Genomic DNA, 139078 nt, shown 5'->3' with positions numbered 1-139078 from the left:
GGAAAGAGTGAGAGGCACAGAGAGAGTGAGAGGGACAGAGAGAGAGAGGGATACGGAGAGAGAGTGAGAGGGTCAGGGAGAGAGGGAGAGAGTGGGACAGGGAGAGAAAGAGGGACAGGGAGAGAGAGGGATAGGGAGAGAGACAGAGGGACAGGGAGAGAGAGAGGGACAGGGAGAGAGACAGAGGGACAGAGAGAGGTAGGGACAGGGAAAGAGAGAGGGACAGGGAGAGAGAGAGAGGGACACAGAGAGAGAGAGGGACAGTGAGAGACAGAGAGAGAGAGAGGGACAGGGTGAGAGAGGGAGAGAGAGAGAGGGACAGGGAGAGAGGCACAGAGAGAGAGAGAGAGACAGGGAGAGAGAGAGGGATAGGTAGAGAGAGGGAGAGAGAGAGAGGGACAGCGAGAGAGGGACAGAGAGAGAGAGGAACAGGGAGAGAGAGAGTGACAGGGAGAGAGGGCCAGGGAGAGAGAGAGAGGGACAGGGAGAGAGAGGGACAGAGAGAGAGAGGGACAGGGAGAGAGAGGGACAGAGATAGAGAGAGGGACCGATAGAGAGAGTGAGGGACACGGAGAGAGAGAGGGACAGGGAGAGAGAGAGGGACAGAGAGAGAGAGAGGGATAAAGACAGAGAGAGAGAGGTGGGGAGAGGGACAGAGAGAGAGGACAGAGAGAGAGAGTGAGGGACAGTGAGAGAGGGAGGGACAGGGGGAGAGAGAGAGGGACAGGGAGAGAGAGAGGGACAGGGAGAGAGGGACAGGGAGAGAGAGAGTGACAGGGAGAGAGAGGGACAGGGAGAGAGACAGAAGGACAGAGAGAGAGAGGCAGGGAGAGAGAGAGGGATAGGGTTTGAGAGGGACAGGGAGAGAGATAGGGACAGGGAGAGAGACAGAGGGGCAGGGAGAGAGAGGGACAGGGAGAGAGACAGAGGGACAGGGAGAGAGACAGCGGGACAGGGAGATAGAGAGGCAGGGAGAGGGAGAGGGACAGGGAGAGAGAGGGACAGGGGGAGAGAGAGGAACAGAGAGAAAAAGAGGGACAGTGAGAGAGAGAGAGGGACAGGGAGAGAGAGGGAGAGAGAGAGAGGGACAGGGAGAGAGGCACAGAGAGAGAGAGAGACAGGGAGAGAGAGAGGGATAGGTAGAGAGTGAGGGACAGGGAGAGAGGAAGAGGGAGAGAGAGAGAGAGAGGGACAGGGAGAGAGAGAGAGAGAGGGACAGGGAGAGAGGGATGGGACAGGGAGAGAGTGAAGGACAGAGAGATTGAGAGAGGGACTGGGATAGAGAGGGACTGGGAGAGAGAGGGACAGGGAGAGAGAGATGGACAGGGGGAGAGAGACGGACAGGGAGAGAGAGAGAGTGAGGGACAGGGAAAGAGTGAGAGGCACAGAGAGAGTGAGAGGGACAGAGAGAGAGAGGGATACGGAGAGAGAGTGAGAGGGTCAGGGAGAGAGGGAGAGAGTGGGACAGGGAGAGAAAGAGGGACAGGGAGAGAGAGGGATAGGGAGAGAGACAGAGGGACAGGGAGAGAGAGAGACAGGGAGAGAGAGAGGGGCAGGGAGAGAGAGGGACAGGGAGAGAGAGAGGGACAGGGAGAGAGACAGAGGGACAGGGAGAGGTAGGGACAAGGAAAGAGAGAGGGACAGGGAGAGAGAGAGAGGGACACAGAGAGAGAGAGGGACAGTGAGAGAGAGAGAGAGAGGGACAGGGTGAGAGAGGGAGAGAGAGAGAGGGACAGGGAGAGAGGCACAGAGAGAGAGAGAGAGACAGGGAGAGAGAGAGGGATAGGTAGAGAGAGGGAGAGAGAGAGAGGGACAGCGAGAGAGGGACAGAGAGAGAGAGGAACAGGGAGAGAGAGAGTGACAGGGAGAGAGGGCCAGGGAGAGAGAGAGAGGGACAGGGAGAGAGAGGGACAGAGAGAGAGAGGGACAGGGAGAGAGAGGGACAGAGATAGAGAGAGGGACCGATAGAGAGAGTGAGGGACACGGAGAGAGAGAGGGACAGGGAGAGAGAGAGGGACAGAGAGAGAGAGGGATAAAGACAGAGAGAGAGAGGTGGGGAGAGGGACAGAGAGAGAGGGACAGAGAGAGAGGGAGGGACAGGGGGAGAGAGAGAGGGACAGGGAGAGAGAGAGGGACAGGGAGAGAGGGACAGGGAGAGAGAGAGTGACAGGGAGAGAGAGGGACAGGGAGAGAGACAGAAGGACAGAGAGAGAGAGGCAGGGAGAGAGAGAGGGATAGGGTTAGAGAGGGACAGGGAGAGAGATAGGGACAGGGAGAGAGACAGAGGGGCAGGGAGAGAGAGGGACAGGGAGAGAGACAGAGGGACAGGGAGAGAGACAGCGGGACAGGGAGATAGAGAGGCAGGGAGAGAGAGAGGGACAGGGAGAGAGAGAGGGACAGGGGGAGAGAGAGGAACAGAGAGAAAAAGAGGGACAGTGAGAGAGAGAGAGGGACAGGGAGAGAGAGGGAGAGAGAGGGAGAGAGAGAGAGGGACAGGGAGAGAGGCACAGAGAGAGAGAGAGAGACAGGGAGAGAGAGGGATAGGTAGAGAGTGAGGGACAGGGAGAGAGGGAGACTGACAGGGAGAGAGACAGAGACAGGGAGAGAGAGAGAGACAGGGAGAGATTGGGACAGGGAGAGAGGAACAGGGAGAGAGAGAGAGAGGGACAGGGAGAGAGAGAGAGAGGGAGGGACAGGGAGAGAGGGATGGGACAGGGAGAGAGTGAAGGACAGGGAGAGAGAGCGACAGGGAGAGAGAGAGGGACAGTGAGAGAGAGTGAGGGACACAGACAGAGAGAGAGAGGAGGGGAGAGGGACAGAGAGAGAGGGACAGAGAGAGAGGGACAGAGAGAGGGAGAGATTGGAACAGGGAGAGAGAGAGGGACAGGGAGCGAGAGGGATAGGGAGAGAAACAGAGGGACAGGGAGAGAGAGAGACAGGGAGAGAGAGAGGGACAGAGAGAGAGAGGGACAGGGAGAGAGAGAGGGACAGGGGAGAGGGCCAGGGAGAGAGAGAGAGGGACAGGGAGAGAGAGGGACAGAGAGAGAGAGGGATAGGGAGAGTGAGGGACGCGGAGAGAGAGAGGGACAGGGAGAGAGAGAGGGACAGAGAGAGAGAGAGAGGGATAAAGACAGAGAGAGAGAGGTGGGGAGAGGGACAGAGAGAGAGGGACAGAGAGAAAGAGTGAGGGACAGGGAGAGAGACGGACAGGGGTGAGAGAGGGACAGAGAGAAGGAGGGGGACAGGGAGAGAGAGAGGGACAGGGAGAGAGGGCCAGGGAGAGAGAGAGAGGGACAGGGAGAGAGAGGGACAGGGAGAGTGAGGGACAGGGAGAGTGAGGGACGCGGAGAGAGAGAGGGACTGGGATAGAGAGAGAGGGACAGAGAGAGAGAGAGAGGGATAAAGACAAAGAGAGAGAGGTGGGGAGAGGGACAGAGAGAGAGGGACAGAGAGAAAGAGTGAGGGACAGGGAGAGAGAGAGAGGGACAGGGGTGAGAGAGGGACAGAGAGAAAGAGAGGGACAGGGAGAGAGAGAGGGACAGGGGGAGAGAGAGAGAGAGAGAAAGACAGAGAGAGAGAGGGACAGAGAGAGAGAGGGACATAGAGAGAGTAAGGGACACGGAGAGAGAGAGAGAGAGGGACAAAGAGAGAGAGGGACAGGGAGAGAGAGAGGGACAGAGAGAGAGAGGGACAGGGAGAGAGTGAGGGACAGAGAGAGAGAGAGGGACAGAGAGAGAGAGGGACAGGGAGAGAGTGAGGGATAGAGAGAGAGAGGGGTACAGGGAGAGAAAGAGGGACAGAGAGAGAGAGGGACAGAGAGAGGGAGGGGGACAGAGAGAGATTGAGGGATATATAGAGAGAGAGAGACAGGGAGAGATAGAAGGACAGAGAGAGAGAGGGACAGAGAGAGAGAGAGAGGAAAAGGGAGAGAGTGAGGGACAGGAAGAAAGAGAGAGAGGGAGAGAGAAAGAGAGAGGGCAGGGAGAGAGAGAGGGACAGGGAGAGAGTGAGAGGGACAGGGAGAGAGAGAGGGAAAGGCAGAGATGTGGGACAGGGAGATAGAGAGAGGGACAAAGAGAGAGGGAGGGACAGAGAGAGAGTGAGGGACAGGGAGAGAGAGTGGGACAGGGAGAGTGAGAGTGACAGGGAAAGAGAGAGGGACAGGGAGAGAGAGAGGGACAGCGAGAGAGAGAGGGACAGTGAGAGAGAGAGAGAGGGACAGGGAGAGAGGGACAGAGAGAGAGAGAGGGACAGGGAGAGAGAGAGGGACAGGGAGAGAGGGAGACTGAGAGAGAGGGACAGGGAGAGAGGGACAGAGAGAGAGGGACAGGGAGAGAGGATCAGGGAGAGAGAGAGAGGGACCGGGAGAGAGAGGGACAGAGAGAGTGAGGTACAGGGGGAGAGAGAGAGTGAACTGGAGAGAGGGAGAGGGACAGAGAGAGAGACGGACAGGGAGAGAGAGAGGGACATGGAGAGAGTGAGGGACAGGGAGAGAGGGACAGGGAGAGAGAGGGACAGGCAGAGAGAGAGAGGGACAGGGAGAGAGAGGGACAGGGAGAGAGAGAGGGACAGAGAGAGAGATTGAGGGACACGGAGAGAGAGAGGGACAGGGAGAGAGAGAGGGACAGAGAGATAGAGAGGGATAAAGACAGAGAGAAAGAGGTGGGGAGAGGGACAGGGAGAGAGAGGGACAGGGAGAGAGAGTGAGGGAAAGTGAGAGAGTGAGCGACACGGGGAGAGAGAGAGGGACGGGAAAAAGAGAGGGATAGGGAGAGAGGGACAGGGAGAGAGAGAGGGACAGGGAGAGAGAGAGAGTGAGGGACAGGGAAAGAGGGAGAGGGACAGAGAGAGTGAGAGGGACAGAGAGAGAGAGGGACACGGAGAGAGAGTGAGAGGGACAGGGAGAGAGGGAGAGAGTGGGACAGGGAGAGAGAGGGAGAGGGACAGGTAGAGAGAGGGACAGGGAGAGAGAGAGACAGGGAGCGAGGCAGGGACAGGGTTAGAGAGGGACAGAGAGAGAGAGAGGGACAGGGAGAGAGACAGTGGGACAGGGAGAGAGAGGGACAGGGAGAGAGACAGAGGGACAGGGAGAGAGACAGAGGGACAGGGAGAGAGAGAGACAGGGAGAGAGAGAGGGACAGGGAGAGAGAGAGTGAGGGACAGGGAAAGAGTGAGAGGCACAGAGAGAGTGAGAGGGACAGAGAGAGAGAGGGGGACACGGAGAGAGTGAGAGGGACAGGGAGAGAGAGAGAGAGGGACACGGAGAGAGAGAGGGACAGGGAGAGTGTGAGCGACAGAGAGAAAGAGAGAGAGAGAGACAGAGAGAGAGAGAGAGGGACAGAGAGAGAGAGAGAGGGACAGACAGAGAGTGAGGGACACAGAGAGAGAGAGAAAGGGATACAAAGAGAGAGAGAGAGAGGGACAGGGAGAGAGAGAGGGACAGATAGAGAGAGACGGACAGGGTGGGAGAGAGGGACAGAGAGAGAGAGAGGGACAGGGAGAGAGTGAAGGTTAGAGAGAGAGAGGGGGACAGGGAGAGAGAGAGGGTCAGAGAGAGAGAGGGACAGAGAGAGGGAGGGGGTGCAGAGTGAGAGTGAGGGATAGAGAGAGAGAGGGAGACAGGGAGAGATAGAGGGCAGGGAGAGAGAGGGACAGGGAAAGAGTGAGAGGGACAGGGAGAGAGTGAGGGACAGGGAGAGAGGGAGAGGGACAAGGAGAGAGACAGAGACAGGGAGAGAGAGAGAGAGACAGGGAGAGAGAGAGGGACAGGGAGAGAGAGGGACAGGGAGAGAGGAACAGGGAGAGAGAGAGAGAGAGGGACAGGGAGAGAGAGAGAGAGGGACAGGGAGAGAGGGATGGGACAGGGAGAGAGTGAAGGACAGAGAGAGTGAGAGAGGGACTGGGATAGAGAGGGACTGGGAGAGAGAGGGACAGGGAGAGAGAGATGGACAGGGGGAGAGAGACGGACAGGGAGAGAGAGAGAGTGAGGGACAGGGAAAGAGTGAGAGGCACAGATAGAGTGAGAGGGACAGAGAGAGAGAGGGATACGGAGAGAGAGTGAGAGGGTCAGGGAGAGAGGGAGAGAGTGGGACAGGGAGAGAAAGAGGGACAGGGAGAGAGAGGGATAGGGAGAGAGACAGAGGGACAGGGAGAGAGAGAGACAGGGAGAGAGAGAGGGGCAGGGAGAGAGAGGGACAGGGAGAGAGAGAGGGACAGGGAGAGAGACAGAGGGACAGGGAGAGGTAGGGACAGGGAAAGAAAGAGGGACAGGGAGAGAGAGAGAGGGACACAGAGAGAGAGAGGGACAGTGAGAGAGAGAGAGAGAGGGACAGGGTGAGAGAGGGAGAGAGAGAGAGGGACAGGGAGAGAGGCACAGAGAGAGAGAGAGACAGGGAGAGAGAGAGGGATAGGTGGAGAGAGGGAGAGAGAGATAGGGACAGCGAGAGAGGGACAGAGAGAGAGAGGAACAGGGAGAGAGAGAGTGACAGGGAGAGAGGGCCAGGGAGAGAGAGAGAGGGACAGGGAGAGAGAGGGACAGAGAGAGAGAGGGACAGGGAGAGAGAGGGACAGAGATAGAGAGAGGGACCGATAGAGAGAGTGAGGGACACGGAGAGAGAGAGGGACAGGGAGAGAGGGAGGGACAGAGAGAGAGAGAGGGATAAAGACAGAGAGAGAGAGGTGGGGTGAGGGACAGAGAGAGAGGGACAGAGAGAGAGAGTGAGGGACAGTGAGAGAGGGAGGGACAGGGGGAGAGAGAGAGGGACAGGGAGAGAGAGAGGGACAGGGAGAGAGGGACAGGGAGAGAGAGAGTGACAGGGAGAGAGAGGGACAGGGAGAGAGACAGAAGGACAGAGAGAGAGAGGCAGGGAGAGAGAGAGGGATAGGGTTAGAGAGGGACAGGGAGAGAGATAGGGACAGGGAGAGAGACAGAGGGGCAGGGAGAGAGAGGGACAGGGAGAGAGACAGAGGGACAGGGAGAGAGACAGCGGGACAGGGAGATAGAGAGGCAGGGAGAGAGAGAGGGACAGGGAGAGAGAGAGGGACAGGGGGAGAGAGAGGAACAGAGAGAAAAAGAGGGACAGGGAGAGAGAGAGGGACAATGAGAGAGACAGAGGGACAGGGAGAGAGAGAGGGACAGAGAGAAAGAGAGGGACAGAGAGAGAGAGAGTCAGGGAGAGAGGGACAGGGAGCGAGAGAGGGACAGGGAGAGAGAGGGACACGGAGAGAGAGTGAGCGGGACAGGGAGAGAGTGAGAGACAGGGGGCGAGAGAGCGACAGAGAGAAAGAGAGGGACAGAGAGAGAGTGAGGGAGGGAAATTGAGAGAGAGAGGGACAGGGAGAGAGTGAGGGACAGGGAGAGAGAGAGGGACAGGGGGAGAGAGAGGGACAGAGAGAAAGAGAGGGACAGGGAGAGAGAGAGGGACAGGGAGAGAGAGAGAGAGAGAGAGACAGAGAGAGGGTGGGGGACAGAGAGAGGTTGAGGGATAGAGAGAGAGAGGGACAGAGAGAGAGTGAGGGACAGGAAGAGAGAGAGGGAGGGACAGAGAGAGAGAGAGCGGGCCAGGGAGAGAGAGAGGGACAGGGAGAGAGAGAGAGGGACAGGGAGAGGGAGCGGGAAAGGCAGAAATGAGGGACAGGGAGAGAGAGAGAGGGACAGAGAGAGAGAGAGGGACAGAGAGAGAGTGAGGGACAGGGAGAGAGAGAGAGGGACAGGGAAAGAGAGAGGGACAGGAAGAGAGTGAGAGGGTCAGCGAGAGAGAGAGGGACAGTGAGAGAGAGAGAGAGAGGGACAGGGAGAGAGGGACAGAGAGAGAGATGGACAGGGAGAGAGAGAGGGACAGGGAGAGAGGATTAGGGAGAGATAGAGAGTGGCAGGGAGAGAGAGGGAGAGAGAGAGAGAGGGACAGGGAGAGAGGGACAGAGAGAGAGGGACAGGGAGAGAGAGAGGGACAGGGAGAGAGGATCAGGGAGAGAGAGAGAGGGACAGGGAGAGAGGATCAGGGAGAGAGAGAGAGGGACAGGGAGGGAGGGACAGGTGAGAGAGAGAGGGACAGGGAGGGAGTGAGGAACAGGGAGAGAGTGAGGGACAGAGAGAGTGACAGAGGGACAGGGAGAGAGAGGGACAGGGAGAGAGACAGAGGGACAGGGAGAGAGACAGCGGTCAGGGAGAGAGAGAGACAGGGAGAGAGAGAGGGACAGTGAGAGAGAGAGTGAGGGACAGGGAAAGAGTGAGAGGCACAGAGAGAGTGAGAGGGACAGAGAGAGAGAGAGAGGGACACGGAGAGAGAGTGAGAGGGACAGGGAGAGAGGGACAGAGACAGAGGGACAGGGAGAGAGGATCAGGGAGAGAGAGAGAGGGACAGGGAGAGAGGGGGACAGAGAGAGTGAGGGACAGGGCGAGAGAGAGAGGGAACGGGAGAGAGGGAGAGGGACAGAGAGAGAGACGGACAGGGAGAGAGAGAGGGACATGGAGAGAGTGAGGGGCAGGGAGAGAGGGAGAGGGACAGAGAGAGAGAGAGAGAGAGGGACAGGGAGAGAGAGAGGGACAGAGAGAGAGTGAGAGGGACAGGGAGAGAGGGACAGGGAGAGAGAGGGACAGGGATAGAGAGAGGGACAGATAGAGAGAGTGAGGGACACGGAGAGAGAGAGGGACAGGGAGAGAGAGAGGGACAGAGAGAGAGAGAGGGATAAAGACAGCGAGAGAGAGGTGGGGAGAGGGACAGAGAGAGAGGGACAGAGAGAGAGAGTGGGGGACAGTGAGAGAGGGAGGGACAGGGGGAGAGAGAGAGGGACAGGGAGAGAGAGAGGGACAGGGAGAGAGGGACAGGGAGAGAGAGAGTGACAGGGAGAGAGAGGGACAGGGAGAGAGACAGAAGGACGGAGAGAGAGAGGCAGGGAGAGAGAGAGGGATAGGGTTAGAGAGGGACAGGGAGAGAGATAGGGACAGGGAGAGAGACAGAGGGGCTGGGAGAGAGAGGGACAGGGAGAGAGACAGCGGGACAGGGAGAGAGAGAGACAGGGAGAGAGAGAGGGACGGGGAGAGAGAGAGTGAGGGACAGGGAAAGAGTGAGAGGCACAGAGAGAGTGAGAGGCACAGAGAGAGTGAGAGGGACAGAGAGAGAGAGAGGGACACGTAGAGAGAGTTAGAGGGACAGGGAGAGAGATAGAGAGGGACACGGAGAGAGAGAGGGACAGGGAGAGAGTGAGGGACAGGGAGAGAGAGAGGGACAGGGGGAGAGAGAGGAACAGAGAGAAAAAGAGGGACAGGGAGAGAGAGATGGAAAATGAGAGAGACAGAGGGACAGGGAGAGAGACAGCGGGACAGGGAGATAGAGAGGCAGGGAGAGAGAGAGGGACCGGGAGAGAGAGAGTGAGGGACAGGGAAAGAGTGAGAGGCACAGAGAGAGTGAGAGGGACAGAGAGAGAGAGGGACACGGAGAGAGAGTGAGAGGGACAGGGAGAGAGAGAGAGGGACACGGAGAGAGAGAGGGACAGGGAGAGAGTGTGGGACAGGGAGAGAGAGAGGGACAGGGGGAGAGAGAGGGACAGAGAGAAAGAGAGGGACAGGGAGAGAGAGTCAGGGAGAGAGGGACAGGGAGCGAGAGAGGGACAGGGAGAGAGAGGGACACGGAGAGAGAGTGAGAGGGACAGGGAGAGAGTGAGGGACAGGGGGCGAGAGAGCGACAGAGAGAAAGAGAGGGACAGAGAGAGAGTGAGGGAGGGAAACGGAGAGAGAGAGGGACAGGGAGAGAGAGAGGGACAGGGGGAGAGAGAGGGACAGAGAGAAAGAGAGGGACAGGGAGAGAGAGAGGGACAGGGAGAGAGAGAGAGAGAGAGACAGAGAGAGGGTGGGGGACAGAGAGAGATTGAGGGATAGAGAGAGGGACAGGGAGAGATAGAGGGACAGAGAGAAAGAGGGACAGAGAGAGAGTGAGGGACAGGAAGAGAGAGAGAGAGGGACAGAGAGAGAGAGAGCGGGCCAGGGAGAGAGAGGGACAGGGAGAGAGAGAGGGACAGGGAGAGAGAGAGGGAAAGGCAGAGATGAGGGACAGGGAGAGAGAGAGAGGGACAGAGAGAGAGAGAGGGAAAGAGAGAGAGTGAGGGACAGGGAGAGAGAGAGAGGGACAGGGAAAGAGAGAGGGACAGGAAGAGAGTGAGAGGGACAGCGAGAGAGAGAGGGACAGTGAGAGAGAGAGGGACAGGGAGAGAGGATCAGGGAGAGATAGAGAGTGGCAGGGAGAGAGAGGGAGAGAGAGAGAGAGGGACAGGGAGAGAGGGACAGAGAGAGAGGGACAGGGAGAGAGAGAGGGACAGGGAGAGAGGATCAGGGAGAGAGAGAGAGGGACAGGGAGAGAGGATCAGGGGGAGAGAGAGAGGGACAGGGAGGGAGGGACAGGTGAGAGAGAGAGGGACAGGGAGAGAGTGAGGGACAGGGAGAGAGTGAGGGACAGAGAGAGAGTGAGAGGGACAAGGAGAGAGAGAGAGAGGGACAGGGTGAGAGGGATGGGACAGGGAGAGAGTGAAGGACAGGGAGAGAGAATGAGGGACAGGGAGAGAGAGGGACAGGGAGAGAGACAGAGGGACAGGGAGAGAGACAGCGGTCAGGGAGAGAGAGAAACAGGGAGAGAGAGAGGGACAGTGAGAGAGAGAGTGAGGGACAGGGAAAGAGTGAGAGGCACAGAGAGAGTGAGAGGGACAGAGAGAGAGAGAGGGTAACGGAGAGAGGGTGAGAGGGACAGGGAGAGAGGATCAGGGAGAGAGAGAGAGGGACAGGGAGAGAGAGGGACAGAGAGAGTGAGGGACAGGGGGAGAGAGAGAGGGAACGGGAGAGAGGGAGAGGGACAGAGAGAGAGACGGACAGGGAGAGAGAGAGGGACATGGAGAGAGTGAGGGGCAGGGAGAGAGGGAGAGGGACAGAGAGAGAGAGAGAGAGAGGGACAGGGAGAGAGAGAGGGACAGAGAGAGAGTGAGAGGGACAGGGAGAGAGGGACAGGTGAGAGAGAGAGGGACAGGGAGAGAGTGAGGAACAGGGAGAGAGTGAGGGACAGAGAGAGAGTGAGAGGGACAGGGAGAGAGAGAGAGAGGGACAGGGTGAGAGGAATGGGACAGGGAGAGAGTGAAGGACAGGGAGACAGAGAGAGGGACAGGGAGAGAGAGAGGGACAGGGAGAGAGAAAGGGACAGGTAGAGAGAGGGACAGGGAGAGAGAGGGACAGCCAGAGAGAGAGAGGGACAGGGAGAGAGAGCGGGACAGAGAGAGAGAGAGTGAGGGACACGGAGAGAGAGAGGGACAGGGAGAGAGAGAGAGGGACAGAGAGAGAGAGAGGGATAAAAACAGAGAGAGAGAGAGGGACAGGGAGAGAGAGGGGGACAGAGAGAGAGGGACAGAGAGAGAGAGTGAGGGACAGTGAGAGAGAGAGGGGCAGGGGGAGAGAGAGAGGGACAGGGAGAGAGTGAGGGACAGGGAGAGAGGGACAGGGAGAGAGAGAGGGACAGGGAGAGAGAGAGAGTGAGGGACAGGGAAAGAGGGAGAGGGACAGAGAGAGTGAGAGGGACAGAGAGAGAGAGGGACACGGAGAGAGAGTGAGAGGGACAGGGAGAAAGGGAGAGAGAGGGACAGGGAGAGAGAGAGAGGAACAGGTAGAGAGAGGGACAGGGAGAGAGACTGAGGGACAGGGAGAGAGGATCAGGAAGAGAGAGAGAGGGACAGGGAGAGAGGATCAGGGAGAGAGAGAGAGGGACAGGGAGGGAGGGACAGGTGAGAGAGAGAGGGACAGGGAGAGAGTGAGGAACAGGGAGAGAGTGAGGGACAGAGAGAGAGTGAGAGGAACAGGGAGAGAGAGAGACAGGGACAGGGTGAGAGGGATGGGACAGGGAGAGAGTGAAGGACAGGGAGAGAGACAGAGGGACAGGGAGAGAGAGGGACAGGGAGAGAGACAGAGGGACAGGGAGAGAGACAGCGGTCAGGGAGAGAGAGAGACAGGGAGAGAGAGAGGGACAGTGAGAGAGAGAGTGAGGGACAGGGAAAGAGTGAGAGGCACAGAGAGAGTGAGAGGGACAGAGAGAGTGAGAGGGACACGGAGAGAGAGTGAGAGGGACAGGGAGAGAGGGACAGAGACAGAGGGACAGGGAGAGAGGATCAGGGAGAGAGAGAGAGGGACAGGGAGAGAGAGGGACAGAGAGAGTGAGGGACAGGGGGAGAGAGAGAGGGAACGGGAGAGAGGGAGAGGGACAGAGAGAGAGACGGACAGGGAGAGAGAGAGGGACATGGAGAGAGTGAGGGGCAGGGAGAGAGGGAGAGGGACAGAGAGAGAGTGAGAGGGACAGGGAGAGAGAGAGAGAGAGGGACAGGGTGAGAGGAATGGGACAGGGAGAGAGTGAAGGACAGGGAGACAGAGAGAGGGACAGGGAGAGAGAGAGGGACAGGGAGAGAGAAAGGGACAGGTAGAGAGAGGGACAGGGAGAGAGAGGGACAGCCAGAGAGAGAGAGGGACAGGGAGAGAGAGAGGGACACGGAGAGAGAGTGAGAGGGACAGGGAGAGAAAGAGAGAGGGACACGGAGAGAGAGAGGGACAGGGAGAGAGTGAGGGACAGAGAGAAAGAGAGGGACAGGGAGAGAGAGAGGGACAGAGAGAGAGCGGGACAGGGAGAGAGAGGGACAGGGATAGAGAGAGGGACAGATAGAGAGAGTGAGGGACAGGGAGAGAGAGAGGGACAGGGAGAGAGAGAGGGACAGAGAGAGAGAGAGAGATAAAGACAGAGAGAGAGAGGTGGGGAGAGGGACAGAGAGAGAGGGACAGAGAGAGAGTGTGAGGGACAGTGAGAGAGAGAGGGACAGGGGGAGAGAGAGAGGGACAGGGAGAGAGAGAGGGACAGGGAGAGAGGGACAGGGAGAGAGAGAGTGACAGGTAGAGAGAGGGACAGGGAGAGAGACAGAGGGACAGGGAGAGAGAGGCAGGGAGAGAGAGAGGGACAGGGTTAGAGAGGGACAGGGAGAGAGATAGGGACAGGGAGAGAGACAGAGGGGCAGGGAGAGAGAGGGACAGGGAGAGAGACAGAGGGAAAGGGAGAGAGACAGCGGGACAGGGAGAGAGAGAGAGAGACAGGGAGAGAGAGAGGGACGGTGAGAGAGAGAGTGAGGGACAGGGAAAGAGTGAGAGGCACAGAGAGAGTGAGAGGCACAGAGAGTGAGAGGGACAGAGAGAGAGAGAGGGACACGTAGAGAGAGTGAGAGGGACAGGGAGAGAGATAGAGAGGGACACGGAGAGAGAGAGGGACAGGGAAAGAGAGAGTGAGGGACAGGGAAAGAGTGAGAGGCACAGAGAGAGTGAGAGGGACAGAGAGAGAGACGGAAAGGGAGAGAGAGAGGGACATGGAGAGAGTGAGGGGCAGGGAGAGAGGGAGAGGGACGGAGAGAGAGAGAGAGGGACAGGGAGAGAGAGAGGGACAGAGAGAGAGTGAGAGGGACAGGGAGAGAGGGACAGGTGAGAGAGAGAGGGACAGGGAGAGAGTGAGGAACAAGGAGAGAGTGAGGGACAGAGAGAGAGTGAGAGGGACAGGGAGAGAGAGAGAGGGGGACAGGGTGAGAGGAATGGGACAGGGAGAGAGTGAAGGACAGGAAAACAGAGAGAGGGACGGGGAGAGAGAGAGGGACAGGGAGAGAGAAAGGGACAGGTAGAGAGAGGGACAGGGAGAGAGAGGGACAGCCAGAGAGAGAAAGGGACAGGGAGAGAGAGCGGGACAGAGAGAGAGAGTGAGGGACACGGAGAGAGAGAGGGACAGGGAGAGAGAGAGAAGGACAGAGAGAGAGAGAGGGATAAAGACAGAGAGAGAGAGGGGGGGAGAGGGACAGAGAGAGAGGGACAGAGAGAGAGAGTGAGGGACAGTGAGAGAGAGAGGGACAGGGGGAGAGAGAGAGGGACAGGGAGAGAGAGGGACAGGGAGAGAGAGAGGGACAGAGAGAGAGAGTGAGGGACACGGAGAGAGAGAGGGACAGGGGGAGAGAGAGAGGGACAGGGGGAGAGAGAGGGACAGGGAGAGAGGGACAGGGAGAGAGAGGGACAGGGAGAGAGAGAGAGTGAGGGACAGGGAAAGAGGGAGAGGGACAGAGAGAGTGAGAGGGACAGAGAGAGAGAGGGACACGGAGAGAGAGTGAGAGGGACAGGGAGAAAGGGAGAGAGAGGGACAGGGAGAGAGAGAGAGGAACAGGTAGAGAGAGGGACAGGGAGAGAGACAGAGGGACAGGGAGAGAGAGGGAGAGACAGGGAGAGAGAGAGGGACAGGGTTAGAGAGGGACAGGGGGACAGAGAGGGACAGGGAGAGAGACAGAGGGACAGGGAGAGAGAGGGACAGGGAGAGAGAGAGGAACAGGGCGAGAGAAAGAGAGGGACAGGGAAAAAGTGAGTGGCACAGAGAGAGTGATAGGGACAGAGAGAGAGAGAGAGACACGGAGAGAGAGTGAGAGGGACAGGGAGAGAAAGAAACAGGGACACGGAGAGAGAGAGGGACAGGGAGAGAGTGAGGGACAGAGAGAAAGAGAGGGACAGGGCGAGAGAGAGGGACAGAGAGAGAGAGGGACAGGGAGAGAGAGAGAGTGACAGGGAGGGAGTGAGTGACAGGGAGAAAGAGAGAGAGACAGAGAGAGAGAGAGGGACAGACAGAGAGTGAGGGACACGGTGAGATAGAGAAAGGAGTACAAAGAGACAGAGAGAGGGACAGGGAGAGAGAGAGGGACAGAGAGAGAGAGAGGGACAGAGAGAGAGAGGGACAGGGAGAGAGAGACAGAGGGACAGAGAGGGAGAGGGACAGAGAGTGGGAGGGGGTCAGAGAGAGTGTGAGGGACACGGTGAGACAGAGAAAGGGATTTAAAGAGAGAGAGAGAGGGACAGGGAGAGAGAGAAAGACAGAGAGAGAGAGAGAGGGACAGAGAGAGAGAGAGGGACAGGGAGAGAGTGAAGGTTAGAGAGAGAGAGGGGGACAGGGAGAGAGAGAGGGACTGAGAGAGAGAGAGGGACAGAGAGAGGGAGAGAGAGGGACAGGGTGAGAGGAATGGGACAGGGAGAGAGTGAAGGACAGGGAGACAGAGAGAGGGACAGGGAGAGAGAGAGGGACAGGGAGAGAGAAAGGGACAGGTAGAGAGAGGGACAGGGAGAGAGAGGGACAGCCAGAGAGAGAGAGGGACAGGGAGAGAGAGCGGGACAGAGAGAGAGAGTGAGGGACACGGAGAGAGAGAGGGACAGGGAGAGAGAGAGAGGGACAGAGAGAGAGAGAGGGATAAAGACAGAGAGAGAGAGGTGGGGAGAGGGACAGAGAGAGAGGGACAGAGAGCGAGTGAGGGACAGTGAGAGAGAGAGGGACAGGGGGAGAGAGAGAGGGACAGGAGAGAGAGAGGGACAGGGAGAGAGGGACAGGGAGAGAGAGAGGGACAGGGAGAGAGAGAGAGTGAGGGACAGGGAAAGAGGGAGAGGGACAGAGAGTGTGAGAGGGACAGAGAGAGAGAGGGACACGGAGAGAGAGTGAGAGGGACAGGTAGAGAGAGGGACAGGGAGAGAGACAGGGGGACAGGGAGAGAGAGGGAGAGACAGGGAGAGAGAGAGGGACAGGGTTAGAGAGGGACAGGGAGACAGAGTGGGACAGGGAGAGAGACAGAGGGACAGGGAGAGAGACAGAGGGACAGGGAGAGAGAGAGACAGGGAGAGAGTGAGGAACAGGGAGAGAGAAAGAGAGGGACAGGGAAAAAGTGAGTGGCACAGAGAGAGTGATAGGGACAGAGAGAGAGAGAGAGAGACGGAGAGAGAGTGAGAGGGACAGGGAGAGAAAGAAAGAGGGACACGGAGAGAGAGAGGGACAGGGAGAGAGTGAGGGACAGAGAGAAAGAGAGGGACAGGGCGAGAGAGAGGGACAGAGAGGGAGAGGGACAGGGAGAGAGAGAGAGTGACAGGGAGGGAGTGAGGGACAGGGAGAAAGAGAGAGAGACAGAGAGAGAGAGAGGGACAGACAGAGAGTGAGGGACACGGTGAGATAGAGAAAGGGATACAAAGAGAGAGAGAGAGGGACAGGGAGAGAGAGAGGGACAGAGAGAGAGAGAGGGACAGAGAGAGAGAGGGACAGGGAGAGAGAGAGAGAGAGGGACAGAGAGGGAGAGGGACAGAGAGAGGGAGGGGTTCAGAGAGAGTGTGAGGGACACGGTGAGATAGAGAAAGGGATTTAAAGAGAGAGAGAGAGGGACAGGGAGAGAGAGAAAGACAGAGAGAGAGAGAGGGGGACAGAGAGAGAGAGAGAGGGACAGGGAGAGAGTGAAGGTTAGAGAGAGAGAGGGGGACAGGGAGAGAGAGAGGGACTGAGAGAGAGAGAGGGACAGAGAGAGGGAGGGGTTCAGAGAGAGTGTGAGGGATAGAGAGAGAGAGGGGGACAGGGAGAGATAGAGGGCAGTGAGAGAGAGGGACAAGGAGAGAGAGAGAGAGGGACAGGGAGAGAGTGAGGGACAGGGAGAAAGGGAGAGGGACAGGGAGAGAGAGACAGAGACAGGGAGAGAGAGAGGGACAGACAGAGAGTGAGGGACACGGTGAGATAGAGAAAGGGATACAAAGAGAGGGAGAGAGAGAGGGACAGAGAGAGATAGAGGGACAGAGAGAGAGAGAGGGACAGGGAGAGAGTGAAGGTTAGAGAGAGGGGGGGGGACAGGGAGAGAAAGAGGGACAGAGAGAGAGAGGGACAGAGAGAGGGAGGGGCTCAGAGAGAGTGTGAGGGATAGAGAGAGAGAGAGGGGGACAGGGAGAGATAGAGGGCAGGGAGAGAGAGGGACAGGGAGAGAGAGAGAGAGGGACAGGGAGAGAGTGAGGGACAGGGAGAAAGGGAGAAGGCCAGGGAGAGAGAGACAGAGACAGGGAGAGAGAGAGAGACAGGGAGAGAGAGAGGAACAGGGAGAGAGAGGGACAGGGAGAGAGGGACAGGGAGAGAGAGAGAGAGAGGGGGACAGGGAGAGAGAGAGAGAGAGAGGGACATGGAGAGTGGGATGGGACAGGGAGAGAGTGAAGGACAGGGAGAGAGAGAGAGAGGGACTGGGAGAGAGAGGGACAGGGAGAGAGAGAGGGACAGGGAGAGAGAGGGACAGGGAGAGATAGGGACAGGGAGAGAGAGACGGACAGTGAGAGACAGTGAGGGACACGGAGCGAGAGAGAGACAGGTAGAGTGCGAGGGACACCGACCGAGAGAGAGAGGAGGGGAGAGGGACAGAGAGAGAGGGACAGAGAGAGAGAGAGTGAGGGACAGGGAGAGAGAGAGGGACAGGGGGAGAGAGAGGGACGGGGAGAGAGAGAGAGTGAGGGACAGGGAAAGAGTGAGAGTGACAGTGAGTGTGAGAGGGACAGAGAGAGAAAGGGACACGGAGAGCGAGTAAGAGGGACAGGGAGAGAGAGGGACAGGGAGAGAGAGAGGGACAGGGAGAGAGAGGGATAGGGAGAGAGACAGAGGGACAGGGAGAGAGAGAGACAGTGAGAGAGAGAAGGGCAGGGAGAGAGAGGGACAGGGAGAGAGAGGGACAGGGAGAGAGACAGAGGGACAGGGAGAGAGAGGGACAGGGAAAGAGAGAGGGACAGGGAGAGAGAGAGAGAGGGACAGCGAGAGAGAGAGGGACATTGAGAGAGAGAGAGAGAGAGGGACAGGGAGAGAGGGACAGAGGGAGATGGACAGGGAGAGAGAGAGAGGGACAGGGAGAGAGAGGGAGAGAGAGAGAGGGACAGGGAGAGAAGGACAGAGAGAGAGAGGGAAAGGGAGAGAGGGAGGGACAGGGAGAGAGGGACAGGGAGAGAGAGAGGGGCAGGGAGAGAGAGGGAAAGACAGAGAGAGAGAGGGACAGGGAGAGAGAGGGACCGGGAGAGAGAGGGACAGGGAGAGAGAGAGGGACAGAGAGAGAGAGTGAGGGACACGGAGAGAGAGAGGGACAGGGGGAGAGAGAGAGGGACAGGGGGAGAGAGAGGGACAGGGAGAGAGGGACAGGGAGAGAGAGAGGGACAGGGAGAGAGAGAGAGTGAGGGACAGGGAAAGTGGGAGAGGGACAGAGAGAGTTAGAGGGACAGAGAGAGAGGGACACGGAGAGAGAGTGAGAGGGACAAGGAGAGAGGGAGAGAGAGGGACAGGGAGAGAGAGGGATAAAGACAGAGAGAGAGAGGTGGGGAGAGGGACAGAGAGAGAGGGACAGAGAGAGAGAGTGAGGGACAGTGAGAGAGAGAAGGGCAGGGGGAGAGAGAGAGGGACAGGGGAGAGAGAGGGACAGGGAGAGAGGGACAGGGAGAGAGAGAGGGACAGGGAGAGAGAGAGAGTGAGGGACAGGGAAAGTGGGAGAGGGACAGAGAGAGTTAGAGGGACAGAGAGAAAGGGACACGGAGAGAGAGTGAGAGGGACAAGGAGAGAGGGAGAGAGAGGGACAGGGAGAGAGAGAGAAAGAGGGACAGGTAGAGAGAGGGACAGGGAGAGAGACAGAGTGACAGGGAGAGAGAGACAGGGAGAGAGAGAGGGACAGGTTTCGAGAAGGACAGGGAGAGAGAGAGAAAGAGGGACAGGTAGAGAGAGGGACAGGGAGAGAGACAGAGGGACAGGGAGAGAGAGGGACAGGGAGAGAGACAACGGTCAGGGAGAGAGAGAGACAGGGAGAGAGAGAGGGACAGTGAGAGAGAGAGTGAGGGACAGGGAAAGAGTGAGAGGCACAGAGAGAGTGAGAGGGACAGAGGGAGAGAGAGGGACACGGAGAGAGAGTGAGAGGGACATGGAGAGAGAGAGAGAGGGACAGGGAGAGAGTGAGGGACAGAGAGAAAGAGAGGTACAGGGAGAGAGAGAGGGACAGAGAGAGAGTGAGGGACACACACACACAGAGAGAGAGGGACAGAGAGAGAGAGGAGGACAGGGAGAGAGAGAGGGACAGGGAGAGAGTGAGGGACAGGGAGAAAGAGAGAGACAGAGAGAGAGAGGGACAGAGAGAGACAGAGAGGGACAGGGAGAGAGTGAGGGATGGCGAGAGTGAGGGATAGAGAGAGAGAGGGGGACAGGGAGAGAGAGAGGGACAGACAGAGAGAGGGACAGATACAGGGAAGAGGACAGAGAGAGAGTGAGGGATAGAGAGAGAGAGAGAGGGACAGGGAAAGATAGAGGGCCAGGGAGAGAGAGGGACAGAGAGAGAGAGAGAGAGAGAGGGACAGGGAGAGAGTGAGGGACAGGGAGAGAGGGAGAGGTACAGGGAGAGAGAGAGAGACAGGGAGAGAGAGAGAGACAGGGAGAGAGAGAGGGACATGAAGAGAGAGGGACAGGGAGAGAGGGACAGGGAGAGAGAGAGAGAGGGACAGGGAGAGAGTGAGAGAGAGAGGGACAGGGAGAGAGGGATGGGACAGGGAGAGAGAGAAGGACAGGGAGAGAGAGAGACAGAGGGACAGGGAGAGAGAGAGACAGGGAGAGAGAGAGGAACAGGGCGAGAGAAAGAGAGTGACAGGGAAAAAGTGAGTGGCACAGAGAGAGTGATAGGGACAGAGAGAGAGAGAGAGACACGGAGAGAGAGTGAGAGGGACAGGGAGAGAAAGGAACAGGGACACGGAGAGAGAGAGGGACAGGGAGAGAGTGAGGGACAGAGAGAAAGAGAGGGACAGGGCGAGAGAGAGGGACAGAGAGAGAGAGGGACAGGGAGAGAGAGAGAGTGACAGGGAGGGAGTGAGTGACAGGGAGAAAGAGAGAGAGACAGAGAGAGAGAGAGGGACAGACAGAGAGTGAGGGACACGGTGAGATAGAGAAAGGAGTACAAAGAGACAGAGAGAGGGACAGGGAGAGAGAGAGGGACAGAGAGAGAGAGAGGGACAGAGAGAGAGAGGGACAGGGAGAGAGAGAGAGGGACAGAGAGGGAGAGGGACAGAGAGTGGGAGGGGGCCAGAGAGAGTGTGAGGGACACGGTGAGACAGAGAAAGGGATTTAAAGAGAGAGAGAGAGGGACAGGGAGAGAGAGAAAGACAGAGAGAGAGAGAGAGGGACAGAGAGAGAGAGAGGGACAGGGAGAGAGTGAAGGTTAGAGAGAGAGAGGGGGACAGGGAGAGAGAGAGGGACTGAGAGAGAGAGAGGGACAGAGAGAGGGAGAGAGAGGGACAGGGTGAGAGGAATGGGACAGGGAGAGAGTGAAGGACAGGGAGACAGAGAGAGGGACAGGGAGAGAGAGAGGGACAGGGAGAGAGAGGGACAGCCAGAGAGAGAGAGGGACAGGGAGAGAGAGCGGGACAGAGAGAGAGAGTGAGGGACACGGAGAGAGAGAGGGACAGGGAGAGAGAGAGAGGGACAGAGAGAGAGAGAGGGATAAAGACAGAGAGAGAGAGGTGGGGAGAGGGACAGAGAGAGAGGGACAGAGAGAGAGTGAGGGACAGTGAGAGAGAGAGGGACAGGGGGAGAGAGAGAGGGACAGGAGAGAGAGAGGGACAGGGAGAGAGGGACAGGGAGAGAGAGAGGGACAGGGAGAGAGAGAGAGTGAGGGACAGGGAAAGAGGGAGAGGGACAGAGAGTGTGAGAGGGACAGAGAGAGAGAGGGACACGGAGAGAGAGTGAGAGGGACAGGTAGAGAGAGGGACAGGGAGAGAGACAGGGGGACAGGGAGAGAGAGGGAGAGACAGGGAGAGAGAGAGGGACAGGGTTAGAGAGGGACAGGGAGACAGAGTGGGACAGGGAGAGAGACAGAGGGACAGGGAGAGAGACAGAGGGACAGGGAGAGAGAGAGACAGGGAGAGAGTGAGGAACAGGGAGAGAGAAAGAGAGGGACAGGGAAAAAGTGAGTGGCACAGAGAGAGTGATAGGGACAGAGAGAGAGAGAGAGAGAGAGACGGAGAGAGAGTGAGAGGGACAGGGAGAGAAAGAAAGAGGGACACGGAGAGAGAGAGGGACAGGGAGAGAGTGAGGGACAGAGAGAAAGAGAGGGACAGGGCGAGAGAGAGGGACAGAGAGGGAGAGGGACAGGGAGAGAGAGAGAGTGACAGGGAGGGAGTGAGGGACAGGGAGAAAGAGAGAGAGACAGAGAGAGAGAGAGGGACAGACAGAGAGTGAGGGACACGGTGAGATAGAGAAAGGGATACAAAGAGAGAGAGAGAGGGACAGGGAGAGAGAGAGGGACAGAGAGAGAGAGAGGGACAGAGAGAGAGAGGGACAGGGAGAGAGAGAGAGAGAGAGGGACAGAGAGGGAGAGGGACAGAGAGAGGGAGGGGTTCAGAGAGAGTGTGAGGGACACGGTGAGATAGAGAAAGGGATTTAAAGAGAGAGAGAGAGGGACAGGGAGAGAGAGAAAGACAGAGAGAGAGAGGGACAGAGAGAGAGAGAGAGGGACAGGGAGAGAGTGAAGGTTAGAGAGAGAGAGGGGGACAGGGAGAGAGAGAGGGACTGAGAGAGAGAGAGGGACAGAGAGAGGGAGGGGTTCAGAGAGAGTGTGAGGGATAGAGAGAGAGAGGGGGACAGGGAGAGATAGAGGGCAGTGAGAGAGAGGGACAAGGAGAGAGAGAGAGAGGGACAGGGAGAGAGTGAGGGACAGGGAGAAAGGGAGAGGGACAGGGAGAGAGAGACAGAGACAGGGAGAGAGAGAGGGACAGACAGAGAGTGAGGGACACGGTGAGATAGAGAAAGGGATACAAAGAGAGGGAGAGAGAGAGGGACAGAGAGAGATAGAGGGACAGAGAGAGAGAGAGGGACAGGGAGAGAGTGAAGGTTAGAGAGAGAGGGGGGGACAGGGAGAGAAAGAGGGACAGAGAGAGAGAGGGACAGAGAGAGGGAGGGGCTCAGAGAGAGTGTGAGGGATAGAGAGAGAGAGAGGGGGACAGGGAGAGATAGAGGGCAGGGAGAGAGAGGGACAGGGAGAGAGAGAGAGAGGGACAGGGAGAGAGTGAGGGACAGGGAGAAAGGGAGAGGGCCAGGGAGAGAGAGACAGAGACAGGGAGAGAGAGAGAGACAGGGAGAGAGAGAGGAACAGGGAGAGAGAGGGACAGGGAGAGAGGGACAGGGAGAGAGAGAGAGAGAGGGGGACAGGGAGAGAGAGAGAGAGAGAGGGACATGGAGAGTGGGATGGGACAGGGAGAGAGTGAAGGACAGGGAGAGAGAGAGAGAGAGGGACTGGGAGAGAGAGGGACAGGGAGAGAGAGAGGGACAGGGAGAGAGAGGGACAGGGAGAGATAGGGACAGGGAGAGAGAGACGGACAGTGAGAGACAGTGAGGGACACGGAGCGAGAGAGAGACAGGTAGAGTGCGAGGGACACCGACCGAGAGAGAGAGGAGGGGAGAGGGACAGAGAGTGAGGGACAGAGAGAGAGAGAGTGAGGGACAGGGAGAGAGAGAGGGACAGGGGGAGAGAGAGGGACGGGGAGAGAGAGAGAGTGAGGGACAGGGAAAGAGTGAGAGTGACAGTGAGTGTGAGAGGGACAGAGAGAGAAAGGGACACGGAGAGCGAGTAAGAGGGACAGGGAGAGAGAGGGACAGGGAGAGAGAGAGGGACAGAGAGAGAGAGGGATAGGGAGAGAGACAGAGGGACAGGGAGAGAGAGAGACAGTGAGAGAGAGAAGGGCAGGGAGAGAGAGGGACAGGGAGAGAGAGGGACAGGGAGAGAGACAGAGGGACAGGGAGAGAGAGGGACAGGGAAAGAGAGAGGGACAGGGAGAGAGAGAGAGAGGGACAGCGAGAGAGAGAGGGACATTGAGAGAGAGAGAGAGAGAGAGACAGGGAGAGAGGGACAGAGGGAGATGGACAGGGAGAGAGAGAGAGTGAGGGACAGGGAAAGTGGGAGAGGGACAGAGAGAGTTAGAGGGACAGAGAGAGAGGGACACGGAGAGAGAGTGAGAGGGACAAGGAGAGAGGGAGAGAGAGGGACAGGGAGAGAGAGGGATAAAGACAGAGAGAGAGAGGTGGGGAGAGGGACAGAGAGAGAGGGACAGAGAGAGAGAGTGAGGGACAGTGAGAGAGAGAAGGGCAGGGGGAGAGAGAGAGGGACAGGGGAGAGAGAGGGACAGGGAGAGAGGGACAGGGAGAGAGAGAGGGACAGGGAGAGAGAGAGAGTGAGGGACAGGGAAAGTGGGAGAGGGACAGAGAGAGTTAGAGGGACAGAGAGAAAGGGACACGGAGAGAGAGTGAGAGGGACAAGGAGAGAGGGAGAGAGAGGGACAGGGAGAGAGAGAGAAAGAGGGACAGGTAGAGAGAGGGACAGGGAGAGAGACAGAGTGACAGGGAGAGAGAGACAGGGAGAGAGAGAGGGACAGGTTTCGAGAAGGACAGGGAGAGAGAGAGAAAGAGGGACAGGTAGAGAGAGGGACAGGGAGAGAGACAGAGGGACAGGGAGAGAGACAACGGTCAGGGAGAGAGAGAGACAGGGAGAGAGAGAGGGACAGTGAGAGAGAGAGTGAGGGACAGGGAAAGAGTGAGAGGCACAGAGAGAGTGAGAGGGACAGAGGGAGAGAGAGGGACACGGAGAGAGAGTGAGAGGGACATGGAGAGAGAGAGAGAGGGACAGGGAGAGAGTGAGGGACAGAGAGAAAGAGAGGTACAGGGAGAGAGAGAGGGACAGAGAGAGAGTGAGGGACACACACACACAGAGAGAGAGGGACAGAGAGAGAGAGGAGGACAGGGAGAGAGAGAGGGACAGGGAGAGAGTGAGGGACAGGGAGAAAGAGAGAGACAGAGAGAGAGAGGGACAGAGAGAGACAGAGAGGGACAGGGAGAGAGTGAGGGATGGCGAGAGTGAGGGATAGAGAGAGAGAGGGGGACAGGGAGAGAGAGAGGGACAGACAGAGAGAGGGACAGATACAGGGAAGAGGACAGAGAGAGAGTGAGGGATAAAGAGAGAGAGAGAGGGACAGGGAAAGATAGAGGGCCAGGGAGAGAGAGGGACAGAGAGAGAGAGAGAGAGAGCGACAGGGAGAGAGTGAGGGACAGGGAGAGAGGGAGAGGTACAGGGAGAGAGAGAGAGACAGGGAGAGAGAGAGAGACAGGGAGAGAGAGAGGGACATGAAGAGAGAGGGACAGGGAGAGAGGGACAGGGAGAGAGAGAGAGAGGGACAGGGAGAGAGTGAGAGAGAGAGGGACAGGGAGAGAGGGATGGGACAGGGAGAGAGAAGGACAGGGAGAGAGAGAGACAGAGGGACAGGGAGAGAGAGAGACAGGGAGAGAGAGAGGAACAGGGCGAGAGAAAGAGAGTGACAGGGAAAAAGTGAGTGGCACAGAGAGAGTGATAGGGACAGAGAGAGAGAGAGAGACACGGAGAGAGAGTGAGAGGGACAGGGGGAGAAAGAAACAGGGACACGGAGAGAGAGAGGGACAGGGAGAGAGTGAGGGACAGAGAGAAAGAGAGGGACAGGGCGAGAGAGAGGGACAGAGAGAGAGAGGGACAGGGAGAGAGAGAGAGTGACAGGGAGGGAGTGAGTGACAGGGAGAAAGAGAGAGAGACAGAGAGAGAGAGAGGGACAGACAGAGAGTGAGGGACACGGTGAGATAGAGAAAGGAGTACAAAGAGACAGAGAGAGGGACAGGGAGAGAGAGAGGGACAGAGAGAGAGAGAGGGACAGAGAGAGAGAGGGACAGGGAGAGAGAGAGAGGGACAGAGAGGGAGAGGGACAGAGAGTGGGAGGGGGCCAGAGAGAGTGTGAGGGACACGGTGAGACAGAGAAAGGGATTTAAAGAGAGAGAGAGAGGGACAGGGAGAGAGAGAAAGACAGAGAGAGAGAGAGAGGGACAGAGAGAGAGAGAGGGACAGGGAGAGAGTGAAGGTTAGAGAGAGAGAGGGGGACAGGGAGAGAGAGAGGGACTGAGAGAGAGAGAGGGACAGAGAGAGGGAGAGAGAGGGACAGGGTGAGAGGAATGGGACAGGGAGAGAGTGAAGGACAGGGAGACAGAGAGAGGGACAGGGAGAGAGAGAGGGACAGGGAGAGAGAGGGACAGCCAGAGAGAGAGAGGGACAGGGAGAGAGAGCGGGACAGAGAGAGAGAGTGAGGGACACGGAGAGAGAGAGGGACAGGGAGAGAGAGAGAGGGACAGAGAGAGAGAGAGGGATAAAGACAGAGAGAGAGAGGTGGGGAGAGGGACAGAGAGAGAGGGACAGAGAGAGAGTGAGGGACAGTGAGAGAGAGAGGGACAGGGGGAGAGAGAGAGGGACAGGAGAGAGAGAGGGACAGGGAGAGAGGGACAGGGAGAGAGAGAGGGACAGGGAGAGAGAGAGAGTGAGGGACAGGGAAAGAGGGAGAGGGACAGAGAGTGTGAGAGGGACAGAGAGAGAGAGGGACACGGAGAGAGAGTGAGAGGGACAGGTAGAGAGAGGGACAGGGAGAGAGACAGGGGGACAGGGAGAGAGAGGGAGAGACAGGGAGAGAGAGAGGGACAGGGTTAGAGAGGGACAGGGAGACAGAGTGGGACAGGGAGAGAGACAGAGGGACAGGGAGAGAGACAGAGGGACAGGGAGAGAGAGAGACAGGGAGAGAGTGAGGAACAGGGAGAGAGAAAGAGAGGGACAGGGAAAAAGTGAGTGGCACAGAGAGAGTGATAGGGACAGAGAGAGAGAGAGAGAGACGGAGAGAGAGTGAGAGGGACAGGGAGAGAAAGAAAGAGGGACACGGAGAGAGAGAGGGACAGGGAGAGAGTGAGGGACAGAGAGAAAGAGAGGGACAGGGCGAGAGAGAGGGACAGAGAGGGAGAGGGACAGGGAGAGAGAGAGAGTGACAGGGAGGGAGTGAGGGACAGGGAGAAAGAGAGAGAGACAGAGAGAGAGAGAGGGACAGACAGAGAGTGAGGGACACGGTGAGATAGAGAAAGGGATACAAAGAGAGAGAGAGAGGGACAGGGAGAGAGAGAGGGACAAAGAGAGAGAGAGGGACAGAGAGAGAGAGGGACAGGGAGAGAGAGAGAGAGAGAGGGACAGAGAGGGAGAGGGACAGAGAGAGGGAGGGGTTCAGAGAGAGTGTGAGGGACACGGTGAGATAGAGAAAGGGATTTAAAGAGAGAGAAAGAGGGACAGGGAGAGAGAGAAAGACAGAGAGAGAGAGGGACAGAGAGAGAGAGAGAGGGACAGGGAGAGAGTGAAGGTTAGAGAGAGAGAGGGGGACAGGGAGAGAGAGAGGGACTGAGAGAGAGAGAGGGACAGAGAGAGGGAGGGGTTCAGAGAGAGTGTGAGGGATAGAGAGAGAGAGGGGGACAGGGAGAGATAGAGGGCAGTGAGAGAGAGGGACAAGGAGAGAGAGAGAGAGGGACAGGGAGAGAGTGAGGGACAGGGAGAAAGGGAGAGGGACAGGGAGAGAGAGACAGAGACAGGGAGAGAGAGAGGGACAGACAGAGAGTGAGGGACACGGTGAGATAGAGAAAGGGATACAAAGAGAGGGAGAGAGAGAGGGACAGAGAGAGATAGAGGGACAGAGAGAGAGAGAGGGACAGGGAGAGAGTGAAGGTTAGAGAGAGAGGGGGGGACAGGGAGAGAAAGAGGGACAGAGAGAGAGAGGGACAGAGAGAGGGAGGGGCTCAGAGAGAGTGTGAGGGATAGAGAGAGAGAGAGGGGGACAGGGAGAGATAGAGGGCAGGGAGAGAGAGGGACAGGGAGAGAGAGAGAGAGGGACAGGGAGAGAGTGAGGGACAGGGAGAAAGGGAGAGGGCCAGGGAGAGAGAGACAGAGACAGGGAGAGAGAGAGAGACAGGGAGAGAGAGAGGAACAGGGAGAGAGAGGGACAGGGAGAGAGGGACAGGGAGAGAGAGAGAGAGAGGGGGACAGGGAGAGAGAGAGAGAGAGAGGGACATGGAGAGTGGGATGGGACAGGGAGAGAGTGAAGGACAGGGAGAGAGAGAGAGAGAGGGACTGGGAGAGAGAGGGACAGGGAGAGAGAGAGGGACAGGGAGAGAGAGGGACAGGGAGAGATAGGGACAGGGAGAGAGAGACGGACAGTGAGAGACAGTGAGGGACACGGAGCGAGAGAGAGACAGGTAGAGTGCGAGGGACACCGACCGAGAGAGAGAGGAGGGGAGAGGGACAGAGAGTGAGGGACAGAGAGAGAGAGAGTGAGGGACAGGGAGAGAGAGAGGGACAGGGGGAGAGAGAGGGACGGGGAGAGAGAGAGAGTGAGGGACAGGGAAAGAGTGAGAGTGACAGTGAGTGTGAGAGGGACAGAGAGAGAAAGGGACACGGAGAGCGAGTAAGAGGGACAGGGAGAGAGAGGGACAGGGAGAGAGAGAGGGACAGAGAGAGAGAGGGATAGGGAGAGAGACAGAGGGACAGGGAGAGAGAGAGACAGTGAGAGAGAGAAGGGCAGGGAGAGAGAGGGACAGGGAGAGAGAGGGACAGGGAGAGAGACAGAGGGACAGGGAGAGAGAGGGACAGGGAAAGAGAGAGGGACAGGGAGAGAGAGAGAGAGGGACAGCGAGAGAGAGAGGGACATTGAGAGAGAGAGAGAGAGAGAGACAGGGAGAGAGGGACAGAGGGAGATGGACAGGGAGAGAGAGAGAGGTACAGGGAGAGAGAGGGAGAGAGAGAGAGGGACAGGGAGAGAAGGACAGAGAGAGAGAGGGAAAGGGAGAGAGGGAGGGACAGGGAGAGAGGGACAGGGAGAGAGAGAGGGGCAGGGAGAGAGAGGGAAAGACAGAGAGAGAGAGGGACAGGGAGAGAGAGGGACCGGGAGAGAGAGGGACAGGGAGAGAGAGAGGGACAGAGAGAGAGAGTGAGGGACACGGAGAGAGAGAGGGACAGGGGGAGAGAGAGAGGGACAGGGGGAGAGAGAGGGACAGGGAGAGAGGGACAGGGAGAGAGAGAGGGACAGGGAGAGAGAGAGAGTGAGGGACAGGGAAAGTGGGAGAGGGACAGAGAGAGTTAGAGGGACAGAGAGAGAGGGACACGGAGAGAGAGTGAGAGGGACAAGGAGAGAGGGAGAGAGAGGGACAGGGAGAGAGAGGGATAAAGACAGAGAGAGAGAGGTGGGGAGAGGGACAGAGAGAGAGGGACAGAGAGAGAGAGTGAGGGACAGTGAGAGAGAGAAGGGCAGGGGGAGAGAGAGAGGGACAGGGGAGAGAGAGGGACAGGGAGAGAGGGACAGGGAGAGAGAGAGGGACAGGGAGAGAGAGAGAGTGAGGGACAGGGAAAGTGGGAGAGGGACAGAGAGAGTTAGAGGGACAGAGAGAAAGGGACACGGAGAGAGAGTGAGAGGGACAAGGAGAGAGGGAGAGAGAGGGACAGGGAGAGAGAGAGAAAGAGGGACAGGTAGAGAGAGGGACAGGGAGAGAGACAGAGTGACAGGGAGAGAGAGACAGGGAGAGAGAGAGGGACAGGTTTCGAGAAGGACAGGGAGAGAGAGAGAAAGAGGGACAGGTAGAGAGAGGGACAGGGAGAGAGACAGAGGGACAGGGAGAGAGAGGGACAGGGAGAGAGACAACGGTCAGGGAGAGAGAGAGACAGGGAGAGAGAGAGGGACAGTGAGAGAGAGAGTGAAGGACAGGGAAAGAGTGAGAGGCACAGAGAGAGTGAGAGGGACAGAGGGAGAGAGAGGGACACGGAGAGAGAGTGAGAGGGACATGGAGAGAGAGAGAGAGGGACAGGGAGAGAGTGAGGGACAGAGAGAAAGAGAGGTACAGGGAGAGAGAGAGGGACAGAGAGAGAGTGAGGGACACACACACACAGAGAGAGAGGGACAGAGAGAGAGAGGAGGACAGGGAGAGAGAGAGGGATAGGGAGAGAGTGAGGGACAGGGAGAAAGAGAGAGACAGAGAGAGAGAGGGACAGAGAGAGACAGAGAGGGACAGGGAGAGAGTGAGGGATGGCGAGAGTGAGGGATAGAGAGAGAGAGGGGGACAGGGAGAGAGAGAGGGACAGACAGAGAGAGGGACAGATACAGGGAAGAGGACAGAGAGAGAGTGAGGGATAGAGAGAGAGAGAGAGGGACAGGGAAAGATAGAGGGCCAGGGAGAGAGAGGGACAGAGAGAGAGAGAGAGAGAGAGGGACAGGGAGAGAGTGAGGGACAGGGAGAGAGGGAGAGGTACAGGGAGAGAGAGAGAGACAGGGAGAGAGAGAGAGACAGGGAGAGAGAGAGGGACATGAAGAGAGAGGGACAGGGAGAGAGGGACAGGGAGAGAGAGAGAGAGGGACAGGGAGAGAGTGAGAGAGAGAGGGACAGGGAGAGAGGGATGGGACAGGGAGAGAGAGAAGGACAGGGAGAGAGAGAGAGAGGGACTGGGAGAGAGAGGGACAGGGAGAGAGAGAGGGACAGGGAGAGAGAGGGACAGGGAGAGAGAGGGACAGCCAGAGAGAGAGAGGGACAGGGAGAGAGAAGGACAGGGAGAGATAGGGACAGGGAGAGAGAGAGGGACAGTGAGAGAGAGTGAGGGACACGGAGAGAGAGAGGGACAGGGAGAGAGCGAGGAACACAGACAGAGAGAGAGAGGAGGGGAGAGAGACAGAGAGAGAGGGACAGAGACAGAGAGAGAGTGAGGGACAGGGAGAGAGAGAGGGACAGGGGGAGAGATAGGGACAGGGAGAGAGAGAGAGTGAGGGACAGGGAAAGAGTGAGAGGGACAGAGAGAGTGAGAGGGACAGAGAGAGAGTGAGGGACAGGGAGAGTGAGAGGGACGGGGGAGAGAGAGGAACAGAGAGAAAAAGAGGGACAGGGAGAGAGAGGGACAATGAGAGAGACAGAGGGACAGGGAGAGAGACAGCGGGACAGGGAGATAGAGAGGCAGGGAGAGAGAGAGGGACAGGGAGACAGAGAGTGAGGGACAGGGAAAGAGTGAGAGGCACAGAGAGAGTGACAGAGAGAGAGATGGAAAGGGAGAGAGAGAGGGACATGGAGAGAGTGAGGGGCAGGGAGAGAGGGAGAGGGACAGAGAGAGAGAGAGAGGGACAGGGAGAGAGAGAGGGACAGAGAGAGAGTGAGAGGGACAGGGAGAGAGGGACAGGTGAGAGAGAGAGGGACAGGGAGAGAGTGAGGAACAAAGAGAGAGTGAGGGACAGAGAGAGAGTGAGAGGGACAGGGAGAGAGAGAGAGAGGGACAGGGTGAGAGGAATGGGACAGGGAGAGAGTGAAGGACAGGGAGACAGAGAGAGGGACAGGGAGAGAGAGAGGGACAGGGAGAGAGAAAGGGACAGGTAGAGAGAGGGACAGGGAGAGAGAGGGACAGCCAGAGAGAGAGAGGGACAGGGAGAGAGAGCGGGACAGAGAGAGAGAGTGAGGGACACGGAGAGAGAGAGGGACAGGGAGAGAGAGAGAGGGACAGAGAGAGAGAGAGGGATAAAGACAGAGAGAGAGAGGTGGGGAGAGGGACAGAGAGAGAGGGACAGAGAGAGAGTGAGGGACAGTGAGAGAGAGAGGGGCAGGGGGAGAGAGAGAGGGACAGGGAGAGAGAGAGGGACAGGGAGAGAGGGATAGGGAGAGCGAGAGGGACAGGGAGAGAGAGAGAGTGAGGGACAGGGAAAGAGGGAGAGGGACAGAGAGAGTGAGAGGGACAGAGAGAGAGAGGGACACGGAGAGAGAGTGAGAGGGACAGGGAGAAAGGGAGAGAGAGGGACAGGGAGAGAGAGAGAGGAACAGGTAGAGAGAGGGACAGGGAGAGAGACAGAGGGACAGGGAGAGAGAGGGAGAGACAGGGAGAGAGAGAGGGACAGGGTTAGAGAGGGACAGGGAGACAGAGAGGGACAGGGAGAGAGACAGAGGGACAGGGAGAGAGAGGGACAGGGAGAGAGACAGAGGGACAGGGAGAGAGACAGAGGGACAGGGAGAGAGAGAGACAGGGAGAGAGAGAGGAACAGGGAGAGAGAAAGAGAGGGACAGGGAAAAAGTGAGTGGCACAGAGAGAGTGATAGGGACAGAGAGAGAGAGAGAGACACGGAGAGAGAGTGAGAGGGACAGGGAGAGAAAGAAAGAGGGACACGGAGAGAGAGAGGGACAGGGAGAGAGAGAGGGGCAGGGAGAGAGAGGGAAAGACAGAGAGAGAGAGGGACAGGGAGAGAGAGGGACCGGGAGAGAGAGGGACAGGGAGAGAGAGAGGGACAGAGAGAGAGAGTGAGGGACACGGAGAGAGAGAGGGACAGGGGGAGAGAGAGAGGGACAGGGGGAGAGAGAGGGACAGGGAGAGAGGGACAGGGAGAGAGAGAGGGACAGGGAGAGAGAGAGAGTGAGGGACAGGGAAAGTGGGAGAGGGACAGAGAGAGTTAGAGGGACAGAGAGAGAGGGACACGGAGAGAGAGTGAGAGGGACAAGGAGAGAGGGAGAGAGAGGGACAGGGAGAGAGAGGGATAAAGACAGAGAGAGAGAGGTGGGGAGAGGGACAGAGAGAGAGGGACAGAGAGAGAGAGTGAGGGACAGTGAGAGAGAGAAGGGCAGGGGGAGAGAGAGAGGGACAGGGGGAGAGAGAGGGACAGGGAGAGAGGGACAGGGAGAGAGAGAGGGACAGGGAGAGAGAGAGAGAGTGAGGGACAGGGAAAGTGGGAGAGGGACAGAGAGAGTTAGAGGGACAGAGAGATAGGGACACGGAGAGAGAGTGAGAGGGACAAGGAGAGAGGGAGAGAGAGGGACAGGGAGAGAGAGAGAAAGAGGGACAGGTAGAGAGAGGGACAGGGAGAGAGACAGAGGGACAGGGAGAGAGAGACAGGGAGAGAGAGAGGGACAGGGTTCGAGAAGGACAGGGAGAGAGAGAGGGACAGGGAGAGAGACAGAGGGACAGGGAGAGAGAGGGACAGGGAGAGAGACAACGGTCAGGGAGAGAGAGAGACAGGGAGAGAGAGAGGGACAGTGAGAGAGAGAGTGAGGGACAGGGAAAGAGTGAGAGGCACAGAGAGAGTGAGAGGGACAGAGGGAGAGAGAGGGACACGGAGAGGCACAGAGACAGAGAGAGGGACAGATACAGGGAGGGAGACAGAGAGAGAGTGAGGGATAGAGAGAGAGAGAGAGGGACAGGGAAAGATAGAGGGCCAGGGAGAGAGAGGGACAGAGAGAGAGAGAGAGGGACAGGGAGAGAGTGAGGGACAGGGAGAGAGGGAGAGGTACAGGGAGAGAGGGAGAGACAGGGAGAGAGAGAGGGACAGATACAGGGAGGGAGACAGAGAGAGAGTGAGGGATAGAGAGAGAGAGAGAGGGACAGGGAAAGATAGAGGGCCAGGGAGAGAGAGGGACAGAGAGAGAGAGAGAGAGGGACAGGGAGAGAGGGATGGGACAGGGAGAGAGAGAAGGACAGGGAGAGAGAGAGAGAGGGACTGGGAGAGAGAGGGACAGGGAGAGAGAGAGGGACAGGGAGAGAGAGGGACAGGGAGAGAGAGGGACAGCCAGAGAGAGAGAGGGACAGGGAGAGAGAGGGACAGGGAGAGAGAGGGACAGGGAGAGAGAGAGGGACAGAGAGAGAGAGTGAGGGACACGGAGAGAGAGAGGGACAGGGGGAGAGAGAGAGGGACAGGGGGAGAGAGAGGGACAGGGAGAGAGGGACAGGGAGAGAGAGAGGGACAGGGAGAGAGAGAGAGTGAGGGACAGGGAAAGTGGGAGAGGGACAGAGAGAGTTAGAGGGACAGAGAGAGAGGGACACGGAGAGAGAGTGAGAGGGACAAGGAGAGAGGGAGAGAGAGGGACAGGGAGAGAGAGGGATAAAGACAGAGAGAGAGAGGTGGGGAGAGGGACAGAGAGAGAGGGACAGAGAGTGAGAGTGAGGGACAGTGAGAGAGAGGGGGGCAGGGGGAGAGAGAGAGGGACAGGGGGAGAGAGAGGGACAGGGAGAGAGGGACAGGGAGAGAGAGAGGGACAGGGAGAGAGAGAGAGTGAGGGACAGGGAAAGTGGGAGAGGGACAGAGAGAGTTAGAGGGACAGAGAGAAAGGGACACGGAGAGAGAGTGAGAGGGACAAGGAGAGAGGGAGAGAGAGGGACAGGGAGAGAGAGAGAAAGAGGGACAGGTAGAGAGAGGGACAGGGAGAGAGACAGAGGGACAGGGAGAGAGAGACAGGGAGAGAGAGAGGGACAGGGTTCGAGAAGGACAGGGAGAGAGAGAGGGACAGGGAGAGAGACAGAGGGACAGGGAGAGAGAGGGACAGGGAGAGAGACAGAGGGACAGGGAGAGAGACAGAGGGACAGGGAGAGAGAGAGACAGGGAGAGAGAGAGGAACAGGGAGAGAGAAAGAGAGGGACAGGGAAAAAGTGAGTGGCACAGAGAGAGTGATAGGGACAGAGAGAGAGAGAGAGAGAGACACGGAGAGAGAGTGAGAGGGACAGGGAGAGAAAGAAAGAGGGACACGGAGAGAGAGAGGGACAGTGAGAGAGTGAGGGACAGAGAGAAAGAGAGGGACAGGGCGAGAGAGAGGGACAGAGAGAGAGAGGGACAGGGAGAGAGAGAGAGGGACAGGGAGGGAGTGAGGGACAGGGAGAAAGAGAGAGAGACAGAGAGAGAGAGAGGGACAGACAGAGAGTGAGGGACACGGTGAGATAGAGAAAGGGATACAAAGAGACAGAGAGAGGGACAGGGAGAGAGAGAGGGACAGAGAGAGAGAGAGGGACAGAGAGAGAGAGGGACAGGGAGAGAGAGAGAGAGAGAGGGACAGAGAGGGAGAGGGACAGAGAGAGGGAGGGGGTCAGAGAGAGTATGAGGGACACGGTGAGATAGAGAAAGGGATTTAAAGAGAGAGAGAGAGGGACAGGGAGAGACAGAAAGACAGAGAGAGAGAGAGAGGGACAGAGAGAGAGAGGGACAGGGAGAGAGTGAAGGTTAGAGAGAGAGAGGGGGACAGGGAGAGATAGAAGGCAGTGAGAGAGAGGGACAGGGAGAGAGAGAGAGAGGGACAGGGAGAGAGTGAGGGACAGGGTGAAAGGGAGAGGGACAGGGAGAGAGAGACAGAGACAGGGAGAGAGAGAGGGACAGACAGAGAGTGAGGGACACGGTGAGATAGAGAAAGGGATACAAAGAGAGGGAGAGAGAGAGGGACAGAGAGAGATAGAGGGACAGAGAGAGAGAGAGGGACAGGGAGAGAGTGAAGGTTAGAGAGAGAGGCGGGGACAGGGAGAGAGATAGGGACAGAGAGAGAGAGGGACAGAGAGAGGGAGGGGGTCAGAGAGAGTGTGAGGGATAGAGAGAGAGAGGGGGACAGGGAGAGATAGAGGGCAGGGAGAGAGAGGGACAGGGAGAGAGAGAGAGAGGGACAGGGAGAGAGTGAGGGACAGGGAGAAAGGGTGAGGGCCAGGGAGAGAGAGACAGAGACAGGGAGAGAGAGAGAGACAGGGAGAGAGAGAGGGACAGGGAGAGAGAGGGACAGGGAGAGAGGGACAGGGAGAGAGAGAGAGAGGGGGACAGGGAGAGAGAGAGAGAGGGACATGGAGAGTGGGATGGGACAGGGAGAGAGTGAAGGACAGGGAGAGAGAGAGAGAGGGACTGGGAGAGAGAGGGACAGGGAGAGAGAGAGGGACAGGGAGAGAGAGGGACAGGGAGAGATAGGGACAGGGAGAGAGAGACGGACAGTGAGAGACACGGAGCGAGAGAGAGACAGGTAGAGTGCGAGGGACACCGACCGAGAGAGAGAGGAGGGGAGAGGGACAGAGAGAGAGGGACAGAGAGAGAGAGAGTGAGGGACAGGGAGAGAGAGAGGGACAGGGGGAGAGAGAGGGACGGGGAGAGAGAGAGAGAGAGGGACAGGGAAAGAGTGAGAGGGACAGAGAGTGTGAGAGGGACAGAGAGAGAAAGGGACACGGAGAGCGAGTAAGAGGGACAGGGAGAGAGGGAGAGAGTGGGACAGGGAGAGAGAGAGGGACAGGGAGAGAGGGACAGGGAGAGAGAGAGAGAGGGGGACAGGGAGAGATAGAGGGCAGTGAGAGAGAGGGACAGGGAGAGAGAGAGAGAGGGACAGGGAGAGAGTGAGGGACAGGGAGAAAGGGAGAGGGACAGGGAGAGAGAGACAGAGACAGGGAGAGAGAGAGGGACAGACAGAGAGTGAGGGACACGGTGAGATAGAGAAAGGGATACAAAGAGAGGGAGAGAGAGAGGGACAGAGAGAGATAGAGGGACAGAGTGAGAGAGGGACAGGGAAAGAGAGAGGGACAGGGAGAGAGAGAGAGAGGGACAGCGAGAGAGAGAGGGACATTGAGAGAGAGAGAGAGAGGGACAGGGAGAGAGGGACAGAGAGAGATGGACAGGGAGAGAGAGGGAGAAAGAGAGAGGGACAGGGAGAGAAGGACAGAGAGAGAGAGGGAAAGGGAGAGAGGGAGGGACAGGGAGAGAGGGACAGGGAGAGAGAGAGGGGCAGGGAGAGAGAGGGAAAGACAGAGAGAGAGAGGGACAGGGAGAGAGAGGGACCGGGAGAGAGAGGCACAGGGAGAGAGAGAGGGACAGAGAGAGAGAGTGAGGGACACGGAGAGAGAGAGGGACAGGGGGAGAGAGAGAGGGACAGGGGGAGAGAGAGGGACAGGGAGAGAGGGACAGGGAGAGAGAGAGGGACAGGGAGAGAGAGAGAGTGAGGGACAGGGAAAGTGGGAGAGGGACAGAGAGAGTTAGAGGGACAGAGAGAGAGGGACACGGAGAGAGAGTGAGAGGGACAAGGAGAGAGGGAGAGAGAGGGACAGGGAGAGAGAGGGATAAAGACAGAGAGAGAGAGGGACAGAGAGAGAGAGTGAGGGACAGTGAGAGAGAGAGGGGCAGGGGGAGAGAGAGAGGGACAGGGGGAGAGAGAGGGACAGGGAGAGAGGGACAGGGAGAGAGAGAGGGACAGGGAGAGAGAGAGAGAGTGAGGGACAGGGAAAGAGGGAGAGGGACAGAGAGAGTGAGAGGGACAGAGAGAGAGAGGGACACGGAGAGAGAGTGAGAGGGACAAGGAGAAAGGGAGAGAGAGGGACAGGGAGAGAGAGAGAGGAACAGGTAGAGAGAGGGACAGGGAGAGAGACAGAGGGACAGGGAGAGAGAGGGAGAGACAGGGAGAGAGAGAGGGACAGGGTTAGAGAGGGACAGGGAGACAGAGAGGGACAGGGAGAGAGACAGAGGGACAGGGAGAGAGAGGGACAGGGAGAGAGACAGAGGGACAGGGAGAGAGACAGAGGGACAGGGAGAGAGAGAGACAGGGAGAGAGAGAGGAACAGGGAGAGAGAAAGAGAGGGACAGGGAAAAAGTGAGTGGCACAGAGAGAGTGATAGGGACAGAGAGAGAGAGAGAGACACGGAGAGAGAGTGAGAGGGACAGGGAGAGAAAGAAAGAGGGACACGGAGAGAGAGAGGGACAGGGAGAGAGTGAGGGACAGAGAGAAAGAGAGGGACAGGGCGAGAGAGAGGGACAGAGAGAGAGAGGGACAGGGAGAGAGAGAGAGGGACAGGGAGGGAGTGAGGGACAGGGAGAAAGAGAGAGAGACAGAGAGAGAGAGAGGGACAGACAGAGAGTGAGGGACACGGTGAGATAGAGAAATGGATACAAAGAGAGAGAGAGAGGGACAGGGAGAGAGAGAGGGACAGAGAGAGAGAGAGGGACAGAGAGAGAGAGGGACAGAGAGAGAGAGAGAGAGAGAGGGACAGAGAGGGAGAGGGACAGAGAGAGGGAGGGGGTCAGAGAGAGTGTGAGGGACACGGTGAGATAGAGAAAGGGATTTAAAGAGAGAGAGCGAGGGACAGGGAGAGAGAGAAAGACAGAGAGAGAGAGAGAGGGGCAGAGAGAGAGAGAGGGACAGGGAGAGAGTGAAGGTTAGAGAGAGAGAGGGGGACAGGGAGAGAGAGAGGGACTGAGAGAGAGAGGGACAGAGAGAGGGAGGGGTTCAGAGAGAGTGTGAGGGATAGAGAGAGAGAGGGGGACAGGGAGAGATAGAGGGCAGTGAGAGAGAGGGACAGGGAGAGAGAGAGAGAGGGACAGGGAGAGAGAGAGGGACAGAGAGAGAGAGAGGGACAGAGAGAGAGAGGGACAGAGAGAGAGAGAGAGAGAGAGGGACAGAGAGGGAGAGGGACAGAGAGAGGGAGGGGGTCAGAGAGAGTGTGAGGGACACGGTGAGATAGAGAAAGGGATTTAAAGAGAGAGAGAGAGGGACAGGGAGAGAGAGAAAGACAGAGAGAGAGAGAGAGGGGCAGAGAGAGAGAGAGGGACAGGGAGAGAGTGAAGGTTAGAGAGAGAGAGGGGGACAGGGAGAGAGAGAGGGACTGAGAGAGAGAGGGACAGAGAGAGGGAGGGGTTCAGAGAGAGTGTGAGGGATAGAGAGAGAGAGGGGGACAGGGAGAGATAGAGGGCAGTGAGAGAGAGGGACAGGGAGAGAGAGAGAGAGGGACAGGGAGAGAGTGAGGGACAGGAAGAAAGGGAGAGGGACAGGGAGAGAGAGACAGAGACAGGGAGAGAGAGAGGGACAGACAGAGAGTGAGGGACACGGTGAGATAGAGAAAGGGATACAAAGAGAGGGAGAGAGAGAGGGACAGAGAGAGATAGAGGGACAGAGAGAGAGAGAGGGACAGGGAGAGAGTGAAGGTTAGAGAGAGAGGGGGGGACAGGGAGAGAGAGACGGACAGAGAGAGAGAGGGACAGAGAGAGGGAGGGGGTCAGAGAGAGTGTGAGGGATAGAGAGAGAGAGGGGGACAGGGAGAGATAGAGGGCAGGGAGAGAGAGGGACAGGGAGAGAGAGAGAGAGAGGGACAGGGAGAGAGTGAGGGACAGGGAGAAAGGGAGAGGGCCAGGGAGAGAGAGACAGAGACAGGGAGAGAGAGAGAGAGACAGGGAGAGAGGGACAGGGAGAGAGAGAGAGAGGGGGACAGGGAGAGCGAGAGAGAGAGAGAGGGACATGGAGAGTGGGATGGGACAGGGAGAGAGTGAAGGACAGGGAGAGAGAGAGAGAGGGACTGGGAGAGAGAGGGACAGGGAGAGGGAGAGGGACAGGGAGAGAGAGTTACAGGGAGAGATAGGGACAGGGAGAGAGAGACGGACAGTGAGAGACAGTGAGGGACACGGAGCGAGAGAGAGACAGGTAGAGTGCGAGGGACACCGACCGAGAGAGAGAGGAGGGGAGAGGGACAGAGAGAGAGGGACAGAGAGAGAGAGAGTGAGGGACAGGGAGAGAGAGAGGGACAGGGGGAGAGAGAGGGACGGGGAGAGAGAGAGAGTGAGGGACAGGGAAAGAGTGAGAGGGACAGAGAGTGTGAGAGGGACAGAGAGAGAAAGGGACACGGAGAGCGAGTAAGAGGGACAGGGAGAGAGGGAGAGAGAGGGACAGGGAGAGAGAGAGGGACAGAGAGAGAGAGGGATAGGGAGAGAGACAGAGGGACAGGGAGAGAGAGAGACAGTGAGAGAGAGAAGGGCAGGGAGAGAGAGGGACAGGGAGAGAGAGGGACAGGGAGAGAGACAGAGGGACAGGGAGAGAGAGGGACAGGGAAAGAGAGAGGGACAGGGAGAGAGAGAGAGAGGGACAGCGAGAGAGAGAGGGACATTGAGAGAGAGAGAGAGAGAGAGGGACAGGGAGAGAGGGACAGAGAGAGATGGACAGGGAGAGAGAGAGAGGGACAGGGAGAGAGAGGGAGAGAGAGAGAGGGACAGGGAGAGAAGGACAGAGAGAGAGAGGGAAAGGGAGAGAGGGAGGGACAGGGAGAGAGGGACAGGGAGAGAGAGAGGGGCAGGGAGAGAGAGGGAAAGACAGAGAGAGAGCGGGACAGGGAGAGAGAGGGACCGGGAGAGAGAGGGACAGGGAGAGAGAGAGGGACAGAGAGAGAGAGTGAGGGACACGGAGAGAGAGAGGGACAGGGGGAGAGAGAGAGGGACAGGGGGAGAGAGAGGGACAGGGAGAGAGGGACAGGGAGAGAGAGAGGGACAGGGAGAGAGAGACAGTGAGGGACAGGGAAAGTGGGAGAGGGACAGAGAGAGTTAGAGGGACAGAGAGAGAGGGACACGGAGAGAGAGTGAGAGGGACAAGGAGAGAGGGAGAGAGAGGGACAGGGAGAGAGATGGATAAAGACAGAGAGAGAGAGGTGGGGAGAGGGACAGAGTGAGAGGGACAGAGAGAGAGAGTGAGGGACAGTGAGAGAGAGAGGGGCAGGGGGAGAGAGAGAGGGACAGGCGGAGAGAGAGGGACAGGGAGAGAGGGACAGGGAGAGAGAGAGGGACAGGGAGAGAGAGAGAGTGAGGGACAGGGAAAGTGGGAGAGGGACAGCGAGAGTTAGAGGGACAGAGAGAAAGGGACACGGAGAGAGAGTGAGAGGGACAAGGAGAGAGGGAGAGAGAGGGACAGGGAGAGAGAGAGAAAGAGGGACAGGTAGAGAGAGGGACAGGGAGAGAGACAGAGGGACAGGGAGAGAGAGACAGGGAGAGAGAGAGGGACAGGGTTCGAGAAGGACAGGGAGAGAGAGAGGGACAGGGAGAGAGACAGAGGGACAGGGAGAGAGAGGGACAGGGAGAGAGACAACGGTCAGGGAGAGAGAGAGACAGGGAGAGAGAGAGGGACAGTGAGAGAGAGAGTGAGGGACAGGGAAAGAGTGAGAGGCACAGAGAGAGTGAGAGGGACAGAGGGAGAGAGAGGGACACGGAGAGAGAGTGAGAGGGACATGGAGAGAGAGAGAGAGGGACAGGGAGAGAGTGAGGGACAGAGAGAAAGAGAGGTACAGGGAAAGAGAGAGGGACAGAGAGAGAGTGAGGGACACACACACACACAGAGAGAGGGACAGAGAGAGAGAGGAGGGACAGGGAGAAAGAGAGAGACAGAGAGAGAGAGGGACAGAGAGAGACAGAGAGGGACAGGGAGAGAGTGAGGGATGGAGAGAGTGAGGGATAGAGAGAGAGAGGGGGACCGGGAGAGAGAGAGGGACAGACAGAGAGAGGGACAGATGCAGGGAGGGGGACAGAGAGAGAGTGAGGGATAGAGAGAGAGAGAGAGGGACAGGGAAAGATAGAGGGCCAGGGAGAGAGAGGGACAGAGAGAGAGAGGGACAGGGAGAGAGTGAGGGACAGGGAGAGAGGGAGAGGTACAGGGAGAGAGAGAGAGACAGGGAGAGAGAGAGAGACAGGGAGAGAGAGAGAGACAGGGAGAGAGAGAGGGACATGAAGAGAGATGGACAGGGAGAGAGGGACAGGGAGAGAGAGAGAGAGGGACAGGGAGAGAGAGAGAGAGAGAGAGGGACAGGGAGAGAGGGATGGGACAGGGAGAGAGAGAAGGACAGGGAGAGAGAGAGAGAGGGACTGGGAGAGAGAGGGACAGGGATAGAGAGAGGGACAGGGAGAGAGAGGGACAGGGAGAGAGAGGGACAGCCAGAGAGAGAGAGGGACAGGGAGAGAGAGGGACAGGGAGTGATAGGGACAGGGAGAGAGAGAGGGACAGTGAGAGAGAGTGAGGGACACGGAGAGAGAGAGGGACAGGGAGAGAGCGAGGAACACAGACAGAGAGAGAGAGGAGGGGAGAGGGACAGAGAGAGAGGGACAAAGACAGAGAGAGAGTGAGGGACAGGGAGAGAGAGAGGGACAGGGGGAGAGATAGGGACAGGGAGAGAGAGAGAGTGAGGGACAGGGAAAGAGTGAGAGGGACAGAGAGAGTGAGAGGGACAGAGAGAGAGAGGTGGACAGGGAGAGAGAGAGAGGGACAGGGAGAGAGTGAGGGACAGGGAGAAAGAGAGAGACAGAGAGAGAGAGGGACAGAGAGAGAGAGAGGGACAGGGAGAGAATGAGGGATGGAGAGAGTGAGGGATAGAGAGAGAGAGGGGGAGAGGGAGAGAGAGAGGGACAGAGAGAAAGAGAGGGACAGGGCGAGAGAGAGTGACAGAGAGAGAGAGGGACAGACAGAGAGTGAGGGACACGTTGAGATAGAGAAAGGGATACAAAGAGAGAGAGAGAGAGGGACAGGGAGAGAGAGAGGGACAGAGAGAGAGAGACAGGGAGAGAGAGAGGGACATGAAGAGAGAGGGACAGGGAGAGAGGGACAGGGAGAGAGGGACAGGGAGAGAGAGAGAGAGGGACAGAGAGAGAGAGAGGGACAGGGAGAGAGGGATGGGACAGGGAGAGAGTGAAGGACAGGGAGAGAGAGAGAGAGGGACTGGGAGAGAGAGGGACAGGGAGAGAGAGAGGGACAGGGAGAGAGAGGGACAGGGAGAGAGAGGGACAGCCAGAGAGAGAGAGGGACAGGGAGAGAGAGGGACAGGGAGAGATAGGGACAGGGAGAGAGAGAGGGACAGTGAGAGAGAGTGAGGGACACGGAGAGAGAGAGGGACAGGGAGTGAGCGAGGAACACAGACAGAGAGAGAGAGGAGGGGAGAGGGACAGAGAGAGAGGGACAGAGACAGAGAGAGAGTGAGGGACAGGGAGAGAGAGAGGGACAGGGGGAGAGATAGGGACAGGGAGAGAGAGAGAGTTAGGGACACGGAAAGAGTGAGAGGGACAGAGAGAGTGAGAGGGACTGAGAGAGAGAGGGGGACAGGGAGAGAGAGAGGGACAGGGAGAGAGTGAGGGACAGGGAGAAAGAGAGAGACAGAGAGAGAGAGGGACAGAGAGAGAGAGAGGGACAGGGAGAGAATGAGGGATGGAGAGAGTGAGGGATAGAGAGAGAGAGGGGGAGAGGGAGAGAGAGAGGGACAGAGAGAAAGAGAGGGACAGGGCGAGAGAGAGTGACAGAGAGAGAGAGGGACAGACAGAGAGTGAGGGACACGTTGAGATAGAGAAAGGGATACAAAGAGAGAGAGAGAGAGGGACAGGGAGAGAGAGAGGGACAGAGAGAGAGAGAGAGCGACAGAGAGAGAGAGGGACAGGGAGAGAGAGAGAGAGAGAGAGGGACAGAGAGAGAGAGGGACAGAGAGAGAGAGGGACAGAGAGAGGGAGGGGGTCAGAGAGAGTGTGAGGGACACGGTGAGATAGAGAAAGGGATTTAAAGCGAGAGTGAGAGGGACAGGGAGAGAGAGAAAGACAGAGAGAGTGAGAGAGGGACAGAGAGAGAGAGGGACAGCGAGAGAGTGAAGGTTAGAGAGAGAGAGGGGGACAGGGAGAGAGAGAGGGACAGACAGAGAGTGAGGGACACGGTGAGATAGAGAAAGGGATACAAAGAGAGAGAGAGGGACAGGGAGAGAGAGAGGGACAGTGAGAGAGAGGGGGACAGGGAGAGAGAGAGGGACAGAGAGAGAGAGGGACAGAGAGAGGGAGGGGGTCAGAGAGAGTGTGAGGGATAGAGAGAGAGAGGGGGACAGGGAGGGATAGAGGGCAGGGAGAGCGAGGGACAGGGAGAGAGAGAGAGGGACAGGGAGAGAGTGAGGGACAGGGAGAAAGGGAGAGAGACAGGGAGAAAGAGAGGGACAGGGAGAGAGATGGACAGGGAGAGAGAGAGAGAGGGAGATGGAGAAAGAGAGAGAGTGACAGGGAGAGAGTGAGGGACAGGGAGAAAGGGAGAGGGACAGGGAGAGAGAGACAGAGACAGGGAGAGAGAGAGAGAGACAGGGAGAGAGAGAGAGGGACAGAGAGAGAGAGGGACAGGGAGAGAGGGACAGGGAGAGAGAGAGAGAGAGGGACAGGGAGAGAGAGAGAGAGAGGGACATGGAGAGTGGGATGGGACAGGGAGAGAGTGAAGGACAGGGAGAGAGAGAGAGGGACTGGGAGATAGAGGGACAGGGAGAGAGAGTGGGACAGGGAGAGAGAGGGACAGGGAGAGATAGGGAAAGGGAGAGAGAGAGGGACAGTGAGAGAGAGTGAGGGACACGGAGAGAGAGAGGGACAAGTAGAGAGCGAGGGACACCGACAGAGAGAGAGAGGAGGGGAGAGGGACAGAGAGAGAGGGACAGAGAGAGAGAGTGAGGGACAGGGAGAGAGAGAGGGACAGGGGGAGAGAGAGGGACATGGAGAGAGTGAGGGACAGGGAGAGAGGGAGAGGTACAGGGAGAGAGAGAGAGACAGGGAGAGAGAGAGAGACAGGGAGAGAGAGACAGGGAGAGAGAGAGGGACATGAAGAGAGAGGGACAGGGAGAGAGGGACAGGGAGAGAGGGACAGGGAGAGAGAGAGAGAGGGACAGAGAGAGAGAGAGAGGGACAGGGAGAGAGGGATGGGACAGAGAGAGAGTGAAGGACAGGGAGAGAGAGAGAGAGGGACTGGGAGAGAGAGGGACAGGGAGAGAGAGAGGGACAGGGAGAGAGAGGGACAGGGAGAGAGAGGGACAGCCAGAGAGAGAGAGGGACAGGGAGAGAGAGGGACAGGGAGAGATAGGGACAGGGAGAGAGAGAGGGACAGTGAGAGAGAGTGAGGGACACGGAGAGAGAGAGGGACAGGGAGTGAGCGAGGAACACAGACAGAGAGAGAGAGGAGGGGAGAGGGACAGAGAGAGAGGGACAGAGACAGAGAGAGAGTGAGGGACAGGGAGAGAGAGAGGGACAGGGGGAGAGATAGGGACAGGGAGAGAGAGAGAGTTAGGGACAGGGAAAGAGTGAGAGGGACAGAGAGAGTGAGAGGGACTGAGAGAGAGAGGGGGACAGGGAGAGAGAGAGGGACAGGGAGAGAGTGAGGGACAGGGAGAAAGAGAGAGACAGAGAGAGAGAGGGACAGAGAGAGAGAGAGGGACAGGGAGAGAATGAGGGATGGAGAGAGTGAGGGATAGAGAGAGAGAGGGGGAGAGGGAGAGAGAGAGGGACAGAGAGAAAGAGAGGGACAGGGCGAGAGAGAGTGACAGAGAGAGAGAGGGACAGGGAGAGAGAGAGGGACAGGGAGAGAGTGAGGGACAGGGAGAAAGAGAGAGAGAGACAGAGAGAGAGAGAGAGGGACAGACAGAGAGTGAGGGACACGTTGAGATAGATAAAGGGATACAAAGAGAGAGAGAGAGGGACAGGGAGAGAGAGAGGGACAGAGAGAGAGAGAGGGACAGAGAGAGAGGGGGACAGGGAGAGAGAGAGAGAGAGAGAGGGACAGAGAGAGAGAGGGACAGAGAGAGGGAGGGGGTCAGAGAGAGTGTGAGGGACACGGTGAGATAGAGAAAGTGATTTAAAGAGAGAGAGAGAGGGACAGGGAGAGATAGAAAGACAGAGAGAGAGAGAGAGGGACAGAGAGAGAGAGAGGGACAGCGAGAGAGTGAAGGTTAGAGAGAGAGAGGGGGACAGGTAGAGAGAGAGGGACAGAGAGAGAGAGGGACAGAGAGAGGGAGGGTGTCAGAGAGAGTGTGAGGGAGAGAGAGACAGGGGGGGACAGGGAGAGATAGAGGGCAGGGAGAGAGAGGGACAGGGAGAGAGAGAGAGAGGGACAGGGAGAGAGTGAGGGACAGGGAGAAAGGGAGAGGGACAGGGAGAAAGGGAGAGGGACAGGGAGAGAGAGACAGGGACAGGGAGAGAGAGAGGGACAGACAGAGAGTGAGGGACACGGTGAGATAGAGAAAGGGATACAAAGAGAGAGAGAGGGACAGGGAGAGGGAGGGGGTCAGAGAGAGTGTGAGGGATAGAGAGAGAGAGGGGGACAGGGAGAGATAGAGGGCAGGGAGAGAGAGGGACAGGGAGAGAGAGAGAGAGGGACAGGGAAAGAGTGAGGGACAGGGAGAAAGGGAGAGGGAAAGGGAGAGAGAGACAGAGACAGGGAGAGAGAGAGAGACAGGGAGAGAGAGAGGGACAGGGAGAGAGAGGGACAGGGAGAGAGGGACAGGGAGAGAGAGAGAGAGGGGGACAGGGAGAGAGAGAGGGACAGAGAGAGAGAGAGGGACAGAGAGAGAGAGGGACAGGGAGAGAGTGAAGGTTAGAGAGAGAGAGGGGGACAGGGTGAGAGAGAGGGACAGAGAGAGAGAGGGACCGAGAGAGGGAGGGGGTCAGAGAGAGTGTGAGGGATAGAGAGAGAGAGGGGGACAGGGAGGGATAGAGGGCAGGGAGAGCGAGGGACAGGGAGAGAGAGAGAGGGACAGGGAGAGAGTGAGGGACAGGGAGAAAGGGAGAGGGACAGGGAGAGAGAGACAGAGACAGGGAGAGAGAGAGAGACAGGGAGAGAGAGAGGGACAGGGAGGGAGAGGGACAGGGAGAGAGGGACAGGGAGAGAGAGAGAGAGAGGGACAGGGAGGGAGAGAGAGAGAGAGAGGGCCATGGAGAGTGGGATGGGACAGGGAGAGAGTGAAGAACAGGGAGAGAGAGAGAGGGACTGGGAGAGAGAGGGACAGGGAGAGAGAGTGGGACAGGGAGAGAGAGGGACAGGGAGAGATAGTGACAGGGAGAGAGAGAGGGACAGTGAGAGAGAGTGAGGGACACGGAGAGAGAGAGGGACAGGTAGAGAGCGAGGGAGAACGACAGAGAGAGAGAGGAGGGGAGAGCGACAGAGAGAGTGGGACAGAGAGAGAGAGTGAGGGACAGGGAGAGAGAGAGGGACAGGGGGAGAGAGAGGGGCAGGGAGAGAGGGAGAGTGAGGGACAGGGAAAGAGTGAGAGGGACAGAGAGTGTGAGAGGGACAGAGAGAGAGAGGGACACGGAGAGCGAGTGAGAGGGGCAGGGAGAGAGGGAGAGAGAGGGACAGGGAGAGAGAGAGGGACAGGGAGAAAGAGGGATAGGGAGAGAGACAGAGGGACAGGGAGAGAGAGAGACAGGGAGAGAGAGAGGGGCAGGGAGAGAGAGGGACAGGGAGAGAGAGGGACAGGGAGAGAGACAGAGGGACAGGGAGAGAGAGGGACAGGGATAGAGAGAGGGACAGCGAGAGAGAGAGGGACAGTGAGAGAGAGAGAGAGAGGGACAGGGAGAGAGGGACAGAGAGAGATGGACAGGGGGAGAGAGAGAGGGACAGGGAGAGAGAGGGATAGGGAGAGAGACAGAGGGACAGGGAGAGAGAGAGACAGGGAGAGAGAGAGGGGCAGGGAGAGAGAGGGACAGGGAGAGAGAGGGACAGGGAGAGAGACAGAGGGAAAGGGAGAGAGAGGGACAGGGATAGAGAGAGGGACAGCGAGAGAGAGAGGGACAGTGAGAGAGAGAGAGAGAGGGACAGGGAGAGAGGGACAGAGAGAGATGGACAGGGAGAGAGAGAGGGACAGGGAGAGAGAGAGAGGGACAGGGAGAGAGAGGGAGAGAGAGAGAGGGACAGGGAGAGAGGGACAGAGAGAGAGAGGGACAGGGAGAGAGGGAGGGACAGGGAGAGAGGGACAGGGAGAGAGAGAGAGAGAGGGGCAGGGAGAGAGAGGGACAGGGGGAGAGAGAGAGGGATAGGGGGAGAGAGAGAGGGAACTGGAGTGAGGGAGAGGGACAGGGAGACAGAGAGGGACAGGGAGAGAGAGGGACAGGGAGAGAGAGGGACAGGGAGAGAGAGAGGGACAGAGAGAGAGAGTGAGGGACACGGAGAGAGAGAGGGACAGGGAGAGAGAAAGGGACAGAGAGAGAGGGATAAAGACAGAGAGAGATAGGTGGGGAGAGGGACAGAGAGAGAGGGACAGAGAGAGAGAGTGAGGGACAGTGAGAGAGAGAGGGACGGGGGAGAGAGAGCGGGACAGGGAGAGTGAGAGGGACAGGGAGAGAGAGAGAGTGAGGGACAGGGAAAGTGGGAGAGGGACAGAGAGAGTTAGAGGGACAGAGAGAGAGATGGACACGGAGAGAGAGTGAGAGGGACAAGGAGAGAGGGAGAGAGAGGGACAGGGAGAGAGAGAGAGGGACAGGTAGAGAGAGGGACAGGGAGAGAGACAGAGGGACATGGAGAGAGAGACAGGGAGAGAGAGAGGGACAGGGTTAGAGAAGGACAGGGAGAGAGAGAGGGACAGGGAGAGAGACAGAGGGACAGGGAGAGAGAGGGACAGGGAGAGAGACAGAGGGACAGGGAGAGAGACAACGGTCAGGGAGAGAGAGAGACAGGGAGAGAGAGAGGGACAGTGAGAGAGAGAGTGAGGGACAGGGAAAGAGTGAGAGGCACAGAGAGAGTGAGAGGGATAGAGGGAGAGAGAGGGACACTGAGAGAGAGTGAGACGGACATGGAGAGAGAGAGAAGGACACGGAGAGATAGAGGGACAGGGAGAGAGTGAGGGACAGAGAGAAAGAGAGGTACAGGGAGAGAGAGAGGGACAGAGAGATAGTGAGGGACACACAGAGAGAGAGAGAGGGACAGAGAGAGAGAGGGGGACAGGGAGAGAGAGTGGGACAGGGAGAGAGTGAGGGACAGGGAGAAAGAGAGAGACAGAGAGAGAGAGGGACAGAGAGAGAGAGGGACAGGGAGATAGTGAGGGATGGAGAGAGTGAGGGATAGAGAGTGGGGGGGGGACAGGGAGAGAGAGAGGGACAGACAGAGAGAGGGACAGATACAGGGAGGGGGACAGAGAGAGAGTGAGGGATAGAGAGAGAGAGAGGGACAGGGAAAGATAGAGGGCCAGGGAGAGAGAGGGACAGAGAGAGAGAGAGAGAGAGGGACAGGGAGAGAGTGAGGGACAGGGAGAGAGGGAGAGGTACAGGGAGAGAGAGAGAGACAGGGAGAGAGAGAGAGACAGGGAGAGAGAGGGTCATGGAGAGAGAGGGACAGGGAGAGAGGGACAGTGAGAGAGAGAGAGAGAGGGACAGGGAGAGAGGGATGGGACAGGGAGAGAGTGAAAGACAGGGAGAGAGAGAGAGAGAGGGACTGGGAGAGAGAGGGACAGGGAGAGAGAGAGGGACAGGGAGAGAGAGGGACAGGGAGATAGAGGGACAGCCAGAGAGAGAGAGGGACAGAGAGAGAGAGGGACAGGGAGAGATAGGGACAGGGAGAGAGAGAGGGACAGTGAGAGAGAGTGAGGGACACGGAGAGAGAGAGGGACAGGGAGAGTGAGAGGGACAGAGAGAGAGAGGGGGACAGGGAGAGAGAGAGGGACAGGGAGAGAGTGAGGGACAGGGAGAAAGAGAGAGACAGCGAGAGAGAGGGACAGAGAGAGAGAGAGGGACAGGGAGAGGGAGGGGGACAGAGAGAGAGTGAGGGATAGAGAGAGAGAGAGGGGGACAGGGAAAGATAGAGGGCCAGGGAGAGAGAGGGACAGAGAGAGAGAGAGAGGGACAGGGAGAGACTGAGGGACAGGGAGAGAGAGAGAGAGACAGGGAGAGAGAGAGCGACAGGGAGAGAGAGGGACAGTGAGAGAGGGACAGGGAGAGAGAGAGAGAAAGGGACACGGAGAGAGAGAGAGAGAGAGGGACAGGGAGAGAGGGATGGGACAGGGAGAGAGTGAAGGACAGGGAGAGAGAGAGAGAGTGACACGGAGAGAGAGTGATCGGGACAGGGAGAAAGGGAGAGAGAGGGGCAGGGAGAGAGGATGAGGGACAGGTAGAGAGAGGGACTGGGAGAGAGACAGAGGGACAGAGAGAGAGAGAGACAGGGAGAGAGAGAGGGACAGGGTTAGAGAGGGACAGGGAGAGAGAGAGGGACAGGGAGAGAGTCAGAGGGACAGGGAGAGAGAGGGACAGGGAGAGAGACAGAGGGACAGGGAGAGAGAGAGACAGGGAGAGAGAGAGGGACATGGAGAGAGAGACTGTGGGACAGGGAAAGAGTGAGAGGCACAGAGAGAGTGAGAGGGACACAGAGAGAGAGAGGGACACGGAGAGAGAGTGAGAGGGTCAGGGAGAGAAAGAGAGAGGGACACGGAGAGAGAGAGGGACAGGGAGAGAGTGAGGGACAGAGAGAAAGAGAGTGACAGGGGGAGAGAGAGGGACAGAGAGAGAGTAAGGGACACGGAGAGAAATAGAGAGAGAGAGGGACAGAGAGAGAGAGAGGGACAGAGAGAGGGAGTTGGACAGAGTGAGAGTGAGGGATAGAGAGAGAGACGGGGACAGGGAGAGATAGAGGGCAGGGAGAGAGAGGGACAGGGAGAGAGAGAGAGGGACAGGGAGAGAGTGAGGGACAGGGAGAGAGGGAGTGGGACAGGGAGAGAGGCAGAGACAGGGAGAGAGAGAGACAGGGAGAGAGAGAGGGACAGGGAGACAGAGGGACAGGGAGAGAGGGACAGGGAGAGAGAGAGAGAGGGACAGGGAGAGAGAGAGAGAGAGGGACAGGGAGAGAGAGGGATGGGACAGGGAGAGAGAGGGACAGGGAGAGAGACAGAGGGATAGGGAGAGAGAGAGAAAGGGAGAGAGAGAGGGACATGGAGAGAGAGAGTGAGGGACAGGGAAAGGATGAGAGGCACAGAGAGAGTGAGAGGGACACAGAGAGAGAGAGGGACACGGAGTGAGAGTGAGAGGGACAGGGAGAGAAAGAGAGAGGGACACGGAGAGAGAGAGGGACAGGGAGAGAGTGAGGGACAGAGAGAAAGAGAGGGACAGGGAGAGAGAGAGGGACAGAGAGAGAGTAAGGGACACGGTGAGAAATAGAGAGAGAGGGACAGAGAGAGAGAGGGACAGGGAGGGAGAGAGGGACAGAGAGAGAGAGGGACAGAGAGAGGGAGGGGGACAGAGTGAGAGTGAGGGATAGAGAGAGAGACGGGGACAGAGAGAGATAGAGGGCAGGGAGAGAGAGGGACAGGGAGAGAGAGAGAGGGACAGGGAGAGAGTGAGGGACAGGGAGAGAGGGAGTGGGACAGGGAGAGAGACAGAGACAGGGAGAGAGAGAGAGAGAGGGAGAGAGAGAGAGGGACAGGGAGAGAGAGTGACAGGGAGAGAGGGACAGGGAGAGAGAGAGAGAGGGACAGGGAGAGAGAGAGAGAGAGGGACAGGGAGAGAGTGGGATGGGACAGGGAGAGAGTGAAGGACAGGGAGAGAGAGAGAGAGGGACTGCGAGAGAGAGCGACAGGGAGAGATAGGGACAGGGAGAGAGTGAAGGACAGGGAGAGAGAGAGAGAGGGACTGCGAGAGTGAGGGACAGGGAGAGATAGAGAGGGACAGGGAGGGAGAGGGACAGGGAGAGATAGGGACAAGGAGAGAGACAGGGACAGTGAGAGAGAGTGAGGGACACGGAGAGAGAGAGGGACAGGGAGAGAGCGAGGGTCACAGACTGAGAGAGAGAGGGACTGGGAGAGAGAGGGACAGGGAGAGTGAGAGAGGGACAGGGAGAGAGAGAGGGACAGGGAGAGAGAGGGACAGGGAGAGAAAGGGACAGCCAGAGAGAGAGAGGGACAGGGAGAGAGAAGGACAGGGAGAGATAGGGACAGGGAGAGAGAGAGGGACAGTGAGAGAGAGTAAGGGACACGGAGAGAGAGAGAGACAGGTAGAGAGCGAGTGACACCGACAGAGAGAGAGAGGAGGGGAGAGGGACAGAGAGAGAGGGACAGAGAGAGAGAGAGTGAGGGACAGGGATAGAGAGAGGGACAGGGGGAGGGAGAGGTACAGGGAGAGAGAGAGAGTGAGGGACAGGGAAAGAGTGAGAGGGACAGAGAGTGTGAGAGGGACAGAGAGAGAGAGGGACACGGAGAGCGAGTGAGAGTTAAAGGGAGAGAGGGAGAGAGAGGGACAGGGAGAGAGAGAGGGACAGGGAGAGAGAGGGATAGGGAGAGAGACAGAGGGACAGGGAGAGAGAGAGACAGGGAGAGAGAGAGGGGCAGGGAGAGAGAGGGACAGGGAGAGAGGGGGGCAGGGAGAGAGACAGAGGGACAGGGAGAGAGAGGTACAGGGAAAGAGAGAGGGACAGGGAGAGAGAGAGAGGGACAGCGAGAGAGAGAGGGACAGTGAGAGAGAGAGAGAGAGGGACAGGGAGAGAGGGACAGAGAGAGATGGACAGGGAGAGAGAGAGGGACAGGGAGAGAGAGAGAGAGGGACAGGGAGAGAGAGGGAGAGAGAGAGGGACAGGGAGAGAGGGACAGAGAGAGAGAGGGACAGGGAGAGAGGGAGGGACAGGGAGAGAGGGACAGGGAGAGAGAGAGGGGCAGGGAGAGAGAGGGACAGAGAGAGTGAGGGACAGGGGGAGAGAGAGAGGGAACGGGAGAGAGGGAGAGGGACAAGGAGAGAGAGAGGGACAGGGAGAGAGAGGGACAGGGAGAGAGAGGGAAAGACAGAGAGAGAGATGGACAGGGAGAGAGAGGGACTGGGAGAGAGAGAGGGACAGGGAGAGAGAGTGAGGGACACGGAGAGAGAGAGGGACAGGGAGAGAGAGAGGGACAGAGAGAGAGAGGGATAAAGACAGAGAGAGAGGGGTGGGGAGAGGGACAGAGAGAGAGGGACAGAGAGAGAGAGTGAGGGACAGTGAGAGAGAGAGGGACAGGGGGAGAGAGAGAGGGACAGGGAGAGAGAGACGGACAGGAAGAGAGGGACAGGGAGATAGAGAGGGACAGGGAGAGAGAGAGAGTGAGGGACAGGGAAAGTGGGAGAGGGACAGAGAGAGTTAGAGGGACAGAGAGAGAGATGGACACGGAGAGAGAGTGAGAGGGACAAGGAGACAGGGAGAGAGAGGGACAGGGAGAGAGAGAGAGGGACAGGTAGAGAGAGGGACAGGGAGAGAGACAGAGGGACATGGAGAGAGAGACAGGGAGAGAGAGAGGGACAGGGTAAGAGAAGGACAGGGAGAGAGAGAGAGGGACAGGGAGAGAGACAGAGGGACAGGGAGAGAGAGGGACAGGGAGAGAGACAGAGGGACAGGGAGAGAGACAACGGTCAGGGAGATAGAGAGACAGGGAGAGAGAGAGGGACAGTGAGAGAGAGAGTGAGGGACAGGGAAAGAGTGAGAGGCACAGAGAGAGTGAGAGGGATAGAGGGAGAGAGAGGGACACTGAGAGAGAGTGAGAGGGACATGGAGAGAGAGAGAGAGGGACACGGAGAGATAGAGGGACAGGGAGAGAGTGAGGGACAGAGAGAAAGAGAGGTACAGGGAGAGAGAGAGGGACAGAGAGAGAGTGAGGGACACAGAGAGAGAGAGAGAGGGACAGGGAGAGAGAGAGGGACAGGGAGAGAGTGAGGGACAGGGAGAAAGAGAGAGACAGAGAGAGAGTGGGACAGAGAGAGAGAGGGACAGGGAGATAGTGAGGGATGGAGAGAGTGAGGGATAGAGAGAGAGGGGGGACAGGGAGAGAGAGAGGGACAGACAGAGAGAGGGACAGATACAGGGAGGGGGACAGAGAGAGAGTGAGGGATAGAGAGAGAGAGAGGGACAGGGAAAGATAGAGGGCCAGGGAGAGAGAGGGATAGAGAGAGAGAGAGAGAGGGACAGGGAGAGAGTGAGGGACAGGGAGAGAGGGAGAGGTACAGGGAGAGAGAGAGAGACAGGGAGAGAGAGAGAGACAGGGAGAGAGAGAGGGTCATGGAGAGAGAGGGACAGGGAGAGAGGGACAGGGAGAGAGAGAGAGAGAGGACTGGGAGAGAGAGGGACAGCCAGAGAGAGAGAGGGACAGGGAGAGAGAGGGACAGGGAGAGATAGGGACAGGGAGAGAGAGAGGGACAGTGAGAGAGATTGAGGGACACGGAGAGAGAGAGGGACAGGGAGAGAGCGAGGAACACAGACAGAGAGAGAGAGGAGGGGAGAGGGACAGAGATAGATGGACAGAGAGAGAGAGAGAGAGTGAGGGACAGGGAGAGAGAGAGGGACAGGGGGAGAGATAGGGACAGAGAGAGAGAGTATTTGAGGGACAGGGAAAGAGTGAGAGGGACAGAGAGAGTGAGATGGACAGAGAGAGAGGGGGGGACAGGGAGAGAGAGAGGGACAGGGAGAGAGTGAGGGACAGTGAGAAAGAGAGAGACAGAGAGAGAGAGGGACAGAGAGAGAGAGAGAGGGACAGGGAGAGAGTGAGGGATGGAGAGAGTGAGGGATAGAGAGAGAGAGGGGGAGAGGGAGAGAGGGAGGGACAGACAGAGAGAGGGACTGAGACAGGGAGGGGGACAGAGAGAGAGTGAGGGATAGAGAGAGAGAGAGAGGGACAGGGAAAGATAGAGGGCCAGGGAGAGAGAGGGACAGAGAGAGAGAGAGAGGGACAGGGAGAGAGTGAGGGACAGGGAGAGAGAGAGAGACAGGGAGAGAGAGAGGGACAGGGAGAGAGAGGGACAGGGAGAGAGGGACAGGGAGAGAGAGAGAAAGGGACACGGAGAGAGAGAGAGAGAGAGGGACAGGGAGAGAGTGATGGGACAGGGAGAGAGTGAAGGACAGGGAGAGAGAGAGAGAGGGACTGGGAGAGAGAGGGACAGGGAGAGAGAGAGGGACAGGGAGAGATAGGGACAGGGAGAGAGAGAGGGACAGTGAGAGAGAGTGAGGGACACGGAGAGAGAGAGGGACAGGGAGAGAGCGAGGAACACAGACAGAGAGAGAGAGGAGGGGAGAGGGACAGAGAGAGAGGGACAGAGAGAGAGAGTGAGGGACAGGGAGAGAGAGAGGGACAGGGGGAGCGATAGGGACAGGAAGAGAGAGAGAGTGAGGGACAGGGAAAGTGTGAGAGGGACAGAGAGAGTGAGAGGGACAGAGAGAGAGAGGGACACGGAGAGAGAGTGATCGGGACAGGGAGAAAGGGAGAGAGAGGGACAGGGAGAGAGGATGACGGACAGGTAGAGAAAGGGACAGGGAGAGAGAGAGGCAGGGAGAGAGAGAGGGACAGGGTTAGAGAGGGACAGGGAGAGAGAGAGGGACAGGGAGAGAGTCAGAGGGACAGGGAGAGAGACAGAGGGACAGGGAGAGAGAGTGACAGGGAGAGAGAGAGAGGGACATGGAGAGAGAGAGTGAGGGACAGTGAAAGAGTGAGAGGCACAGAGAGAGTGAGAGGGACACAGAGAGAGAGCGGGACACGGAGAGAGAGTGAGAGGGACAGGGAGAGAAAGAGAGAGGGACACGGAGAGAGAGAGGGACAGGGAGAGAGTGAGGGACAGAGAGAAAGAGAGGGACAGGGAGAGAGATAGGGACAGAGAGAGAGTAAGGGACACGGAGAGAAATAGAGAGTGAGAGGGACAGAGAGAGAGAGGGACAGGGAGAGAGAGAGGGACAGAGAGAGAGAGGGACAGAGAGAGGGAGGGGGACAGAGTGAGAGTGAGGGATAGAGAGAGAGACGGGGACAGGGAGAGATAGAGGGCAGGGAGAGGGAGGGACAGGGAGAGAGAGAGAGGGACAGGGTGAGAGTGAGGGACAGGGAGAGAGGGAGTGGGACAGGGAGAGAGACAGAGACAGGGAGAGAGAGAGACAGGGAGAGAGAGAGGGACAAGGAGAGAGAGGGACAGGGAGAGAGGGACAGAGAGAGAGAGAGAGAGAGAGGGACAGGGAGAGAGAGAGAGGGAGGGACAGGGAGAGAGAGGGATGGTACAGGGAGAGAGTGAAGGACAGGGAGAGAGAGAGAGAGGGACTGCGAGAGTGAGGGACAGGGAGAGAGAGAGGGACAGGGAGGGAGAGGGACAGGGAGAGATAGGGACAGGGAGAGAGAGAGGGACAGTGAGAGAGAGTGAGGGACACGGAGAGAGAGAGGGACAGGGAGAGAGCGAGGGACACAGACTGAGAGAGAGAGGGACTGGGAGAGAGAGGGACAGGGAGAGAGAGAGAGGGACAGGGAGAGAGAGAGGGACAGGGAGAGAGAGGGACAGGGAGAGAAAGGGACAGCCAGAGAGAGAGGGGTACAGGGAGAGAGAGGGACAGGGAGAGAGAGAGGGACAGTGAGAGAGAGTGAGGGACACGGAGAGAGAGAGGGACAGGGGGAGAGAGAGAGGGAACGGGAGAGAGGGAGAGGGACAGGGAGAGAGAGAGGGACAGGGACAGAGTGAGGGACAGGGAGAGAGAGGGACAGGGAGAGAAAGGGACAGCCAGAGAGGGAGAGGGACAGGGAGAGAGAGGGACAGGGAGAGATAGGGACAGGGAGAGAGAGAGGAACAGAGAGAGAGAGTGAGGGACACGGAGAGAGAGAGGGACAGGGAGAGAGAGATCGACAGATAGAGACAGAGGAATAAAGACAGAGAGAGAGAGGTGGGGAGAGGGACAGAGAGAGAGGGACAGAGAGAGAGAGTGAGGGACAGTGAGAGAGAGAGGGACAGGGGGAGAGAGAGAGAGGGACGGGGAGAGAGAGAGGGACAGGGAGAGACAGAGGGACAGGGAGAGAGGGACAGGGAGAGAGAGAGAGAGGGACACGGAGAGAGAGTGAGAGGGACAGGGAGAGAGAGAGAGAGAGGGACAGGTAGAGAGAGGGACAGGGAGAGAGACAGAGAGACAGGGAGAGAGAGAGAGACAGGGTTAGTGAGGGACAGGGAGAGAGGGAGGGACAGGTAGAGAGACAGAGCGACAGTGAGAGAGAGGGACAGGGAGAGAGACAGAGGGACAGGGAGAGAGACAGCGGGACAGGGAGAGAGAGAGACAGGGAGAGAGAGAGAGAGGGGCAGGGAGAGAGTGAGAGAAGGACAGGGAGAGAGAGATGGGACAGGGAGAGAGTGAAGGACAGAGAGAGAGAGAGAGAGGAACTGGGAGAGATAGGGACAGGGAGAGAGAGAGAGGGACAGGGAGAGAGTGAGGGACAGGGAGAGAGGGAGAGGGACAGGGAGAGAGACAGAGACATGGAGAGAGAGAGAGACAGGGAGAGAGAGGGACAGGGAGAGAGAGAGAGAGAGAGAGAGAGAGAGAGAGGGCCAGGAAGAGAGAGGGGACAGGGAGAGAGACAGAGGGACAGGGAGAGAGAGACAGGGAGAGAGAGAAGGACAGGGTTAGAGAGGGACAGGGAGAGAGAGAGGGACAGGGAGAGAGAGAGGGACGGTGAGAGAGAGAGTGAGGGACAGGGAAAGAGTGAGAGGCACAGAGAGGGACAGAGAGAGAGAGAGGGACACGGAGAGAGTGTGAGAGGCACAGAGAGGGACAGAGAGAGAGAGAGGGACACGGAGAGAGTGTGAGAGGGACAGGGAGAGAGAGAGAGAGGGACAGGGAGAGAGAGGGACAGGGAGAGAGTGAGGGACAGAGAGAGAGAGAGGAGGGGAGAGAGAGAGAGGGACAGGGAGAGAGTGAGGGACAGGGAGAGAGGGAGAGGTCCAGGGAGAGAGAGAGAGAGAGACAGGGAGAGAGAGAGGGACAGGGAGAGAGAGAGAGAGGGACAGGGAGAGAGAGAGAGAGGGACAGGGAGAGAGAGAGAGAGAGAGGGACAGGGAGAGAGGGATGGGACATGAAGAGATTGAAGGACAGGGAGAGAGAGAGAGGGACTGGGAGAGAGAGAGGGACAGGGAGAGAGAGAGAGGGACAGGGAGAGAGACGGACAGGGAGAGAGAGGGACAGCCAGAGAGAGAGGGACAGGGAGAGAGAGTGTCAGGGAGAGAGAGGGGCAGGGAGAGAGAGAGGGACAGTGAGAGAGAGTTAGGGACACGGAGAGAGAGAGGGAGAGGGAGAGAGAGAGGGACAGAGAGAGAGAGGGGGACACAGACAGAGAGAGAGAGAGGGGAGAGAGGGACAGAGAGAGAGGGACAGAGAGAGAGAGAGGGACAGGGGGAGAGTGAGGGATTGAGAGAGAGAGGGGGACAGGGAGAGAGAGAGGGACAGACAGAGAGATGGACAGAGACAGGGAGGGGGACAGAGCGAGAGTGAGGGATAGAGAGAGAGAGAGGGACAGGGAAAGTTAGAGGGCCAGGGAGAGAGAGGGACAGGGAGAGAGAGAGAGAGGGACAGGGAGAGAGTGAGGGACAGGGAGAGAGGGAGAGGTACAGGCAGAGAGAGAGAGAGACAGGGAGAGAGAGATAGAGACAGGGAGAGAGAGAGGGACAGGGAGAGAGAGGGACAGGGAGAGAGGGACAGGGAGAGAGAGAGAGGGGGACAGGGTGAGAGAGAGAGAGAGGGACAGGGAGAGCGGAATGGGACAGGGAGAGAGTGAAGGCCAGGGAGAGAGAGAGAGAGGGACTGGGAGAGAGAGGGACAGGGAGAGAGAGGGGGACAGGGAGAGAGGGGGACAGGGAGAGAGAGGGACAGACAGAGAGAGAGAGGGACAGGGAGAGAGAGGGACAGGGAGAGATAGGGACAGGGAGAGAGAGAGGGACAGTGAGAGAGAGTGAGGGGCACGGAGAGAGAGAGGGACAGGGAGAGAGCGAGGAACACAGAGAGAGAGAGGAGGGGAGAGTGACAGAGAGAGAGGGACAGAGAGAGAGTGAGGGACAGGGAGAGAGAGAGGGACAGGGGGAGAGAGAGACAGGGAGAGAGAGAGGGACAGGGTTAGAGAGTGACAGGGAGAGAGAGAGGGACAGGGAGAGAGACAGAGGGACAGGGAGAGAGAGGGACAGGGAGAGAGACAGAGAGACAGGGAGAGAGACCGCGGGACAGGGAGAGAGAGAGACAGGGAGAGAGAGAGAGGGACAGGGAGAGAGAGAGTGAGGGTCAGGGAAAGAGTGAGAGGCACAGAGAGAGTGAGCGGGACAGAGAGAGAGAGAGGGACACGGAGAGAGAGTGAGAGGGAAAGGGTGAGAGAGAGAGAGGGACACGGAGAGAGAGAGAGGGACAGGGAGAGAGTGAGGGACAGAGAGAGAGTGAGGGTCACGGAGGGAGAGAGAGAGAGAGGGACAGAGAGAGAGGGACAGGGAGAGAGAGAGGGACAGGGAGAGAGTGAGGGACAGGGAGAAAGAGAGAGAGACAGAGAGAGAGTGAGGGACAGATAGAGACAGAGGGACAGGGAGAGAGTGTGGGATGGAGAGAGAGAGGGGGACAGGAGAGAGAGGGAAAGACAGAGAAATGGACAGAGAGAGGAAGGGGGACAGAAAGAGAGTGAGGGATAGAGAGAGAGAGGGACAGGGAGAGATAGAAGGCCAGGGAGAGAGAGGGACAGGGAGAGAGAGAGAGGGACAGAGAGATAGAGAGGGACAGGGAGAGAGTGAGGGATTGAGAGAGAGAGGGGGACAGGGAGAGAGAGAGGGACAGAGAGAGAGAGGGGGACACAGACAGAGAGAGAGAGAGGGGGGAGAGGGACAGAGAGAGAGGGACAGAGAGAGAGAGAGGGACAGGGAGAGAGTGAGGGATTGAGAGAGAGAGGGGGACAGGGAGAGAGAGAGGGACAGACAGAGAAATGGACAGAGAGAGGAAGGGGGACAGAAAGAGAGTGAGGGATAGAGAGAGAGAGGGACAGGGAGAGATAGAAGGCCAGGGAGAGATAGAAGGCCAGGGAGAGAGAGGGACAGGGAGAGAGAGAGAGGGACAGTGAGAGAGTGAGGGACAGGGAGAGAGGGAGAGGGACAGGGAGAGAGGGAGAGACAAGGAGAGAGAGGGGGACAGGGAGAGAGAGGGACAGGGAGAGAGGGACAGGGAGAGAGAGAGGGACACGGAGAGAGAGAGATAGAGGGTCAGGGAGAGAGGGATGGGACAGGGAGAGAGTGAAGGACAGGGAGAGAGAGAGAGGCGGAGAGGGACAGAGGGAGAGAGAGGGACAGGGAGAGAGAGTGTGGGACAGGGAGAGAGAGAGGGACAGCGAGAGAGTGAGGGACAGAGACAGAGAGAGAGGGACAGGGAGAGAGAGAGAGAGGGACAGGGAGAGAGAGAGAGGACAGGGAGAGAGTGAGGGACAGGGAGAGAGAGAGAGGACAGGGAGAGAGAGAGAGACAGGGAGAGAGAGAGGGAAAGGTAGAGCGGGAGAGAGGGACAGGGAGAAAGTGCGGGACAGGGGGAGAGGGAGAGGGACAGAGAGAGGGACAGAGAGAGAGAGAGTGACCGGGAGAGAGAGAGAGGGACAGGGAGAGAGAGAGGTACAGGGAGAGAGAGAGAGGGACAGGGAGAGAGAGAGGGACAGTGAGAGAGAGAGAGAGGACAGGGAGAGAGGGACAGGGAGAGAGAGAGGGACAGGGAGAGAGATAGAGAGAGTTCAGGGAGAGAGAGAGATGGACAAGGAGACAGACGGAGAGAGAGAGAGGGACAGGGAGAGAGAGAGATGGACAAGGGGACAGACGTAGAGAGAGAGAGAGGGACAGGGAGAGAGGGACAGAGAAGGAGAGAGAGAGGGACAGGGAGAGAGAGATGGACAGAGAGAGTGAGGGACAGGGAGAGAGAGAGAAGGAACGGGAGAGAGAGAGAGAGGGACAGGGAGAGAGTGAGGGACAGGGAGAGAGAGGGACAGTGCGAGAGTGAGGGACAGTGAGAGAGCGGGACAGGGAGAGAGTGAGGGAGAGGCAGAGCGGGAGAGGGACAGAGAGAGAGAGGGACAGGGAGAGAGAGAGCGACAGGGAGAGAGGGAGAGGGACAGAGAGAGAGAGAGGGACAGGGAGAGAGTGAGAGGGACAGGGAGAGAGGGACAGGTGAGAGAGAGAGGGACAGGGAGAGAGTGAGGAACAGGGAGAGAGTGAGGGACAGAGAGAGAGTGAGAGAGAGGGTCAGAGGGAGAGAGAGGGACAGTGCGAGAGAGAGGGACAGAGAGAGAGAGAGGGACAGATAGAGAGAGGGACAGGGAGAGAGAGAGGGACAGAGAGAGAGAGGGACAGAGAGAGAGGGACAGAGAGAGAGAGGGACGGGGGAGAGAGAGAGGGAACGGGAGAGTGAGAGAGAGAGGGACAGGGAGAGAGTGAGGGACAGGGAGAGAGAGGGACAGGGAGAGATCGGAACAGGGAGAGAGAGAGGGACAGTGAGAGAGAGTGAGGGGCACGGAGAGAGAGAGGGACAGGGAGAGAGCGAGGAACACAGAGAGAGAGAGAGAGGAGGGGAGAGGTACAGAGAGAGAGGGACAGGGAGAGAGTGAGGGACAGCGAGAGAGAGAGGGACAGGGAGAGAGAGGGACAGGGTGAGAGGGACAGGGAGAGAGAGAGGGACAGGGAGAGAGAGAGTGAGGGACAAGGAAAGAGTGAGAGGGACAGAGAGAGTGAGAGGGACAGAGAGAGAGGGACACGGAGAGAGAGTGAGAGGGACAGGGAGAGAGGGAGAGAGAGGGACAGGAGAGAGAGGGGGACAGGGTGATAGAGGGATAGGGAGAGAGACAGAGGGACAGGGAGAGAGAGAGACAGGGAGAGAGAGACGGACAGGGAGAGAGACAGAGGGACAGGGAGAGAGAGGGACCGGAAGAGAGAGAGAGGGACAGGGAGAGAGACAGAGGGACAGGGAGAGAGAGAGGGACAGGGAGAGAGAGAGAGGGACACGGAGAGAGAGTGTGAGGGACAGGGAGAGAGAGAGGGGGACACGGAGAGAGAGGGACAGGGAGAGAGTGAGGGACAGGCAGAGAGTGAGGGACAGAGAGAGAGAGAGGGACAGGGAGAGTGAGAGAGACAGAGAGAGAGTGAGGGACACGGAGAGAGAGAGAGAGGGACAGAGAGAGAGAGAGAGAGGGATAGAGACAGTGAGAGGTACAGAGAGAGAGAGAGGGACACGGAGAGAGAGAGAGGGACAGGGAGAGAGTGAGGGACAGAGAGAGAGTGAGGGTCACGGAGGGAGAGAGAGAGAGAGGGACAGAGAGAGAGGGACAGGGAGAGAGAGAGGGACAGGGAGAGAGTGAGGGACAGGGAGAAAGAGAGAGAGACAGAGAGAGAGTGAGGGACAGATAGAGACAGAGGGACAGGGAGAGAGTGTGGGATGGAGAGAGAGAGGGGGACAGGAGAGAGAGGGAAAGACAGAGAAATGGACAGAGAGAGGAAGGGGGACAGAAAGAGAGTGAGGGATAGAGAGAGAGAGGGACAGGGAGAGATAGAAGGCCAGGGAGAGAGAGGGACAGGGAGAGAGAGAGAGGGACAGAGAGAGAGAGAGGGACAGGGAGAGAGTGAGGGATTGAGAGAGAGAGCGGGACAGGGAGAGAGAGAGGGACAGAGAGAGAGAGGGGGACACAGACAGAGAGAGAGAGAGGGGGGAGAGGGACAGAGAGAGAGGGACAGAGAGAGAGAGAGGGACAGGGAGAGAGTGAGGGATTGAGAGAGAGAGGGGGACAGGGAGAGAGAGCGGGACAGACAGAGAAATGGACAGAGAGAGGAAGGGGGACAGAAAGAGAGTGAGGGATAGAGAGAGAGAGGGACAGGGAGAGATAGAAGGCCAGGGAGAGAGAGGGACAGGGAGAGAGAGAGAGGGACAGTGAGAGAGTGAGGGACAGGGAGAGAGGGAGAGGGACAGGGAGAGAGGGAGAGACAAGGAGAGAGAGGGGGACAGGGAGAGAGAGGGACAGGGAGAGAGGGACAGGGAGAGAGAGAGGGACACGGAGAGAGAGAGATAGAGGGTCAGGGAGAGAGGGATGGGACAGGGAGAGAGTGAAGGACAGGGAGAGAGAGAGAGGCGGAGAGGGACAGAGGGAGAGAGAGGGACAGGGAGAGAGAGTGTGGGACAGGGAGAGAGAGAGGGACAGCGAGAGAGTGAGGGACAGAGACAGAGAGAGAGGGACAGGGAGAGAGAGAGAGAGGGACAGGGAGAGAGAGAGAGGACAGGGAGAGAGAGAGAGACAGGGAGAGAGAGAGGGAAAGGTAGAGCGGGAGAGAGGGACAGGGAGAAAGTGCGGGACAGGGGGAGAGGGAGAGGGACAGAGAGAGGGACAGAGAGAGAGAGAGTGACCGGGAGAGAGAGAGAGGGACAGGGAGAGAGAGAGGTACAGGGAGAGAGAGAGAGGGACAGGGAGAGAGAGAGGGACAGTGAGAGAGAGAGAGAGGACAGGGAGAGAGGGACAGGGAGAGAGAGAGGGACAGGGAGAGAGATAGAGAGAGTTCAGGGAGAGAGAGAGATGGACAAGGAGACAGACGGAGAGAGAGAGAGGGACAGGGAGAGAGAGAGATGGACAAGGGGACAGACGTAGAGAGAGAGAGAGGGACAGGGAGAGAGGGACAGAGAAGGAGAGAGAGAGGGACAGGGAGAAAGAGAGTGAGGGACAGGGAAAGAGTGAGAGGGACAGGGAGAGTGAGAGGGACAGAGAGCGAGTGGGACACGGAGAGAGAGTGAGAGGGACAGGGAGAGAGAGAGGGAGGGACACGGAGAGAGAGAGGGACAGGGAGAGAGTGAGGGAGAGGGAGAGATTGACGGACAGAGAGAGGGAGGGAGGGACAGGGAGAGAGAGAGGAAAGGAGAGAGGGACAGACGTAGAGAGAGAGAGAGGGAGAGGGACAGAGAGAGGGACAGATAGAGAGAGGGACAGGGAGAGAGAGAGGGACAGAGAGAGAGAGGGACAGAGAGAGAGGGACAGAGAGAGAGAGGGACGGGGGAGAGAGAGAGGGAACGGGAGAGAGAGAGAGAGAGGGACAGGGAGAGAGTGAGGGACAGGGAGAGAGAGGGACAGGGAGAGATCGGAACAGGGAGAGAGAGAGGGACAGTGAGAGAGAGTGAGGGGCACGGAGAGAGAGAGGGACAGGGAGAGAGCGAGGAACACAGAGAGAGAGAGAGAGGAGGGGAGAGGGACAGAGAGAGAGGGACAGAGAGAGAGTGAGGGACAGCGAGAGAGAGAGGGACAGGGAGAGAGAGGGACAGGGTGAGAGGGACAGGGAGAGAGAGAGGGACAGGGAGAGAGAGAGTGAGGGACAAGGAAAGAGTGAGAGGGACAGAGAGAGTGAGAGGGACAGAGAGAGAGGGACACGGAGAGAGAGTGAGAGGGACAGGGAGAGAGGGAGAGAGAGGGACAGGAGAGAGAGGGGGACAGGGTGATAGAGGGATAGGGAGAGAGACAGAGGGACAGGGAGAGAGAGAGACAGGGAGAGAGAGACGGACAGGGAGAGAGACAGAGGGACAGGGAGAGAGAGGGACCGGAAGAGAGAGAGAGGGACAGGGAGAGAGACAGAGGGACAGGGAGAGAGAGAGGGACAGGGAGAGAGAGAGAGGGACACGGAGAGAGAGTGTGAGGGACAGGGAGAGAGAGAGGGGGACACGGAGAGAGAGGGACAGGGAGAGAGTGAGGGACAGGCAGAGAGTGAGGGACAGAGAGAGAGAGAGGGACAGGGAGAGTGAGAGAGACAGAGAGAGAGTGAGGGACACGGAGAGAGAGAGAGAGGGACAGAGAGAGAGAGAGAGAGGGATAGAGAGAGTGAGAGGTACAGAGAGAGAGAGAGGGACACGGAGAGAGAGAGAGGGACAGGGAGAGAGTGAGGGACAGGGAGAGTGTGATGGACAGAGAGAGAGAGAGGGACAGAGAGAGAGACAGGGACAGGCAGAGAGAGAGGGACAGTGAGAGAGAGAGAGACAGGGAGAGAGAGAGGGAGAGGGAGAAAGAGAGTGAGGGACAGGGAAAGAGTGAGAGGGACAGGGAGAGTGAGAGGGACAGAGAGCGAGTGGGACACGGAGAGAGAGTGAGAGGGACAGGGAGAGAGAGAGGGAGGGACACGGAGAGAGAGAGGGACAGGGAGAGAGTGACGGAGAGGGAGAGAGTGAGGGACAGAGAGACAGAGAGAGGGACAGGGAGAGAGAGAGGAAAGGAGAGAGAGTGAGGGACACGGGGGGAGAGAGAGAGAGAGGAACAGAGAGAGAGAAGGACAGGGAGAGAGAGAGGGACAGGGAGAGAGAGAGAGGGACACGGAGAGAGAGTGTGAGGGACAGGGAGAGAGAGAGGGGGACATGGAGAGAGAGGGACAGGGAGAGAGTGAGGGACAGGCAGAGAGTGAGGGACAGAGAGAGAGAGAGGGACAGGGAGAGTGAGAGAGACAGAGAGAGAGCGAGGGACAAGGAGAGAGAGAGAGAGTGGGACAGAGAGAGAGAGAGAGGGATAGAGAGAGTGTGATGGACAGAGAGAGAGAAAGGGACAGAGAGAGAGACAGGGACAGGCAGAGAGAGAGGGACAGTGAGAGAGAGAGACAGGGAGAAAGAGAGGGACAGGGAGAAAGAGAGTGAGGGACAGGGAAAGAGTGAGAGGGACAGGGAGAGTGAGAGGGACAGAGAGCGAGTGGGACACGGAGAGAGAGTGAGAGGGACAGGGAGAGAGAGAGGGAGGGACACGGAGAGAGAGAGGGACAGGGAGAGAGTGAGGGAGAGGGAGAGATTGACGGACAGAGAGAGGGAGGGAGGGACAGGGAGAGAGAGAGGAAAGGAGAGAGAGTGAGGGACACGGGGAGAGAGAGAGAGAGAGGAACAGAGAGAGAGAAGGACAGGGAGAGAGAGAGGGACAGGGAGAGAGAGGGACAGGGAGAGAGAGAGGGACAGAGAGAGAGTGAGGTACACGGAGAGAGAGAGGGACAGGGAGAGAGAGAGGGACAGAGAGAGAGAGAGGGATAAAGACAGAGAGAGAGTTGGGGAGAGGTACAGAGAGAGAGAGTGTGAGGGACAGTGAGAGAGAGAGGGACAGGGGAGAGAGAGAGGGACAGGGAGAGAGAGAGGGACAGGGAGAGTGGGAGAGGGACAGAGACAGTGAGAGGGACAGAGAGAGAGAGGGACACGGAGAGATAGTGAGAGGGACAGGGAGAGAGGGAGAGAGAGGGACAGGGAGAGAGAGAGAGAGGGACAGGTAGAGAGAGGGACAGGGAGAGAGACAGAGAGACAGGGAGAGAGAGAGGGACAGGGTTAGAGAGGGACAGGGAGAGAGAGAGGGACAGGGAGAGAGACAGAGGGACAGGGAGAGAGCGGGACAGGGAGAGAGACAGAGAAACAGGGAGAGAGACAGCGGGACAGGGAGAGAGAGAGGGACAGGGAGAGAGAGAGTAAGGGTCAGGGAAAGAGTGAGAGGCACAGAGTGAGTGAGAGGGACAGAGAGAGAGAGGGACACGGAGAGAGAGTGAGAGGGACAGGGAGAGAGAGAGAGAGGGACACGGAGAGAGAGAGGGACAGGGAGAGAGTGAGGGACAGAGAGAAAGAGAGGGGCAGGGAGAGAGTGAGGGACAGGGAGAGAGTGAGCGACACGGAGAGAGAGAGAGAGAGGCAGAGAGAGAGAGAGGGACAGGGAGAGAGAGAGGGACAGTGAGAGAGTGAGGGACAGGGAGAAAGAGAGAGGGACAGACAGAGAAAGGGACAGAGAGAGGGAGGGGGACAGAGAGAGAGTGAGGGATAGAGAGAGAGTGGGACAGAGAGAGATAGAGAGCCAGGGAGAGAGAGGGACAGGGAGAGAGAGAGAGGGACAGTGAGAGAGGGAGAGGGACAGGGAGAGAGAGAGAGACAGGGAGAGTGAGGGCGACAGGGAGAGAGAGGGACAGGGAGAGAGGGACAGGGAGAGAGAGAGGGACAGGGAGAGAGAGAGATAGAGGGACAGGGAGAGAGGGATGGGACAGGGAGAGAGCGAAAGTCAGTGAGAGAGAGAGAGGCGGAGAGGGTCAGAGGGAGAGAGAGGGATAGGGAGAGAGATTGAGGGACAGGGAGAGAGAGAGGGACAGCGAGAGAGTGAGGGACAGAGAGAGAGAGGGGGGGACAGGGAGAGAGAGAGAGAGGAAAAGGGAGAGAGAGAGAGGACAGGGAGACAGAGAGAGAGAGACAGGGAGAGAGTGAGGGACAGGGAGAGAGAGGGACAGGTAGAGCGGGAGAGAGGGACAGGGAGAGTGTGAGGGACAGGGAGAGAGGGAGAGGGACAGAGAGAGGGACAGTGAGAGAGAGTGACCGGGAGAGAGAGAGAGGGACAGGGAGAGAGAGAGGTACAGGAAGAGAGAGAGAGGGTGAGGGAGAGAGAGAGGGACAGTGAGAGAGAGAGAGGTGGACAGGGAGAGAGGGACAGAGAGAGTGAGGGACAGGGAGAGAGAGAAGGACAGGGAGATTGATAGCGAGAGTTACAGGGAGAGAGATAGAGGGACAAGGAGACAGGCGGAGAGAGAGAGAGAGGGACAGGGAGAGAGGAACAAAGAGAGAGAGAGAGGGACAGGGAGAGAGAGATGGACAGAGAGAGTGAGGGACAGGGAGAGAGAGAGGGAACGGGAGAGCAAGAGAGTGGGACAAGGAGAGAGTGAGGCATAGGGAGAGAGAGAGAGAGGGACAGGGAGAGAGTGAGGGACAGGGAGAGAGAGGGACAGGGCGAGAGTGAGGGACAGTGAGAGAGCGGGACAGGGAGAGAGTGAGGGACAGGCAGAGCGGGAGAGGGACAGAGAGAGAGAGGGACAGGGAGAGAGAGAGGGACAGGGAGAGAGGGAGAGGGACAGAGAGAGAGAGAGGGACAGGGAGAGAGTGAGAGGGACAGGGAGAGAGGGAGGAACAGGGAGAGAGGGAGAGGGACAGAGAGAGGGACAGTGAGAGAGAGTGACCGGGAGAGAGAGAGAGGGACAGGGAGAGAGAGAGGTACAGGAAGAGAGAGAGAGGGACAGGGAGAGAGAGAGGGACAGTGAGAGAGAGAGAGGTGGACAGGGAGAGAGGGACAGAGAGAGAGAGGGACAGGGAGAGAGAGAGGGACAGGGAGAGTGATAGCGAGAGTTACAGGGAGAGAGATAGAGGGACAAGGAGACAGACGGAGAGAGAGAGAGGGGGACAGGGAGAGAGGAACAAAGAGAGAGAGAGAGGTACAGGGAGAGAGAGATGGACAGAGAGAGTGAGGGACAGGGAGAGAGAGAGAGGGAACGGGAGAGCAAGAGATTGGGACAGGGAGAGAGTGAGGCATAGGGAGAGAGAGAGAGAGGGACAGGGAGAGAGTGAGGGACAGGGAGAGAGAGGGACAGGGCGAGAGTGAGGGACAGTGAGAGAGCGGGACAGGGAGAGAGTGAGGGACAGGCAGAGCGGGAGAGGGACAGAGAGAGAGAGGGACAGGGAGAGAGAGAGGGACAGGGAGAGAGGGAGAGGGACAGAGAGAGAGAGGGACAGGGAGAGAGTGAGAGGGACAGGGAGAGAGTGAGGAACAGGGAGAGAGTGAGGGACAGAGAGAGAGTGAGAGAGAGGGTCAGAGGGAGAGAGAGGGACAGTGCGAGAGAGAGGGACAGAGAGAGAGAGAGGGACAGAGAGAGAGAGGGACAGGGAGAGAGTGAGGGACAGAGAGAGAGAGGGACAGGGAGAGAGAGAGAGAGAGAGTTACAGGGAGAGAGAGAGAGGGACAGGGAGACAGACGGAGAGAGAGAGAGAGGGACAGGGAGAGAGGGACAGAGAAAGAGAGAGAGAGGGACAGGGAGAGAGAGAGGGACAGAAAAAGTGAGGGACAGGGAGAGAGAGAGAGGGAACGGGCGAGACAGAAAGAGTGGGACAGGGAGAGAGTGAGGCATAGGGAGCGAGAGAGAGAGGGACAGGGAGAGAGTGAGGGACAGGGAGAGAGAGGGACAGGGCGAGAGTGAGGGACAGTGAGAGTGCGGAACAGGGAGACAGTGAGGGACAGGCAGAGCGGGAGAGGGACAGAGAGAGAGAGGGACAGGGAGAGAGAGAGGGACAGGGAGAGAGGGAGAGGGACAGAGAGAGAGAGGGACAGGGAGAGAGTGAGGGACAGGGAGAGTGATAGAGAGAGTTACAGGGAGAGAGATAGAGGGACAAGGAGACAGACGGAGAGAGAGAGAGGGACAGGGAGAGAGGGACACGGCGGCGGGGGGATACGGAGAGAGAGAGGGACAGAGAGAGAGAGGGACAGGGAGAGTGAGAGGGACAGGGAGAGTGATAGAGAGAGTTACAGGGAGAGAGATAGAGGGACAAGGAGACAGACGGAGAGAGAGAGAGGGACGGGGGAGAGAGGGACACGGCGGCGGGGGGATACGGAGAGAGAGAGGGACAGAGAGAGAGAGGGACAGGGAGAGAGAGAGGGACAGGGAGAGTGACAGAGAGAGTTACAGGGAGAGAGATAGAGGGACAAGGAGACAGACGGAGAGAGAGAGAGGGACAGGGAGAGAGGAACAGAGAAAGAGAGAGAGAGAGGGACAGGGAGAGAGAGATGGACAGAGAGAGTGAGGGACAGGGAGAGAGAGAGAGGGAACGGGAGAGCGAGAGAGAGTGGGACAGGGAGAGAGTGAGGCATAGGGAGAGAGAGAGAGAGGGACAGGGAGAGAGTGAGGGACAGGGAGAGAGAGGGAGAGGGCGAGAGTGAGGGACAGTGAATGAGCGGGACAGGGAGAGAGTGAAGGACAGGCAGAGCGGGAGAGGGACAGAGAGAGAAAGGGACAGGGAGAGAGAGAGGGGCAGGGAGAGAGGGAGAGGGACAGAGAGAGAGAGAGGGACAGGGAGAGAGTGAGAGGGACAGGGAGACAGGGACAGGTGAGAGAGAGAGGGACAGGGAGAGAGTGAGGAACAGGGAGAGAGTGAGGGACAGAGAGAGAGTGAGAGCGAGGGACAGAGAGAGAGAGGGGGACAGAGAGAGAGAGAGGGACAGGGAGAGAGTGAGGGACAGAGAGAGAGGGACAGACAGAGAGAGGGACGGGGGAGAGAGGGACACGGCGGCGGGGGGATACGGAGAGAGAGGTACAGGGGGAGAGAGAGAGGGACAGGGAGAGAGAGAGGGACAGTGAGAGAGAGAGAGAGAGAGAGGGACAGGGAGAGAGGGACAGAGAGAGAGAGGGACAGGGAGAGAGAGGGGGACAGGGAGAGAGAGAGAGAGAGAGAGAGAGTTACAGGGAGAGAGAGAGAGGGACAGGGAGACAGACGGAGAGAGAGAGAGAGGGACAGGGAGAGAGGGACAGAGAAAGAGAGAGAGAGGGACAGGGAGAGAGAGAGGGACAGAAAAAGTGAGGGACAGGGAGAGAGAGAGAGGGAACGGGCGAGACAGAAAGAGTGGGACAGGGAGAGAGTGAGGCATAGGGAGCGAGAGAGAGAGGGACAGGGAGAGAGTGAGGGACAGGGAGAGAGAGGGACAGGGCGAGAGTGAGGGACAGTGAGAGTGCGGAACAGGGAGACAGTGAGGGACAGGCAGAGCGGGAGAGGGACAGAGAGAGAGAGGGACAGGGAGAGAGAGAGGGACTGGGAGAGAGGGAGAGGGACAGACAGAGAGAGGGACAGGGAGAGAGTGAGGCAGAGAGAGAGGGACAGAGAGAGAGGGACGGGGGAGAGAGCGACACGGCGGGGGGGGGGGGATACGGAGAGAGAGAGGTACAGGGAGAGAGAGAGAGTGACAGGGAGAGAGAGAGGGACAGTGAGAGAGAGAGAGAGGGACAGGGAGAGAGGGACAGAGAGAGAGAGGGACAGGGAGGGAGAGAGAGAGAGAGAGAGTTACAAGAAGAGAGAGAGAGGGACAGGGAGACAGACGGAGAGAGAGAGAGGGACAGGGAGAGAGGGACAGAGAAAGAGAGAGAGAGGCACAGGGAGAGAGAGAGGGACAGAGAGAGTGAGGGATATGGATAGAGAGAGAGGGAACGGGAGAGAGAGAGAGAGAGTGGGACATGGAGAGAGTGAGGCATAATTAGAGAGAGAGAGAGGGACAGGGAGAGAGTGAGGGACAGGTAGAGAGAGGGACAGGGAGAGAGTGAGGGACAGGCAGAGCGGGAGAGGGACAGAGAGAGAGAGGGACAGGGAGAGAGAGAGGGACAGGGAGAGAGGGAGAGGGACAGAGAGAGAGAGGGACAGGGCGAGAGTGAGGGACAGTGAGAGAGCGGGACAGGGAGAGAGTGAGGGACAGGCAGAGCGGGAGAGGGACAGAGAGAGAGAGGGACAGAGAGAGAGAGAGGGACAGGGAGAGAGTGAGGGACAGGTAGAGAGAGGGACAGGGAGAGAGTGAGGGACAGGCAGAGCGGGAGAGGGACAGTGAGAGAGAGGGACAGAGAGAGAGAGAGGGACAGGGAGAGAGTGAGGGACAGAGAGAGAGAGGGACAGAGAGAGAGGGACGGGGAGAGAGGGACACGGCGGGGGGGGGGGATACGGAAAGAGAGGGACAGGGAGAGAGAGAGAGTGAGGGACAGGGAAAGAGTGAGGGACAGAGAGAGAGGGACAGGGAGAGAGTGAGGGACAGGGAGAGAGAGAGAGAGAGGGATAGGGAGAGAGAGAGAGAGAGGGACAGGGAGAGAGAGAGGGACAGGGAGAGAGTGAGCGACAGGGAGAGACAGAGAGAGGGACAGGGAGAGTGTGAGGGACAGGGAGAGAGAAAGAGAGAGGGGGGGTGAGGGACAGAGAGAGAGAGAGGGACAGGGAGAGAGAGGGACAGCGAGAGATAGAGGGACAGGGAGAGAGAGAGGGACAGGGAGAGAGAGAGGGTCAGGGAAAGAGAGAGAGGGGGACAGGGAGAGAGAGAGGGACAGGGAGAGAGACAGAGGGACAGAGAGAGAGAGAAGGACAGGGAGAGAGAGAGGGACAGAGAGAGAGTGCGGGACACGGAGAGCGAGAGGGACAGGGAGAGAGAGAGAGACACAGACAGAGAGAGAGAGAGGGGGAGAGGGACAGAGAGAGAGGGACAGAGGGAGAGAGAGACAGGGAGAGAGAGGGGGGACAGGGAGAGAGAGGGACAGGGAGAGAGAGAGGGACAGTGAGAGAGAGGGACAGGGAGAGAGGGAGGGGGACACAGACAGAGAGAGAGGGGGGGATAGGGACAGAGATAGAGAAAGACAGAGAGAGAGAGAGAGACAGGGAGAGAGAGAGAGTCAGGGAGAGAGTGGGACAGGGAGAGAGAGAGGGGGACACAGACAGAGAGAGAGATGGGGGGAGAGGGACAGAGAGAGAGAGACAGAGAGAGAGAGACAGGGAAAGTGAGGGTCAGAGAGAGACCGAGAGAGAGACACAGGGACACGGAGAGAGACAGAGGGTCACGGACACAGAGAGAGAGAGAGAGAGCAACACGTACACACAGAGGGAGAGAGGGTGAGAGAGAGAGACGAGGGACACACGGAGAGAGAGGGACAGGGAGAGTGAGAGGGACAGGGAGAGAGAGGGGGACAGGGAGAGAGAGAGAGAGGGACAGGGAGAGAGAGAGAGGGACACGGACACACAGAGAGCGAGGGAGAGAGTGAGACGAGGAAAACTCGGAGAGAGAGGGACACAGAGAGTCAGAGACAGGGAGAGAGAGTGAGGGACAGGGAGAGAGAGAGGGACAGGGAGAGAGAGAGAGGGACAGAGAGAGAGAGGGACAGAGATAGAGAGGGACACGGGTGGGGAATACAGAGAGAGAGGGGGCTATGGAGAGAGAGGGAGGAACATGTAGAGAGAGAGGGACGGGGAAAGAGTGAGAGGGACAGAGAGAGAGTGAGGGTCAGGGAAAGAGTGAGAGGGACAGAGAGAGAGAGAGGGACAGGGAGAGAGAGAGAGTGAGGGACAGGGAAAGAGTGAGATGGACAGAGAGAGTGAGAGGGACAGAGAGAGTGAGAGGGATAGGGAGAGAGAGAGAGAGCGACACAGAGAGAGTGACAGAGAGAGAGAGTGAGGGACAGGAACAGAGAGAGAGGGACAGGGAGAGAGTAAGGGACAGGGAGAGAGGTACAGGGAGAGAGAGAGGGACAGGGGAGAGAGAGAGGGACAGGGAGAGAGAGAGAGGGACAGGGAGAGAGAGGGACAGGGATGGAGTGAGGGACAGGGAGAGAGATAGGGACAGGGAGAGAGAGAGGGACAGGGACAGAGGGACAGTGAGAGAGAGAGAGTGAGAACAGGGAAAGAGTGAGAGGGACAGAGAGAGTGAGAGGGACCGAGAGAGTGAGAGGGACAGGGAGAGAGAGAGAGAGAGCGACACAGAGAGCTAGGGACAGAGAGAGAGAGAGAGAGACACACGGAGAGAGAGTGAGAGAGACAGGCAAAGAGAGTGAGGGAGAGGAAGAGAGAGAGGGAGGTACACGGAGAGAGAGAGAGGGACACAGAGAGAGAAAGAGGGACAGGGAGAGAGAGCGGGACAGGGAGAGAGGTGAGGGACAGGGAGAGACAGAGAGAGGACAGGGAGAGTGTGAGGGACAGGGAGAGAGAGAGAGAGAGGGGGGGAGAGGGACAGAGAGAGAGAGAGGGACAGGGAGAGAGAGGGACAGCGAGAGATAGAGGGACAGGGAGAGAGAGAGGGACAGGGAGAGAGAGAGTGTCAGGGAAAGAGAGAGAGAGGGACAGGGAGAGAGAGAGGGACAGGGAGAGAGACAGAGGGACAGAGAAAGAGAGAAGGACAGGGAGAGAGAGAGGGACAGAGAGAGAGAGTGCGGGACACGGAGAGCGAGAGGGACAGGGAGAGAGAGAGAGACACAGACAGAGAGAGAGAGAGGGGGAGAGGGACAGAGAGAGAGGGACAGAGGGAGAGAGAGACAGGGAGAGAGAGAGGGGGACAGGGAGAGAGAGGGACAGGGAGAGAGAGAGGGACAGTGAGAGAGAGGGATAGGGAGAGAGGGAGGGGGACACAGACAGAGAGAGAGGGGGGATAGGGACAGAGATAGAGAGAGACAGGGGAGAGAGAGAGAGTCAGGGAGAGAGTGGGACAGGGAGAGAGAGAGGGGGACACAGACAGAGAGAGAGATGGGGGGGAGAGGGGACAGAGAGAGAGAGGACAGAGAGAGAGAGACAGGGAAAGTGAGGGTCAGAGAGAGAGAGGGACCGAGAGAGAGACACAGGGACACGGAGAGAGACAGAGGGTCACGGACACAGAGAGAGAGAGAGAGAGCAACACGTACACACAGAGGGAGAGAGGGTGAGAGAGAGAGACGAGGGACACACGGAGAGAGAGGGACAGGGAGAGTGAGAGGGACAGGGAGAGAGAGGGGGACAGGGAGAGAGAGAGAGAGAGAGGGACAGGGAGAGAGAGAGAGGGACACGGACACACAGAGAGCGAGGGAGAGAGTGAGACGAGGAAAACTCGGAGAGAGAGGGACACAGAGAGTCAGAGACAGGGAGAGAGAGTGAGGGACAGGGAGAGAGAGAGGGACAGGGAGAGAGAGAGAGGGACCAGAGAGAGAGAGGGACAGAGAGAGAGAGAGGGACAGAGATAGAGAGGGACACGGGTGGGGAATACAGAGAGAGAGGGGGCTATGGAGAGAGAGGGAGGGACATGTAGAGAGAGAGTGACGGGGAAAGAGTGAGAGGGACAGAGAGAGAGTGAGGGTCAGGGAAAGAGTGAGAGGGACAGAGAGAGAGAGAGGGACAGGGAGAGAGAGAGAGTGAGGGACAGGGAAAGAGTGAGATGGACAGAGAGAGTGAGAGAGACAGAGAGAGAGAGAGGGACAGAGAGAGAGTGAGGGACAGGGAGAGAGAGAGAGGGACAGGGAGAAAGATAGGGATAGGGAGAGAGAGAGGGATAGGGAGAGAGAGAGGGACAGGGAGAGAGAGGGACAGGGTGAGAGAGAGGGACAGGGAGAGAAAGAGAGAGGGACAGGGAGAGAGAGAGGGGCAGGGAGAGAGAGAGGGAGGGACATGGAGAGAGAGAGAGGGAGGGACATGGAGAGAGAGAGAGGGACAGGGAGAGAGGGACAGAGAGACAGAGAGGGACAGACAGAGAGAGGGTCAGAGAGAGAGTGAGGGACAGGGAGAGAGTGAGGGACAGGGAGAGAGAGAGAGGGACAGGGAGAGAGAGAGGGTCAGGGAGAGAGAGAGAGAGAGGGACAGGGAGAGAGGGACAGAGAGAGAGAGGGACAGGGAGAGAGAGAGGGACAGAGTGAGAGAGAGGGACAGAGAGAGAGAGAGGGACAGGGAGAGAGAGAGGGACAGGGAGAGAGAGAGGAGGGGACATGGAGATAGAAAGGGACAGGGAGAGAGGGACAGAGAGAGAGAGGGACAGGGAGAGAGAGAGGGACAGGGAGGAGAGGGACAGGGGAGAGAGAGAGGGACAGGGGAGAGAGAGAGGGACAGGGAGAGAGAGAGAGGGACAGGGAGAGAGAGGGACAGGGATGGAGTGAGGGACAGGGAGAGAGATAGGAACAGGGAGAGAGAGAGGGACAGGGAGAGAGGGAAAGTGAGAGAGAGAGAATGAGAACAGGGAAAGAGTGAGAGGGACAGAGAGAGTGAGAGGGACCGAGAGAGTGAGAGGGACGGGGAGAGAGAGAGAGAGCGACACAGAGAGCTAGGGACAGAGAGAGAGAGAGACACACACGGAGAGATAGTGAGAGGGACAGGCAAAGAGAGTGAGGGAGAGAAGAGAGAGAGGGAGGTACACGGAGAGAGAGAGAGGGACACAGAGAGAGAAAGAGGGACAGGGAGAGAGAGCGGGACAGGGAGAGAGAGAGGGACAGAGAGAGAGTGAGGCACAGGAGAGAGAGAGAGAGGGACAGGGAGAAAGATAGGGATAGGGAGAGAGAGAGGGATAGGGAGATAGAGAGGGACAGGGAGAGAGAGGGACAGGGTGAGAGAGAGGGACAGGGAGAGAAAGAGAGAGGGGACAGGGAGAGGAGAGGGAGGACATGGAGAGAGAGAGTGGGACAGGGAGAGAGGGGACAGAGAGAGAGAGAGGGACAGAGAGAGAGAGGGACAGAGAGAGAGAGAGGGACAGATAGAGAGAGGGACAGGGAGAGAGAGAGGGACAGAGAGAGAGAGGGACAGAGAGAGAGGGACAGAGAGAGTGAGGGACGGGGGAGGGAGAGAGGGAACGGGAGAGAGAGAGAGAGAGGGACAGGGAGAGAGTGAGGGACAGGGAGAGAGAGGGACAGGGAGAGATCGGGACAGGGGGAGAGAGAGGGACAGTGAGAGATAGTGAGGGGCACGGAGAGAGGGACAGGGAGAGAGCGAGGAACACAGACAGAGAGAGAGAGGAGGGAAGAGGGACAGAGAGAGAGGGACAGAGAGAGAGTGAGGGGCAGCGAGAGAGAGAGGGACAGGGAGAGAGAGGGACAGGGAGAGAGGGGACAGGGAGAGAGAGATGGACAGGGAGAGAGAGAGAGTGAGGGACAAGGAAAGAGTGAGAGGGACAGAGAGAGTGAGAGGGACAGAGAGAGAGGGACACGGAGAGAGAGTGAGAGGGACAGGGAGAGAGGGAGAGAGAGGGACAGGAGAGAGAGGGGGACAGGGAGAGAGAGGGATAGGGTGAGAGACAGAGGGACAGGGAGAGAGAGAGACAGGGAGAGAGAGACGGACAGGGAGAGAGACAGAGGGACAGGGAGAGAGAGGGACCGGAAGAGAGAGAGAGGGACAGGGAGAGAGACAGAGGGACAGGGAGAGAGAGAGGGACAGGGAGAGAGAGTGTGAGGGACAGGGAGAGAGAGAGGGGGACACGGAGAGAGAGGGACAGGGAGAGAGTGAGGGACAGGCAGAGAGTGAGGGACAGAGAGAGAGAGAGGGACAGGGAGAGCGAGAGAGACAGAGAGAGAGTGAGGGACACGGAGAGAGAGAGAGAGGGACAGAGAGAGAGAGAGAGAGGGATAGAGAGAGTGAGAGGGACAGAGAGAGAGAGAGGGACACGGAGAGAGAGAGAGGGACAGGGAGAGAGTGAGGGACAGGGAGGGTGTGATGGACAGAGAGAGAGAGAGGGACAGAGAGAGAGACAGGGACAGGCAGAGAGCGAGGCACAGTGAGAGAGAGAGACAGGGAGAGAGAGAGGGACAGGGAGAAAGAGAGTGAGGGACAGGGAAAGAGTGAGAGGGACAGGGAGAGTGAGAGGGACAGAGAGCATGTGGGACACGGAGAGAGAGTGAGAGGGACAGGGAGAGAGAGAGGGAGGGACACGGAGAGAGAGAGGGACAGGGAGAGAGTGAGGGAGAGGGAGAGAGTGAGGGACAGAGAGACAGAGAGAGGGACAGGGAGAGAGAGAGGAAAGGAGAGAGAGTGAGGGACACGGGGGGAGAGAGAGAGAGAGGAACAGAGAGAGAGAAGGACAGGGAGAGAGAGAGGGACAGGGAGAGAGAGGGACAGGGAGAGAGAGAGGGACAGAGAGAGAGTGAGGGACACGGAGAGAGAGAGAGGGACAGGGAGAGAGAGAGCGACAGAGAGAGAGAGAGAGGGATAAAGACAGAGAGAGGTGGGGAGAGGTACAGAGAGAGAGAGTGAGGGACAGTGAGAGAGAGGGTGACAGGGGGAGAGAGAGAGGGACAGGGAGAGAGAGAGGGACAGGGAGAGAGGGACAGGGAGAGAGAGAGGGACAGGGAGAGAAAGAGAGTGAGGGACAGGGAAAGAGGGAGAGGGACAGAGAGAGTGAGAGGGACAGAGAGAGAGAGGGACACGGAGAGATAGTGAGAGGGACAGGGAGAGAGGGAGAGAGAGGGACAGGGAGAGAGAGAGAGAGGGACAGGTAGAGAGAGGGACAGGGAGAGAGACAGAGGGACAGGGAGAGAGAGACAGGGAGAGAGAGAGGGACAGGGTTAGAGAGGGACAGGGAGAGAGAGAGGGACAGGGAGAGAGACAGAGGGACAGGGAGAGAGCGGGACAGGGAGAGAGACAGAGAGACAGGGAGAGAGACAGCGGGACAGGGAGAGAGAGTGACAGGGAGAGAGAGAGGGACAGGGAGAGAGAGAGTAAGGGACAGGGAAAGAGTGAGAGGCACAGAGTGAGTGAGAGGGACAGAGAGAGAGAGTGACACGGAGAGAGAGTGAGAGGGACAGGGAGAGAGAGAGAGAGGGACACGGAGAGAGAGAGGGACAGGGAGAGAGTGAGGGACAGAGAGAAAGATAGGGACAGGGAGAGAGAGAGGGACAGGGAGAGAGTGAGCGACACGGAGAGAGAGAGAGAGGGGACAGAGAGAGAGAGAGAGGGACAGGGAGAGAGAGAGGGACAGTGAGAGAGTGAGGGACAGGGAGAAAGAGAGAGGGACAGACAGAGAAAGGGACAGAGAGAGGGAGGGGGACAGAGAATGAGTGAGGGATAGAGAGAGTGGGACAGGGAGAGATAGAGAGCCAGTGAGAGTGAGCGACACGGAGAGAGAGAGAGAGAGGGGGACAGAGAGAGAGTGAGGAACAGGGAGAGAGTGAGGGACAGAGAGAGAGTGAGAGAGAGGGTCAGAGGGAGAGAGAGGGACAGTGCGAGAGAGAGGGACAGAGAGAGAGAGGGACAGAGAGAGAGGGACAGAGAGAGAGAGGGACGGGGGAGAGAGAGAGGGAACGGGAGAGAGAGAGAGTGGGACAGGGAGAGAGTGAGGCATAGGGAGAGAGAGAGAGAGGGACAGGATGAGAGTGAGGGACAGGGAGAGAGAGGGACAGGGAGAGATCGGGACAGGGAGAGAGAGAGGGACAGTGAGAGAGAGTGAGGGGCACGGAGAGAGAGAGGGACAGAGAGAGAGTGAGGGACAGCGAGAGAGAGAGGGACAGGGAGAGAGAGGGACAGGGAGAGAGGGACAGGAGAGAGAGGGGGACAGGGAGAGAGAGGGATAGGGAGAGAGACAGAGGGACAGGGAGAGAGAGAGACAGGGAGAGAGAGACGGACAGGGAGAGAGACAGAGGGACAGGGAGAGAGAGGGACCGGAACAGAGAGAGCGGGACAGGGAGAGAGACAGAGGGACAGGGAGAGAGAGAGGGACAGGGAGAGAGAGAGAGGGACACGGAGAGAGAGTGTGAGGGACAGGGAGAGAGAGAGGGGGACACGGAGAGAGAGGGACAGGGAGAGAGTGAGGGACAGGCAGAGAGTGAGGGACAGAGAGAGAGAGAGGGACAGGAAGAGTGAGAGAGACAGAGAGAGAGTGAGGGACAAGGAGAGAGAGAGAGAGAGGGACAGAGAGAGAGAGAGAGAGGGATAGAGAGAGTGAGAGGGACAGAGAGAGAGAGAGGGACACGGAGAGAGAGAGAGGGACAGGGAGAGAGTGAGGGACAGGGAGAGTGTGATGGACAGAGAGAGAGAGAGGGACAGAGAGAGAGACAGGGACAGGCAGAGAGAGAGGGACAGTGAGAGAGAGAGACAGGGAGAGAGAGAGGGACAGGGAGAAAGAGAGTGAGGGACAGGGAAAGAGTGAGAGGGACAGGGAGAGTGAGAAAGAGAGTGAGGGACAGGGAAAGAGTGAGAGGGACAGGGAGAGTGAGAGGGACAGAGAGCGAGTGGGACACGGAGAGAGAGTGAGAGGGACAGGGAGAGAGAGAGGGAGGGACACGGAGATAGAGAGGGACAGGGAGAGAGTGAGGAAGAGGGAGAGATTGAGGGACAGAGAGAGAGAGGGAGGGACAGGGAGAGAGAGAGGAAAGGAGAGAGAGTGAGGGACACGGGGAGAGAGAGAGAGAGAGGAACAGAGAGAGAGAAGGACAGGGAGAGAGAGAGGGACAGGGAGAGAGAGGGACAGGGAGAGAGAGAGGGACAAAGAGAGAGTGAGGGACACGGAGAGAGAGAGGGACAGGGAGAGAGAGAGGGACAGAGAGAGAGAGAGGGGATAAAGACAGAGAGAGGTGGGGAGAGGTACAGAGAGAGAGAGTGAGGGAGAGTGAGAGAGAGAGGGACAGGGGGAGAGAGAGAGGGACAGGGAGAGAGAGAGGGACAGGGAGAGAGGGACAGGGAGAGAGAGAGGGACAGGGAGAGAGGGAAAGGGAGAGAGAGAGGGACAGGGAGAGAAAGAGAGTGAGGGACAGGGAAAGAGGGAGATGGACAGAGAGAGTGAGAGGGACAGAGAGAGAGAGGGACACAGAGAGATAGTGAGAGGGACAGGGAGAGAGGGAGAGAGAGGGACAGGGAGAGAGAGAGAGAGGGACAGGTAGAGAGAGGGACAGGGAGAGAGACAGAGGGACAGGGAGAGAGAGACAGGGAGAGAGAGAGGGACAGGGTTAGAGAGGGACAGGGAGAGAGAGAGGGACAGGGAGAGAGACAGAGGGACAGGGAGAGAGCGGGACAGGGAGAGAGACAGAGACAGGGAGAGAGACAGCGGGACAGGGAGAGAGAGAGACAGGGAGAGAGAGAGGGACAGGGAGAGAGAGAGTAAGGGTCAGGGAAAGAGTGAGAGGCACAGAGTGAGTGAGAGGGACAGAGAGAGAGAGGGACACGGAGAGAGAGTGAGAGGGACAGGGAGAGAGAGAGAGAGGGACACGGAGAGAGAGAGGGACAGGGAGAGAGTGAGGGACAGAGAGAAAGAGAGGGACAGGGAGAGAGAGAGGGACAGGGAGAGAGTGAGCGACACGGAGAGAGAGAGAGAGAGGGACAGAGAGAGAGAGAGGGACAGGGAGAGAGAGAATGAGGGACAAGGAAAGAGTGAGAGGGACAGAGAGAGTGAGAGGGACAGAGAGAGAGGGACACGGAGAGAGAGTGAGAGGGACAGGGAGAGAGGGAGAGAGAGGGACAGGAGAGAGAGGGGGACAGGGAGAGAGAGGGATAGGGAGAGAGACAGAGGGACAGGGAGAGAGAGAGACAGGGAGAGAGAGACGGACAGGGAGAGAGACAGAGGGACAGGGAGAGAGAGGGACCGGAAGAGAGAGAGAGGGACAGGGAGAGAGACAGAGGGACAGGGAGAGAGAGAGGGACAGGGAGAGAGTGAGAGGGACACGGAGAGAGAGTGTGAGGGACAGGGAGAGAGAGAGGGGGACACGGAGAGAGAGGGACAGGGAGAGAGTGAGGGACAGGCAGAGAGTGAGGGACAGAGAGAGAGAGAGGAACAGGGAGAGTGAGAGAGACAGAGAGAGAGTGAGGGACAAGGAGAGAGAGAGAGAGAGGGACAGAGAGAGAGAGAGAGAGGGATAGAGAGAGTGAGAGGGACAGACAGAGAGAGAGGGACACGGAGAGAGAGAGAGGGACAGGGAGAGAGTGAGCGACAGGGAGAGTGTGATGGACAGAGAGAGAGAGAGGGACAGAGAGAGAGACAGGGACAGGCAGAGAGAGAGGGACAGTGAGAGAGAGAGACAGGGAGAGAGAGAGGGACAGGGAGAAAGAGAGTGAGGGACAGGGAAAGAGTGAGAGGGACAGGGAGAGTGAGAGGGACAGAGAGCGAATGGGACACGGAGAGAGAGTGAGAGGGAAAGGGAGAGAGAGAGGGAGGGACACGGAGAGAGAGAGGGACAGGGAGAGAGTGAGGGAGAGGGAGAGATTGAGGGACAGAGAGAGAGAGGGAGGGACAGGGAGAGAGAGAGGAAAGGAGAGAGAGTGAGGGACACGGGGAGAGAGAGAGAGAGAGGAACAGAGAGAGAGAAGGACAGGGAGAGAGAGAGGGACAGGGAGAGAGAGGGACAGGGAGAGAGAGAGGGACAGAGAGAGAGTGAGGGACACGGAGAGAGAGAGGGACAGGGAGAGAGAGAGGGACAGAGAGAGAGAGAGAGGGATAAAGACAGAGAGAGGTGGGGAGAGGTACAGAGAGAGAGAGTGAGGGAGAGTGAGAGAGAGAGGGACAGGGGGAGAGAGAGAGGGACAGGGAGAGAGAGAGGGACAGGGAGAGAGGGAAAGGGAGAGAGAGAGGGACAGGGAGAGAAAGAGAGTGAGGGACAGGGAAAGAGGGAGAGGGACAGAGAGAGTGAGAGGGACAGAGAGAGAGAGGGACACAGAGAGATAGTGAGAGGGACAGGGAGAGAGGGAGAGAGAGGGACAGGGAGAGAGAGAGAGAGGGACAGGTAGAGAGAGGGACAGGGAGAGAGAGACAGGGAGAGAGAGAGGGACAGGGTTAGAGAGGGACAGGGAGAGAGAGAGGGACAGGGATAGAGACAGAGGGACAGGGAGAGAGCGCGACAGGGAGAGAGACAGAGACAGGGAGAGAGACAGCGGGACAGGGAGAGAGAGAGACAGGGAGAGAGAGAGCGACAGGGAGAGAGAGAGTAAGGGTCAGGGAAAGAGTGAGAGGCACAGAGTGAGTGAGAGGGACAGAGAGAGAGAGTGAGAGGGACAGAGAGAGAGAGGGACACGGAGAGAGAGTGAGAGGGACAGGGAGAGAGAGAGAGAGAGGGACACGGAGAGAGAGAGGGACAGGGAGAGATTGAGGGACAGAGAGAAAGAGAGGGACAGGGAGAGAGAGAGGGACAGGGAGAGAGTGAGCGACACGGAGAGAGAGAGAGAGAGGGACAGAGAGAGAGAGAGGGACAGGGAGAGAGAGAGGGACAGTGAGAGAGTGAGGGACAGGGAGTAAGAGAGAGGGACAGACAGAGAAAGGGACAGAGAGAGGGAGGGGGACAGAGAGAGAGTGAGGGATAGAGAGAGAGTGGGACAGAGAGAGATAGAGAGCCAGGGAGAGAGAGGGACAGGGAGAGAGAGAGTTGGACAGTGAGAGAGGGAGAGGGACAGGGATAGAGAGAGAGACAGGGAGAGAGAGGGCGACAGGGAGAGAGAGGGACAGGGAGAGAGGGACAGGGAGAGAGAGAGGGACAGGGAGAGAGAGAGATAGAGGGACAGGGAGAGAGGGATGGGACAGGGAGAGAGCGAAGGTCAGTGAGAGAGAGAGAGGCGGAGAGGGACAGAGGGAGAGAGAGGGACAGGGAGAGAGATTGAGGGACAGGGAGAGAGAGAGGGACAGCGAGAGAGTGAGGGACAGAGAAGAGAGGGGGGACAGGGAGAGAGAGAGAGGAACAGGGAGAGAGAGAGGACAGGGAGAGGGTGAGGGACAGGGAGAGAGGGAGAGGGACAGAGAGAGGGACAGTGAGAGAGAGTGACCGGGAGAGAGAGAGAGGGACAGGGAGAGAGAGAGGTACAGGAAGAGAGAGAGAGGGTGAGGGAGAGAGAGAGGGACAGTGAGAGAGAGAGAGGTGGACAGGGAGAGAGGGACAGAGAGAGAGAGGGACAGGGAGAGAGAGAGAGGGACAGGGAGAGTGATAGCGAGAGTTACAGGGAGAGAGATAGAGGGACAAGGAGACAGACGGAGAGAGAGAGAGAGGGACAGGGAGAGAGGAACAAAGAGAGAGAGAGAGGGACAGGGAGAGAGAGATGGACAGGGAGAGAGCGGGACAGGGAGAGAGTGAGGGACAGGCAGAGCGGGAGAGGGACAGAAAGAGAGAGGGACAGGGAGAGAGAGAGGGACAGGGAGAGAGGGAGAGGGACAGAGAGAGAGAGAGACAGGGAGAGAGTGAGAGGGACAGGGAGAGAGTGAGGAACAGGGAGAGAGTGAGGGACAGAGAGAGAGTGAGAGAGAGGGACAGAGAGAGAGAGAGGGACAGAGAGGGAGAGGGACAGGGAGAGAGCGAGGGACAGAGAGAGAGAGAGGGACAGAGAGAGAGGGACAGGGAGAGAGTGAGGGACAGAGAGAGAGGGACAGAGAGAGAGAGGGACGGGGGAGAGAGGGACACGGCGGCGGGGGGATACGGAGAGAGAGAGGGACAGAGAGAGAGAGGGACAGGGAGAGAGAGAGGGACAGGGAGAGTGATAGAGAGAGTTACAGGGAGAGAGATAGAGGGACAAGGAGACAGACGGAGAGAGAGAGAGGGACAGGGAGAGAGGAACAGAGAAAGAGAGAGAGAGAGGGACAGGGAGAGAGAGATGGACAGAGAGAGTGAGGGACAGGGAGAGAGAGAGAGGGAACGGGAGAGCGAGAGAGAGTGGGACAGGGAGAGAGTGAGGCATAGGGAGAGAGAGAGAGAGGGACAGGGAGAGAGTGAGGGACAGGGAGAGAGAGGGACAGGGCGAGAGTGAGGGACAGTGAGAGAGCGGGACAGGGAGAGAGTGAGGGACAGGCAGAGCGGGAGAGGGACAGAGAGAGAAAGGGACAGGGAGAGAGAGAGGGACAGGGAGAGAGGGAGAGGGACAGAGAGAGAGAGAGGGACAGGGAGAGAGTGAGAGGGACAGGGAGACAGGGACAGGTGAGAGAGAGAGGGACAGGGAGAGAGTGAGGAACAGGGAGAGAGTGAGGGACAGAGAGAGAGTGGGAGCGAGGGACAGAGAGAGAGAGAGGGACAGAGAGAGAGAGAGGGACAGGGAGAGAGTGAGGGACAGAGAGAGAGGGACAGAGAGAGAGAGGGACGGGGGAGAGAGGGACACGGCTGCGGGGGGATACGGAGAGAGAGAGGTACAGGGGGAGAGAGAGAGGGTCAGGGAGAGAGAGAGGGACAGTGAGAGAGAGAGAGAGAGAGGGACAGGGAGAGAGGGACAGAGAGAGAGAGGGACAGGGAGAGAGAGGGGGACAGGGAGAGAGAGAGAGAGAGAGTTACAGGGAGAGAGAGAGAGGGACAGGGAGACAGACGGAGAGAGAGAGAGAGGGACAGGGAGAGAGGGACAGAGAAAGAGAGAGCGAGGGACAGGGAGAGAGAGAGGGACAGAAAGAGTGAGGGACAGGGAGAGAGAGAGAGGGAACGGGAGAGAGAGAGAGATTGGGACAGGGAGAGAGTGAGGCATAGGGAGAGAGAGAGAGAGGGACAGGGAGAGAGTGAGGGACAGGGAGAGAGAGGGACAGGGCGAGAGTGAGGGACAGTGATAGTGCGGGACAGGGAGACAGTGAGGGACAGGCAGAGCGGGAGAGGGACAGAGAGAGAGAGGGACAGGGAGAGAGAGAGGGACAGGGAGAGAGGGAGAGGGACAGAGAGAGAGAGGGTCAGGGAGAGAGAGAGGGGACAGGGAGACAGACGGAGAGAGAGAGAGTGGACAAGGGAGAGAGGGACAGAGAAAGAGAGAGAGAGGCACAGGGAGAGAGAGAGGGACAGAGAGAGTGAGGGATATGGATAGAGAGAGAGGGAACGGGAGAGAGAGAGAGAGAGTGGGACATGGAGAGAGTGAGGCATAATTAGAGAGAGAGAGAGGGACAGGGAGAGAGTGAGGGACAGGGAGAGAGAGGGACAGGGAGAGAGTGAGGGACAGGCAGAGCGGGATAGGGACAGAGAGAGAGAGGGACAGGGAGAGAGAGAGGGACAGGGAGAGAGGGAGAGGGAGAGAGAGAGAGAGGGACAGGGCGAGAGTGAGGGACAGTGAGAGAGCGGGACAGGGAGAGAGTGAGGGACAGGCAGAGCGGGAGAGGGACAGAGAGAGAGAGGGACAGAGAGAGAGAGAGGGACAGGGAGAGAGTGAGAGATGGGCAGGGAGAGAGAGCGGGACAGGGAGAGGGTGAGGGACAGGCAGAGCGGGAGAGGGACAGAGAGAGAGAGGGAAAGAGAGAGAGAGGGACAGGGAGAGAGTGAGGGACAGAGAGAGAGAGGGACAGAGAGAGAGGGATGGGGAGAGAGGGACACGGCGGGGGGGGGATACGGAGAGAGAGAGAGGGACAGGGAGAGAGAGAGAGTGAGGGACAGGGAAAGAGTGAGGGACAGAGAGAGAGGGACAGGGAGAGAGTGAGGGACAGGGAGAGAGAGAGAGAGGGATAGGGAGAGAGAGAGAGAGGGACAGGGAGAGAGAGAGGGACAGGGAGAGAGTGAGGGACAGGGAGAGACAGATAGAGGGACAGGGAGAGTGTGAGGGACAGGGAGAGAGAGAGAGGGGGGTAGAGGGACAGAGAGAGAGAGAGGGACAGGAAGTGAGAGGGACAGCGAGAGATAGAGGGACAGGGAGAGAGAGAGGTACAGGGAGAGAGAGAGGGTCAGGGAAAGAGAGAGAGAGGGACAGGGAGAGAGAGAGGGACAGTCAGAGAGAGAGAGGGACAGGGAGAGAGACAGTGGGACAGAGAGAGAGAGAAGGACAGGGAGAGAGAGAGGGACAGAGAGAGAGAGAGACAGTGGGAGAGAGAGGGGGACAGGGAGAGAGAGAGGGGGACACAGACAGAGAGAGAGGGGGGGATAGGGACAGAGATAGAGAGAGACAGAGAGAGAGAGAGACAGGGAGAGAGAGAGAGTCAGGGAGAGAGAGAGGGGATAAAGACAGAGAGAGGTGGGGAGAGGTACAGAGAGAGAGAGTGAGGGAGAGTGAGAGAGAGAGGGACAGGGGGAGAGAGAGAGGGACAGGGAGAGAGAGAGGGACAGGGAGAGAGGGACAGGGAGAGAGAGAGGGACAGGGAGAGAGGGAAAGGGAGAGAGAGAGGGACAGGGAGAGAAAGAGAGTGAGGGACAGGGAAAGAGGGAGATGGACAGAGAGAGTGAGAGGGACAGAGAGAGAGAGGGACACAGAGAGATAGTGAGAGGGACAGGGAGAGAGGGAGAGAGAGGGACAGGGAGAGAGAGAGAGAGGGACAGGTAGAGAGAGGGACAGGGAGAGAGACAGAGGGACAGGGAGAGAGAGACAGGGAGAGAGAGAGGGACAGGGTTAGAGAGGGACAGGGAGAGAGAGAGGGACAGGGAGAGAGACAGAGGGACAGGGAGAGAGCGGGACAGGGAGAGAGACAGAGACAGGGAGAGAGACAGCGGGACAGGGAGAGAGAGAGACAGGGAGAGAGAGAGGGACAGGGAGAGAGAGAGTAAGGGTCAGGGAAAGAGTGAGAGGCACAGAGTGAGTGAGAGGGACAGAGAGAGAGAGGGACACGGAGAGAGAGTGAGAGGGACAGGGAGAGAGAGAGAGAGGGACACGGAGAGAGAGAGGGACAGGGAGAGAGTGAGGGACAGAGAGAAAGAGAGGGACAGGGAGAGAGTGAGGGACAGAGAGAAAGAGAGGGACAGGGAGAGAGAGAGGGACAGGGAGAGAGTGAGCGACACGGAGAGAGAGAGAGAGAGGGACAGAGAGAGAGAGAGGGACAGGGAGAGAGAGAATGAGGGACAAGGAAAGAGTGAGAGGGACAGAGAGAGTGAGAGGGACAGAGAGAGAGGGACACGGAGAGAGAGTGAGAGGGACAGGGAGAGAGGGAGAGAGAGGGACAGGAGAGAGAGGGGGACAGGGAGAGAGAGAGAGAGGGACAGGGAGAGAGAGAGGGACAGTCAGAGAGAGAGAGGGACAAGGAGAGAGACAGTGGGACAGAGAGAGAGAGAAGGACAGAGAGAGAGAGAGGGACAGAGAGAGAGAGAGGGACAGGGAGAGAGTGAGGGACAGAGAGAGAGGGACAGAGAGAGAGAGGGACGGGGGAGAGAGGGACACGGCTGCGGGGGGATACGGAGAGAGAGAGGTACAGGGGGAGAGAGAGAGGGTCAGGGAGAGAGAGAGGGACAGTGAGAGAGAGAGAGAGAGAGGGACAGGGAGAGAGGGACAGAGAGAGAGAGGGACAGGGAGAGAGAGGGGGACAGGGAGAGAGAGAGAGAGAGAGAGTTACAGGGAGAGAGAGAGAGGGACAGGGAGACAGACGGAGAGAGAGAGAGAGGGACAGGGAGAGAGGGACAGAGAAAGAGAGAGCGAGGGACAGGGAGAGAGAGAGGGACAGAAAGAGTGAGGGACAGGGAGAGAGAGAGAGGGAACGGGAGAGAGAGAGAGAGTGGGACAGGGAGAGAGTGAGGCATAGGGAGAGAGAGAGAGAGGGACAGGGAGAGAGTGAGGGACAGGGAGAGAGAGGGACAGGGCGAGAGTGAGGGACAGTGATAGTGCGGGACAGGGAGACAGTGAGGGACAGGCAGAGCGGGAGAGGGACAGAGAGAGAGAGGGACAGGGAGAGAGAGAGGGACAGGGAGAGAGGGAGAGGGACAGAGAGAGAGAGGGTCAGGGAGAGAGAGAGGGGCAGGGAGACAGACGGAGAGAGAGAGAGTGGACAAGGGAGAGAGGGACAGAGAAAGAGAGAGAGAGGCACAGGGAGAGAGAGAGGGACAGAGAGAGTGAGGGATATGGATAGAGAGAGTGGGAACGGGAGAGAGAGAGAGAGAGTGGGACATGGAGAGAGTGAGGCATAATTAGAGAGAGAGAGAGGGACAGGGAGAGAGTGAGGGACAGGGAGAGAAAGGGACAGGGAGAGAGTGAGGGACAGGCAGAGCGGGATAGGGACAGAGAGAGAGAGGGACAGGGAGAGAGAGAGGGACAGGGAGAGAGGGAGAGGGAGAGAGAGAGAGAGGGACAGGGCGAGAGTGAGGGACAGTGAGAGAGCGGGACAGGGAGAGAGTGAGGGACAGGCAGAGCGGGAGAGGGACAGAGAGAGAGAGGGACAGAGAGAGAGAGAGGGACAGGGAGAGAGTGAGAGATGGGCAGGGAGAGAGAGCGGGACAGGGAGAGGGTGAGGGACAGGCAGAGCGGGAGAGGGACAGAGAGAGAGAGGGAAAGAGAGAGAGAGGGACAGGGAGAGAGTGAGGGACAGAGAGAGAGAGGGACAGAGAGAGAGGGACGGGGAGAGAGGGACACGGCGGGGGGGGGGGGATACGGAGAGAGAGAGAGGGACAGGGAGAGAGAGAGAGTGAGGGACAGGGAAAGAGTGAGGGACAGAGAGAGAGGGACAGGGAGAGAGTGAGGGACAGGGAGAGAGAGAGAGAGGGATAGGGAGAGAGAGAGAGAGGGACAGGGAGAGAGAGAGGGACAGGGAGAGAGTGAGGGACAGGGAGAGACAGATAGAGGGACAGGGAGAGTGTGAGGGACAGGGAGAGAGAGAGAGGGGAGAGAGGGACAGAGAGAGAGAGAGGGACAGGAAGTGAGAGGGACAGCGAGAGATAGAGGGACAGGGAGAGAGAGAGGTACAGGGAGAGAGAGAGGGTCAGGGAAAGAGAGAGAGAGGGACAGGGAGAGAGAGAGGGACAGTCAGAGAGAGAGAGGGACAGGGAGAGAGACAGTGGGACAGAGAGAGAGAGAAGGACAGGGAGAGAGAGAGGGACAGAGAGAGAGAGAGACAGGGGGAGAGAGAGGGGGACAGGGAGAGAGAGAGGGGGACACAGACAGAGAGAGAGGGGGGGATAGGGACAGAGATAGAGAGAGACAGAGAGAGAGAGAGACAGGGAGAGAGAGAGAGTCAGGGAGAGAGTGGGACAGGGAGAGAGAGAGGGGGTCACAGACAGAGAGAGAGATGGCGGGAGAGGGACAGGGAGAGAGAGAGACAGAGAGAGAGAGAGACAGGGAAAGTGAGGGTCAGAGAGAGAGAGAGGGACCGAGAGAGAGACACAGGGACACGGAGAGAGACAGAGGGTCACGGACACAGAGAGAGAGAGAGAGAGCAACACGTACACACAGTGGGAGAGAGGGTGAGAGAGAGAGACGAGGAACACACGGAGTGAGAGGGACAGGGAGAGTGAGAGGGACAGGGAGAGAGAGGGGGACAGGGAGAGAGAGAGAGAGAGGGACAGGGAGAGAGAGAGAGGGACACGGACACACAGAGAGCGAGGGAGAGAGTGAGACGAGGAAAACTCGGAGAGAGAGGGACACAGAGAGTCAGAGACAGGGAGAGAGAGTGAGGGACAGGGAGAGAGAGAGGGACAGGGAGAGAGAGAGAGGGACAGAGAGAGAGGGGGACAGAGAGAGAGAGGGGGACAGAGATAGAGAGGGACACGGGTGGGGAATACAGAGAGAGAGAGGGGGCTATGGAGAGAGAGGGAGGGACATGTAGAGAGAGAGGGACGGGGAAAGAGTGAGAGGGACAGAGAGAGAGTGAGGGTCAGGGAAAGAGTGAGAGGGACAGAGAGAGAGAGAGGGACAGGGAGAGAGAGAGAGTGAGGGACAGGGAAAGAGTGAGATGGACAGAGAGAGTGAGAGGGACAGAGAGAGTGAGAGGGATAGGGAGAGAGAGAGAGAGCGACACAGAGAGAGTGACAGAGAGAGAGAGTGAGGGACAGGAAGAGAGAGAGAGGGACAGGGAGAGAGTGAGGGACAGGGAGAGAGGTACAGGGAGCGAGAGAGGGACAGGGGAGAGAGAGAGGGACAAGGAGAGAGAGAGAGGGACAGGGAGAGAGAGGGACAGGGATGGAGTGAGGGACAGGGCGAGAGATAGGAACAGGGAGAGAGAGAGGGACAGGGACAGAGGGACAGTGAGAGAGAGAGAGTGAGAACAGGGAAAGAGTGAGAGTGACAGAGAGAGTGAGAGGGACCGAGAGAGTGAGAGGGACAGGGAGAGAGAGAGAGAGCGACACAGAGAGCTAGGGACAGAGAGAGAGAGAGAGACACACGGAGAGAGAGTGAGAGAGACAGGCAAAGAGAGTGAGGGAGAGGAAGAGAGAGAGGGAGGTACACGGAGAGAGAGAGAGGGACACAGAGAGAGAAAGAGGGACAGGGAGAGAGAGCGCGACCGGGAGAGAGAGAGGGACAGAGAGAGAGTGAGGGACAGGGAGAGAGAGAGAGAGGGACAGGGAGAAAGATAGGGATAGGGAGAGAGAGAGGGATAGGGAGAGAGAGAGGGACATGGAGAGAGAGGGACAGGGAGAGAGGGACAGAGAAAGAGAGAGAGAGGGACAGGGAGAGAGAGAGGGACAGAAAGAGTGAGGGACAGGGAGAGAGAGAGAGGGAACGGGTGAGAGAGAGAGAGTGGGACAGGTTGAGAGTGAGGCATAGGGAGAGAGAGAGAGAGGGACAGGGAGAGAGAGAGAGGGACACGGACACACAGAGAGCGAGGGAGAGAGTGAGACGAGGAAAACTCGGAGAGAGAGGGACACAGAGAGTCAGAGAAAGGGAGAGAGAGTGAGGGACAGGGAGAGAGAGAGGGACAGGGAGAGAGAGAGAGGGACAGAGAGAGAGGGGGACAGAGAGAGAGAGGGGGACAGAGATAGAGAGGGACACGGGTGGGGAATACAGAGAGAGAGAGGGGGCTATGGAGAGAGAGGGAGGGACATGTAGAGAGAGAGGGACGGGGAAAGAGTGAGAGGGACAGAGAGAGAGTGAGGGTCAGGGAAAGAGTGAGAGGGACAGAGAGAGAGAGAGGGACAGGGAGAGAGAGAGAGTGAGGGACAGGGAAAGAGTGAGATGGACAGAGAGAGTGAGAGGGACAGAGAGAGTGAGAGGGATAGGGAGAGAGAGAGAGAGCGACACAGAGAGAGTGACAGAGAGAGAGAGTGAGGGACAGGAAGAGAGAGAGAGGGACAGGGAGAGAGTGAGGGACAGGGAGAGAGGTACAGGGAGCGAGAGAGGGACAGGGGAGAGAGAGAGGGACAAGGAGAGAGAGAGAGGGACAGGGAGAGAGAGGGACAGGGATGGAGTGAGGGACAGGGCGAGAGATAGGAACAGGGAGAGAGAGAGGGACAGGGACAGAGGGACAGTGAGAGAGAGAGAGTGAGAACAGGGAAAGAGTGAGAGTGACAGAGAGAGTGAGAGGGACCGAGAGAGTGAGAGGGACAGGGAGAGAGAGAGAGAGCGACACAGAGAGCTAGGGACAGAGAGAGAGAGAGAGACACACGGAGAGAGAGTGAGAGAGACAGGCAAAGAGAGTGAGGGAGAGGAAGAGAGAGAGGGAGGTACACGGAGAGAGAGAGAGGGACACAGAGAGAGAAAGAGGGACAGGGAGAGAGAGCGCGACAGGGAGAGAGAGAGGGACAGAGAGAGAGTGAGGGACAGGGAGAGAGAGAGAGAGGGACAGGGAGAAAGATAGGGATAGGGAGAGAGAGAGGGATAGGGAGAGAGAGAGGGACAGGGAGAGAGAGGGACAGGGAGAGAGGGACAGAGAAAGAGAGAGAGAGGGACAGGGAGAGAGAGAGGGACAGAAAGAGTGAGGGACAGGGAGAGAGAGAGAGGGAACGGGAGAGAGAGAGAGAGTGGGACAGGGAGAGAGTGAGGCATAGGGAGAGAGAGAGAGAGGGACAGGGAGAGAGTGAGGGACAGGGAGAGAGAGGGACAGGGCGAGAGTGAGGGACAGTGAGAGTGCGGGACAGGGAGACAGTGAGGGACAGGCAGAGCGGGAGAGGGACAGAAAGAGAGAGGGACAGGGAGAGAGAGAGGGACAGGGAGAGAGGGAGAGGTACAGAGAGAGAGAGGGTCAGGGAGAGAGAGAGGGACAGGGAGACAGACGGAGAGAGAGAGAGTGGACAAGGGAGAGAGGGACAGAGAAAGAGAGAGAGAGGCACAGGGAGAGAGAGAGGGACAGAGAGAGTGAGGGATATGGATAGAGAGAGAGGGAACGGGAGAGAGAGAGAGAGAGTGGGACATGGAGAGAGTGAGGCATAATTAGAGAGAGAGAGAGGGACAGGGAGAGAGTGAGGGACAGGGAGAGAGAGGGACAGGGAGAGAGTGAGGGACAGGCAGAGCGGGATAGGGACAGAGAGAGAGAGGGACAGGGAGAGAGAGAGGGACAGGGAGAGAGGGAGACGGACAGAGAGAGAGAGGGACAGGGCGAGAGTGAGGGACAGTGAGAGAGCGGGACAGGGAGAGAGTGAGGGACAGGCAGAGCGGGAGAGGGACAGAGAGAGAGAGGGACAGAGAGAGAGAGAGGGACAGGGAGAGAGTGAGAGATGGGCAGGGAGAGAGAGCGGGACAGGGAGAGAGTGAGGGACAGGCAGAGCGGGAGAGGGACAGAGAGAGAGAGGGAAAGAGAGAGAGAGGGACAGGGAGAGAGTGAGGGACAGAGAGAGAGAGGGACAGAGAGAGAGGGACGGGGAGAGAGGGACACGGCGGGGGGGGGGGGGATACGGAGAGAGAGAGAGGGACAGGGAGAGAGAGAGAGTGAGGGACAGGGAAAGAGTGAGGGACAGAGAGAGAGGGACAGGGAGAGAGTGAGGGACAGGGAGAGAGAGAGAGAGAGGGATAGGGAGAGAGAGAGAGAGGGACAGGGAGAGAGAGAGGGACAGGGAGAGAGTGAGGGACAGGGAGAGACAGATAGAGGGACAGGGAGAGTGTGAGGGACAGGGAGAGAGAGAGAGGGGGGGGAGAGGGACAGAGAGAGAGAGAGGGACAGGAAGTGAGAGGGACAGCGAGAGATAGAGGGACAGGGAGAGAGAGAGGTACAGGGAGAGAGAGAGGGTCAGGGAAAGAGAGAGAGAGGGACAGGGAGAGAGAGAGGGACAGGCAGAGAGAGAGAGGGACAGGGAGAGAGACAGTGGGACAGAGAGAGAGAGAAGGACAGGGAGAGAGAGAGGGACAGAGAGAGAGAGAGACAGGGGGAGAGAGAGGGGGACAGGGAGAGAGAGAGGGAGACACAGACAGAGAGAGAGGGGGGGATAGGGACAGAGATAGAGAGAGACAGAGAGAGAGAGACAGGGAGAGAGAGAGAGTCAGGGAGAGAGTGGGACAGGGAGAGAGAGAGGGGGACACAGACAGAGAGAGAGATGGCGGGAGAGGGACAGGGAGAGAGAGAGACAGAGAGAGAGAGAGACAGGGAAAGTGAGGGTCAGAGAGAGAGAGAGGGACCGAGAGAGAGACACAGGGACACGGAGAGAGACAGAGGGTCACGGACACAGAGAGAGAGAGAGAGAGCAACACGTACACACAGTGGGAGAGAGGGTGAGAGAGAGAGACGAGGGACACTCGGAGAGAGAGGGACAGGGAGAGTGAGAGGGACAGGGAGAGAGAGGGGGACAGGGAGAGAGAGAGAGAGAGGGACAGGGAGAGAGAGAGAGGGACACGGACACACAGAGAGCGAGGGAGAGAGTGAGACGAGGAAAACTCGGAGAGAGAGGGACACAGAGAGTCAGAGACAGGGAGAGAGAGTGAGGGACAGGGAGAGAGAGAGGGACAGGGAGAGAGAGAGAGGGACAGAGAGAGAGAGGGACAGAGAGAGAGAGAGGGACAGAGATAGAGAGGGACACGGGTGGGGAATACAGAGAGAGAGAGGGGTCTATGGAGAGAGAGGGAGGGACATGTAGAGAGAGAGGGACGGGGAAAGAGTGAGAGGGACAGAGAGAGAGTGAGGGTCAGGGAAAGAGTGAGAGGGACAGAGAGAGAGAGAGGGACAGGGAGAGAGAGAGAGTGAGGGACAGGGAAAGAGTGAGATGGACAGAGAGAGTGAGAGGGACAGAGAGAGTGAGAGGGATAGGGAGAGAGAGAGAGAGCGACACAGAGAGAGTGACAGAGAGAGAGAGTGAGGGACAGGAAGAGAGAGAGAGGGACAGGGAGAGAGTGAGGGACAGGGAGAGAGGTACAGGGAGCGAGAGAGGGACAGGGGAGAGAGAGAGGGACAAGGAGAGAGAGAGAGGGACAGGGAGAGAGAGGGACAGGGATGGAGTGAGGGACAGGGAGAGAGATAGGAACAGGGAGAGAGAGAGGGACAGGGACAGAGGGACAGTGAGAGAGAGAGAGTGAGAACAGGGAAAGAGTGAGAGTGACAGAGAGTGTGAGAGGGACCGAGAGAGTGAGAGGGACAGGGAGAGAGATAGAGAGCGACACAGAGAGCTAGGGACAGAGAGAGAGAGAGACACACACGGAGAGAGAGTGAGAGAGACAGGCAAAGAGAGTGAGGGAGAGGAAGAGAGAGAGGGAGGTACACGGAGAGAGAGAGAGGGACACAGAGAGAGAAAGAGGGACAGGGAGAGAGAGCGCGACAGGGAGAGAGAGAGGGACAGAGAGAGAGTGAGGGACAGGGAGAGAGAGAGAGAGGGACAGGGAGAAAGATAGGGATAGGGAGAGAGAGAGGGATAGGGAGAGAGAGAGGGACAGGGAGAGAGAGGGATAGGGTGAGAGAGAGGGACAGGGAGAGAAAGAGAGAGGGACAGGGAGAGAGAGAGGGGCAGGGAGAGAGAGAGGGAGGGACATGGGAGAGAGAGAGAGAGGGACAGGGAGAGAGGGACAGAGAGAGAGAGGGACAGGGAGAGAGAGAGAGGGACAGGGAGAGAGGGACAGGGAGAGAGAGAGGGACAGAGAGAGAGAGGGACAGAGAGAGAGTGAGGGACAGGGAGAGAGTGAGGGACAGGGAGAGAGAGAGAGGGACAGGGAGAGAGAGAGGGTCAGGGAGAGAGAGAGAGAGGGACAGGGAGAGAGGGACAGAGAGAGAGAGGGACAGGGAGAGAGAGAGGGACAGAGTGTGAGAGAGGGACAGAGAGAGAGAGAGGGACAGGGAGAGAGAGAGGGACAGGGAGAGAGAGAGGGAGGGACATGGAGAGAGAGAGGGACAGGGAGAGAGGGACAGAGAGAGAGAGGGACAGGGAGAGAGAGAGGGAAAGGGAGAGAGGGACAGGGAGAGAGAGAGGGACAGAGAGAGAGAGAGGGACAGAGAGAGAGTGAGGGACAGGGAGAGAGAGAGTGACAGGGAGAGAGGGACAGGGAGGGAGCGAGACGGACAGGGAGAGAGGGACAGGGAGAGAGAGAGGGACAGAGAGAGAGAGGGACAGAGAGAGAGTGAGGGACAGGTAGAGAGTGAGGGACAGGGAGAGAGAGAGAGGGACAGGGAGAGAGAGAGGGACAGAGAGAGAGAGTGCGGGACACGGAGAGCGAGAGGGACAGGGAGAGAGAGAGGGACAGAGAGAGAGAGGGGCAGGGAGAGTGAAAGAGGGACACAGACAGAGAGAGAGAGGGGGAGAGGGACAGAGAGAGAGGGACAGAGGGAGAGAGAGAGAGACAGGGAGAGAGGGAGGGGGACAGGGAGAGAGAGGGACAGGGAGAGAGAGAGGGACAGGGAGAGAGAGGGACAGGGAGAGAGAGAGGGGGACACAGACAGAGAGATGGGTGGAGAAGGACAGAGAGAGAGAGACAGAGAGAGAGTGACAGGGAGAGAGAGGGTCAGAGAGAGAGAGAGGGACAGAGAGAGAGAGACAGAGGGACACGGAGAGAGAGAGAGGGACACGGAGAGAGACAGTGGGACACGGACACAGAGAGAGAGAGAGAGGGATACGTACACATAGAGGTAGAGAGGGTGAGAGAGAAAGACGAGGGACACACGGAGAGAGAGGGACAGGGAGAGTGAGAGGGACAGGGAGAGAGAGTGGGACAGGTAGAGAGTGAGGCATAGGGAGAGAGAGAGAGAGGGACAGGGATTGAGTGAGGGACAGGGAGAGAGAGGGACAGGGCGAGAGTGAGGGACAGTGAGAGAGCGGGACAGGGAGAGAGTGAGGGACAGGCAGAGCGGGAGAGGGACAGAGAGAGAGAGGGACAGGGAGAGAGAGAGGGACAGGGAGAGAGGGAGAGGGACAGAGAGAGAGAGAGGTACAGGGAGAGAGTGAGAGGGACAGGGAGAGAGTGAGGAACAGGGAGAGCGTGAGGGACAGAGAGAGAGTGAGAGAGAGGGTCAGAGGGAGAGAGAGGGACAGTGCGAGAGAGAGGGACAGAGAGAGAGAGAGGGACAGAGAGGGAGAGGGACAGGGAGAGAGCGAGGGACAGAGAGAGAGAGAGGGACAGAGAGAGAGAGGGACAGGGAGAGAGTGAATGACAGAGAGAGAGGGACAGAGAGAGAGAGGGACGGGGGAGAGAGGGACACGGCGGCGGGGGGATACGGAGAGAGAGAGGGACAGAGAGAGAGAGGGACAGGGAGAGAGAGAGGAACAGGGAGAGTGATAGAGAGAGTTACAGGGAGAGAGATAGAGGGACAAGGAGACAGACGGAGAGAGAGAGAGAGGGACAGGGAGAGAGGAACAGAGAAAGAGAGAGAGAGAGAGGGACAGGGAGAGAGAGATGGACAGAGAGAGTGAGGGACAGGGAGAGAGAGAGAGGGAACGGGAGAGCGAGAGAGAGTGGGACAGGGAGAGAGTGAGGGACAGGGAGAGAGAGGGACAGGGCGAGAGTGAGGGAGAGTGAGAGAGCGGGACAGGGAGAGAGTGAGGGACAGGCAGAGCGGGAGAGGGACAGAGAGAGAAAGGGACAGGGAGAGAGAGAGGGACAGGGAGAGAGGGAGAGGGACAGAGAGAGAGAGAGGGACAGGGAGAGAGTGAGAGGGACAGGGAGACAGGGACAGGTGAGAGAGAGAGGGACAGGGAGAGAGTGAGGAACAGGGAGAGAGTGAGGGACAGAGAGAGAGTGAGAGCGAGGGACAGAGAGAGAGAGAGGGACAGAGAGAGAGAGAGAGGGCCAGGGAGAGAGTGAGGGATAGAGAGAGAGGGACAGAGAGAGAGAGGGACGGGGGAGAGAGGGACACGGCGGCGGGGGGATACGGAGAGAGAGAGGTACAGGGGGAGAGAGAGAGAGGGACAGGGAGAGAGATAGGGACAGTGAGAGAGAGAGAGAGAGGGACAGGGAGAGAGGGACAGAGAGAGAGAGGGACAGGGAGAGAGAGGGGGGACAGGGAGAGAGAGAGAGAGAGAGTTACAGGGAGAGAGAGAGAGAGGGACAGGGAGACAGACGGAGAGAGAGAGAGAGGGACAGGGAGAGAGGGACAGAGAAAGAGAGAGAGAGGGACAGGGAGAGAGAGAGGGACAGAAAGAGTGAGGGACAGGGAGAGAGAGAGAGGGAACGGGAGAGAGAGAGAGTGGGACAGGGAGAGAGTGAGGCATAGGGAGAGAGAGAGAGAGGGACAGGGAGAGAGTGAGGGACAGGGAGAGAGAGGGACAGGGCGAGAGTGAGGGACAGTGAGAGTGCGGGACAGGGAGACAGTGAGGGACAGGCAGAGGGGGAGAGGGACAGAGAGAGAGAGGGACAGGGAGAGAGAGAGGGACAGGGAGAGAGGGAGAGGGACAGAGAGAGAGAGGGACATGGAGAGAGTGAGGGACAGAGTGAGAGGGACAGAGAGAGAGAGACGGGGGGAGAGGGCGACACGGCGGGGGGCGATACGGAGAGAGAGAGGTACAGGGAGAGAGAGAGAGTGACAGGGAGAGAGAGAGGGACAGTGAGAGAGAGAGAGAGAGGGACAGGGAGAGAGGGACAGAGAGAGAGAGGGACAGGGAGGGAGAGAGAGAGAGAGAGTTACAGGGAGAGAGAGAGAGGGACAGGGAGACAGACGGAGAGAGAGAGAGAGGGACAGGGAGAGAGGGACAGAGAAAGAGAGAGAGAAGCACAGGGAGAGAGAGAGGGACAGAGAGAGTGAGGGATATGGATAGAGAGAGAGGGAACGGGAGAGAGAGAGAGACAGTGGGACATGGAGAGAGTGAGGCATAATTAGAGAGAGAGAGAGGGACAGGGAGAGAGTGAGGGACAGGGAGAGAGAGGGACAGGGAGAGAGTGAGGGACAGGCAGAGCGGGAGAGGGACAGAGAGAGAGAGGGACAGGGAGAGAGAGAGGGACAGGGAGAGAGGGGGAGGGACAGAGAGAGAGAGAGGTACAGGGCGAGAGTGAGGGACAGTGAGAGAGCGGGACAGGGAGAGAGTGAGGGACAGGCAGAGCGGGAGAGGGACAGAGAGAGAGAGGGACAGAGAGAGAGAGAGGGACAGGGAGAGAGTGAGAGATGGGCAGGGAGAGAGAGCGGGACAGGGAGAGAGTGAGGGACAGGCAGAGCGGGAGAGGGACAGAGAGAGAGAGGGACAGAGAGAGAGAGGAACAGGGAGAGAGTGAGGGACAGAGAGAGAGGGACAGAGAGAGAGGGACGGGGAGAGAGGGACACGGCGGGGGGGGGGATACGGAGAGAGAGAGAGGGACAGGGAGAGAGAGAGAGTGAGGGACAGGGAAAGAGTGAGGGACAGAGAGAGAGGGACAGGGAGAGAGTGAGGGACAGGGAGAGAGAGAGAGAGAGAGGGATAGGGAGAGAGAGAGAGAGGGACAGGGAGAGAGAGTGGGACAGGGAGAGAGTGAGGGACAGGGAGAGACAGAGAGAGGGACAGGGAGAGTGTGAGGGACAGGGAGAGAGAGAGAGAGGGGGGGAGACGGACAGAGAGAGAGAGAGGGACAGGAAGAGTGAGGGACAGCGAGAGATAGAGGGACAGGGAGAGAGAGAGGGACAGGGAGAGAGAGAGGGTCAGGGAAAGAGAGAGAGAGGGACAGGGAGAGAGAGAGGGACAGGCAGAGAGAGAGAGGGAAAGGGAGAGATTCAGAGGGACAGAGAGAGAGAGAAGGACAGGGAGAGAGAGAGGGACAGAGAGAGAGAGTGCGGGACACGGAGAGCAAGAGGGACAGGGAGAGAGACAGAGGGACACAGACAGAGAGAGAGAGAGGTGGAGAGGGACAGAGAGAGAGGGACAGAGGGAGAGAGAGACAGGGAGAGAGAGAGGGGGACAGGGAGAGAGAGGGACAGGGAGAGAGAGAGGGACAGTGAGAGAGGGACAGGGAGAGAGAGAGGTGGACACAGACAGAGAGAGAGGGGGGATAGGGACAGAGATAGAGAGAGACAGAGAGAGAGAGACAGGGAGAGAGAGAGAGTCAGGGAGAGAGTGGGACAGGGAGAGAGAGAACGGGACACAGACAGAGAGAGAGATGGGGGGAGAGGGACAGAGAGAGAGAGAGACAGAGAGAGAGAGACAGGGAAAGTGAGGGTCAGAGAGAGAGAGAGGGACCGAGAGAGAGAGACACAGGGACACGGAGAGAGACAGAGGGTCACGGACACAGAGAGAGAGAGAGAGAGCAACACGTACACACAGAGGGAGAGAGGGTGAGAGAGAGAGACGAGGGACACACGGAGAGAGAGGGACAGGGAGAGTGAGAGGGACAGGGAGAGAGAGGGGGACAGGGAGAGAGAGAGAGAGAGGGACAGGGAGAGAGAGAGAGGGACACGGACACACAGAGCGAGGGAGAGAGTGAGACGAGGAAAACTCGGAGAGAGAGAGGGACACAGAGAGTCAGAGACAGGGAGAGAGAGTGAGGGACAGGGAGAGATAGAGGGACAGGGAGAGAGAGAGAGGGACAGAGAGAGAGAGGGACAGAGAGAGAGAGAGGGACAGAGATAGAGAGGGACACGGGTGGGGAATACAGAGAGAGAGAGGGGGCTATGGAGAGAGAGAGAGGGACAGGGAGACAGACGGAGAGAGAGAGAGAGGGACAGGGAGTGAGGGACAGAGAAAGAGAGAGAGAGGGACAGGGAGAGAGAGAGGGACAGAAAAAGTGAGGGACAGGGAGAGAGAGAGAGGGAACGGGCGAGACAGAAAGAGTGGGACAGGGAGAGAGTGAGGCATAGGGAGCGAGAGAGAGAGGGACAGGGAGAGAGTGAGGGACAGGGAGAGAGAGGGACAGGGCGAGAGTGAGGGACAGTGAGAGTGCGGAACAGGGAGACAGTGAGGGACAGGCAGAGCGGGAGAGGGACAGAGAGAGAGAGGGACAGGGAGAGAGAGAGGGACAGGGAGAGAGGGAGAGGGACAGAGAGAGTGAGGGACAGGGAGAGAGTGAGGCAGAGAGAGAGGGACAGAGAGAGGGACGGGGGAGAGAGCGACACGGCGGGGGGGGGATACGGAGAGAGAGAGGTACAGGGAGAGAGAGAGAGTGACAGGGAGAGAGAGAGGGACAGTGAGAGAGAGAGAGAGGGACAGGGAGAGAGGGACAGAGAGAGAGAGGGACAGGGAGGGAGAGAGAGAGAGAGAGAGAGTTACAGGAAGAGAGAGAGAGGGACAGGGAGACAGACGGAGAGAGAGAGAGGGACAGGGAGAGAGGGACAGAGAAAGAGAGAGAGAGGCACAGGGAGAGAGAGAGGGACAGAGAGAGTGAGGGATATGGATAGAGAGAGAGGGAACGGGAGAGAGAGAGAGAGAGTGGGACATGGAGAGAGTGAGGCATAATTAGAGAGAGAGAGAGGGACAGGGAGAGAGTGAGGGACAGGGAGAGAGAGGGACAGGGAGAGAGTGAGGGACAGGCAGAGCGGGAGAGGGACAGAGAGAGAGAGGGACAGGGAGAGAGAGAGGGACAGGGAGAGAGGGAGAGGGAGAGAGAGAGAGAGGGACAGGGCGAGAGTGAGGGACAGTGAGAGAGCGGGACAGGGAGAGAGTGAGGGACAGGCAGAGCGGGAGAGGGACAGAGAGAGAGAGGGACAGAGAGAGAGAGAGGGACAGGGAGAGAGTTGTAGATGGGCAGGGAGAGAGAGCGGGACAGGGAGAGAGTGAGGGACAGGCAGAGCGGGAGAGGGACAGAGAGAGAGAGGGACAGAGAGAGAGAGAGGGACAGGGAGAGAGTGAGGGACAGAGAGAGAGAGGGACAGAGAGAGAGGGACGGGGAGAGAGGGACACGACGGGGGGGGATACGGAAAGAGAGGGACAGGGAGAGAGAGAGAGTGAGGGACAGGGAAAGAGTGAGGGACAGAGAGAGAGGGACAGGGAGAGAGTGAGGGACAGGGAGAGAGAGAGAGAGGGATAGGGAGAGAGAGAGAGAGAGGGACAGGGAGAGAGAGAGGGATAGGGAGAGAGTGAGGGACAGGGAGAGACAGAGAGAGGGACAGGGAGAGTGTGAGGGACAGGGAGAGAGAAAGAGAGAGGGGGGGAGAGGGACAGAGAGAGAGAGAGGGACAGGGAGAGAGAGGGACAGCGAGAGATAGAGGGACAGGGAGAGAGAGAGGGTCAGGGAAAGAGAGAGAGAGGGACAGGGAGAGAGAGAGAGGGACAGGGAGAGAGACAGAGTGACAGAGAGAGAGAGAAGGACAGGGAGAGAGAGAGGGACAGAGAGAGAGAGTGCGGGACACGGAGAGCGAGAGGGACAGGGAGAGAGAGAGAGACACAGACAGAGAGAGAGAGAGGGGGAGAGGGACAGAGAGAGAGGGACAGAGGGAGAGAGAGACAGGGAGAGAGAGAGGGGGACAGGGAGAGAGAGGGACAGGGAGAGAGAGAGGGACAGTGAGAGAGAGGGACAGGGAGAGAGGGAGGGGGACACAGACAGAGAGAGAGGGGGGGATAGGGACAGAGATAGAGAAAGACAGAGAGAGAGAGAGAGACAGGGAGAGAGAGAGAGTCAGGGAGAGAGTGGGACAGGGAGAGAGAGAGGGGGACACAGACAGAGAGAGAGATGGGGGGAGAGGGACAGAGAGAGAGAGACAGAGAGAGAGAGACAGGGAAAGTGAGGGTCAGAGAGAGAGAGAGGGACCGAGAGAGAGACACAGGGACACGGAGAGAGACAGAGGGTCACGGACACAGAGAGAGAGAGAGAGAGCAACACGTACACACAGAGGGAGAGAGGGTGAGAGAGAGAGACGAGGGACACACGGAGAGAGAGGGACAGGGAGAGTGAGAGGGACAGGGAGAGAGAGGGGGACAGGGAGAGAGAGAGAGAGGGACAGGGAGAGAGAGAGAGGGACACGGACACACAGAGAGCGAGGGAGAGAGTGAGACGAGGAAAACTCGGAGAGAGAGGGACACAGAGAGTCAGAGACAGGGAGAGAGAGTGAGGGACAGGGAGAGAGAGAGGGACAGGGAGAGAGAGAGGGACAGAGAGAGAGAGGGACAGAGATAGAGAGGGACACGGGTGGGGAATACAGAGAGAGAGGGGGCTATGGAGAGAGAGGGAGGGACATGTAGAGAGAGAGGGACGGGGAAAGAGTGAGAGGGACAGAGAGAGAGTGAGGGTCAGGGAAAGAGTGAGAGGGACAGAGAGAGAGAGAGGGACAGAGAGAGTGAGAGGGACAGAGAGAGAGTGAGGGTCAGGGAAAGAGTGAGAGGGACAGAGAGAGAGAGATGGACAGAGAGAGTGAGAGGGATAGGGAGAGAGAGAGAGAGCGACACAGAGAGAGTGACAGAGAGAGAGAGTGAGGGACAGGAAGAGAGAGAGAGGGACAGGGAGAGAGGTACAGGGAGAGAGAGAGGGACAGGGGAGAGAGAGAGGGACAGGGAGAGAGAGAGAGGGACAGGGAGAGAGAGGGACAGGGATGGAGTGAGGGACAGGGAGAGAGATAGGAACAGGGAGAGAGAGAGGGACAGGGACAGAGGGACAGTGAGAGAGAGAGAGTGAGAACAGGGAAAGAGTGAGAGGGACAGAGAGAGTGAGAGGGACGGAGAGAGTGAGAGGGACAGGGAGAGAGAGAGAGAGAGCGACACAGAGAGCTAGGGACAGAGAGAGAGAGAGAGAGACACACGGAGAGAGAGTGAGAGAGACAGGCAAAGAGAGTGAGGGAGAGGAAGAGAGAGAGGGAGGGACATGGGGAGAGAGAGAGGGACAGGGAGAGAGGGACAGAGAGAGAGAGGGACAGGGAGAGAGAGAGAGGGACAGGGAGAGAGGGACAGGGAGAGAGAGAGGGACAGAGAGAGAGAGGGACAGAGAGAGAGTGAGGGACAGGGAGAGAGTGAGGGACAGGGAGAGAGAGAGAGGGACAGGGAGAGAGAGAGGGTCAGGGAGAGAGAGAGAGGGACAGGGAGAGAGGGACAGAGAGAGAGAGGGACAGGGAGAGAGAGAGGGACAGAATGAGAGAGAGGGACAGAGAGAGAGAGAGGGACAGGGAGAGAGAGAGGGACAGGGAGAGAGAGAGGGAGGGACATGGAGAGAGAGGGGGACATGGAGAGAGGGACAGAGAGAGAGAGGGACAGGGAGAGAGAGAGGGACAGGGAGAGAGGGACAGGGAGAGAGAGAGGGACAGAGAGAGAGAGAGGGACAGGGAGAGAGAGAGGGACAGAGAGAGAGAGAGGGACAGAGAGAGAGTGAGGGACAGGGAGAGAGAGAGTGACAGGGAGAGAGTGAGGGACAGGGAGAGAGAGAGTGACAGGGAGAGAGGGACAGGGAGAGAGCGAGGGACAGAGAGAGAGAGTGCGGGACACGGAGAGCGAGAGGGACAGGGAGAGAGAGAGAGGGACAGAGAGAGAGAGGGGCAGGGAGAGTGAGAGAGGGACTCAGACAGAGAGAGAGAGGGGGAGAGGGTCAGAGAGAGAGGGACAGAGGGAGAGAGAGAGAGACAGGGAGAGAGGGAGGGGGACAGGGAGAGAGAGGGACAGGGAGAGAGAGAGGGACAGGGAGAGAGAGGGACAGGGAGAGAGAGAGGGGGACACAGACAGAGAGATGGGTGGAGAGGGACAGAGAGAGAGAGACAGAGAGAGAGGGACAGGGAGAGGGAGGGTCAGAGAGAGAGAGAGGGACAGAGAGAGAGAGACAGAGGGACACGGAGAGAGACAGAGGGACACGGAGAGAGACAGTGGGACACGGACACACAGAGAGAGAGAGGGATACGTACACATAGAGGTAGAGAGGGTGAGAGAGAGAGACGAGGGACACACGGAGAGAGAGGGACAGGGAGAGTGAGAGGGACAGGGAGAGAGAGTGGGACAGGGAGAGAGTGAGGCATAGGGAGAGAGAGAGAGAGGGACAGGGAGAGAGTGAGGGACAGGGAGAGAGAGGGACAGGGCGAGAGTGAGGGACAGTGAGAGAGCGGGACAGGGAGAGAGTGAGGGACAGGCAGAGCGGGAGAGGGACAGAGAGAGAGAGGGACAGGGAGAGAGAGAGGGACAGGGAGAGAGGGAGAGGGACAGAGAGAGAGAGAGAGGGACAGGGAGAGAGTGAGAGGGACAGGGAGAGAGTGAGGAACAGGGAGAGAGTGAGGGACAGAGAGAGAGTGAGAGAGAGGGTCAGAGGGAGAGAGAGGGACAGTGCGAGAGAGAGGGACAGAGAGAGAGAGAGAGGGACAGAGAGGGAGAGGGACAGGGAGAGAGCGAGGGACAGAGAGAGAGAGAGGGACAGAGAGAGAGAGAGGGACAGGGAGAGAGTGAGGGACAGAGAGAGAGGGACAGAGAGAGAGAGGGACGGGGGAGAGAGGGACACGGCGGCGGGGGGATACGGAGAGAGAGAGGGACAGAGAGAGAGAGGGACAGGGAGAGAGAGAGGGACAGGGAGAGTGATAGAGAGAGTTACAGGGAGAGAGATAGAGGGACAAGGAGACAGACGGAGAGAGAGAGAGGGGGACAGGGAGAGAGGAACAGAGAAAGAGAGAGAGAGAGGGACAGGGAGAGAGAGATGGACAGAGAGAGTGAGGGACAGGGAGAGAGAGAGAGGGAACGGGAGAGCGAGAGAGAGTGGGACAGGGAGAGAGTGAGGCATAGGAAGAGAGAGAGAGAGGGACAGGGAGAGAGTGAGGGACAGGGAGAGAGAGGGACAGGGCGAGAGTGAGGGACAGTGAGAGAGCGGGACAGGGAGAGAGTGAGGGACAGGCAGAGCGGGAGAGGGACAGAGAGAGAAAGGGACAGGGAGAGAGAGAGGGACAGGGAGAGAGGGAGAGGGACAGAGAGAGAGAGAGGGACAGGGAGAGAGTGAGAGGGACAGGGAGACAGGGACAGGTGAGAGAGAGAGGGACAGGGAGAGAGTGAGGAACAGGGAGAGAGTGAGGGACAGAGAGAGAGTGAGAGCGAGGGACAGAGAGAGAGAGGGGGACAGAGAGAGAGAGAGGGACAGGGAGAGAGTGAGGGACAGAGAGAGAGGGACAGAGAGAGAGAGGGACGGGGGAGAGAGGGACACGGCGGCGGGGGGATTCGGAGAGAGAGAGGTACAGGGGGAGAGAGAGAGGGACAGGGAGAGAGAGAGGGACAGTGAGAGAGAGAGAGAGAGAGGGACAGGGAGAGAGGGACAGAGAGAGAGAGGGACAGGGAGAGAGAGGGGGACAAGGAGAGAGAGAGAGAGAGAGAGAGAGAGTTACAGGGAGAGAGAGAGAGGGACAGGGAGACAGAAGGAGAGAGAGAGAGAGGGACAGGGAGAGAGGGACAGAGAAAGAGAGAGAGAGGGACAGGGAGAGAGAGAGGGACAGAAAGAGTGAGGGACAGGGAGAGAGAGAGAGACGGAACGGGAGAGAGAGAGAGAGTGGGACAGGGAGAGAGTGAGGCATAGGGAGAGAGAGAGAGAGGGACAGGGAGAGAGTGAGGGACAGGGAGAGAGAGGGACAGGGCGAGAGTGAGGGACAGTGAGAGTGCGGGACAGGGAGACAGTGAGGGACAGGCAGAGCGGGAGAGGGACAGAGAGAGAGAGGGACAGGGAGAGAGAGAGGGACAGGGAGAGAGGGAGAGGGACAGAGAGAGAGAGGGACAGGGAGAGAGTGAGGGACAGAGAGAGAGGGACAGAGAGAGAGGGACGGGGGAGAGAGCGACACGGCGGGGGGGTGGATACGGAGAGAGAGAGGTACAGGGAGAGAGAGAGAGTGACAGGGAGAGAGAGAGGGACAGTGAGAGAGAGAGAGAGGGACAGGGAGAGAGGGACAGAGAGAGAGAGGGACAGGGAGGGAGAGAGAGAGAGAGAGAGTTACAGGAAGAGAGAGAGAGGGACAGGGAGACAGACGGAGAGAGAGAGAGAGGGACAGGGAGAGAGGGACAGAGAAAGAGAGAGAGAGGCACAGGGAGAGAGAGAGGGACAGAGAGAGTGAGGGATATGGATAGAGAGAGAGGGAACGGGAGAGAGAGAGAGAGAGTGGGACATGGAGAGAGTGAGGCATAATTAGAGAGGGAGAGAGGGACAGGGAGAGAGTGAGGGACAGGGAGAGAGAGGGACAGGGAGAGAGTGAGGGACAGGCAGAGCGGGAGAGGGACAGAGAGAGAGAGGGACAGGGAGAGAGAGAGGGACAGGGAGAGAGGGAGAGGGACAGAGAGAGAGAGGGACAGGGCGAGAGTGAGGGACAGAGAGAGAGCGGGACAGGGAGAGAGTGAAGGACAGGCAGAGCGGGAGAGGGGCAGAGAGAGAGAGGGACAGAGAGAGAGAGAGGGACAGGGAGAGAGTTGTAGATGGGCAGGGAGAGAGAGCGGGACAGGGAGAGAGTGAGGGACAGGCAGAGCGGGAGAGGGACAGAAAGAGAGAGGGACAGAGAGAGAGAGATGGACAGGGAGAGAGTGAGGGACAGAGAGAGAGAGGGACAGAGAGGGAGGGACGGGGAGAGAGGGACACGGCGGGGGGGGGGATACGGAGAGAGAGAGAGGGACAGGGAGAGAGAGAGAGTGAGGGACAGGGTAAGAGTGAGGGACAGAGAGAGAGGGACAGGGAGAGAGTGAGGGACAGGGTGAGAGAGAGAGAGAGGGATAGGGAGAGAGAGAGAGAGAGGGACAGGGAGAGAGAGAGGGACAGGGAGAGCGTGAGGGACAGGGAGAGACAGAGAGAGGGACAGGGAGAGTGTGAGGGACAGGGAGAGAGAGAGAGAGGGGGGAGAGAGGGACAGAGAGAGAGAGAGGGACAGGGAGAGAGAGGGACAGCGAGAGATAGAGGGAAAGGGAGAGAGAGGGACAGGGAGAGAGAGAGGGTCAGGGAAAGAGAGAGAGGGGGACAGGGAGAGAGAGAGGGACAGGGAGAGAGACAGAGGGACAGAGAGAGAGAGAAGGACAGGGAGAGAGAGAGGGACAGAGAGAGAGAGTGTGGGACACGGAGAGCGAGAGGGACAGGGAGAGAGAGAGAGACACAGACAGAGAGAGAGAGAGGGGGAGAGGGTCAGAGAGAGAGGGACAGAGGGAGAGAGAGACAGGGAGAGAGAGAGGGGGACAGGGAGAGAGAGGGACAGGGAGAGAGAGAGGGACAGTGAGAGAGAGGGACAGGGAGAGAGAGAGGGGGACACAGACAGAGAGAGAGGGGGGGATAGGGACAGAGATAGAGAGAGACAGAGAGAGAGAGAGAGACAGGGAGAGAGAGAGAGTCAGGGAGAGAGTGGGACAGGGAGAGAGAGAGGGGGACACAGACAGAGAGAGAGATGGGGGGAGAGGGACAGAGAGAGAGGGACAGAGAGAGAGAGACAGGGAGAGAGAGGGACAGGGAGAGAGAGAGGGACAGTGAGAGAGAGGGACAGGGAGAGAGAGAGGGGGACACAGACAGAGAGAGAGGGGGGGATAGGGACAGAGATAGAGAGAGACAGAGAGAGAGAGAGAGACAGGGAGAGAGAGAGAGTCAGGGAGAGAGTGGGACAGGGAGAGAGAGAGGGGGACACAGACAGAGAGAGAGATGGGGGGAGAGGGACAGAGAGAGAGGGACAGAGAGAGAGAGACAGGGAAAGTGAGGGTCAGAGAGAGAGAGAGGGACCGAGAGAGACACACAGGGACACGGAGAGAGACAGAGGTTCACGGACACAGAGAGAGAGAGAAGGAGAGCAACACGTACACACAGAGGGAAAGAGGGTGAGAGAGAGAGACGAGGGACACACGGAGAGAGAGGGACAGGGAGAGTGAGAGGGACAGGGAGAGAGAGGGGGACAGGGAGAGAGAGAGAGAGAGGGACAGGGAGAGAGAGAGAGGGACACGGACACACAGAGAGCGAGGGAGAGAGTGAGACGAGGAAAACTCGGAGAGAGAGGGACACAGAGAGTCAGAGACAGGGAGAGAGAGTAAGGGACAGGGAGAGAGAGAGGGACAGGGAGAGAGAGAGAGGGACAGAGAGAGAGAGGGACAGAGAGAGAGAGAGGGACAGAGATAGAGAGGGACACGGGTGGGGAATACAGAGAGAGAGAGGGGGCTATGGAGAGAGAGGGAGGGACATGTAGAGAGAGAGGGACGGGGAAAGAGTGAGAAGGACAGAGAGAGAGTGAGGGTCAGGGAAAGAGTGAGAGGGACAGAGAGAGAGAGAGGGACAGGGAGAGAGAGAGAGTGAGGGACAGGGAAAGAGTGAGATGGACAGAGAGAGTGAGAGGGACAGAGAGAGTGAGAGGGATAGGGAGAGAGAGAGAGAGCGACACAGAGAGAGTGACAGAGAGAGAGAGTGAGGGACAGGAAGAGAGAGAGAGGGACAGGGAGAGTGAGGGACAGGGATGGAGTGAGGGACAGGGAGAGAGATAGGAACAGGGAGAGAGAGAGGGACAGGGACAGAGGGACAGTGAGAGAGAGAGAGTGAGAACAGGGAAAGAGTGAGAGTGACAGAGAGAGTGAGAGGGACCGAGAGAGTGAGAGGGACAGGGAGAGAGAGAGAGAGCGACACAGAGAGCCAGGGACAGAGAGAGAGAGACACACACACACGGAGAGAGAGTGAGAGGGACAGGCAAAGAGAGTGAGGGAGAGGAAGAGAGAGAGGGAGGTACACGGAGAGAGAGAGAGGGACACAGAGAGAGAAAGAGGGACAGGGAGAGAGAGCGGGACAGGGAGAGAGAGAGGGACAGAGAGAGAGTGAGGGACAGGGAGAGAGAGAGAGAGGGACAGGGAGAAAGATAGGGATAGGGAGAGAGAGAGGGATAGGGAGAGAGAGAGGGACAGGGAGAGAGAGGGACAGGGTGAGAGAGAGGGACAGGGAGAGAAAGAGAGAGGGACAGGGAGAGAGAGAGGGGAAGGGAGAGAGAGAGCGGGGGACATGGAGAGAGAGAGAGGGACAGGGAGAGAGGGACAGAGAGAGAGAGAGGGACAGAGAGAGAGAGGGTCAGAGAGAGAGTGATGGACAGGGAGAGAGTGAGGGACAGGGAGAGAGAGAGAGGGACAGGGAGAGAGAGAGGGTCAGGGAGAGAGAGAGAGAGGGACAGGGAGAGAGGGACAGAGAGAGAGAGGGACAGGGAGAGAGAGAGGGACAGAGTGAGAGAGAGGGACAGAGAGAGAGAGAGGGACAGGGAGAGAGAGAGAGGGACAGGGAGAGAGAGAGGGAGGGACATGGAGAGAGAGAGGGACAGTGAGAGAGCGGGACAGGGAGAGAGTGAGGGACAGGCAGAGCGGGAGAGGGACAGAGAGAGAGAGGGACAGAGAGAGAGAGAGGGACAGGGAGAGAGTTGTAGATGGGCAGGGAGAGAGAGCGGGATAGGGAGAGAGTGAGGGACAGGCAGAGCGGGAGAGGGACAGAGAGAGAGAGGGACAGAGAGAGAGAGAGGGACAGGGAGAGAGTGAGGGACAGAGAGAGAGAGGGACAGAGAGAGAGGGACGGGGAGAGAGGGACACGACGGGGGGGGATACGGAAAGAGTGGGACAGGGAGAGAGAGAGAGTGAGGGACAGGGAAAGAGTGAGGGACAGAGAGAGAGGGACAGGGAGAGAGTGAGGGACAGGGAGAGAGAGAGAGAGGGATAGGGAGAGAGAGAGAGAGAGGGACAGGGAGAGAGAGAGGGATAGGGAGAGAGTGAGGGACAGGGAGAGACAGAGAGAGGGACAGGGAGAGTGTGAGGGACAGGGAGAGAGAAAGAGAGAGGGGGGGAGAGGGACAGAGAGAGAGAGAGGGACAGGGAGAGAGAGGGACAGCGAGAGATAGAGGGACAGGGAGAGAGAGAGGGTCAGGGAAAGAGAGAGAGAGGGACAGGGAGAGAGAGAGAGGGACAGGGAGAGAGACAGAGTGACAGAGAGAGAGGGACAGAGAGAGAGAGGGACAGGGAGAGAGAGAGGGACAGAGTGAGAGAGAGGGACAGAGAGAGAGAGAGGGACAGGGAGAGAGAGAGAGGGACAGGGAGAGAGAGAGGGAGGGACATGGAGAGAGAGAGGGACAGGGAGAGAGGGACAGAGAGAGAGAGGGACAGGGAGAGAGAGAGGGACAGGGAGAGAGGGACAGGGAGAGAGAGAGGGACAGGGGAGAGAGAGAGGGACAGGGAGAGAGAGAGAGGGACAGGGAGAGAGAGGGACAGGGATGGAGTGAGGGACAGGGAGAGAGATAGGAACAGGGAGAGAGAGAGGGACAGGGAGAGAGGGACAGTGAGAGAGAGAGAATGAGAACAGGGAAAGGGTGAGAGGGACAGAGAGAGTGAGAGGGACCGAGAGAGTGAGAGGGACAGGGAGAGAGAGAGAGAGCGACACAGAAAGCTAGGGACAGAGAGAGAGAGAGAGACACACGGAGAGAGAGTGAGAGGGACAGGCAAAGAGAGTGAGGGAGAGGAAGAGAGAGAGGGAGGTACACGGAGAGAGAGAGAGGGACACAGAGAGAGAAAGAGGGACAGGGAGAGAGAGCGGGACAGGGAGAGAGAGAGGGACAGAGAGAGAGTGAGGGACAGGGAGAGAGAGAGAGAGGGACAGGGAGAAAGATAGGGATAGGGAGAGAGAGAGGGATAGGGAGAGAGAGAGGGACAGGGAGAGAGAGGGACAGGGTGAGAGAGAGGGACAGGGAGAGAAAGAGAGAGGGACAGGGAGAGAGAGAGGGGCAGGGAGAGAGAGAGGGAGGGACATGGAGAGAGAGAGAGGGACAGGGAGAGAGGGACAGAGAGAGAGAGAGGGGGACAGAGAGAGAGAGGGACAGAGAGAGAGTGAGGGACAGGGAGAGAGTGAGGGACAGGGAGAGAGAGAGAGGGACAGGGAGAGAGAGAGGGGAAGGGAGAGAGAGAGCGGGGGACATGGAGAGAGAGAGAGGGACAGGGAGAGAGGGACAGAGAGAGAGAGAGGGACAGAGAGAGAGAGGGTCAGAGAGAGAGTGATGGACAGGGAGAGAGTGAGGGACAGGGAGAGAGAGAGAGGGACAGGGAGAGAGAGAGGGTCAGGGAGAGAGAGAGAGAGGGACAGGGAGAGAGGGACAGAGAGAGAGAGGGACAGGGAGAGAGAGAGGGACAGAGTGAGAGAGAGGGACAGAGAGAGAGAGAGGGACAGGGAGAGAGAGAGAGGGACAGGGAGAGAGAGAGGGAGGGACATGGAGAGAGAGAGGGACAGTGAGAGAGCGGGACAGGGAGAGAGTGAGGGACAGGCAGAGCGGGAGAGGGACAGAGAGAGAGAGGGACAGAGAGAGAGAGAGGGACAGGGAGAGAGTTGTAGATGGGCAGGGAGAGAGAGCGGGACAGGGAGAGAGTGAGGGACAGGCAGAGCGGGAGAGGGACAGAGAGAGAGAGGGACAGAGAGAGAGAGAGGGACAGGGAGAGAGTGAGGGACAGAGAGAGAGAGGGACAGAGAGAGAGGGACGGGGAGAGAGGGACACGACGGGGGGGGATACGGAAAGAGAGGGACAGGGAGAGAGAGAGAGTGAGGGACAGGGAAAGAGTGAGGGACAGAGAGAGAGGGACAGGGAGAGAGTGAGGGACAGGGAGAGAGAGAGAGAGGGATAGGGAGAGAGAGAGAGAGAGGGACAGGGAGAGAGAGAGGGATAGGGAGAGAGTGAGGGACAGGGAGAGACAGAGAGAGGGACAGGGAGAGTGTGAGGGACAGGGAGAGAGAAAGAGAGAGGGGGGGAGAGGGACAGAGAGAGAGAGAGGGACAGGGAGAGAGAGGGACAGCGAGAGATAGAGGGACAGGGAGAGAGAGAGGGTCAGGGAAAGAGAGAGAGAGGGACAGGGAGAGAGAGAGAGGGACAGGGAGAGAGACAGAGTGACAGAGAGAGAGGGACAGAGAGAGAGAGGGACAGGGAGAGAGAGAGGGACAGAGTGAGAGAGAGGGACAGAGAGAGAGAGAGGGACAGGGAGAGAGAGAGAGGGACAGGGAGAGAGAGAGGGAGGGACATGGAGAGAGAGAGGGACAGGGAGAGAGGGACAGAGAGAGAGAGGGACAGGGAGAGAGAGAGGGACAGGGAGAGAGGGACAGGGAGAGAGAGAGGGACAGGGGAGAGAGAGAGGGACAGGGAGAGAGAGAGAGGGACAGGGAGAGAGAGGGACAGGGATGGAGTGAGGGACAGGGAGAGAGATAGGAACAGGGAGAGAGAGAGGGACAGGGAGAGAGGGACAGTGAGAGAGAGAGAATGAGAACAGGGAAAGGGTGAGAGGGACAGAGAGAGTGAGAGGGACCGAGAGAGTGAGAGGGACAGGGAGAGAGAGAGAGAGCGACACAGAAAGCTAGGGACAGAGAGAGAGAGAGAGACACACGGAGAGAGAGTGAGAGGGACAGGCAAAGAGAGTGAGGGAGAGGAAGAGAGAGAGGGAGGTACACGGAGAGAGAGAGAGGGACACAGAGAGAGAAAGAGGGACAGGGAGAGAGAGCGGGACAGGGAGAGAGAGAGGGACAGAGAGAGAGTGAGGGACAGGGAGAGAGAGAGAGAGGGACAGGGAGAAAGATAGGGATAGGGAGAGAGAGAGGGATAGGGAGAGAGAGAGGGACAGGGAGAGAGAGGGACAGGGTGAGAGAGAGGGACAGGGAGAGAAAGAGAGAGGGACAGGGAGAGAGAGAGGGGCAGGGAGAGAGAGAGGGAGGGACATGGAGAGAGAGAGAGGGACAGGGAGAGAGGGACAGAGAGAGAGAGAGGGGGACAGAGAGAGAGAGGGACAGAGAGAGAGTGAGGGACAGGGAGAGAGTGAGGGACAGGGAGAGAGAGAGAGGGACAGGGAGAGAGAGAGGGTCAGGGAGAGAGAGAGAGAGGGACAGGGAGAGAGGGACAGAGAGAGAGAGGGACAGGGAGAGAGAGAGGGACAGAGTGAGAGAGAGGGACAGAGAGAGAGAGAGGGACAGGGAGAGAGAGAGGGACAGGGAGAGAGAGAGGGAGGGACATGGAGAGAGAGAGGGACAGGGAGAGAGGGACAGAGAGAGAGAGGGACAGGGAGAGAGAGAGGGACAGGGAGAGAGGGACAGGGAGAGAGAGAGGGACAGAGAGAGAGAGAGAGGGACCGAGAGTGAGTGAGGGACAGGGAGAGAGTGAGGGACAGGGAGAGAGAGAGTGACAGGGAGAGAGTGAGGGACAGGGAGAGAGAGAGTGACAGGGAGAGAGGGACAGGGAGAGAGCGAGACGGACAGGGAGAGAGGGACAGGGAGAGAGAGAGGGACAGAGAGAGAGAGGGACAGAGAGAGAGTGAGGGACAGGTAGAGAGTGAGGGACAGGGGGAGAGAGAGAGGGACAGGGAGAGAGAGAGGGACAGAGAGAGAGAGTGCGGGACACGGAGAGCGAGAGGGACAGGGAGAGAGAGAGAGGGACAGAGAGAGAGAGGGGCAGGGAGAGTGAGAGAGGGACTCAGACAGAGAGAGAGAGGGGGAGAGGGACAGAGAGAGAGGGACAGAGGGAGAGAGAGAGACAGGGAGAGAGGGAGGGGGACAGGGAGAGAGAGGGACAGGGAGAGAGAGAGGGACAGGGAGAGAGAGGGACAGGGAGAGAGAGAGGGGGACACAGACAGAGAGATGGGTGGAGAGGGACAGAGAGAGAGAGAGACAGAGAGAGAGGGACAGGGAGAGAGAGGGTCAGAGAGAGAGAGAGGGACAGAGAGAGAGAGACAGAGGGACACGGAGAGAGACAGAGGGACACGGAGAGAGACAGTGGGACACGGACACAGAGAGAGAGAGAGAGGGATACGTACACATAGAGGTAGAGAGGGTGAGAGAGAGAGACGAGGGACACACGGAGAGAGAGGGACAGGGAGAGTGAGAGGGACAGGGAGAGAGAGGGGGACAGGGAGAGAGAGAGGGAGGGACAGGGAGAGAGAGAGACGGACACGGACACACAGAGAGCGAGAGGGAGAGAGTGAGACGAGGAACACTCGGAGAGAGAGGGACACAGAGAGTCAGAGACAGGGAGAGAGAGAGAGGGACAGGGAGAGAGAGAGAGGGACAGGGAGAGAGAGAGAGGGACAGAGAGAGAGAGAGGGACAGGGAGAGAGAGAGAGAGCGACACAGAGAGAGTGACAGAGAGAGCTAGGGACTGAGAGAGAGAGAGGGACACGGAGAGAGAGTGAGAGGGACAGGGAGAGAGAGTGGGGGACAGGAAGAGAGAGAAGGAGGGACACGGAGAGAGAGAGAGGGACACGGAGAGAGGCAGAGGGACACGGAGACAGAGAGAGAGAGAGGGACACGGACACACAGAGAGAGGGAGTGAGAGAGAGAGACGAGGGACACACGGAGAGAGAGAGGGACAGAGAGAGAGAGAGAGAGGTACAGGGTGAGAGTGAGGCACTGGGAGAGAGAGAGAGACAGGGAGAGAGAGAGAGACAGGAAGAGAGAGGGGCAGGAAGAGAGAGCGCGACTGGAAGAGAGAGAGGGACATGGAGAGAGAGAGAGAGAGGGACAGAGAGAGAGAGTGAGGGACAGGGAGATAGAGAGAGAGAAAGACACACAGAGAGAGGGACACAGAGAGGGAGAGAGGGACAGAGACAGAGAGAGATTGAGAGAGGGATATAGACAGAGAGAGAGGGACACAGAGAGACAGAGACAGGGAGTGAATGAGAGGGGGACAGGGAGTGAGTGAGGGACAGGGAGAGAGAGTGAGAGGGACAGTGAGCGAGAGAGAGGGCCAAGGAGAGAGAGAGACAGGGAGAGAGTGAGGGACACAGAGAGAGAGGGGGACAGGGAGAGAGAGAGAGGGACAGAGAGAGACAGGGACACAGAGGGGAGGATACAGAGAGAGAGGGGGCTATGGAGAGTGAGGGAGGTACATGGAGAGAGAGAGGGACAGGGAGAGAGTGAGACGGACAGAGAGAGTGAGAGGGACAGAGAGAGTGAGAGGGGCAGGGAGCGAGAGAGAAAGCGACAGAGAGAGAGTGACAGAGAGAGCTAGGGACAAAGAGAGAGAGAGAGGGACACGGAGAGAGAGTGAGAGGGACGGGGAGAGAGAGTGAGGGACAGGAAGAGAGAGAGGGAGGGACACGGAGAGAGAGAGAGAGGGACACGGAGAGAGACAGACGGACACGGAGACAGAGAGAGAGAGAGAGGGACACGGACACAGAGAGAGACAGACAGGGAGAGAGAGAGACGAGGGACAGAGAGAGAGAGAGGGACACAGAGAGACAGAAACATGGAGAGAGAGAGGGACAGGGAGAGAGAGTGAGGGACAGGGAGAGAGTGAGCGACAGGGAGAGAGTGAGGGACAGGGTGAGAGAGAGGGATAGAGACAGAGAGAGAGGGTCACAGAGTGTGACGGGCAGAGAGTGAGATACAGAGAGAGAGAGGGACACAGAGAGAGCGACAGACAGAGAGAGTGTGAGGGACAGAGAGAGAGAGAGCGACACGGACAGAGAGGGACAGAGAGAGCGGGGGACACCGAGAGAGAGAGGGACAGAGAGAGAGTGAGGGACGCAGAGAGAGAGGGACAGAGAGTGAGGGACGCAGAGAGAGAAGGACAGAGAGAGAGGGACAGTGAGAGTGGGACAGTGAGAGTGGGACAGTGAGAGTGGGACAGAGACAGAGAGAGAGGGACAGGAACAGAGAGAGATCGAGAGACAGAGGGATACATAGAGAGAGAGAGAGTGAGGGACACAGGGAGAGAGAGTGGGACACAGGGAGAGAGAGTGGGACACAGGGAGAGAGTATGACAGAGAGACCGAGGGACAGAGAGACCGAGGGACAGAGAGAGAGAGGGAGAGAGAGAGAAAGAGAGAGTGAGGGATACAGAGAGAGAGAGAGAGGGGGACACAGAGAGAGAGAGAGAGAGAGACAGAGGGACACAGAGAGAGTGGGGGACACAGAGTGTGGGTGACACAGAGAGAGACAGAGAGAGTGTGAGACAGAGACAGAGAGAGGGACAGAGAGTGAGAGAGAGAGGGAGAGACAGAGAGAATGCGTGTGCGCGAGAGCGAGAATGGGTGTTCGATAGAGAGAGAGAGAGAATGCGTGCGTGTGAGAGAGAGACTGCGTAAGAGAGAGAGAGAATGCATGAAAGAGAGAGAGAATGCGTGAGAGTCAGAGAATGCGTGTGCAAGAGAGAGAGAGAATGCGTGCGTGTGAGAGAGAGAGAATGCGTGCATGTGAGAGAGAATGTGTGTGTGTGAGAGAGAGGATGAGTGTGTGCGAGAGAGAGAATGCATGTGTGCAAGAGAGAGAATGTGTGTGAGAGAGAATGCGTGTGTGAGAGAGAATGCGTGTGTGCGAGAGAGAAAATGCGTGTGTGTGAGAGAGAAAATGTGTGTGAGAGAGAGAAAGAATGCGTGTATGAGAGAGAATGCATTTGTGAGAGAGAGAATGCGGAATGCGTGTGTGTGAGAGAGAAAATGTGTGTGTGTGAGAGAGAGAATGCGGAATGCGTGTGTGTGAGAGAGAGAATGCAAGCGTGTGAAAGAGAAAATGTGTGTGAGAGAGAGAATGCGTGTGTGAGAGAGAATGCGGAATGCGTGTGTGTGAGAGAGAAAATGTGTGTGTGTGAGAGAGAGAATGCGTGTATGAGAGAGAATGCATGTGTGTGTGAGAGAGAATGCGTGTGTGAGAGAGAATGCGTGCGCATGAGAGAGAATGCATGTGTGAGAAAGAATGCGTGTGTGAGAGAAAGAATGTGTGTGAGAGAGAGAGAGAATGACTGTGCGAGAGAGAGAGATAATGCGTGCGTGTGAGAGTGAGAGAATGCGTGCGTGTGAGAGAGAATGCGTGTGTGAGAGAGAGAATGCGTGTGTGAGAGAGAGAATGCGTGCGTGTGAGAGAGAATGCGTGTGTGTGAGAGAGAATGCGTGCGTGTGAGAGAGAATGCGTGTGTGAGAGAGAGAATGCGTGCGTGTGTGAGAGAGAATGCGTGTTTGAGAGAGAATGCGTGTCTGTGTGAGAGAGAGAATGCGTGCATGTGAGAGAGAAAATGTGTGTGAGAGAGAGAATGTGTGTGTGAGAGAGAATGCGTGTATGAGAGAGCGAGAATGCGTGTGTGCGAGAGAGAGAATGCGTGTGTGCGAGAGAGAGAATGCGTGTATGAGAGAGAACGAGTTTGCAAGAGAGAGAATGCATGTGTGAGAAAGAATGTGTGTGCGAGAGAGCGAGAATGCGTATGTGAGAGAGAATGAGTGTGAGAGAGAATGCGTCTGTGAGAGAGAGAGAAATGCACGCATGAGAGAGAGAATGAGTGTGGGAGAGAGAGAACGAATGTGTGAGTGAGAGAGAGAATGAGTGTGTGAGAGAGAGAATGAGTGTGCAAGAGAGAGAATGGGTGCGTGAGAGAGAGAATGAGTGTTTGAGAGAGAGAATGTCTGTGTGAGAGAGAGAATAAGTGTGCGAGAGAGAATGCGTGTGAGAGGTAATGCGTACATGAGAGAGAGAATGAGTGTGAAAGAGAATGTGTCTGTGAGAGAGAGAATGCACGCGTGAGAGAGAGAATGAGTATGGGAGAGAGAGAGAGCGAATGCGTGAGTGAGAGAGAGAATGAGAGTGTGTGTGAGAGAGAATGAGTGTGCAAGAGAGAGAATGTGTGTGTGAGAGAATGTGTGTGTGTGAGAGAATGAGTGTGTGAGAGAGAATGCATGCGTGAGAGAGAATGAGTGTGCGAGAGAGAGAATGCGCGTGTGTGTGAGAGAGAGAGAGAGAGAGAATTCGTGTGTGTGTGAGAGAATGCCTGTGTGCAAGTGCGTGCATTAGATAGTGTGCGCGCATGAGAGAGAGAAAATGTGCGCATGAGAGTGAGAAAGAGAGTGAGCATGTGTGAGATATGATGTGATCATGCATGAGAGTGTGTGTGAGTGTGAGAAAGAAAGGGTGAAAGTGAGAGAGGAAGTGTGTGAGTGTATGTCAAAGAGTGAGTGCATGCGAGTGTGTGTGTACAAGTGAACGAGAGTGAGTGCGCACGTGAGAGAGAGGGCATGTGTGAGCGACTTTGCAAGTGTGTGTGAGAGACAGAATTTTGGAGAGAGATAGAGTGAGTGTGTGAAAGTGAGCATATATGAGATGGTGAATGTGAGTGTGTGGGGGTGCGTGTGTCAGAAAGTGTATATGAGAGTGTGTGGGTAAGAGTGTGTGTAACTGAGAGAGTATGTGGAAGCGAGTGTGTGAGAGAGAGTGTAGAGAGAGAGAATGAGTGAGTGAAAGTGTGTGTATGTCAGAGAGACAGAGAGAGTGTATGTTTGTGTGTGAGTGTGAGAGAGAGAAGGTGATGGTGCGTGTGAAAATGTTTGAGTGTGCATTTGTGAGTGACTGCGTGTGTGTGTGTGTGCATGTCGGTGTGGATGTCTGCAGGTGTGTGAAAGGGCATGTGTGCGAGGGACTGAATGTGGTGTGTGAGGGTGTGTGTGTACACGTGTGAGAGTGTGAGTAAATGAGAGTGAGGGACAGTGTATAGTTTAGTGGATCATTACTGGGACAAGGACATAAACACGTGGTTTATACATAGTTACATTATGGAGGGACAGCACTGACACGGAAACTGGGCACTCCGATGTAAACACACACACAGTCTCTCTCTCTCTCTCTCTCTCTCTCTCTCACACACACACACACACACACACACACAGGCTTGGTCTCACTATCTCTCACTCAGAGACAGTTCTGTGATGACACTTGCGCTCAGACCCTCACTGACTCTCTCCCCCACCCCAGACTAAATCTGTGCACAGTGCCCATGTCCGGTGTTGGGGTGTGTCTGTGTGTGTCGGTACCTGTACATGTGTGTCTGTGTGTGTGTGTGTGTGTGTCTGTGTGTGTCGGGGTGTGTGTCTGTCTCTGTGTGTGTGTGTGCCTGTGTCTGTCTGTGTGTGTGTCTGTCTGTGTGCGTGTGTGCGCGTGTCGGTGTGTGTCTGTGTGTGTGCCTTTGTGTGCATGTGTCTGTGTCTCTGTGTGTGTCTGTGTCTGGGTGTGTGTCTGTGTGTGTGTCTGTGTGTGAGTCTGGGTCTGTGTGTGTGTGTCGGTGTGTGCCTGTGTTTGTGTGCGTGTCGGTGTGTGTCTGTCTCTGTGTGTGTGTCTGTCTAAGTGTCTGTCTCTGTGTGCACGCATGTCGGTGTGTGTCTGTGTGTGTGCGTGTCGGTGTGTGTCTGTGTCTCTGTGTGTGTCGGTGTGTGCCTGTGTCTGTGTGCGTGTCGGTGTGTGTCTGTCTCTGTGTGTGTGTGTGTCTGTGTGTGTCTGTGGGTGTGTGTGTCGGGGTGTGTGTCTGTGTGTGTGCGTGTCGGTGAGTGTCTGTGTGCGTGTGTCTGTGTCTCTGTGTGTGTCTGTATCTGTGTGTGGGTGTGTGTGTGTGTCGGTGTGTGCCTGTCTCTGTGTGTGTGTCGGTGTGTGTGTCTGTGTGTGTGATTGTGTGTGTGTCTGTGTCGCTGTGTGCCTGTGTCTTTGTGCGTGTTGGTGTGTGTGTGTCTGTCTGTCTGTCTGTCTGTCTGTGTGTGTGTGTGTGTGTCTCTGTGTGTGTGTCTGTGTGTGTCTGTGTATGTCTCTGTGTGTGTCTCTGTGTCTGTCTCTCTGTGTGCGCGTGTCGGTGTGTGTCTGTCTGTGTGTGTGTGTTTGCGTGTGTGTGTCTGTGTCTGTCTCTGTGTGCGCGCTTGTCGGTGTGTGTCTGTCTCTGTGTGTGTGTCTCTGTCTGTGTGTTCGTCTGTGTCTGTCTCTGTCTGTGTCTCTGTGTGTGTCTGTGTGTGTGCCGGTGTGTGTGTCTGTGTGTGTCTCTGTGTCTGTCTGTGTGTGTGTGCATGTCGGTGTGTGTCTGTCTCTGTGTGTGTGTCTCTGTGTGTGTGTGCCTCTGTGTGCGTGTGTCTGTGTCTGTGTCTCTGTGTGTATCTGTGTGTGTGCTGGTGTGTGTCTGTGTGTGTGTGTTTGTGCGTGTCGGTGTATGTGTGTCTGTGTGTGTGAGTCGGGGTGTGTGTGTCTCTCCTCTCTCTTTATCTCTGTCCCTGTGTGTCCCACTCTCTGTCTCGCTCTCTGTCTGTCTTCTCTGTGTGTGTGTCTGTGTCTCTGTGTGTGACGGGGTGTGTGTCTGTCTGCCTGTGTGTGTGTCTGTGTGTGCGTGTCGGTGTGTGTCTGTCTGTGTGTGTGTGTCTGTCTGTGTGTGTGTGTCTGTGTGTGTGTGCCTCTGTGTGCGTGTGTCTGTGTCTCTGTGTGTGTCTGTGTGTGTGTGTGTCGGTGTGTGTCTGTGTGTGTCTGTCTCTGTGTGTGTGTCGGGGTGTGTGTGTCTCTGTGTGTATGGGGACAGGGGAGCTGTGAGGGTGAAATGTGGGTGTTGAGGGGCAGGCACGTGATCTATGATTTAAATTCCCAAACTCTGCCAATATTTGTGAGAAAGGGAAAGGAAATAAAAGACTCAAAATCAAGTTAGAAATGGCTGGATGTAGAGCAGGGCAGGGAGAGACAGAAAGAGAGAGAGAGAGAGAGAGACGGAGACACAGAGAAGAGAGAGACACAGGGACAGAGAGAGAAGACAGACAGAGAGAGAGAGAGAGAGAGACAGAGAGTGGGACACATAGGGACAGAGAGAAAGAGAGAGACACATACACACAGGAACAGAGAGACATAGAGAGAGAGGGACAGAGACAGAGAGAAAGAGAGTGACAGAGAGAGACACACACACAGGGACAGAGACAGAGATTAATTCTAGGAATCACACATACAGCAGGAAAATCCCAAGAAAACCTCAGCAAATACTCATCCTCTCTATTCCCAGCCGTGTGTGTGTGTGTGTGTGTGTGTGTCAGGAAGCCTACCTACAGCCAGGCTCTGAAACGCTGGTGTGGGAGTAATCTTTAATATTTTCAAACCGCACTGACACAACTAATAAGGCTTCAGTAAAAAAAAAGAGAGTTGTCGAAACTGGGAAAGATGACACTTTGTTGCCCCAGAATGAACATTCAGTGGGCAGCAAGATCCCACAAGGCTCCTGTCCTGGGAATTAACATGTCAATCAGACAGAGCCCTCCCCAGGGAGCAGACTGACAGACGATGCAACGTGTCAGAGAGAGGGCAGGGCTGGGCTCCACTAACCCCTCACACAGAATAAATGTGCGCAAGAAATTGGTCAGATTCATTCTCATACCCTGTTCTCTCTCTGTATGGAGAGTGAGCAGCCCTCCCTGTCTGGTTGTGACAGTGTGTGTGTGAGTGTGTGTGTGTGTCTGTGTGTGTGTGTGTGTGTGTGTGTGTTTAATAATGTTTCCAGCCTCTGGTTAATTACTTTCTTATGATTTGTTTGTATTTTGATGTTGCTGTGAGGTTATGAAGTGCATTTGGGGATGGGAGAAGTAGTGGTGGGATTGTGTTTAAACTGGGATCTTGCTGTGTAATTTTGCATCACAATGCTCTCGCTCCCCCGGCCCCCCAACCAAATCATCTCTTCTTTCTTTTATCCCGAGGAACTTTTGTGGGGAAAGCAGGAAAGTGAAGATCCAAAATGCCTGGGGAGCCAGGAAAGCCTTGGACAAGAACAACATCCAGAGGGTGGGGAGCACAGGCCTGAGGCCTGTTTGGCCAGGCTGCAGCCCGTGGGGCCCAGGTGAGTGAGGGGTCTGTTTCTTCCCCTGAGGGTTCATCTCCTCTAGGGATGGGCTGGGGGTTGGGAGCCTGGATTGTCGGGGCCACTGGTTCACTGGGACCTGTCAGATCACGGGTTTGAAGCCTGGGGTTAAAGTCACCGGGGCATCGGTGACACAAACAGGGGAAACCCCCAGGATCTGGGAGACGGGACTCCCTCGGGAGGGAACTCGAACCCAAAATATCTGACCCTCTGGAAAGAATTGTCACACTCTCAGAGGAAAGTGGGTCACAGAGAGGGCAGGGTGATCGAATTGGACACAGAGAGAAAGAGAGTGAGAGAAAGAAATGGAAAACGGTGAGAGCAAGAGAAACAGGAGAGAGGGGGGGCAGTGTGAGATTATGAAATAGCTGCAATATTTGATTCTGGGGTGACAGGAAAAAATAAAAATGATCAGATTATCGAGCTTCTGCAGCACTGTCACTTGTGGGATCTTGCTGTGCGTCAATTGCCCTAATGCCATCGTTGCAAGCAGTGAGTGGTTTTAATCAGCTAACCCGTCATTCCAAGACCTTTTCAACATGAAAACTCAACTTGTGTTTGTGTTTGGATATTCCTGAGAAATTGTCTGTCTCACTGAGAGGGGAAAAGCCGGGAGCTCGCTGCGCTATCTCACTGTGAAAGATTTTCCTGCTCAGCCTTCCCATTAATGCTGCCTCTTTCCTCCCAAAGGGATCTTCCTGGCCACTTGAGGATTTGAAAAGTGTGTGTTTGGGAGCAGGAAACCTTCAAACAAGAGCTTCCTCCAGAGGGGGGAACGCAGTCCTGAGGCCTGTTTGACAGGCTGCAGGCTGCAGCCTGTTGGGCCCAGGTGAGTTTTGTCTGTGTATTACCCCGAGGTTTAATCTCCTCTCTCTGGGGAGGGGGGGTGGCGGGCTGGCTTTTACCAGGACCTCTGCTCAACCGGGTCTTGTCGGCTTGCGGCCTTATCGTTTTTGAACAGGTTGGAAGTCTGGGGCTATGGTAACTGGGACCTTGAGATTTGACACAAATATGTCAACCCTTAACCAGCATCACCCACGATGTGTGTGGGGTTAGATTGCTGCTTGTGGGATCTCACTGTGCATACGTGGTTATTAATTCATTCATTCACTCTGCAATAATTAAACTGAACCAGGGTCACATGGGAGATTGGGGAAGCAGAGAGCTGTGGGATCTTGCTGTGCTTTTGGTGCCACTGTCGAATTTTATTTCAAATTGATTTTTTTTTATTTCTCAGTGTTGTTTCCCCACCCCCGCTCCCCCTAACCCTGGAGGGGGGGGGGCGGGTGGTGATGTGGAGAAGGAGATTGGATCCAGGAGCTGAAGCTTGGGACGACGCAGAGACAGAGAGAATGAAATCACCTCTGCTGCAAGGAATCATCAGACACAGAATAACCAGAAACTGTCCTGTCTCCTTGTCGTTCATTTACACACAGACACACACACACACACACACACACAGACAGACACACACAGACAGACACACAGAGACAGACACACACACACAGACAGACACACACAGACAGACACACACAGACAGAGAACGGTGGGATTCAGGCTGTCTGGGATTTTTACCACAAGGGGGACAAAGGGGAGGGGGGGAGATGGAGGGGGAGACAAAGGGTGGGGAGAAAAGATGGAGGGGGAGCTGCTGCACAGTCTGATCCCACAGATGTCACTGCCTCCCTCTCTCTCACTCCAATGGGGGTGTGAAGGGGGTCAGACAGACAGAGAGAAGTGAAAGACCACTGACTGTCATGTCAGAAGGTTCATTGATTTAAAATGGATTTGAGGCCTGGGGTTAAAGGAACTGCGGCCTTGGGATTGTGACACAAACTGGTTACACCCCCAGGGTCTGGGAGGAAGGACTCCCGGAGGAGGGAATGAATACCTTATCATGAGAAACTCTCTCCAAAGCCCCATTCTAGTGTCAGAGTCATGTGCATAGACCAGGGGGATAAAATGTGAGAAATCCGAGAGACAGAGAGAAAGATCTTCAAGATGGAGACAGCGAGAGGGTGGAATACAATGGGAAGAGATTTCAGAGATAGAGGGAGAGAGGGGAGGAACAGAGATATCTCTGAGATGGAGAGAGTAAGAGGGGGAACAGAGAGAGGGAGGGAAGAGAGATCAGAGATGGGGACAGCGAGAACAGAGAGAGATGGAGAGAGAGAGGGAGAGGGAGAGAGGGAGAGGGAGAGGGAGAGAGAGAGGGAGGGAGGGAGATCTCAGATGGAGAGAGAGCACAAGACGGGGATCAGAGAAGAATGGGGGAAATGTTTGGAATTTGTTCAACAGGAGCATTGCTCCCTCTCGTCCAGGAGACAGAATAAAAACCCTTCACCAGCATCAGGGGCACACACGATCTCTCAGTGGTTACACTGCTGCTCGTGGGATCTTGCTGTGTGTGTTTCAAGCAAGCATCTGGTTAAAAGCTCAACGGTGATCTTTATATTTCAATGATGGAGATGCCAGTGTTGTACTGGGACAAAAGCTAGTGTTGTGTGATGTTTAACGTTATATATCAATATATAGAGACACAGAGGGGAGTTGGGGCTTATGTGTTTTTGGGGGCATTTATGTGAGGGTCCTGCTGTATTTGGATGGAGAAAGAACACTGCATTAAAATAGATGTTTTTTAATAATGCGTGGGGGGGGGGAAATGCGTGGGGGGGAAATGCGTGGGGGAGGAAATGCATTGGGGGAATGCGTGGGGGGGAAATGCGTGAGGGGGGAATGCGTGGGGGGGAAATGCGTGGGGGAGGAAATGCGTGAGGGGGGAATGCGTGGGGGGGAATGCGTGGGGGGGAAATGCGTGGGGAGGGAATGCTTGGGGGGAAATGCGTGGGGGGAATGCGTGGGGGGGGGAATGCGTGGGGGGGAAATGCGTGGGGAGGGAATGCTTGGGGGGAAATGCGTGGGGGGAATGCGTGGGGGGGGGAATGCGTGGGGGGGGGAGCGGAATGCGTGGGGGGGGAATGCGTGGGGTGGAGAAATGCGTGGGGGGGGAAATTCTTATCTGGTCTGGCCTGCATGTCACTCCAGATCCAAGGCAACGCTGTTGACGCTTAACTGCCGTCTGGTATGGCCAGTAAATGCTGGTTATCCAGCCCAGCCCCCCATCCTGTGAATGAGTAACAAATACTCGTGGGTTCTGCAGTAATAATGGATGGTGTCAAGTTGCATCGAAACTGAGTTAACTAAGTGACTGCTAATGTTGTGAAAAATAACCTCCTATAGTGTATATCAGGTAGGTTGGAGAGTATGTTGTGAACCAAACTAGAGAGCAGATTATTTCGGATTTGGTGTTGCGTGATCCTGATTAAGGATGATCAGCCATGATCATATTGAATGGTGGTGCAGGCTCAAAGGCCAGAATGGCCTACTCCTGCACCTATTGTCTATTGTCTATTGTGTGGTCGGAAAGACTAATTACTAACCTTGTTCTGAAGCAGCTTTAGAGGAATAGTGACATTAATATGTTGTATTTTACACGGCGTCTGCATTCAATGTGGGATGTTTGAACATACTGGTCAAACATCATGGAAGCCCAAGGGGGTGAGTGTCAAGTTCGCTTCAGTGAATTGGGAAAATACAATATAACATTCAGTAGGAGAACAATGATTGTTAGACCCATATAGTCTTACCGCACGGAGACAGGCCATTCGGCCCAATCTGGTCCATCCCGAAAAAAATGTCCATTCACACTAACCCCATTTCCCCGCCATTTCCCTGTATCCTTCTAATCCTTTCCTACCTCTGTATTTGTCCAAATGTATTTTAAATTTTGTGAATGTACCCGCCTCAACCACTTCTGCTGTCAGCTCATCCCATATGCAGACCACCCTGTTTGTAAAAGAAATTTCTCCTCAGGTTCCCTTTTACTCTTTCCCCTCTGACCTGAAATTGATTCCCTCTAGTCTGTGATTGTCCAATCCTGGGGAAAAAAAGACTGAGTGCATTGACTCTATCCATGTCTCCCATGACCTTATACACTACTCTCAGATCCCCCTCAGCCTCATACATTCTAAATTAAAAACTCCTGGCTTGTTCAACCTCTCACTATAACTCAGACCATTGAGTCTTGGCAACATCCTTGTAAATTTCCTCTGCACTCTTTCCAGTTTAATAACATCCTTCCTCGAGCAAAGTGAACAAAACTGAACATGACGTGACAAGTATGGACTCGCCAACATCTTGTATAACTGCAACATAACTCCCTAATTTCGATACTCAGTGCTCTAACTGATGAAGGCCAGTGAGTCAAAAGCCTTTTTCAGTGCCTTGTCTACCTGGGACTCCACTTTCAGAGAACCGTACACCTGAATTCCAAGGTCACTCTGTTCCCCTGCACTCCTTAAGGCCCTGCCAGTCACCATGAAACTCCTGCCTTAATTTGACTTTCTAAAATGCAAGAACTTACACTTATCTGAATTAAACTCAATTTGCCATTTCTCGGCCCAATTCCCCACCTGATCAAGGTACTGCTGTAATTTCTGAAATTTCTGGTAACCTTCCTCACTGTCCACGATACCACCTATTTTAGTGTCACCTGGAAACTTACAAATCATGCCTGTACATTCTCATCTAAATCATAGATATGTGTAATATATGAATGTATGGTCACAGCACCGACCCCTAAGGCATTCCACTCATCACAGGCCATCAGTCCGACAAGCATCCTTCCACGATTACCCTCTTCTTCCTATCATCAATACCATTTTGGACCTAATTTGCCAACTCTCCCTCCGTACCATGTGGAACCTTATTGAAGGACTTACTGAAATCTATATATACAACCATGCCCTTGCCAAAGTTACTGGTCACTTCATCAAAGCAGTCTAACAAATTTGTGAGCCAAAATCCCCCATTCACAAGGCCCTGTCTTTCCAAATGCATGCATATCTTCTCCCTCAGAATCTTCTCAAGTAACTTACCTGCCACAGATTTTAGCTTTATTCGTCGATAGTTCCCCGGTTTTTATTTGTAGCCCTTCGTGAATAACGGCACAACATTCACTACCCTCCAGTCCTCCAGGACCTCACCCATTGGCTCCCGATGATGGAAAAGTACCAACCAGGGCCCTTGCTATTTCTTTCCTGTCCTCCTGCAGTGTTCCTGAATATATATGGTCAGGACCAGGAGGTTTATAGAAATACTACAAAGTCTGAAAAATACGTCTATTTATTTCAGGTAAAACACCCACGAGTGAGAAAGTGAGTTAACAATGATAAGCATCATAAATTAAAGATTATATTAATTCCAGGAAGTTACTTCAGAAGAATTCCAGACATTGTGGAATCCTGAGAATTCTCAGAAAATTACGATCCAGTAAAGGAGGGCCATGAAACGGATAAGGAAATCAAAAAGCGAACATACATGCAAACAAACAGGAACACAAAGACTGAATAAATCTATGGTCTATATTTCAAAGGAAAGAGAAAAGCATAGTCAAATGTGGAAATCTGCATTCAGGAGAGATGAGCTTATTATGGCTAACAGGGAAATGGCGAAGCAAATAACCAATTACTTTGCATCTGTGAGTTAAAGCCTGGAATGTAATTGAGGGGTTCGGGGTGGTTTATATACACAAAACAGATACCCTGGAGTGAGTTAAGGCATGGAATCTAATTGAGGGTTTCTGGGTGGTTTATATACAGGAAAACAGATAGCCCTGAGTGAGCTAATGCCTGGAACCTAATCGACGAGTTCAGAGTGATTTATATACAGAATTAATAGATGCCACAGAATGAGATACAGCCAGGAATCCAATCGAGGGGTTCAGGGTGGGTTACATACAGAATAACAGATAGCCTGGAGTGAGTTACAGCCTGGATTCGAATCGAGGTGTTCAGGGTGGCTTATATACAAAATAACAGATAGCCTGGAGTGAGTTACAGATTGGACTCAAATCGAGGTGTTCAGGGTGTGTTACATACAGAATAACAGATAGCCTGGAGTGAGTTACAGCCTGGAATCTAATCGCGGGGTTCAGGTGGTTTATATACAGAATAACAGATAGCCTGGAGTGAGTTACAGATTGGAATCAAATCGAGGTGTTCAGGGTGGGTTACATACAGAATAACAGATAACAAGTAGTGAGTCACAAAATAGCGGAGTCATACAGTCCTAGGGATGTACAGCATGGAAACAGACCCTTTCGTCCAACCCGTCTATGCCGACCAGATATCCTAACCTACTCTAGTCTCTTTTTCAAACACTTGGCCCATCTCCCTCCAATACTTTCTCATTCATATACCCATCAAGCTGAATTTTAAATGTTGCAATTGTACTATCCTCCACCACTTCCTCTGACTGTTCATTCCATTTATGTACCACCCTCTGAGTGAACAAGTTGCCCCATCGGTCTCTTCCATATCTTTCCCCTCTCACACTAAACCTCTGCCCTCTAGTTCTGGACTCCCCTACAGCGAGGAAAAGACTTTGTCTATTTCTCCTATCCGTGCCCGTCATGATTTTATAAACCTCGATAAAGTCACCCCTCAGCCTCTGATGCTCCAGGGAAAACAGCCCCAGCCTATTCAGCCTCTCCCCGTAGCTCAAATCCTCTGGTTTATGTTACAGAATAACAGATATCCCGTCCCTGGTCTCTCTCATCACCCCGTTTCTCTCGCCCCCAGTCTCTCTTGCCCCTGGTCTCTTTCCTAACCCCGTCTCTCACGCCCCCAGTCTCTCTCGCCCCCTGATCTCTCGCCCCCCCCTCCCAGGCTCTCTTGCCCCTCAGTCTCTCTCGGCCCCCCCGGTCTCTCTCACCACTGGTCTCTCGCCTCCAGTCTCTCTCTCTCTCCCGGTCTCTCTCTTGCCCCCGGTCTCTCTCACGCACCCAGTCTCTCTCTCCTCTGATCTCTCTCACCCCTGGTCTCTCTCCCCACCAATCTCTCTTGTCTCCCCGGTCTCTCGTCACCCCCGGTGTCTCACCCCCGGTCTCTCTCGCCCCCGGTCCCTCTCGCCCCCGGTCTCTTTTGTTGCCCCCGGTCTCTCTCGTCACCCCCTCCCTCTCGCCCCCGTTCTCTTTTGTTGCCCCCGGTCTCTTGTCACCCCCGATGTCTTGGCCCCTGTCTCCCTTCTCCCTTGGTCTGTCTCGCCCCCGGTCTCCCTTGCCCCTGGTCTCTCTCTTCCCCCGTCTCTCTTGTCACCCTCTCTCTCACCCCCCCCCCAAGTCTCTGTCGCCCTCAGTCTCTCCTGCCGCCGGTCTCTCTCATCCTTGGTACTTGTCACCTCTCACCCCGTGGCGTCTCATCGCCCTCAGTCTCTCATCGACCGGGTCTCTCGTCACACACAGTCTCTCGCATCCTGTCTCACTATCCGGTCTTTCTCACCCCTGGTCTCTCTCTCTCACCGCCCCTGGTCTTTCTCTCACCCCCCGGTCTCTCTCTTGCACCCCCCCACCCCGTCTCTCTCTCTCGCTCCCGGTCTGTCTCGTTGTTCCGGTCTCTCTTGTGAACCCCTCTCTCACCCCCGGTCTTTCTCGCCCTCGGTCTCTCTCTCACCCCCCCACCCCGGTCTCTCTCTCCCCCCCACCCCAGTCTCTCTCTCCCCCACCCCACCCCGGTTGCTCTCTCGCCCCCGGTCTCTATCATCCCTGGTCTTTATCGCCCCGGTCTCTCTCTCTTGCCACAGTCTCTCTCTCGCCCCGGTTTGTCTCATCGCCCCGGTCTCTGTTGTGAACCCCTCTCTCGCCCCGGTCACTCTCACCCCCGGACTCTCTCTCTCGTGCTCCCGGTCTCTCTCTCACCCCCCACACCCCCACCGGTCTCACTCCTGCCCTTGGTCTCTCTCGCCCCCCGGTCTCTCTTGCTGCCCTGGGACTCTCTCTCGCCTCTGGTCTCTCTCTCGTCCCCCAGTCTCTCTCTCGCCCCCAGTTTGTCTCATCGCCCCGGTCTCTCTTGTGAACCCCTCTCTCGCCCCGGTCACTCTCACCCCCGGACTCTCTCTCTTGTCCCCCAGTCTCTCTCTCGCTCCCTGTCTCTCATCGCCCTCGCTCTCTCATTTCCCCCGGTCTCTCTTGCCCCGATCTTTTTTGTTGCCCCCGGTCTCTCATCACCCCAGTCTCTCTTGCCCCCGATCTCTCTCGTCCCCGGTCTCTCTCATTGCCTCCGGTCTCTCTTCAACCCCGGTCTCTCTAGCCCCCCGGTCTGTATCGTCACCCCTGGTCTCCGTCGCCCCCGGTCTCCCTCTTCACCCCTGGTCTCCCTCACCCCCGGTCTCCCTCTTCACCCTGGTCGCCCTCTTCACCCCTGGTCTCCCTCGCCTCCGGACTCCCTCTTCACTCCTGGTCTCTCTCATCCCGCTCTCTCTCGCCCCTGGTCTCTCTCTCGCCCCCACAGTCCCTCTCACCCACCCCCCACCACTCGCTCTCATCCCCGGTCTCTCTCTCGACCCCGTTCTTTCTTGCCCCTGGCCTCTCTCGCCCCTGGTCTCTCGCCACCTCCCACGCCCCCGGTCACTCGCCACCTCCCACCCCTCCTCCCCCCGACCTCTCTCGGCCTCGTCTGTCTCATCACCCCCTCTCTCTCACCCCCAGTCTCTCTCACCCCCCCCCCCCCCATTCTGTCTTGTTGCCCTCGGTCTCTCTCGCCCCCAGTCTCTCTAGACTCCCGGTCTCTCTCGCCTCTGGTCTCTCGTCTCTCTCATCGCCCCCGGTCTCTAGTCACACCCAGTCTCGCTCCCCGATCTCTCGCCGCCCCCAGTCTCTCTGGCCCCTGGTCTCACTTGCCCCTGGTCTCTCATCACCCTCGGTCTTTCTTGCCCTCAGTCACTCTGTCTCCCCGGTCTCTCTTACCCCCTTGCCCCCGGTCTCTCTCTCGCTCCCAGTCTCTAACTCTCCCTGGTCTCTCTCACCGCCGGTCTCTCATTGTCCCCGGTTTCTCTCACTCCTGGTCTCTCTCTCGTACTCCACCCCGGTCTCTCTCTGCCCCGTTCTCTCTCGTCGCGCCTGATTTCTCATCGGCCCAGGTATCTCTCGTCCCCGGTCTCTCTCACTCCTGGTCTGTCACGTCGACTCCTGTCTCGCTCACCCCCGGACTCTCTTGTCACCCCCTGTCTCTAACTCTCCCCAGTCTCTCTCACACCCTGTCTCTAACTCTTCCCAGTCTCTCTCACCCCCAGTCTTTAACTCTTCCCAGTCTGTCTCGCCTCCGGTCTCTGACTCTCCCCGGTCTCTCATCGTCCCGGTCGCTCTCACCTTTGGTCTCTCATCTCTACGGGTCTCTCTCTCTCTCCCCTTGATCTCTCTCGCACCCCGGGTCTCTCTTGTCCCTGTTCTCTCTCGCCCCGGTCTCTCTCGCCCCTGGACTCTCTCACCCTCCCCCCCCACCATCTCTCTCATCCCCCCCACCCCCATCCTGATCTCTCTCGCCTCTGTTCTCTCTCGCCCCCAGTCTCTCTCGTCACCCCAGCTCTCTCGTCAACCCGTCTCTCTTGCCCCCGGTCCCTCTCGCCCCCGGTCTCTCTCATCGCCCCCGGTCTCTCTCTCACCCTCCGGTCCCTCTCGCCCCAGTGTCTCTCATTGCCCCCCCGCTCTCTCTCGCCCCCCTGCGTCTCTCACCCCTGATCTCTCTCACCCTCGCTGGTCTTTCGTTGCACCCCCCACCCCCTGTCTCTCTCTCGCCTCTGTTCTTGCTCGCCTCCCCCCAGTCTCTCTCGACCCCCGGTCTCTGTCGACCCCGGTCACTCGTCACCCCCAGTCTCTCTCTCCCCTTGGTCTCTCGCGCCGGTCTCTCTTGCCCCCCTCAGTCTCTCTCACCCCCGGTCTCTCTCTCACCCCCGGTCTCTCTCGTCACCCCCGGTATCTCTCGTCACCCCCAGTCTCTCTCTCCACTAGTCTCTCGTCATTCCTGGTCTCATTCACGCCTAGTCTCACTTGCCCCCGGTCTCTCTTGTCCGGTTTCTCTCGCCCCCGGTCTCTCACGTCAACTCCTCTCTCTCACCCCCATTCTCTCTCTCGCCCCTGGTCTCTCTTGCCCCCAGTCTCTCTCTTTCCCCATTCTCTCTCGTCATGCCCGGCTTCTCATTGCCCCAGGTATCTCTCGTCCCTGGTCTCTCTCGCCCCTGGTCTGTCTCATCGGCTCCTGTCTCACTCGCCCCCATCTCTCTCACACCTTGTCTCTCTCTCGCCCCCAGTCTCTCTCTCGCCCCCAGTCTCTCTTTCGCCCCCCGAGTCTCTCTTGCCCCTGTTCTCTCTTGCTCCTGGTCTCTCTCACCCCCAGTTTCTCTTGTCACCCCCGGTCTCTCGTCACCCCCCCTCTCACCCCCAGTTTCTCTTGTCACCCCCGGTCTCTCGTCACCCCCCCTCTCTTGCCCCACATCTCTCTCACTCCCGGTCTCTTTCATCGCCTCTGGTCTCCCTTGCCCCAGTCTCTCTCCCCCACCCCCCCGGACTCTCTCGCCCACCCCACCCCGCTCTCTCGCCAGCCCCGGTCTCTCTCACCCCCTTCTCTCTCTCATCACCCCCAATCTCTCTCATCGCTCCTGGTCTCTCTCATCGCCTCCAGTCTCTTGTCACCCCCTCTCCCTTGCCCCAGGTCTCTCTCACTCCCAGTCTCTCTCATCGCCTCTGGTCTCCCTTGCCCCAGTCTCTCTCACCAGTTCCCCCCCCCCCCGCCGGTCTCTCTCACACCCCCAGTCTCTCATGATCCTGGTTTCTCTCGTCACCCCCAGTCTATCGTCGCCCCCAGTCTCTCTCGTCCCCCTCTGTCTCGCCCCCCTCTCTCTCGCACCCCCTCCCTCTCTCGCCCCGCTGCTCTCTCGCCCCCCCTCTCTCTTGGCCCCTTTTCTCTCTCCCCCCCCGACCCCCTCTCTCTCTCACCCCCTCTCTCTCTCGCTCGCCCCCGGTCTCTCTCGCCCCCGGTCTCTCGTCGCTCCCCCTCTCTCTTGCCCCCCTCGCCCTCCCACTCTGTCTCGCCCCCTCTCTCTCTCGCTCCCCTCTCTCTCTCGCCACTCCCCTCTCTCTCAGCCCCCCTCTCTTGCCCCCCTTCTCTCGCCCCCTCTCTCTCTCTCACTGCCTCACACTCTCTCGTCACCCCCGGTCTCTCTCGCCCCCCGGGTCTCTCACAGCTCTGGTTTCTCTCATCACCCCCGGTCTCTCTCGCCCCCGGGCTCTCATGCCTCTGGTTTCTCTTGTCGCCCCCCCCTCTCTCTCTCTCCCCCTCTGTCTCTCTTGCCCCCCCTCTCTCGCTCCATCTCTCTCGCCCCCCCCTCTCTCGCACCCCTGTCTCTCTTGCCTCTCCTCTCTCAACCCCCCTCTCTCGGCCTCCCCCCTCCCGCCCCCCTCTCTCTCGCACCCCCATTTCTCCCACCCCTTTTGTCCGTCCCCCTCTCTCTCCCGCCTGCCTCCTTTCTCTCTCTTGCCCCTCTCTCTCACCCCCCTGTCTCTCGCCCCCACACCCTGTCTCTCCCTGCTCTTTCACACTCTCTCGAATCACTGTCGCCTCATCTCCCTTTCTCTCCTCCCTCTCTCTCTCGGTCTCGCCCCTGTCTCTCTCTCTCTTTCTCTTGCTGCGATCTTCCTCCCTCTCTTTCCTCCTCTGTTTGCCCCCTCGCGTTCCCTCTCTCAACGCCATTCCTCTCTCCTCTCTCTCTCTCTATCTCTCTCTCAGGGAGGGAGAGAGGGAGGAGTGGAGGCAGGTAGAGAAACCGGGATTGGGGGTGTGTGTGATAGAGACGGGGGAATGAGTGAGAGTGAAAAGGAGAGGTGTTGAGAAGGAAAGAGTATGCAGAGATAGAGAGGGAGAGCAATGAGGAGAAAGGGTAGGGGAGAGGAAATGGGGAGTCCAGGTTGGAGTGGGGGGACAGAGGGAGTTAAACCCAGATCCTGAGCTCAGGGCGCGGTGCCCTCCCCTTCCCTGAGGACCAGGACTTGGGGCTGAGTCTGTCTCTCTCCTGCTCAGCTTCTCCAAAACAATGACACACAACAACATCGGTCACTCTGCTGCTCGGCACGCTTTAAATAACATTTTTATAGTTTACAAATGGAAGTGATGGATACAGTCAGTGGGATGGTGCCTTTTCTCACTGGCCCCTGAGTTGTGAGAAACATTGAAATGCTTCCCTGTAACCCCCCTTGTGGGATAAGGATGGACAAACCAGCGCTACCCTCAGTTTGTTACCAAAGCGACAGGCTGATCCATCACTGAAACATTGAACTGAAATGAGAAAATTCCCGAATGGATTGATTAATGAGGGAATTTGATTGATGGATGGATTTGGGTGAAGGGATATTTCAGCACGTTCTTCAGCTGCTGCCTGAACTTAGTCTGGGTCACGGCATAAATCGCGGTGTTTGTGCAGCAACTGAGGAGCTGCAGCATGTAACCCAATTCCCCCACAAAGCGATGAATATACATAGACTGATAACCAAAATACCACATCCGTCTCCTTATAGAAAACAGCATTAACATTGACCATAAGAGGATGAAATTGGCCGAGATCATAAACAGTAAAATGATGGATTTTTTTCGGTTTCTCATTTCAGAGTCAGACTGAGCGTCCCCATTGGTGTGAGCGCGGAGTCTCCTGCGGGCTCTGCTGGTCACTAAAATGTGTCTGACGGTGAGAACATTGAGCAGCAGAATCAGGAGAAATGGGACACACGGGGTTAGAATGTGGTGGAGGGACTCGATTGTGACCCAGACAATGGAGTATTGAACAGCGTCTGTTACAACACAAAACCAGGGGCGGTTCTGCAGCCAATACCGAGCCGTGAACATAAAATACCAGGAAATGTTCTTTAAACAGCTCAGCACAGTCACTGCTCCCAGAGCCACAGCCGCTGTTTTCTCACTGCAATATTTACTTTTCAGCTTCTGGCAACAAATGGCCATAAACCGATCAAAGGTGAAAGTGACGGTGAACCAGACAGAGCAGTCAGTGGCTGCATAAAGTAGGACGGCGTGGATATTACACAAGCGGACGGAGACCCACAGGAAATAAAACTGTTCCTTATAAACAATGGGAATGTCTCTCAGTATCAGTTCGAGGATAATGACCAGGAGATCCGTCGCTGCCATGGCCCCCAGGTAACGTCTGACACATGGAGACAATCCACAATCTTTATAAAGCAGGACGTAGATGGTCACTACATTAACTGTGAGGAAGGAAAACAAACCCATTATCCATCGGCCTGGAGGCAAAGGGACCCGTTTGATCGGGGACCCAGTGAGATTTACAAATGTGTCCCTGTATTCAGGGATTTATTAAAATAAATGGAGCTGGAATAACAAATGGGAAGGTCGGAATTACTGACAAAAATGTGACATAAACCACAAGAAACCCTTCCTCCCCAAACACACAGAGACGCATCCATAAGGACAGATGGTTTCTAGAACGTTCCCACACACTCGATCACTCGAGAGCAGACACAGGTCACTCCTTCCCAGTTCCTAATACGGAGGGTGGAAACGTTGCTGTCCTGAAGGATTCTCTCCCAGTTTCCTGAAGACAAACGGAGTTTGGGAATTCCTGTATTTTGTTCTAAATTGTGGTCGATCCTGTGTCGGGAAGAAATGTAAACGCAGGAAAAACGTATTCACCCCTTTAACTGCCTGAGGGGCCTTCGGAACAGTGTCTCCTTCTCCCTGGAACGGGTCATCCCTCGGGATCTTATCGTTTGTTCAATTCACTGATGTCCGGCCGTTCACAAACAATGTCAGGGACAGAACGTTCCGGGGAATGTCAGTTATAGAATGTTGGTGACAGAACATTCCGGGGAATGTCAGTTATAGAATGTCAGGGACAGAACATTCCGGAGAGTGTCAGTTATAGAATGTCGGGGACAGAACGTTCCGGGTAATGTCAGTTATAGAATGTCAGGGACAGAACGTTCCGGGGAATGTCAATTATAGAATGTCAGGGACAGAACATTCCGGGGAATGTAAATTATAGAATGTCGGGGACAGAACGTTCCAGGGAATGTCAGTTAAAGAATGTCAGGGACAGAACGTTCGGGGGAACTCCTTGACCTGTCCATGACCTTCCCCCATCCTCTCTGACCTATCACCTCTCCCCCACCTCCGTCTCCTGATCACATTCCCAGCTCCCCTACCCAAGCTCCATCTCCAGCACCCAGCTCCCAGCCCCCAGCACCCCCGGCTCCAGCCCCAGCCCCAGCCCCCAGCCCCCAGCCCCCAGCCCCCAACGCCCAGCCCCCAGCCCCCAGCCCCCAGCCCCCAGCCCCGCCATCTCCCATTTATCTCTCAGCTCCCCGGCCCACAAGCCTCATTCCTGATGAAGGGATTATGCTTGAAACATTCATTCCCCTGCTCCTCGGATGCTGCCTGACCTGCTGTGCTTTTCCAACACCACACTCCCAGTCAGGAAACAGTCCGACACAGTCATACTGGCAGGATCAGGCCTGATGGCAAAATTACATTAGATGATATTACTTACAGTATGGAAACAGGCCATTCAGCCCAACAAGTCGACACCGACCCGCCAAAGCGCAACCCACCCAGACCCATTCCCCGACATTTACCACTGCACCTAACACGACGGGCAATTTCCCATGGCCAATTCACCTAATCTGCACATCTTTGGATTGTGGGAGGAAACCAGAGCACCCGGAGGAAAGCCACGCAGACACGGGGGGGTCGTAATGTGCAAACTCCACACAGTCAGTCGCCCGAGGCTGGAATTGAACCCAGGTCTCTGGCGCTGTGAGGCAACAGTGCTCACCACTGTGCCACCGTGCTCACCCATAATGTTTCATTAAGCCCCATCACTATCCCTGGGTATATCCTGTCCCACTGGCAGGACAGACCCACCAGTGGTGGGGACACCCTGGGATACAGTCAGGGAAGGAGTTGCCCTGCAATTCCCCAATATTAATTCCAGAACCCAGGAAATCTCATGGTAACAGATCATGGTCAAGTTAATTGCCTGAGGATGGTTATCTCCTGCCCCCCACCCCTCCTCTCAGTGATAACTCAGTTCCCCTTGATGTTGGAAACAAATCAGAGGAAGCACTGAGGGTGATAAGGACTCAGACCATCCTCTGGGTGTGGGACTTCAATGTCCATCACTAAGAGTTTCCCCACAGGCCCACGGCTGCCTGAGCAGGGACAGGCTTCAATACACAACAGCCAGACTGGGGGAAACATTCTCACCAAACTCCATGTCCCAGATGGATCTGTCCCTGACAGTATCTGTAGGAGCAGCCAGCACACAGTCCTGGTGGAGGGAAAATCTCAGCCTAATATTTGACACACTCAAGATTGGTGTGTTGCTGGAAAAGCACAGCAGGTCAGGCAGCAACCCAGGAGCAGGAAAATCACCGTTTCGGGCAGCAGACCTTCATCACGAATGAGGCTGTGAGCCTCCGGGATGGAGAGATAAATCATATTCGGCGTACTGCTCACTGTGTGATGTGACACTCCCTCCTGTGAAGTAGGACATACTTTTAAAGGGCCGAGCAAATGGAAACTGGCCATCCATGAGGCACTGTGGGCTAGTAACAGCTGCAGCATCAATGGCCTTCCCTCCATCATAAAGTCAGAAGTGGGCTATTCACTGATGGTTTCAAAATATTCAGCACCATTCACAACTGCACCGATACTGAACCAGGCTATTCAGCTCATCAAGAGTTTTAAACAGGAACAGAATGATGCCAGTCAGCCATTGGAGGCTATTACTCAGCGATTGGAAAAGAACTTTTAATCTCTCATACCTGCTACACAGGAAATGAAAGGGAACATTCAGCATTTCAAAGCTGCTACTCAGGAATACGGGGCATAGTAGAGACCACAGCAGTGCATTGATCTATAAACCCGGACTAGATATCTGTCTAGGGTGGAGAGCTGTGCAGACCACAGCAGTGCATTAATGTCTGAACATGAAAGAAATATCCATCCAGTATGTGGAGCTGCACGGACTACACCAGTGCATTATCTGTGAACCACAACCAGTTAGTCTGCCCGTGAATTAATCTGTAAACCAGGACCAGTTACACCCCCCCCCCCACCCCCAGCATGTAGGACTGTGTACACCACCCCAGTGCATTGATCTGTAAACCAGGAGGAGTTACCCTCCCAGCATGCAGGATTATATACACCACCCCAGTGCATTCCTAAGTAACACTGTGTTAGATCCCTGCCCAGTGTGGGTAAACTTACAGCCCGGGCTGGAAGTGAGAGGACGTGCAGCTCCCACCCATTTCCAGCTCCATATCTCCATTGTTGCCATAACAAGAGGGTGCTGTGGGTGTGAACATCACTGCCAGAGAGAGATGGCGGGGGAATCAGTTTAAATATCACCACATGGGAGGGGTTTGGGAAATAGACAGAGAGGGGGAGACTGAGAGACAGTGTCATAGATGGATGTGTTCCCAGGTTGCAGAATGCTGAAATGTCGACTGTTTTTACATCCTATAACATGAGCCAATCTTCCCAGGAAAAATGGGGAAAAAGGGATATTGGTGTGAGGCCAGATGAGCATTTGTTCTGCATCTTTGTTACTGGAATTGCTTTGAACAGAATCTATGACTCATTGGGCAGATTCTAACAATAATTTATCTTTGTTTGATTTTCCTTGAGTGTGACAGAGGGATCGTCCGCACGATGCTGAGCTAGTTTCCTGGTGCTATCGGATTGGACTCACCTCATTAACTACCCAGCCCACCCCATGGTGTCCTTCTCATTCAATACCTGCCCGATTCTCCCACCCATCATGACTGGAGGTACTCACCATCGCCCGGATGCCCCTGGATATTCCATGATCCCTGACACTGGTCCCATCTTTAAAAGGCGAAGGGGGACACGTTTGAGCTTTCTCAGTTCGGAGCTGCCCTGAACAGTTTACCCCGAGCATGGCAGATAAAAGGCAATTACACCACGGCTTGTCGACAGGGGCCCGGAGGTGCTGGTGGATGAGCGAGTACAGAATGAGACCATTCTCTTTCCAGAGGAGGCCACACCACCAGACCCACCGAGCATGGTCTGAGCTCACCACCCAGCTCAGTGCAGTATCTGCGGTCTTAAGAAATACCCAGCAATACAGGACAAGCTTCAATAACCTTCCCCACTCTGTCAGGATAAGTATCACCATATTCTCTCTGGTCCCTCATACTCACTGTATATCTGTTACAGCACCGACCCCCGAACAAGGCCCATGGTCCAACACTGTCATTGCTGCATGAAGCACCTTCCCTCTCTCTCTGTCTCTGTCTCTGTGTCTCTGTCACTCTCTGTCTTTGTCTCTGTCTGTCTCTCTCTCTGTCACCCCGTCCACTTTACCCCCCACATCAATTACACCGCATGGATACAACGCTGTCGACAGACTCCCTCTTAAAACCTCACCATTTGCCATTATCCCCACCTACACCAGCACTAACAGCAGGGCCACCCTCTCCCACCTTCACTCATTCCCTACCTTCCTCCTATTCCAGGAGAAACAGCCTGGAATAGGACAGAACGGGCCAAGCCGGGTGGTGGAGTGCCCGATATCCGTTCCCTCACCCCCTCGCCCCGCCATGTGGGAGGACCCTGGTACGAGCCGGAGAGGACAGGGACGCCTCGTGTGGAGATTCTGAAACATCCACGTCCCACCGACCGAGTAAGGAGCAATGTTCAGTGAAGGACAATTCTCACTTTAAACCCACTGGCAACTCCGTTTCCACCCGGCACAACTTAGAAGCTGTGGCCCTGATGCCATCTCCCTTTTGTGTCGAGTTGGAACAAATGGAATCCCCACGGTCTCGGTGGGCAGGAGGGTGGGCTCACAACACATCGTCACCACCACCTCCCAGGAAGCGAGCACGGAGACTCCTTCCTACACCTCCTCCTGTAAACAGCTCAGATACTGAAATTAATCTGTGACAGTAACTGCCCTCCCCACTTGTCCTGACATCTTCAACAATCTGTGCTCATATACAACCAGGACGCTCTATTCCTGCAGCCCCATTATAATGATACGACCTGTATTAAACTGCCTTTCACTGTCCTTCCTACCACAGTCCATCACCTCACACTGCTCTGCACTGATCCCCATCTGCCTTACACTTGAACACTACTCCAACACATCACTGTCCTGTTAGAGTTCCACACTGTCCTCCATAGACTTCAGAGTTCTTCCAGGTTCGGTGCCACCTACAAACATTGAGATTGTCATAGTGTCACAGTCCCCATGAAACAACTGAAATCCTGCCCCACATACACGAGCGTGAGCAAGTGAAATACTGATATATTCCCACGGACTGAGTCGAATAATGACATGCTATCAATGGAGCAACAAAAGTCCTGAAACACGCCAGACGGAGCGAATGAAATATTGATAAACCACAGAGCAAGAGAAATCCGGATAGGTCCCACTTATCGATATTCATCAGGGTAAAATGTGATGGAGTTGAAAATATGTAATAGAGAGGGAATGCTGTTCTGAACTGAGAGCTTACAAGCACCTGTGATATGAGAGGATAGAAAACCCAGAAACTGTATATTGCTGTAGAGCTGGAGTCACGTAATAAGCAGTTAAGAGAAAGAGGGTCCCAGAATTGTGAATAGTTGATGTAAAATGTTCACTTTCAGAGTGAAAAAATAAATTGATGTTTTTATTTAAACAGTGGAATTTGGGAGTTCTCTGTCCCTCATATTTTAACAGTTTACGAGGCGAATTGTGCATTTCTTTATATTTAGTTTAAGTTACCAGATGAGCTTCAAGCTGTGTCTTCACCATTCCCGTGTGTGTATCTGTGTGTCTCTGTGTGGGGCAGGTCTGGCAGTCTCTGTGGTGATGCAATACCACCCTCTGCTGGCCTCCCTACGCCACTGCACAGGCATTGACAGAGGGTGAAAACCAACAGGGATTCATTCAGAGATGGTGAGGGAGAGGGCAGCTGCTCACAGCACCATCCAAACTGATGTCTTATCCATGGACTGATCTAAATGTCCTTTAAATGTTGTAACTGTCCCTGCTTTCACCACTTCCTCAGGAAGTTCATTCCACACACAAGCCAGCTTCTGTCTAAAATAATTGCCTCTCATGACTTTTGTAAATCTTTTTCCTCACATCTTAAAATACCCCTCAGAATCCCCAACTCTCGCGAAAAGACATCAGCCCTTCAGCTTATCTGTACCCCTCATTATTTTATAAGCATCTGTAAAGTTACCCCTTAACCTCATACTCTCCAGTGAAAAAAGGTCCCAGTCTCCCCAGCCTCTCTTATCGCTCACTCCCTCCTCTCCCAGCAACACTCAGGTTAATCTCTTCTGAACCCTCTTCAGCTTAATAATATCAAGGTCAATAATATCAAAGTGAATAGTCAAGGTGTTTTCTAAGGGTACGGGGGGCCCAAAACTAGAGGACATAGGGTTAAGGTGAGATTGGAAATATTAAAGTGACCCTAGGGGCAGCTTTTTCACCCAGAGGGTGGTGTGCCTATGGAATGAGCGGGTAGGGTGACCAGACTGGACACAGTATTCCAGAAGAGGTCTCACCAATGTCCTGTACAACCTCAGCATAATGGCCCAATTCCGATACTCAAAGGTCTGACCAATGAAGACAAGTGTGCTAAACACCTTCTTTACCTCACTGTCTATATGAGATGCAAGTTTTAAATAATTAAACCTGACGGCCTAGGTTTCTGTACTACAGCACTGCCAAAGGCCCTACTTTTAATTGTATAGGTCCTGCTCTTGTTTGATTTACCAAATCCAATACCTCGCATTAATCTAAACTAAACTCCATCAGCCACTCCTCAGCCCACTGTGTGATATTACTGTCACCTCCCCCTCCACCTTCAATTTTAAAATGCCCATCCAGGAGGCCTGCACACTCCGGCCTTGAGTTTCACAAAGACCCTGAGCTTGGTTTGCCTTGTGTGGTTAAAGTGAGGAGGTACACATTGTAGACA

Source organism: Chiloscyllium punctatum, chromosome 24 (assembly GCF_047496795.1).
Source record: "Chiloscyllium punctatum isolate Juve2018m chromosome 24, sChiPun1.3, whole genome shotgun sequence".
NCBI classification, from domain to species: Eukaryota; Metazoa; Chordata; class Chondrichthyes; order Orectolobiformes; family Hemiscylliidae; genus Chiloscyllium; species Chiloscyllium punctatum.
The sequence above is the reverse complement of the archived record's forward strand: the minus strand, read 5'-3'. Positions refer to the sequence as shown.